General features: G+C 41.3%; 10 protein-coding genes and 3 long non-coding RNA genes across 24 annotated transcripts in view; 6 read left to right on the top strand and 7 right to left on the bottom strand.

The window, feature by feature from the left end:
• The window catches only part of iqck (IQ motif containing K), an 11,169-nt gene extending 10,127 nt beyond the window's left edge, over window positions 1-1,042 (bottom strand). The window contains exons 1-4 of the mRNA XM_084037458.1: window positions 947-1,042; window positions 732-859; window positions 523-643; window positions 348-445 (exon numbers count right to left, since the gene is read on the bottom strand). Of these exons, the coding sequence (XP_083893584.1) occupies window positions 348-445; window positions 523-643; window positions 732-859; window positions 947-998 (399 nt within the window). The 5' untranslated portion in view covers window positions 999-1,042. The remainder of the gene's footprint in view (window positions 1-347; window positions 446-522; window positions 644-731; window positions 860-946) is intronic.
• proza (protein Z, vitamin K-dependent plasma glycoprotein a) overlaps window positions 1-32,592 on the top strand; it is a 72,215-nt gene extending 39,623 nt beyond the window's left edge. Inside the window, exon 11 of the mRNA XM_084037453.1 lies at window positions 32,571-32,592. The gene's annotated coding sequence lies outside the window, so the exon portion shown is untranslated. The remainder of the gene's footprint in view (window positions 1-32,570) is intronic.
• Window positions 1,675-23,192, bottom strand: sun1b (Sad1 and UNC84 domain containing 1b). Of its 5 annotated transcripts, none has more exons than XM_084037432.1 (23): window positions 20,637-20,873; window positions 18,110-18,207; window positions 11,935-12,129; window positions 11,318-11,565; window positions 10,290-10,553; window positions 10,017-10,151; window positions 9,653-9,784; window positions 8,908-8,991; window positions 8,033-8,143; window positions 7,776-7,895; window positions 7,563-7,656; window positions 6,935-6,993; window positions 6,235-6,431; window positions 5,868-6,143; window positions 5,681-5,773; window positions 5,135-5,229; window positions 4,892-5,036; window positions 4,472-4,798; window positions 4,271-4,355; window positions 4,041-4,156; window positions 3,749-3,916; window positions 3,575-3,667; window positions 1,675-3,481 (listed from the first exon to the last, which is right to left on the bottom strand). In XM_084037432.1, the coding sequence occupies exons 2-23, from the start codon at window positions 18,190-18,192 to the stop codon at window positions 3,365-3,367; spliced, it is 3,237 nt and encodes a 1,078-aa protein (XP_083893558.1). In that variant the 5' UTR covers window positions 18,193-18,207; window positions 20,637-20,873; the 3' UTR covers window positions 1,675-3,364. The 5 variants fall into 5 exon arrangements, with proteins under 5 accessions (XP_083893558.1, XP_083893557.1, XP_083893560.1 ...); XM_084037431.1 differs by lacking the exon at window positions 20,637-20,873 and adding an exon at window positions 18,645-18,865; XM_084037434.1 differs by lacking the exons at window positions 18,110-18,207; window positions 20,637-20,873 and adding an exon at window positions 23,089-23,192.
• Window positions 23,930-25,024, top strand: LOC311030899 (uncharacterized protein). The gene is made up of 5 exons (XM_084036934.1): window positions 23,930-24,088; window positions 24,179-24,214; window positions 24,348-24,500; window positions 24,586-24,704; window positions 24,806-25,024. The coding sequence occupies exons 1-5, from the start codon at window positions 24,019-24,021 to the stop codon at window positions 24,932-24,934; spliced, it is 507 nt and encodes a 168-aa protein (XP_083893060.1). The 5' UTR covers window positions 23,930-24,018; the 3' UTR covers window positions 24,935-25,024.
• On the top strand, window positions 25,755-32,581 carry ccp110 (centriolar coiled-coil protein 110). 2 transcript variants are annotated; one of them, XM_084037438.1, is made up of 14 exons: window positions 25,755-25,920; window positions 26,587-26,759; window positions 27,291-27,419; window positions 27,882-29,070; window positions 29,280-29,401; window positions 29,540-29,717; window positions 30,003-30,112; window positions 30,244-30,360; window positions 30,515-30,610; window positions 30,691-30,807; window positions 30,980-31,053; window positions 31,171-31,236; window positions 31,311-31,370; window positions 31,910-32,581. In XM_084037438.1, exons 2-14 carry the CDS (start codon window positions 26,613-26,615, stop codon window positions 31,983-31,985), a joined length of 2,481 nt encoding a protein of 826 aa, XP_083893564.1. In that variant the 5' UTR covers window positions 25,755-25,920; window positions 26,587-26,612; the 3' UTR covers window positions 31,986-32,581. The 2 variants fall into 2 exon arrangements, with proteins under 2 accessions (XP_083893564.1, XP_083893563.1); XM_084037437.1 differs by lacking the exon at window positions 25,755-25,920 and having other exon boundaries at window positions 26,510-26,759.
• A 775-nt stretch (window positions 32,593-33,367) lies between the features above and the next one.
• LOC311031251 (nuclear GTPase SLIP-GC-like) lies at window positions 33,368-43,875 on the bottom strand. Of its 2 annotated transcripts, XM_084037440.1 has the most exons (22): window positions 43,766-43,875; window positions 43,170-43,250; window positions 42,873-42,954; window positions 42,327-42,439; window positions 42,174-42,221; window positions 41,838-41,868; window positions 41,583-41,675; window positions 41,074-41,164; window positions 40,360-40,576; window positions 39,968-40,234; window positions 39,651-39,854; window positions 38,923-39,098; window positions 36,496-36,589; window positions 36,320-36,407; window positions 36,063-36,178; window positions 35,734-35,907; window positions 35,491-35,648; window positions 35,119-35,239; window positions 34,889-34,997; window positions 34,658-34,791; window positions 34,408-34,489; window positions 33,368-34,265 (listed from the first exon to the last, which is right to left on the bottom strand). In XM_084037440.1, exons 3-22 carry the CDS (start codon window positions 42,937-42,939, stop codon window positions 34,180-34,182), a joined length of 2,469 nt encoding a protein of 822 aa, XP_083893566.1. In that variant the 5' UTR covers window positions 42,940-42,954; window positions 43,170-43,250; window positions 43,766-43,875; the 3' UTR covers window positions 33,368-34,179. The 2 variants fall into 2 exon arrangements, with proteins under 2 accessions (XP_083893566.1, XP_083893567.1); XM_084037441.1 differs by lacking the exons at window positions 42,174-42,221; window positions 42,327-42,439; window positions 42,873-42,954; window positions 43,170-43,250; window positions 43,766-43,875 and adding an exon at window positions 41,990-42,092.
• A 6,907-nt stretch (window positions 43,876-50,782) lies between these two features.
• Window positions 50,783-76,143, bottom strand: LOC311031252 (nuclear GTPase SLIP-GC-like). Of its 4 annotated transcripts, XR_014599051.1 has the most exons (23): window positions 76,005-76,142; window positions 75,422-75,502; window positions 75,155-75,236; window positions 74,902-75,014; window positions 74,730-74,786; window positions 74,410-74,440; window positions 74,155-74,247; window positions 73,639-73,729; window positions 72,926-73,142; window positions 72,597-72,821; window positions 71,528-71,734; window positions 71,237-71,412; window positions 69,421-69,514; window positions 69,246-69,333; window positions 68,973-69,094; window positions 68,641-68,814; window positions 68,398-68,555; window positions 67,936-68,056; window positions 67,706-67,814; window positions 67,473-67,606; window positions 67,293-67,374; window positions 67,030-67,151; window positions 50,783-51,541 (listed from the first exon to the last, which is right to left on the bottom strand). XR_014599051.1 is itself a non-coding variant. In XM_084037442.1 (22 exons), the coding sequence occupies exons 3-22, from the start codon at window positions 75,219-75,221 to the stop codon at window positions 51,604-51,606; spliced, it is 2,445 nt and encodes an 814-aa protein (XP_083893568.1). In that variant the 5' UTR covers window positions 75,222-75,236; window positions 75,422-75,502; window positions 76,005-76,143; the 3' UTR covers window positions 50,783-51,603. The 4 variants fall into 4 exon arrangements, 3 of the variants coding, with proteins under 3 accessions (XP_083893568.1, XP_083893569.1, XP_083893570.1); XM_084037442.1 differs by lacking the exons at window positions 67,030-67,151; window positions 67,293-67,374 and adding an exon at window positions 51,833-51,914 and having other exon boundaries at window positions 50,783-51,689; window positions 76,005-76,143; XM_084037444.1 differs by lacking the exon at window positions 50,783-51,541 and having other exon boundaries at window positions 66,340-67,151.
• On the bottom strand, window positions 54,076-59,990 carry LOC311031258 (nuclear GTPase SLIP-GC-like). The gene is made up of 12 exons (XM_084037454.1): window positions 59,894-59,990; window positions 59,300-59,380; window positions 59,005-59,086; window positions 58,752-58,864; window positions 58,589-58,636; window positions 58,269-58,299; window positions 58,014-58,106; window positions 57,495-57,585; window positions 56,814-57,030; window positions 56,481-56,690; window positions 56,164-56,367; window positions 54,076-56,055 (listed from the first exon to the last, which is right to left on the bottom strand). The coding sequence occupies exons 3-12, from the start codon at window positions 59,069-59,071 to the stop codon at window positions 55,876-55,878; spliced, it is 1,254 nt and encodes a 417-aa protein (XP_083893580.1). The 5' UTR covers window positions 59,072-59,086; window positions 59,300-59,380; window positions 59,894-59,990; the 3' UTR covers window positions 54,076-55,875.
• Window positions 76,144-78,929: 2,786 nt separating the features above from the next.
• On the top strand, window positions 78,930-79,333 carry LOC311031266. The gene is made up of 3 exons (XR_014599052.1): window positions 78,930-79,015; window positions 79,133-79,198; window positions 79,273-79,333. It is a non-coding gene; the product is annotated as an uncharacterized lncRNA (long non-coding RNA).
• Window positions 79,334-81,040: 1,707 nt separating this feature from the next.
• Window positions 81,041-104,278, bottom strand: LOC311031253 (nuclear GTPase SLIP-GC-like). 3 transcript variants are annotated; one of them, XM_084037446.1, is made up of 23 exons: window positions 104,171-104,237; window positions 104,015-104,064; window positions 103,579-103,659; window positions 102,278-102,359; window positions 101,735-101,847; window positions 101,582-101,629; window positions 101,246-101,276; window positions 100,991-101,083; window positions 100,471-100,561; window positions 89,634-89,850; window positions 89,305-89,529; window positions 88,986-89,189; window positions 88,702-88,877; window positions 84,237-84,330; window positions 84,059-84,146; window positions 83,785-83,906; window positions 83,456-83,629; window positions 83,213-83,370; window positions 82,810-82,930; window positions 82,580-82,688; window positions 82,347-82,480; window positions 82,096-82,177; window positions 81,041-81,953 (listed from the first exon to the last, which is right to left on the bottom strand). In XM_084037446.1, exons 4-23 carry the CDS (start codon window positions 102,342-102,344, stop codon window positions 81,868-81,870), a joined length of 2,433 nt encoding a protein of 810 aa, XP_083893572.1. In that variant the 5' UTR covers window positions 102,345-102,359; window positions 103,579-103,659; window positions 104,015-104,064; window positions 104,171-104,237; the 3' UTR covers window positions 81,041-81,867. The 3 variants fall into 3 exon arrangements, with proteins under 3 accessions (XP_083893572.1, XP_083893571.1, XP_083893573.1); XM_084037445.1 differs by lacking the exon at window positions 104,015-104,064 and having other exon boundaries at window positions 104,171-104,278; XM_084037447.1 differs by lacking the exons at window positions 101,735-101,847; window positions 104,015-104,064 and having other exon boundaries at window positions 104,171-104,278.
• On the top strand, window positions 83,624-113,509 carry LOC311031268. The gene is made up of 2 exons (XR_014599054.1): window positions 83,624-83,731; window positions 113,306-113,509. It is a non-coding gene; the product is annotated as an uncharacterized lncRNA (long non-coding RNA).
• Window positions 108,126-110,292, top strand: LOC311031267. The gene is made up of 4 exons (XR_014599053.1): window positions 108,126-108,211; window positions 108,542-108,607; window positions 108,682-108,741; window positions 109,303-110,292. It is a non-coding gene; the product is annotated as an uncharacterized lncRNA (long non-coding RNA).
• On the bottom strand, window positions 110,740-121,050 carry LOC311031250 (nuclear GTPase SLIP-GC-like). The gene is made up of 22 exons (XM_084037439.1): window positions 120,915-121,050; window positions 120,319-120,399; window positions 120,054-120,135; window positions 119,512-119,624; window positions 119,340-119,396; window positions 119,004-119,034; window positions 118,749-118,841; window positions 117,173-117,263; window positions 116,454-116,670; window positions 116,059-116,325; window positions 115,733-115,936; window positions 115,450-115,625; window positions 113,806-113,899; window positions 113,631-113,718; window positions 113,374-113,492; window positions 113,045-113,218; window positions 112,802-112,959; window positions 112,458-112,578; window positions 112,228-112,336; window positions 111,991-112,124; window positions 111,778-111,859; window positions 110,740-111,636 (listed from the first exon to the last, which is right to left on the bottom strand). Exons 3-22 carry the CDS (start codon window positions 120,118-120,120, stop codon window positions 111,551-111,553), a joined length of 2,481 nt encoding a protein of 826 aa, XP_083893565.1. The 5' UTR covers window positions 120,121-120,135; window positions 120,319-120,399; window positions 120,915-121,050; the 3' UTR covers window positions 110,740-111,550.
• Between the last annotated feature and the right edge of the window lie 846 nt (window positions 121,051-121,896).

Consider the following 121,896-nt stretch of genomic DNA (forward strand, 5'->3'; position numbering starts at 1 on the left):
TGCAACATAAAACAAGATGATGTGCTCAAATGTACTGTATGGTCCATTATAATGTTGGATTATCATCACCGATGCAGCAGTGTGTTTATTTACTGCCGTAGTTGGTCAAGGTGAATTTAAATTACTTCATATACTATATGTATAAAGCAGTGTATTGCAACTAATAACTACGGCTGTGAAATAAAATGTGACGAACTAAGAATTTCAATATTTCCAACTGAACTTAATGAGGTATCAGAGTTTAAATGCTTTAATTTCAGGTTTGAAACAAATCTGTGGTCATTTTAAAAACATCGGCTGCCTCTAGTTTGTTTATTAGTAAAATGTTTATCAGCAGAAATTCAGACCTGGAAACAGCCTTGTTTCTGGGCTTCTTGCAGCAAAGCCTCCAGTCCGGGTAACAACACCGGAAACACTCTCCTCTCCAAAAAACGTGCGACAGGAGCTGACAGGAACACAAACATCCATTTAAACAACACGTATGGCCCAGGATGGTCCAGTGGCATCCTGCATTCATCTTACATCCATGTAGTTTTGGACTCCGAGTTGAAGCATGAGGTTTTCTTGACCCAGAGCAGCCAGGGAGAGCAGGGAGGCAAAGAAGAGGGTCAGATTCTCTCAGAAGATCCTCATCCTCAAACACCTGAAGAAACCAGTGATGATAGTTTCAGGAGGGAATGGCATGAAACTAATCAGACCCAGGGATGCATAAAGCTGAATGATGGGCTGACCTCGGCTGTGGCGAGCCTGTTGAAGACTGGGGAGTATGTACTGGGACTGTACTGGGAGAGCTGTGTGTTCACTGAGCTGCTGTCTGTCCCCACAGCACTGGGAGGACTGGGCCGCTCAGCTTCACACTCTCCAAATAAAACACATTAAACACACTTTATTCTTTCACAGTTTTCACTTCACGGAAGCTTAAGGAAGTTAAATATCACCATTTTACCTTCACACACTTGTTGCCAAAGTGATTTTCCGGCACCGATTTTCTTCGCCATTATTATTGCCCGTTAACTCCGGTGGTTGCCAAGGAGTCGCTAGGTTGCCAAGGAAGTAGTCGTGCCTATGACTTCCGGTGTAAACAACTACAAGAACAGACTAAAAGTATTGTTGCGCGATAACAAAGGACAAAATAAAAAACATAATGACTCGACAGATTTTCTAAACGGTTTCCTGAGAGTACAACACGACGCACAACGAACAGAACCTGTTAATGCGAAGAGTCCGGCTTTATGAACCCCATTAACGGTAACTGGCGCTTCCATGCTCGTACTATGATACGAAATATTGTAACACACCACGACACGTTACTATATGTATAATATACACAGCCTACCTGAATGTTGAAACTCAAAACAACGGCATTTCTCCTTTAATTCCGTTGTTTTCGTATTCTCCACTAGAGGGCAGCAAATAACATTTAATGTCAGCGTTTCTATATGGACAATGGACATATCTCAGTAAACTCTTAATACGATGTAATTATAAGGCTAATTTTGCTCATTTACCAGGAAAAGGTTTAGTCTAAATGGAGCATTAACCAAAAAAAGAGTATCCTGCATTTAAAATAAAAGTATTTTCTCTACAATAATTAAAGAGCAAAAAGATTCAGTTTGCCGAAGTGAGCATAATAAGCTTATTATTTGGCATGATGATATTATGTGGAGAAGTTCATCAAAATTAAAGTCTTTATTGGAATATATTCCAAAGCAGTTATGTCATCTCATGACTGAACAAAAATAGCCATTTATCTTAAAAAAAGTCCCAAGATGGTTCCAAAATGCACTGAACAGCTTTTGACAAAATATACATTGCAGTAACTCATATATTGCAGTCACTATTTGACCTGTTAATAAATAAGATTGTGAACAAAACATTTTTTGTACATAATATTTTAGACCAAAATTGATGACTACACACATCCTCAATTTTTAAAAACAAATTGTGTAGACCTGTGCAACAAACATTTCTCTTAACAAACCGTTGCAGTGCACCTCGGACATCAACAACCCCCCCAAAACAAAACAGAAGAAAAAAAAGCAATACACCACAATGAGTTACAGTAGAAATAATGGTAGTAATACAATAATAATTATGACAATGACAGGATGATTTTTTTTTATAAAGCAACACTGGTAAAAGCAGATATTATAAAGGACCAACTATCAACAATGAAATATACAGGTTACATTCCTTCAGGGTTTCAGAATCGAGGGAGCCCGTGTGAGGAGGACGTTTACGACTGAGCTAGAGAGACAGAGTGCCCTCTTTATAAAAACAGAAAAGAAAAATCACACTCTTGCCTACAGGAGCAGATACATTATTTAGCGTTCAACAGTGTGATGTTGAAAGCTAAAGAACAGTCGTTATTTAGCTTTCAAGATCAGTCAGCCAGGCACAGGACCTAACCCTTTAGAGGACAGACTTGTAAATGCATCCAAGTCAAGGAGTGTGGTTTGGGAGTAGTCGCATGCTAGATTTAATCCTGGAGTCCATCCATAACCATAAACATATTTTGTCTAATGTACATAGTAAAGAGTCTCCTAATACACAAATAGAGCTCAGGTCAGTTGGATATAGTGTTGCTGTGAAGTTAAAGGATGATTTGCATCAAGCCTCCACTTGAGGAAACATTCAGAACGTGTCCATAGGCAGCTTGTTCAGTTTCAAAAGAAAAGGTTATGGCTATGTGGACGCATGATGCCGAGCCTTGAATGTAGTGAACCTTGAATGTCCAGTATAAACCCGCTGCGGGTGTGCAGTCCTGCCCGAACAGCTTAGTGAAAGTCATGACAGAGATGTGACGGCAACGAAAGGGAGTGACTGGACTGCGTAGTAGGCAAAAGATGCAGTGGCTTCGATCCTGAAAATAGTAGACTGACAGGAAATCAAAGTTAAATACAGATGATTAAGAACAAATTAAAATCAGACTGAGATGCAGTGTGTGAGGGAATGGTGGAGATGACTCTGTAATCCCCCCGTTTCAATTGTCCACCTTCCTGCAAGGAGTGGGAGGTGCCAAGAGTGGTGGAGCCTGCCGCCCCTCGGGGGGGCGATTCAGTGCAAGAGGCCTTTTTAACGAAAAAGCGATCGGGACTTTTAGCTTCTGCTGTGGTTCTATCCTTCTTCTGCGATCATTTACAGTCTCCGTACAGACTTTCCTGTGATTCCTTCAAAAATTACAAAACACATGTCCATGATTCCATCTGGGCACATTTCTTTAACAATCCACAATTTCAGCGTCTTCACGTCTTTCATACAAAAACGTCCACAGAGTACTTCCCGTTCGTTTTTAAGAAGCTGGCGAGAGCTATGTACAGATAGGGGGATGTGTCATATATGAGCATGTATGGTAGTGGTTGGTTCATTGAGGCCGAGGTTCTCCGTGGACTCTGAAGCGGTACATGCAGGTGTATTCTGGATGACCCCAGTTAGACAACACCCGCACCTCGATGATCTGGAAAGCCCCGTCATTCTTCTCCTGAAAGAGAAGAGGGGGAATGTTCAGAAGATGGTGGCAGCCAATGACCTGAATTTTCGTCTCTTACAGGTAAGAAAGTGCATCTCAAGTTACCATGACAGGAAAGGTTTGTAGTGCCTCCCCATCATCCTCGTATATATACTGCCCCAGCAGCTTCCCTTCTTCCTGGTACTCATCATCTAGACCCTGTACACAAACAAACATCACTGAAAACAGGCATTCAGGACTGTGTCCAGTTGTAACTCTTTCTGTTATTATGTTTCTTACAAAAACAGTGAAGTTGCGTGGGGCGCTGGTGATGTTTCCAGTTGGAGACAGGGCCTTGGGGATGTGCTCCATGCAGAAGGACGTGGGCAGGATCCTCAGGGACAACCGGATCACCAGATAACCCTGAGAGCCTTTGAACGCCCAGCAGTTACCGGGGTACACATCGGGCTGAGGACGGGAAGTGAGAGGTCGGTCAGACGTGTAACATTATGAACCTAATCTTTCAGTAACTAACTTTAGATAGTCAGTAAAACGGGCATTTCTTTCATGGAAGTCTCCCGGTGAGGCTCACCTGGATAACAACGCGTGGCGACTGGGAGAAGTACCAGAGTGGCAGGCCGAACAGACTCATGAGGGCCGTCTTGGTCTCATACGTCTCAGAGCAGCGAGTGCTGAGGATGCTGCCACCTAAACACACATGGAAGGAGCGGTAAACTTCTATTGATATACTTTATAGTGATTGTGGAGTTTATAATGACTGGATGGACAGGTACTGATATCGATGTGAGGCTTTCTTCTTACCTCCAGACTCCAGGGCGTAGTCCACCAGGCCTGTTCGATCCTGGGAGTATAGCCTCAAAGCATTTTGGACAATTAGCTTCACTTGCTGTAGAGACCACAACACAAGAGTTGAAGATTAAATAAGAGGCTCAAACACACATTTTAAATGACCTAAGCCTTGACAGCGAAGGTGACATTAACAGTGCACTTGTAGTTCATTACCTCTTCTGTCAGTCCCTCAGCAGCAGCAGTGTGCTGGACAGTCCCGGCTACAGTCTGAACGATGGTCTTGGCTTGCGACTCGGCCTCACCCAGGGTTTGGACCCGGTTAAGTTCCAGCTGCAGGGACACGTTTCTCAGGATGCTCAGCTCCAGTGAGGACAGGGAGGCCTGCAGGTCGGGTGTGGTCATGTAGCGCTGGGACAGCCAGAGGATCAGAGACTCGGGCACCTCTCCCTGCTCCTCTCCCGACCCACCGCTGCCAAAGAACAGGGCCTGCAGCTCCTTCCGCACCTGGGAGGTAACCTGGGAGGACACCTGGGCTGATATCTGGGAAAAAGGATACACAGAAATCTAATAAGCACTGCAGCACAGTCAGGGCAGGTTAAAGCCCAAACAGGAGTGAATATTTGTGTTACTTACAGTCTCCTGCAGTGTGTGCAGCTGCTCACACTTGCCCTTGCATCCAACAACACCCTGCAGGTCCTGTCTTATTTTACCCAGCTCCAGCTCAAGTCTCTGCACCTCCCCTAGCAGAGCATCATGGTCCTCCTGATTCACACCCACACTGAATGAGAAGAGAGAAGAAGACAGAATCTGCATGTGAGCTGCCATAATCTTGGAGAAATGGATTTGAAGGTTGAGATTTTTTCCGGGTTTTCGTACCTGACAGGTGTTTCTGGTTCTGCTGCTGTAGTGACGACCTCCTTCTCTCTTTCCTGCTTCTCGTGCTCATACTGCTGCTGCTTCTGTTGCAACTCCTACAGCAAATATCACGTATCAGTAAGGATGACTGAAAACAGCACAGAAAATACAAACTACAACAACAATCTGATTTTCCCAGGAACACACATTAGATATTTTATACTTCTCTGTATACAGACAACCAGGTCTGCCTTCATATCTGTTATTGTAAATTCATTTGTATTTTTAGCAGTGTCTCTGGTTATGGTGTCCCATTATCTCAAGCTATTGTAATAAATATATTTGAAGTTGGTTAATAATTAGACTTAAGGCTTTGTATGAATGCCTGCGTTGTCTGTTGCTTGTTAATGTTTACCTTTTGACCTCTACCCTTACATTCTGTACTGATTCAACATTGGGCTCCAAGCACAGTAACTGACAATTATACATTTAACACACAGGCAGAAGTGTGTGCTTAGCCTCTAAATTAACAAATGTAAAAAAAGACTTTGAATCAGCTGAAAGTACCTCAGTCTTGGCAGCCAGAGCATTGAGTAACAATCCTAAATCAGCCAGTCGTGTTGCCTGACCCTCTTGCTGCTGTTTCTGCTCCGCTGCACTCTGCAAGGGAGAAAGAGAAAAAAAGTGAGATACACGTAAAGCTTATAATCAAAACATCATTCTTGTAACTCGACATGTATCCTCGTGTCTTTACCTGTGCTCTGTGTGCGTTCTCCTGCTCCATCGCTCCCCGGAACACACTATGTCTCTCCTCCAGCAGGGAGGACACCCACAGGCCCAGACTCTCCCTGTCGGTCCGAGTGTGGAGTTGCTCCCTCAGGGAGCTGTAGAGACCCAAAACATCCCCGTGGTGCTGCTCCTGCTTCTGGTCACCCTGCTGGACTCGCTCCCACAACAAGGTGATTTGGCGCTCAAGTCGCTCCAAACGCTCCAAGTCCACACTAGAGGCCGCCACAGGAGGAAGGAACGGCTGAGGAAGAGAAGGTTGGCATTGATATAGAAAGAAATCTGTAAAATCTCTGTGCAATTAAGTACTCTGCTATTTAAAAAAACAAACTTACTGGTGCCTTTGAGACAGGAGTGGCTGGGGTCAGCTCCACTGGAGCTTCTGGTGCAGGGACAGAGGCAGGAAGTGGAGCAGAAGCTGGCACCAAGCCAGACAGGAGGGTGATGGGAGACGCAGAACGCCACTCGTTAAGGTTTATGGCTGGGAGGTAGGCGAGCAGGGCGGCAGTGGACGGACCCCACAACCAAAAAGCTGCATATAGAAAATACATTATGAAGGTCAAACCACCACAGCTGCTGGTTGGTCACTCATAACCCCACAACAACCTCATTGAAACCCTTCAGAAATCTATTTTAAATCCTGCTCACATAAAGTAACGCATGTTAATTATATACAAACTTATTTAATATAAAAGTAAAGTGTTGGAGAAAGCACATACAGCATTCATATTTAAAAACTGACTTAAAAGAAGGGGATAAGTATGTAAATTATGGAGTAATTTTAAATTACAATTAAAAATGTATGTGTTTGTGTTTCGCTGCTTTGTAAGTATGTGTGGGCAGTGCTGAACAGACTGGAGTAACTCACTAGGAGCCCAGGGAGGCTGACCTGAATCTAGTTCTGGATTTGCAGCATTCTCTGGGGATGCATGCTGTTAAGGACACCTACTGCCTCACAACACTGTATTCTCTGTATGTGCTCACTAAATGGGTTAAACCTGCAACAAAGGATGAGAGCACTTCTTATAAACTCACCAAGGAGGAGCAGAAGGGGCAAAAGGAGCAGCAGGAGCCTCCAGAGTTTGGGAAGGCATCTGAAACACAGAGTCACACAATGGTCAGATAAACACAACTGACCGAAGAACATAATATTAATTAAAAAAAATGAATCAAATGGTCAAACTTTAACCAAGCTTTGCTCATCAAGACAAGATATGCTGAATTATTACACAAAATGCAGAATTCCAAGACACAAGATAATAACTCTTGAATAAAGTTCAACATTCACTCTCTTTGACTGCTAGATGCTTCACCAGCTAGTTGACAACTGTGTTGGTTTGCTGTCGAGCAGATGGTGTACTGTGGCTTTTTAAGAGCCGTTTTGCTGAAAACAACAATATGAGAGTGAAGCCAAAAAGTAAAGTAATGACAGGGCAGCTAAACAATGAGCTGAAACTCACTATAAAGGCCTGTAAAGCTGAGGGGAGCCGCAGATTCGGGTGAAAATTCTCAGTAGGTTCATCCCCACAAATGACCCCATTCTCATCGTCATTTGATAATTAATAGACAAATATTAATAATACTCACTGTAACAGAACAGATGAGATGAAGAATTTAGATCTTAGATTTGACTTTTTTTAAATAAAGGGGGAAGTGCTCTTACCGCGTCAGAAAGAAGACGTTGAGGAGAGACATCAGAGAAACCAGCGCGTACCACCCTGTTGCAAGAAACCACAGTAGTCCCCTGCCTGCCTTCACTGGGCAAAAAAAAACAAAAAAAAACACACAGTAAGAATGAGAACATAATCGCACCAACCTTTGTTGGAGAGCAGGGAAGACGCAAAGTCTAAGAAGATGAGACAAAAGTGCCACCAACCTGGAGCTGCCAAGAGCATCCAGAACACCGACAGCAGCCTCTGCACCGCCGTCCCGCCTCCTGATACCACCGCTTTGCCTGCTCTCACCACACAGTAACCCGGCTGGATGAGAATGTGACCTGGAAGACAAACGGTATTCTGATTAATTGCGGCAGAAGTGGCCTGTACCTACAAATATAGACGCATCAGAATTAAGCATATCATTGTAACAGTATCTTTACAGGCCGTCATCAACATAAATGAGATGCTGCTTAACCTGTGTAAGCTAGGACGCCCCACAGCGCCCCCACCAGGCGTCGAGGCCTGGAGGACTGTGTGAGGAGGAAGGTGTGCTTCTCTGAATGCTGCTTCCCTTTACAGTCATCGCCTGTGTGCACCGAAATGATGGATGGCAGGCAAACAGAAGACAATAAAAAAAAAAAGGATGTGTGAATGAACGACATTAAGATGGCATACAAGCAAAAATAACTTAAAGTGATAAAGCAAACCCAAGCAAAAGAAATCAAAATATAAAATGAATAAGTTACATTAAATCATATGTTTATAATAAAAACAAAATACAAGTGGGCCACTTGCATGCATGTTGCACAATATGCAATATATTGTATGTGATGACACACAAACAGCTAAACAAATGTCTGGGGTCGGGGATTTCTTCTTTTCTGTGATCCAGAATGCTGATTATTGTCAGCTGAGAGAAGCTGCATTGCTTTTGTCTTATATTTCTTTATTTTTTAATTTTATATAAACATTTTTTTGATTTCTTCACAACTTGGCATCTTTCGTCACGTATGTTTTTATACTATTTGTGTTAAATAAAAACTAAAACTAGACTAAAGATAAGCAGGTTGTCAAGATTATTTATGTCTGGAATGGTCATCATTTATTTCAAGTTTTGGTGTCAAATTGATCCCTTGAAACAGGTTTGAAGGACTTGATTGAAAGGGAGAAGTATTTGCAGGTCACAGCAGTCAACAGGCTGCTGGCTGGTTAAAGCAGTTCACACAACCTCTGCTAACTGGTCCAGACACAGGTCACGCATATAATTAACTCTGTCAATCATGGCTACCGCAAGAAACCATACCAAGTATAGTGACAAAGAGAAAGTGTGTGTGTGTGGTTTGTGCTTACACAGAGAACCATTGAGACCCAGATGTGACGCATCTTCAGTCACCAGATCCTTCACATTCATGCTTCCACAGAAACTTGAGTGAGCTGCAACATACACACAAGATAGCATTTACATAACAAAAACTACGTGTGCGAAAATTGTGAAGGCTGTGTGAAGAACAAGAGTAAATGTGCACGTCACCAATGTGACGGCAGAGGAGCTTGACGTCGTCGTGAGGAAAAAAATGAGAATAGAAGTGCATGGAAACAGTTAAAGAGGATACCCGTTTACAACCGCTAGGAACAAGAATAAAGAGTTGATCAAGTTCTTCTGCAGCTGTGGAAGAAGCTGCTTAAATCAGCAGTGTACTAGAAATAAACCTTGTATCGGAAACTTGAACATTGTTATCAATGTCGGGGTGTCATGAAAGTGCAAATCTCATATGAACTAAAAAGTGCAACTTGTCATGTGATAGTTCTGCACACATTTAGGCAATGGAGTTTTGGGGAGGAATGTTCAGTTTTGTTTCTAGTACACTGCCTCATTCATAGATAGAAAGCAACAATGTGAAAGTGAAGGCAGGATGGACGGGAAAAGAAACAGATTACAAAAGGAAAAAGAAAGTCAATTCACCTACATATTTATCATAATATGAGACTTCTTTCTCCTTAAACAAAAAAGTAAGATCTTAGGAAGGAGAAAAATGGCAACAAGAAAGTTTAATCATAGAAGAGCAGCAGAAGAGGTCAGGTCTATGGCTGGTACCTTCATGTCCTTCATAGCCATTAGCCCTGTAGCCCATCATCCTGTGGAGAGTGGTCTGCTTAAACAGCCATAGATGGGACAAACTGGAGGACACGGCTTGTCTCATCGAGTCCGAAAATGACACAAGGACACCTGGTGACAGAGCCGCCCAGTACAGTTAGTCAAAAATACACAGTCAAAATATAAAGTCATGCAAATACAAATGGTTTATATGGTGGAAAGGTTTCCTGAAGACACCCTAAGAGAAGAAAGACAGGATGCTATGGAAAGCCAGATGGGAAGAAAGGTAATAAAGTTAAATGTGAAATAGATCAGAGAATAATGTGTAATGGATGAAGAGCAAAGAACATTTCTTGCTATATACCTTTTCCTGGAGGGCTCTTGGCCCTTGAACCCAGCCAGAGGACATTGTTGAAGAGCAGGGTGACTAAGGACACTATGTGGGCCAGGGCTCGTTTGCTGTAGCGCACACACGTGTTAGACACAGACATCAGGACACCTGGAGAGAAACGCCACTAGCATTTAAATTCTCATTATCACAATATACTGGCGACTTCTCCTTAAAGCTCCAATACTTTCATTTAGAATGAGAAATGTGACGGAAAACAGCTTCATGTCCAACTCAACAGCTTCTCACCAGTCTTGTTCCTTCGACTCCTGTCTCTGGAGTATATGCTTGTGAAAGGTGACGAAGAGGAGGAGAGGGCATCTGAGGAAGCTTCTGCAGCTTGAAATGATGACGTTAATGATGACGAAGACTGCATGATAGGGGAGTCCGTCGGCTGAGAGTGAAAAGAGCAGTCTTTGCAGATGTAACCATTGGCGACCGAGGTGTGGGACTTTGATGCACTGGCGGCTCCGTTGACATTTGATGATCTATGGTCATTGCTGGAGTTCCTCCCTGAGAGAGACGACAGCATGTACACAGATGAATGAGACATCGACTCAAAAAGGCACACAGGGAAACTGTCAAATTCATAAAGAAATTATTAAGCATGTATTCTGTTGCTTTATTTGTTACAGTAAATGTTTGCATTGTGGGAGCAGTATGATCTTTTATTCAGATGAAAGTTGTGCGTCATAGTAGCATTCATAAGCTTCAGTAAAGTTATGCAAGTATTACTGGAAAAAATCGAATTAAAGTATAAAAGAATTCCCTATGTAGTAATATGGGCTGTCAGTGTTACATTAATACATTATACTTTATTATTAGTATATTGATACAGTAACATGTATGCTTAATGTTGTAGCTGGCTGCTGAAGAGCTCATTTTACTCACTTTTAAAAACTGTGGATGGTTTAATTTACTATAGAACAATGCATTGTAATTCATATGCTCATTATATGCTTTTAAACTAAAAAAGTACAATAGTTCCCTCTGAAATGTAGTAGAAGTAGTATAAATTTGAATATTTACGTAACGAACAAGTGACACAGAAATGTATTTAAATACAGTATCACTGGTACGTCAGACCTTTAAGATAATATCAATGACAACCGAGAATAACTAACTCAATTAATAAAAGCTTTAAAATAAGGACATTTCCGCTTATTCAGAGGGAAACTTATGTTGTATATCCTGCATAAAGGATTTCAATCATAAAATGCTTCTAAATTGCAAAAGCATGATGGCAAATTTGTGAAGGAATCCACACAACAACTGACCCCAGTGTCCATCTGCAGATGTATAGGTGGTGGATGTAGTGACGGTGCGTTGTCTCAGATGGGACTGGTCCAGCATGGAGGTGAGCAGAGAGCCATCAGACGCTGTGTTACTTTCATGAATGACGCTGCTGCTGCTCATTGGGGTATTAGCTGCTGAGAAGGAGAGGGTTTGCCTCGGCGTGGCGGCTTGGCTCAGGGATAACGACAGGGAGCTGGAACTGGACTGCTGCTTTTTGCTCCGCAGCGTCCTGGGAGAGCAGACACAGGAAACATGAAGAAGTGTGACTTTTCTTAAATGTATACCACCAGAAAGACATAATACTGTAGGATCCTTCCCAATAACCACACTTACAGCAAGAGCACACTCATGACCTGTCTGGTAGCCATGTCAGTAAAAATGCTAACACTACACTTAACATACAACTTTTTCTTACACTGTTTCGGAGTAGTACTCAGATTATACCACGTTTCACTGTGGTCTACTGTGCAAAATCAATGCAACTATAGGCTGCTTCAGGACCAAGATTAATAAATAAACATGAAGAAGTTTTGTGTTTATCCCTCAATATCAAAAAAATAGATTCTTAAACGACAGTAGTATCCATTGTTAGTCTCACCGTGTCTCTCTCCTGGTGCTGGTGTGGCTGCTGCTGTTGCTGTGGTTCTGGGAGTAATCAGCCAGGCTCTCGTTGCCATAGTGACCAGCGCCGGTCTGCAGACGCAGGCTCCGCCGTGACATCCTGGGCGACTCGTACACGGCAGCAATTTGGTGCTCCTTCTCAAAATCTAACGCTGCTGTGGAGTAGCTGGAGCTGAGAGAGACAGGAGCGAAGAGTGGAGCAGAAAGAGTGGGGAAGAAAAGAGAGAGAAAAAAGAAGTTTGATGAAAGGAGCTACAGTTTCATTTCATGACAACAAACAGGCCTCAGGGACGTCATCCTCAAATCAATACTTCACAGGGATATCCTGCACTTTCCCTGCTGTGTGGCATCTTCAGAGAGTTCAGATACTGTTGTTCCCTGCAGCTGGCCTAACAGGAAGTGACTCACTCACAAGGGACGAGACAACAAGACAAACAAAATAGACGTTTCTGAAAGTAAATAGGAAAAAAAATAACCACACAAAATTCCCCAAAAATCACTTATTCTACTTCACCCACTGCAATCCAAAGCCAACCATAAGTGGAAACACACCATGAATGTTGTAAATTTTGACTTTGCCATGCGTTGCGCAGCTGTGAGTCATAGGGCCACACCTACCTGGCAAGCAGTAAGCAAGCAGAGTTCAGGCCAACAGTCAGACATGACTAGCAGGCAACAGGGCAACAGTTGAGAAATTCAGTGTAAGCATGGTAAAAAACTATTTATATAATCCCTCCTAACTGGTGCAAACAAACAAAATGATAAAAAAAACACCATAAGAATCGATCTTAATATTTAATATTGATTTCTGCTAATAATAAACTGAAATTACATGACTACACTGCAGGTTGTTTACACTCCTCATATGTGGCTCAACTAGGTCAGGCAGAATTACTCCACAGACATGCAGGGGAGGGTGGATGGAAAGGAGGGGCAAAGCACTATCGGTCACTGGAGGACAGAGCATCAACTTCCTGTTAGATGCTTAAAAAGGAGGGACCGTCACTGTACAAACAAAAGCAGTTTGGGTTGAAGGCACAAGCACAGAGTCCCTGTCAGTGGTCCTTGCAACTACACTGAGCAATATCAGCAGTATGGACGACGCGTATATGTACACGTACAGTGCATTTTTGCTCTCTGGCCCTCCCCCTGGGTCTAAACCCTGAGGATTAAACACCGAGAGCCAATTATGTGCTTTCATCCTCACTCTGCCTCCAGCTCCAACTGGCTTTTCTCTGAACACATGACCAGGGCAGCACCTTTCCCTCAATATGCTGTTGATCTGAAATTGACCAGAGCTGGCCAATGCGGTTTCAATTGTCTGTCTGTGTGCTCCAGTACCTCAAGGGTTGTGTGTGTGTGTGTGTGTGTGTGTGTGTGTGTGTGTGTGTGTGTGTGTGTGTGTGTGTGTGTGTGTGTGTGTGTGTGACCACATCTAAAATTGTTTATGATACCAGAACATAATGGTTTAGGTTTTAGTGATAATGTAACTAAATGGGCACCTGCGTCATTGTTGCCCTGTGCAAGGCATGGTGTCGATGTAATGCATCCTCCTGCTCTACCTCATAAAAAAAGTAAAATTTATTTGAAGGACACAAGCACCAACAAACCTATCCGGATTGCACAAAATTAGAGTTAATTTCCCTGTGGAGCTGGTGATCACACCATCCTTGAACAAACTAAAACAATGTTTAACACTAAGCTACTAGTCCGATCCCAGCCCGTGTCATCAGAAGGTGTAAACAATGTTTAATGAGTATGCAAACTACTTTCAGTTGTTCTGGCTGGGCATCCAAATTCATTTGTGTGCTGCTCTCTCCCAGGCGGCTCTCACGGCCCACATCAGTGACTAAAATAGAGACGGACACTGTGCTTTCAGAAGACACAGGAAGAAGAGACAGACAGACAGTATGGAGAAAGAAAATACAGCCATCTTGACATTCAGCTTCCTGGAATCTCTCCTTACATAACACTAAAGCTTTGATACCCCTCCCACACTCAGTGGGCACAGCCAGCTTTTTTACCACACACAACTACATGGAGCATCAGATCAGATAGGATTTTACATTTTAGGAGCTTATGTTTTGCTGTTAAGCAAAAGGATCAAGGTTGGTGGGAACTAGTAAGATTTCACTGTGCTTCATGACAAACCAAGATAGTACAGATAGCATATACAAGCAATTTCAAATTGTGCTCTGGCAAATTATGATGGGAATTTTACAATTTTCTGACATTTTCTGAATCAAACTTTTAACCTGTTGATTGCTCTATAAGAAAATAAATGAAGTTAGCTCTACAAACAGGTAATAAATGCCATTTATAGAATATGATATCTACCTTCAGACAATTGTATATTACTTCAAGGTGCACACTCATCATTGTATTGTGACAGCCTCAGGGCAGGGTGATTGTATCTCAGCAAATCCACCCTGGTGTAAACACAACAAGATGAATGCGTTTGCATGATTAAGAAAGTGTCTGCCCGTGGGATGGAAGCGCCATTACTTCAGCGTCTGCCCTTTACCTGCTCATCAGGTTTTTATACCCTGGAGACAATTGTGTATGGCAGTGTTGGGATTCACAGCAGCAGCCGAAAAAAGGCCACACTGGTTTTCTTTCAGATCTGGTCACTTCTGGTGGGTCAACACAATTAGTATCATATTTGGTTTGCCTGCATGCAAAAAAATGTAATCTCCAAATCAAAAGAATTCCACAGGGAACAAAACACGACTTTCTGCTAATTCTACAAACAAACATAGAAACTGATCTTATAATAGGACCTAACCAGCAGCTTTGGGATTAAAGTAAAGTCTAGTGTAGTGAGTTCAAATAGTAACACACTTACAGCCCAATACCCTTCACAACACCCCTTTAAGATTATAGAGACCACGTGGGTTGTAAATCTCAACTTTGAACCTGCAAGTTTGGTAATAAAGCCCTTTCAAATGCACTCCAGAAAGCTTGCACCCTCACGGAAAAAAATATTTTATGTTGTTCCCAATGAAACTATTAGAGCATAAACTGCCACCCAAATCTACAGAAAACATTTGTTAGTAAGCCAAAAGTAAGAGATTCCTGTCCTACCATGTGACAGATTCCAAAATGAACACAACATGTTTTTACTTGTCAGACATCAGATCTTTAAATCAGATATATAACATTTTCTACCCGTGAGTCTTTAACTGCCATCTCATAAAATGTTATTCGTTTAGTTTTCTCTATAGCTACGTAAATATGTGTTCCTCCCCCATCTCCAATACACAGCACAGATTATATGTCGAAAGTGCAAGCACAAGTAGAGTCTAAATATTCATGTTCACAGCCAACACCACATTTTTAGAGCCTTGGATGCTGTAATTCAGCTAAAATAAACAGACTATATTATCACCCATTCCCAACAAATCATTTAAATATCCTCCCTAACAGTGGGACCATGCTGTGTTTACTAATGCTATACTGCACTCATCCCCTCCCTGAAATTCAGTTGTGAGAGAAATCTGGGGAAATAACCCAATCGGAGCAGAAACGGCACGCTTTGCCTTCCTGTTTCCTCAAACCATTACAGAAAGTCTTCTCCCCTGAGGTGCTGAGGCCTATATTTACCAGAGGCCAGGAACTGGGAGTCCGGGACAGTGAAGTGCCTTCAAATTTCCATCCAACCACCTCTGGTTAGTTAGGATTTGACACGGTGATTAGGATCGTCCCAGCCTACCCCCACTTTTCTCTCCCTCCCTCACACACACACTCTGTTCCGTTTCCATGTTGCCATGGAGACCACTCTAAACAGCTTCCTGGCTCCAGAGAGAGACTGATCAGTAGCAGAAGCTGGACATGACAGATGCTGTGACACAAAAAAGATCACAAACAGAAATGTTTCAGACGTCGTAAATACCTCCACACATGCTTTATGAATGCAAGGAGACACGTTGGGCTTTTAAAACGTGTCAGTGATCCGTTCATCTGAGTAGTAGTAACAGTATGAATTAAGGGAATATTTATAGAGTAACTATGGCATAGGTTAGCTTCAGTTGCAGTCATTTGCTTGGCACTCGACCAGTGGTGCGTGAACTGAAATACACCCAGACCAGATGTCAGAACAACTGTGACTGCAGTATGAACAAGGTCTGTCCAACTGGCATCCCTCAACCTGCACAAAAGTCAAAGCCCCAACTGTTTCATATGCTCTCTCATGGATTTATGTAAAATGTGTTAAAGAAATAATAATAGCCTTTTTTAAAACCTTTTACATGAATTATCTGCTGCTGTTGTTGTTGCGGTTGCCAGGGAGACACATACTGTTCAACGGTCACTTCTGGGGGGAATAAAACACTCCAGCCAGAGGACCCCGGCCCCACTGACCCACTTGCACAATCATAAATTATGAAAGATCTGGGTGAGTCCACACACAGCACACACACACCTGCTTTCAGTGAGGAGATATGTTCAGTGCAGCTGTATCGATACAGTACTTCACTATATTAAGGTTTCCGGTTCGTGTAAATTTACCCCTCTAATATACTGTCAAAATGAAGACAACTGCCTTATAAATATGACATGTTTGTCAAATTTAAACTTATTATTTTAAATTGAAAAAAACTCAGATTAAATAATTTCTAAATGTATCAGTATAATCTGAAGACATGTGAATTCAAAGTTGGCCTCTAGTTTTTTGCCCCCAAATATCTTCAAAAAACATTTTCATATCTTCTATATGACACAGTTACTGATCAAACAAGATAATACTCATACTAAAATCACTGAATCAGTCCAGTGAAGTGGAGATTGAGAGCAACTGTGAGGAAGTGAGAGAGCACAGAAACCTCCCAATGCAATAATAATGTTGGGTTATGAATCTATTAATGAAAGAAAGTGTCATCACAATATGAATTCAACCAACACAAGGTTGGTGGTCCGAGTTGTAATGGTCTCTCCCTAGTATGTGGATAAAAGTGCACGTGATTGGCTGGCCTCCTCTCTTTCTCTTAGACCATTCAATGGCACAAAACTTGTCGCTGGCCTTTTGAGTTTTGACAACAGATGGGCCAACGGTTTCTGTCACCTGACTCCGTCAGTCTCTGCACTACTCTCTTGTATTCACTGTGGGCCACCGACACACACTAAAGTCTGTCACACTCTCTGATGGGTCCATATAATTGAGCTTTGAACAGGCGGCAACATACAGTATTTGCTGTCTGGCTGCTCTGCTATTTACTTAGAGACTGAGACAAAGAAATGTAACCAACTACCGTAAGTTAGCCGATTTAAACATTTGTTTCTCGAGAGCTAAGAATCATTAGTTGTTCAGCTCCAGTACACGCAGGCTAATAAATACCACAGTTCTCTCTACTAGCTAGTCAAGAAGCGTAAACTATTAGTCTAATCCTGGGATCAAGGCAACGGTTGTGACTGTGCGGTTCATTAATAGCTTCTCAGCTGACTGCATTCAAAGGAACACGATTAGCTTGTTCTAGCCTTACAGTCTACCTGGCAAATGCCAGTGGGGGTGTCAAACAAGCTTTTGTACATTCACCTTGCTTTACCGCAGTCCTACCAGTTTTCACATTACTTGAACGCCGTAATGAAGGCACTCACACCCTCACTAAAATGCCCCAAAAAGTCATAAGCATAACCGTTAATTTCCCAAATTCTTAAAGTGAGTTAAGCATGTGGTATGGTGTAATTAAATTTCATGACCTACAAGCCCGTTCTCTGTTCTGACAGCACCAAAGACAACAGCATTCCTCCACATTCACAGTTCTGGTGAAGTGTCGACCACACCTACAGTATGATAAGGAGCCCAGGAAACAATGAATGGATGAGCGGCAAGACGGAAGCGCTTGTTGTTACACGAGTGGTATGTGTACTGGGTATCCAAAACTGACTTTGCTGCCTCCAACTTCTCTAAAGGTGAAAAAGTTGAAATCGACAACTTCAATCTAGATTATAGTAAAAGTATGCATGGAAAGAACTCTGCAGTCCGTCTTAACTGAACCCCCCACCAGCAAACAAACAAACAATCACACTCAAACTGAATCATGAGACTGGGTTCATTCTCTGAGCTCAAAATGACAGGGAGGGTTTAACGCAAATGCCACAGGCATGACTGTTTGATGCTGCAGCCAGCATACTGCAGCACAGCATGGAGGTCTCACCTGAGGGAGTAGGTATAGCCGGTGTTCTCTGGAGCACACTGTGGCGGCGTATAAGTGTGCAGTTGGGAAAAATCCATGTTCATTCTTCTTTGTTTAGACTGCAAGAATCAGGATGCAAGGGAAAGGACTCTTTAAGCCAAAGCTGGCATGGTGTGGGGGGATTACAACAAGCACAAACTAACTACCATACACACTCACAGAGAGAACGCATGCATTGCCTTGTTCAGCCTGTCTCTTGCAGACAAATAAGTTCCGCTAATGAGCTCAAGTTATGCCTCTATGTAATTGTATTTTTTAAACCGATTCAGAACTGCATACGGTAAATACAATACAGATAAACTCCCTGCCTCATCCAAAATGATTTCCTGTGCTATTCAATGGGCTGCTCTCCAAGAGAACACAACCAACGGTCACTGCTACGCTGTACAACCGTGTCAGAAAGTCCAGCAAGCCCTAATGAGAGCCACTGGACATTCCTTTTCCTCAGGAACACAACAACACTACTGTGGTTCTAAGTGGAAGAGAGTTGGCCGACCTCTTCCTGCATGTTGGCTCTGGCTGGTTGTTGACCGAGCTGTAATGAATGACCCGTCTCTTCTCCTCCGGTCGGTAAATGACGGGAATGGCTGGTAGAGACAGGACAGAGAGAATGACGATCCTCCCTCCTGTTATATTAAGTAGACTCCGCGCTGGGACAGCTACTCCTGCAGCGACTGCTTGGGTAAGCTCCACACAGAGAAAGAGCAGTATTATGAAACCAAGTACAACAGCAAGAGGCGGGGCTGAGATTTAGGCAATGGGCGGGAAACGACAGCTCTGAGGGTTGATCTTCAAATAGGAACTTGCATCATGGGAAAACGCTGTGAAAATACTGTTACCATAATACACCCAGCTACCAGCGTATTGGTGCGCCGAGCTTAAAGAGTCTAATAATAATAATAATAGTTAAGGATAAATCCTACCTTCATAAGTTTTGGTTGAAACTGTTAGGTGTTGATTTATGGTAATTTTTTAGGCTGCTATAGTCTGCTGTTATTTTATCAGACCTTCCTCTCTCCTCTTCTATTCTTTGAGAAATAAACAGTTTTGTGGAAATTCTGAATGAATTATGACAAGGAGCCCCAACTAGACACTGATTTATACACTAGAGGTCCCCAGCCAAAACAGATCCACTGGGCTAAATGATAGATATAATGCAATAGAATTTATCAGCACTAAATTTCAAAGCAGTATCATGACTTTCAACTTTTCAACAAAAACTCGACATTGTAACCTTGATGAAGGTAGGATTTACTGCACGACTCTTACTGTATTCATTTTAGCTAGGTGCATCTTATAAACTAGCAATTATGCGTCTATTGTGAGCCAATTCAGGCAGTGAAGTAAAATGTAGGTGTCTCTCATCAGTTTAAAACGTTTCAACCCTTGCTCTATATACATAAATAATACAATAACTACGACTGTTTGATTCAGCATTTCTGGTCACAACAAGCTGCACATGGCTGCAAAGATCACTCTATGCATGTATCCTGTGCAGGAAGGGCTGCACTCCAATTTGGGATAATCCAGAAACGGAGCAGCGAAGAAAACAGATGGCTTTTCCTAAAATCCGCCACCAAAATCTCAACCCATAATCTTAATCATGTTTCCAATCCGCATCAAAGTCTCCAACTCCAAAAGACGGATAAACACAAACAAATATCCAAAAGCCTTAGTCTGACTGGTTTAATTTAGCTGGGATTAGTTTTATTCTAACTCGTCAACTGGTGCGACCAATGCCAGGCTGAATGTGGGCACTCCAAAATTATCAACCAGCTGGCTTCAACCGGGGGACAACTGCAGTACAGAGAATAGGGAGTAAGGTATAAGGCTGGAGTGCTCATTAAAAAGCCATTTATGTTATATTTCAGAAATATAGCGTGTAATCCTTGAGCTCATAACTCGGGAGACAGGTTCAACAATAACAGAGCATGCATTCATCCTACAAACGCACACACACACATGCGACACAGTGCTGCGTGTCTCCTCGCACGTTTGTTTTGCTGCCTCCTTTACGCAAACCACCTGCGACGAAGAGGGCAAACTACCAGTCCCGTGACAAGGCCAGCTACTCCCAGACAGGAGCCGTTTAAAAACACATATTCAGTTTAATAATAACTCAACGTAGTGTCCGGCCGAATGACATATAAGCCCCGTTACGCTCTCACATTGCCCGGTGCTAAATTTAGACGCCATGTATTTTGACAACGCCGAAGCACTGGCTTACAAGCTCGGGCAAAGACGTGCTATTCCCATTTCTTATCATAGCGGCTCATGTCACATTTCTCAGTAGAAACACGCACTCTTAATGACGGACAACACATTTAAATGTCTGATTATGTCGAAGGTGTGCAAAATCGCCAAAGAAAATAAGGCCTGAGATTGCGTTTGTTGTGCGTAAAGGAGATCAGCAAGGACAACATGAATGTGGATAAAAGGAGATCATTCACAACAGAACACTGCAGCTGGATTATGTATGTCAACTTGCCCGCGTGGTTAGAGTCCATGTATGTTATGATTCTTTAAGAGCGTAATCCAAAAGGGAAAGGATCCACACATTACTGCCGCGGAAGATGCGCAAACTTCCGCGAGCATCCCGACGCCCGGAAACGCAAACGTGATTTATTACTGCGGACCCGACGATCCTAAACGTTATTCTCCCGGTTAAAAAAAACACACGCAAAAAACACAAAAGTTTGCAAGTAGCCTGAGAGTGTTATGCTAGTGCACAACAAGCAGATTTCCAAAATGGCTTCCCGGGCGTAACAAAGCCAGAAGGATCGCTGTTGAGTTGATCCTCCCACTCCCGGGCCCTCTATTGTCGGCCAGGGCGCACACTTTAAATCCATTGGAGGAAAGCAGCACTGCTGCAACGGCATGCACCGGACTGCTGCCGCTGGAGCTCCGTGCCGAGAGGGATCACACTATTGTTTACGTTTAACCTCCGGAGGATCACATCTGCCACCAGAACCAACCTTAAAACACATCTCTGACGCCATGAATAATCGATGGAATACATACAGGATATCCCACCACATTTAATTGCAGGAACATATTCAGGATTTCTTTTTTTCAATCCTGTGGTCAAAGTTAACCATTGTTAAATTATATTTTCTGTTTGAAAAAAAAATAAATAATAATTTAAAGTGTAATTTGACCGGTGAACCTGTGCATTAATGTAAATATAAATGAAGTTACTATTCGTTCAGTAAAGATGAAATAACACAATGAAAGATGTTGGAACAATGCTAAAAAATAAATTAAAAAAAAGGTAAATTAAGAGACAATATAATGAGAAATCTTCTGCTTATATGTCTCAACCCAAGGTTTCTTAACGTTTTTTCACTTAAGGGTGTATACCTTAAAATAAATCAAATGGTCCATTTCATTCTGCATCAGGAGTGAAGCTGAATTAGTATTGCTAAAGAAAGACAACCGCATATGTCCATGCATTTCCATAAATCAACCTGAAAATGTATACATTCCATAAAAATGACTGGTGAAAATCCAAGACGAACACAAATAACCTATTGTTTTTGTGTTGTGTGTGTGTGTGATTAGACCTCAGCAGACATTGTGTACTAACAGGAATGATACAGTTGTAAATTGTCGTGAAAACAAACTAATAGCAGACCTCCAGACGTCCACATAATACAATTATTATTATAATTATTATTATTAGATTTTGCTACAAGAAAGATAATTCTAGCGGTTTTGTAGTTTTACTCAAGGTGAATTTTGAATGCAGAAGTTTTCATCATCTTTTCAACATCTCTGCAGTCGCAGTTCGACATTTTCCACAGAGATGTATAAAATATTTGACATCATCCCTAAATGAATCTACAAAATAATGAGAACAAATAAGTATTGTTGGGCGAGGCGCCATCTGCTGGACAGCAGTCTGTAAACATGTAGATGGACTTGGGATCCAAGGTGACTGAGAACAAGCACAAGGCAGGTTATCCTTCTGCCAAAGTCTCAACATCAGGATTGTGCACACCCTGTTTCAGCCTAGATAAGACCGCTATCAACACTTCTTACTGCACCTGGTCACATTTTGCAGTAGGCTATATGCAAGTCAGCATGCTTTTCTGGCAATTCTGACCCACAATCCTCAGCACGGTATGTGGAAGGGTTTCAAAGTTCAAGGTGTTTCGTCATGAATACTGTGTATTGCATGCGACAGTATGTACTTTGTAATGCAATAGTAGAATAGAACTATGAGATAGCACAAACAAAAAAGAGACTGCTCAAGGAAATGACCTCAACATTAGTTAATTAAAGAGTAAATGTAGCTAGTTGCTTTCCACGAATTGCATTCTTGAAGCCATGACTCCAGTGTGTCTGGAGCAGGCTAGGACCAGGGGAAACCTCTTCTAACAAGAAGCGTTTTGTTACTGCAAGATAAGCCGCTAGCTACACAGAATGCAGGAGTCTCGCGGATTAAAACGAAGACGGAAGTGAGCAGAAATGAAGCCCACGTAGCTTCGCATGGATGCTAGCCTTTTCTCCTGATGTGAAGTTCAAGGAAAGGGCCCTAAACTGTCAGGAGGACGTGTAACTGGGCATGTAAATTATGCTCAGACGGTGACATGTCCAATGAATTCGAAGACTAACTGTCCAGCCGCCGCACAATAAGTTAGCATAACTTAGCCTCCTGCTAACGGACTGGTCACTGGTCAGTGGTCAGGGGAAAACAAACGCTGTCAGTTTCCCTGCTTCTTTATCTCCTCCATGTGCCAGTGTTTATCAGCAAAAACATCAGCAGATACAAACAGTTAAAGAACGTGTGTTCCCAAAAAGACACCCGAGCACAGAGACAATTTAAGGATGCTATCAGCAAAAACTACACAAGTTGTAGCCTCGCCTGACAGCTCAGTAGCACGTGTAATTAACTCAACACAATTATCAACACGGAAGTCAGACTAAACGTTACTCACGTGCTGACTCTGTCATCGGTCACCGTCAAAAAAAAGTGTTAGTCCCTGACGGTAGTTACATCCAGTTTGAGTTTGAGTTACACATTTGCACCCCTGAGAGGAGGACCTTATTCTAACGTTCGCCTTTCCCGCACACGCTCATATTTTCCGTTGCAACAGAGCGTCACGTGCGTCAATCCTTATATGGAAATAATGACCATATATGGGATCTGTCAAAACTCCTTCAAAACCTGCTTGAAACTAGCTTTCGACATACAAACAGCACCACTCAGTGGCCGCTGACAAAAACAACAATTAATTAGTGAATTAATTAAAACTACTGCTACTGCTGCTGCTATTACCATAACCACCACAAGTAGGTTAGCCTACTACTACTAAAAGTACTACTACTTACAATAATGATCATGATAATAATAATAATAATAATAATAATAATAATAATAATAATAATAGCAACAATAATAATAACAATAACAATAACAATAATAATATATAATATCATATAAATATGATTGATTCTCAGTTCAGTTGGGTCAAAATACCTCTATGTATCTGTGAAGGGACTCGCAGCATAAGCTCAAATAAATAAAGCACTGAAGAAAAATGATTGCCTAGCTTATTTAAAACTGGTAGCTAAGAATATCTAAATGCTAGAAAAAGACCTCCCATATTGTGAATTCCAAAGTACTGTGGTAAAATGTGAGTTCACAGCACTTTGAGCCTCCTGTTGAGACCAGCTGGATTTGTGAACAGTCAGAGGAAACCTGAAAAACTGGACACCTGTCATTTGTGGAATGATGGTGATATGATCCCATTGTCCTTGAGATCACGTGAACCCATTATGCGAAAGGGTAGATGATTTTGCCTGAGCGCAGTTGTCTGCTCTGAGTGTGTAGAGAGCGTTGAGTTGTGCGTGTTTGGTCACTGATAATGAAAATCCTGATTTTTCTAATATGTATGTGCTACCATCTTCCTGTGGAGCCTAAAGACATGGACCGCTGTAAGTAACGCTACCATTCTGTTGGCTTCACAATACTATTTGCAGTTTGGGCCAGTGTTGGTTTCGGTTGACTGTTTTCCTTTTGAACAGACGCCTATTGTGAGAGCTGTCTGACAGCGGCACAAGGTATGGCGGATAATATTCAGTGCAAGCAACAATAGTTTAAAATGATACAATGTGAATTATCACCATTACTTGTTTTGACTATCATCTTTAAGGTAAAGAAAATAAATAAAATCATATGCATACTGCCTTCCAGAGATCGAGAAAGCCATGAAGGAAGCCCCAGAGGAGAGCAGACAGACAGTAGTTGAGAACCTCATTAGTGGGGGGGTGTGTGAGAAACTGTTGTCCCACAAACATGAACATGTCTCGAAGGACAAAATGACATCCTCGTGCATGCACTTGTTAGGTAAGAACAGGAGGAAATAACAATATATTTGTATATATTTTGACACTCTCATGAATCAATAAGTCATTTTTGAATCCCCATCCAGACTCTCATCACGACCAGTTCCATGTAGCTTTGGTGAATAAAGAACCGAAGCATCTGGATGTAGTCCTGTGTTATGAGCAGTCCATGGCATGTGTAGGGGTGAAACGCCAGTCCTTTGAGGTAGGCTATGGGTTTAATTGTGAAACATTTAAACATTAATATCTATGTAATTAGAATAAATGTCTCATATGGGAATTGATATGATTTGTCTTTTTTGACAGAGTTCCAAAACCACCTTCTCAGAGAGTGACATTGAAGCTCTACTCCAAGACAATATGGAACACGTGCGCATCGCTCAATCTATACATGCAGGTGCAGGTTCACCTGTGCACGCAAAAGATGAGTTGTAAAGACAGCAACGTCATTTTGCCTCCTGCTGAATGTATCCGATGGCTTGTTGTCATAATACTGGGTTTTTTGAGTGAAAATAAAGAAATAAAGACATAAATGAAAAGTATTGTCCTGAGCTGTATTTCATACCCAGTGTGGCTTCAGACCCACTATAATTTATAAATGGGGCACAGATATGGAGTGTTTATTATGCATGTAATAGAAAAGTATGACTGGTATCACTTCTGGTACCTATAACCTCCCCAGGACTCCAGATCACCAGGGGCCAACAGGAGCCAGACTGGGGTTGGTGCTTTATGTGGCAGTTATAGGATATTTATAAAAGAAAGAAAATTAATAAAATAAAGAAATAGTAGAAAATCTTGGGGCCCTGTTGAGGAGGTGACCATACAGTGCATGTCAAAGATATGATTAGTTACCATTATTTCACCTTTTGCTATGCAAGTTCCAATAGATACACCATACACAAGGCACAGAGTGTAAAGAACGGAGTTAATAATTATGTTGTGACCCCGTGATCAACAATAGTATATCCTTCTTAGTCGATCACAAATCGACTGATTAGACATGAAAATTATGAGGTGATTGTTCGACAAAGTTCTCGTTCCATTTGGCTTACAGTTTCACCCTTTGCTTTCATTATAGTTATTTTGAACACGTCTTCCCCGCTACATTTGAACAAAACGTCACATGACAAACATTCTAAACGCAGAAATCTCCGCGCACGAGCAAAATCGTTGGAGATAATGCGAGACCGTTGGTAAAGGTCGCGCTGACCGTATTGGAACGCGGCCGGCGCGCTGTTGCTAGGAGGCGCTGTTGGAGCCGGAAGGATTGAAAATGGTGATGATGATGGGCAGCCCGAGATTGAAGGAGAAACATAAGGTTCATGCCGCAGCCGCACTTTGTTGTTTCCCCGCGATATTTGTGCACGTCTGACGCTCCTTTCCGGGGAGGAAAAGGAAGCAGGGACCAGCATTTGGAGGTAAGTAAGGGGGGGCAACACGCGATTATAGGCGCGGGCGTAGCGTTAGCAACTGGCATCTGACAGCGGCACATCTGGACAAAAACGTCCGCGTGGAGTCAAAAGATGAGGTGCATATCGAGATAACGCCTTCGATCTTCAACCTGTCAAGCTTGAATCAGTGTGCGGTGACGTCAGCTGATGTAATTAGGCGACTGAATACCTCTAGGTTAATGACAGCGTCGCGAGGACTCCAGGTTGAATTCAACCCCGAATCGAGGGATGGTCTCACAAAATATAGTTCCTCCAAATAACAGCTGTGCGCGTGGTGTCTGGCGGTATGTGTGCTATTTATTCGCTTTCCAGAACTAGAAACTGTATTGATGGGACACGCGAGTCCGTATGCATTTCCAAGGGACGCGGAAATGGAAGTCAGTCACCATTAATAGAAAGGCATGTCAGGAATGTGATGGGCGATAGATAACAAAAAAAAAATAGTAGTGGCAGACAGAGTCTCTTTTGTTGTGGGCTGTTTGTCCAGCATTTCCACACATGATCCCAGAGGATCTCCTCTGGTGATCCACACCTCAGTCTATATAAGCCTCACACGTCCACTGCAACAGCCACACTCTGTATTTCCCTTGGCAGCCGGGTGACATGGCTACATGGTGTGTGTTTCCTATTCAGAGTGTGGATGTGCGGGCTGCCCAGAGATGGAGAGCTACGAGGAGTTCTGTCTGCGGTGTTTGGCCGGTCTGCAGGAGGAGGGGACATTCGAGAAGACGACATGTGAACCACCGTGGTCCCTAAAGGCCCTTTCTGTCATCCGCTTCCATGGAAGAGCTGTGCTTTCACCTCTGGTAAGAAAGAAACCAACAGACGCGAGGACTTATTCTAAGGATGTAGCTACAAGTTTCTCAAAATGTTTCTGGTTTCTCTAGAAGGCAGATATGCACAGAGTAGGCTCTACAGACTGTTTGTTTTTCGAGACCTACATAATATATGTGAAGCACGAGGGCTGACTAGCCTCAATTAGATCAGCAGCTGGCAGTGGGAAAGAGAGAGAGAGAGGAGATAATTGATGATGCGGAACACCAAGGCTGTCTGGTGTCAGTCAGGAGAATCCATCTGCTAGCGACTGCTGACAAAACAAGTTCACAGAAGAAGCCACATGATGGAGAGGCTAATGTGAGACTGAGGATCGTTGCAGACATTAAAACAGATCACAAACAAATCTCATGAAATACATTTTTCCCGTGTTATTGCGTTTCGTTTTATTGAGTCCGTTTAAGCCAGTCAGCCAAAGTGTGGCTCAAGAGGAGCACGTTATTTGAATCATTTTTTAAAAAGTCGTGTGTATTGTGTTGGTTGTTTTTTTTTTTTTACCCCAGTTGAGTGCAGAGCAGCGCAGTGAGATGTGTGGCCACAGACGGAAGGCAGTCCAGCTGGAGGTGGACAGGCAGAACCAGCAGAGGAAGAACCTTATGGCCCAGGTTCAGGACATACTGGTCCAAGCTCAGGTCTGTAGGACTGTACGGTCCTGGTCACAGGACCTCTGTTTGGAATATAAAACACATAGCCACTTTGTCTATTTCATCTTGTGACATTAGCAGACTTGAATACTGGTTGTATGACTCAACACTGTGCTATTTTTTTTTTTAACTGACAATGTCTCTCTTTTGTCAACTCGGCATCCAAGCAATATTGTCTATTTGCTCTTGTTATGAAATGTCAATAAATGTGATAGGCCTATTGTAGTCTTTTGTTATACACATCACAGGGACAGTAGTAGCACATTCATATGTATTTTGACTGCAAACATATTGTCCAGAGCGTGCTATTTATTAGGAGATCTATATACATATGTTTATGTTGGAAGTGATAAGGTTACAGCCAGGTTAGGATTGCATACAAATTAGGCTATTGTAAAGTCTTAACAATGATTTGATGATCGGTCATCATTATTCATTGTCTCTGCACAGGTACATAAAGCACCAAGTGAAGAAGATGAAAACCTGCCAGTTTCTATCCCTGCAACAGTGAGCGGCTACACCCTGGTCACTGACTCTCCTGGACTTCCCAGAGACTCTGGATTTGGGCTACAGACAAATGCTCAGCCGTGCTCTGAGACCTCCGTCCTCAATGGCTGCAAGGCAGTTGAGGAAGTGATGGTGGAGGGGGATGAGAAGAGTGAGGAGGAAGAGGAGGAGGAGGACATTAGTTTGGACAGCCTTCTGAAGAGATCAAGGGAGTATGTGAAGAGAGAGCAGACTCAGCAAGGGTCAAGTGTTGCCCACACAGTCACCAGGATTCCCCTGCCAGAGACCGTCTCTGACCAGGAGAAGAAGAGCTGCAGTCCCATGGGGGACACAGGTGTTGAGTTTGGATTCAGTCTGCACCACAGTCCTATTGGCCAACCTCACACCCATCAGGCTCTGTTCGACCCCAGTCTCCAACAGTCCTGCTGCCTATTGCCTAGTCTGCCTGACCGGTATGCTCGTCTCCCCAGTCCAGAATCTAGCATTAGTCCCCGTATTCAGAGACGCAAACCACGCCCAGTTTCTACAGGGAACATCCATTTTTCCTTCCCCATTGGCCCAGTCGACCTTATAGCCCGAAGCCCAGGTAGGTCAGGGGAAGGTGCTGGCGTGGCAGATTCAGGAGAAGCTCTATTAGGGGCCATAAAGTCCCCCAGTCACTGGGGCTCAGTAGGGAGTGAAAATGGTGATGTTGTCGGCAATCGTCGTTCCAGCCACTGTGGTTCCAGTCCATTGCAGGAGTCATTTGGCCCTGTTAGTGCCACAGGTTTGAGCCCAAAGGGACACCATGGCCATCTGGCTGCAGGGTTTCGCCGGCGATGCCACACCCTGGACAGCCAGCCGCATAGCTACCAATCTGGAGTCGAGCACATAGACCGCAGCCAGGAAAGGGCGCCCCGCTTCATGGCAGGAGTGACATGGGCGGCTCCAAGTTGGCGCACCCCTGCAGCCCCTTTAACCCAGTCGTATGAGGTAGATAAGCCCTCACCATCTCTGCTGAGGCCCCGCGTGGCTTCTGACGTGGTTCAGGTCACCCTCAGGATGGAGCCTGATGATGCTCAGGGGACACACAACGGAAGGATCACACCAACTGTGCTCAGACATGCAGCTGAGGCACAAGCCAACAAGACAGGTGAGTCACTCTTGAACAGGACTTGTACCGCAGACTGCATTTACTAAGATATACAGAGTTAAACTGTGTCATATCCTCAGAGATCACTGTGTCTCCCACTGCAGCTTTATATACATATATGTTGGAGAGGCAGGGAAAGTGAAATAATAATACCTTTAAAAGGTAAAGGATGAATTATTTGAGGTGTATTTATTTGTGCCCATCAACAGAGGAGACCCAGAGGCGAGCACAAGCTCTGGAGGACATGCAAAGGCTTCTGGAGGAGGAGCATGCCTTGCAGATGTCTCTGCTCCTGGCTGAGCAGGAGAAAGAGCAACAGCGCCTCTGTCTGGTCAGCATGTGGAATCACACAATATCTATTCTAAATAGAAGCAGATACTAAAAGTGTATATTTTTTTATTAGTTATTTTAACAAACTGCATTGCAATGCAGACGTGTGAGTTTATTGTCTGGCGTCCTGGTTGTTTAGGAGCTCGAGGAGACACAGAGAAGACTGAAGGATCAGGGTTGTGTGCGGCCTTTGAGTGGGAATGCTTGTGGGTGGAATTGTAGGTCTGTGAGTGAGAGCTGTCCTGTTGTGAGTCCCTCCTGCCCAGGACTAAGTCCTGCCCACACGCCATCTGAGCGATCACCTGTACAAAGTATAGGTACCACTTCACCTTGTTTGTTTATTGCTGTGTTGGAGTTTGAAACTAGTGGTGTATTATAGTCCATTAACTCTGGTCAAATCATGTTTTTTCATATTTAAAAAATCTAAAACCAAATACTTAAGCTTTCTATCCATAAACACAACTACATTCTTTATACACTACTTACAGAACATATCATCATTTAATATTTAAACTAACAAGATAATCTGAAACCATCAATTGCAGACTGCTCAAAACAGAGATGGTCAAACACCTAAATTGAAAACATGCTTCTTTCTCCAGGTTTCCCCAGTCCTGTAAGTACCAGTGTGTCCTCTCCCTCTGTCCAGCGTCCCGTCTATCTATGGGGGCCCACATGGGCAGTTAGCAACCCTCGAGCGAGGCTAAGTCTGGTAGGTATTCCCAAGTAGACAAGACGGTGTGTGTGACTGCATGTGTTGGATGGACGTTTATTTCTCAAACCCTCTCTGTGTTTCCGTCTACACGGTCCCATCTTCTTGGGTTCTTGTCGTTTTTCTTCCAGGTTCTGACAGCGGAGCAGCAGAGAGCGTTCTGTCGAATTGGCGCCATCATTCGTGGCTTCCTCACTCGCAGACTGCTCAAAACAGAGAAGGTCAAGCACCTTCGTCAGACCGTCATGGTGAGATCACACCCTCACATTACACGCAAAAAAAAAAAAACACATGCAAAGAAATTTGCACAATCAATTGAAAACACCAATGTGAGTGTTTAATACTTGAATTGCTTAATTACTGTGGGAAATGAATGTGTACTGTCTAAATGTGTGTGTTTAGGATACACAAGAGTTCATCCATTCATTCCAGACCGAAGCCCCGCAGAAGAGAGGATCGGCGCAAGATCGCTCCCTGCAGGAGAGAGTTCGAGCCCAGGTATGAATGTGTATTTACAGTCTACAGACAGCAGAGGTCCATCTTACGTTGTGTTTATGTGTGTGTCTTTTGTCCCTCAGTTACGCGCGGCCCTTTATGACGTCCATGATATCTTCTTTGAAATGCCCCTGGGGGATCGATTGGCATTGCTGCAGCAGGACAGGGAGCTCCGGGCAGAGAGGAAGCTGCGAGACATGGTGACCAGGAAATGCAGGCCGGCATGAAATCACATATCTGTATTTAATCAGACGCAGCCGCAGTCAGATGGTGCTTCTGAGAAACACAGTTTTGCGGTAACCTGCCTCGTCTCATGCTGTCAGTGTCAGTACTTCTATCATCAACCATGTTCCTTCCTTTCTGTGTCAAAAGGAGAAAGCCAAGGGCCCCAAGGAGAGAGTAGTTCTGTCTGCTGCCACACAGAGGTTTCTGGACAGGAAAAAGAGGTTGGATGGGAAAGAGGAAAATAGCCTTAGACTGCAGATGAGATCTGGTTTCTGTTGATAATATCCAGTGATCAGAAGTGGGTTTGTTTTTATTGGATGTATTTGGTGCTCCTTTAGGGTGGGTGAATCCCCAGCAATGGCTAGGAAGAAGCAGCAGAAGCCAAAGAGCCCCACCACTAACAGGTGCTGTACATCGTCTGGTTTTGTGCGTTACACTTTATTTACTGGATAAATGACATCCTTTCTTCCTTTCCCAGAGTCCTGAAGCCAAGCCAAGGCCAGAATTCTCCTGTCCCAGGTCAGCTGAACCGCCAGGGGTGAGTTTGTACTTTTTTCTCATCGCATATCACACAAACTGCCACATGCAATTTCTTCTAAGATAAAACAATAAATAAAATGACATGTCCAAAATGGAGTAGGAAGAAATATACCCCTTTTCTATAACTTCAATATGCACACGGTTATCATATATACACATAAATACTCACCTTCGTGTTTATCATGTAGATTATTGTTAAAAAGTAAAGCAGTTTGTTCGTGCGAACGGTTTCATACATCTCACAACATCATTAATAACTTCCTGTTATTAACCGCAGCTTAGTGAACAACACACACACCCAAAACAGACTCTGCTGGCATCAAACTGGGAACAAATGCTAACCATTTATCCAGAAATGAAACTAACTTTGAGGAAAACCAGTTCAGGCACTGCAACACCATTTCTAAGTGGTTGCCTGCCTCACTCCACGAGCGAGGAAATGTTTATTGGCCTGTTGGGTTCCCTCTGTTGTAGTTGACAAGCATTGTCCGATGGCTTTAATGTCTGCAAAGTATGACAGTGGTTGTTTCTTCCCAGGAGCTGGTACAGAAAGACCCCAGAGGAGAGAGTGAGGCGTTCAGACAGCCTGAAGAAGCAGCACTCTCTGGGTTAACAGGTGGCGCCACTTTCTCTCACCTGTGAACTTGAACTTTTAGTGATTTGTATACAAACCCACTGATCCTTCACTCTGTGCTGCTAATACAATAGTACCATCTGCTATTCAAATGATTGTATTCACTACCACACTTTAGCTCATTGATATACATCATGACAACATCGTTGTTTTTGACTGCTGTAGCTCGCTGAAAACAGCTGATCCGAACACAAAGCGTTCATGTAGCTTGATACAGTCTGGAGTATTTAATGACAAGGGTGGCAAATTTGCCATTTTAAAGAAAAAAAATATTTAAATGCAATCTAGAAGGTCAGAGTGAAAGGGGAAAAAGTAACATTTTACATTTTAAGAACTACACCTTTTGTTATTGGTATAACATTTCAGCATATACATAAACATCTAGTGCTTATAGCTGTAAGTGAATTTACAGACATCAGTTTCATGCTGACAGTCATGTAGTCTCCCTGAAAAAAAAGAGTAAGCAAGTATAATTTAACTTAGACAAGTTTTGTCCAAGGGCTTTGACTCCCTTCTTGTGCTTTATGTCTTTAGAAACTTGTAATGAGTTTACAGTAATCTGAGATATAACAGGTGTTTCAACATTTGACCGAAATCAATGCGTAATGAAAAGAAATATAAATGTATTTGATGACACACGGGCTTGCTGTTACATTAATGTAGCTTCACATAGCAGGAGATGCACAGCAGACACTGAGTTAAGCTTGTTAAGACCGTGTCAAATGCACGGCACATTCTCTTGAGGTTTTCCCTCATTGTCCACTGTCCATGTCAAGAATAAGTGTCAGACTCCGAATTAAAGAATATTTATGTGCACATATTATTGTCAATTAATTGGAACAGCCACTAGTTCACTGCGATACCACATTGCCTTGATACTTCTGCGTCAGGGTGTTGACGTTTTTGGCTGACATGGCTGTACTCTCTTTAAATATATATTTTTTATTATTATTTAAAATGACAAATTGTCATGTTTTTTATGACCAGAATAAATCCTGAAATTATTTGAATGTCCTTGACTCTGATTCATGGTAAGAATGGAAGGATTATTACAGTGAAAAAGTGATAAGCAGCATTTAACGATGCCCCTCCCTATTTATTGCCCATCTGTGTGTCTGCATGTTCCATTCAGTAAGTGGCATTTTGAAACAAGCATAATACATTCCATTAACAAGAATCCTAAATGAACAACAACATACTTTGTTGAACATGTTTGGACTATCATTATAAGGACAAAAGCCAAACTGACATTACTCATCAGTATACCAGGAGATTTGGGAATTAACAGCATCTGGACAATGTAAATTTAATTTGTTAACCACATGACCACACAAATGAAATGAAAGATTTATGACTTAAAATTGAATTTTATTGAGGTTTATTGGGCAGTATGGCATACATTTCCATATACACATGTACGCTTTAAGAATCAGTGTAGATTAAAACAGAAATTGTTCAGTAAATAATCAAACCAGATCAACTTGTTTATTACTATTATCTCTATCATCTATTTCTCTATATGAATGAACACATATATAAACCATTATTTTGCAGTAGTTGCAGTCGTTCTTGAACATGAAAGAAAGAAGATCAGTGTTTGAAAAGCCTCAAATCTATGTCAAACTACAGTATGTACAGGTGAATTCAGGTAATTCTTTTGCAATTTTGACTTCTGTAACTCATTCAGATATCTGTTTTACCCATTAAATCAACATATCATACCTTTCAGTAATCCTTATGTTTTCTAACCATGCCAGAAGAAGACATCAGCTTTTAGTGTTATTTGCCAAAAAGAACATCCTGCCTAAATGTGATCATCTGGGACAGGTCACTTGGTTATCTGGGACTCTTGTATAAGGCTTTTAAACAAATGTACAGTATAATGACTCATTTGTACACGATGAACACATTAAAAAGTGTTTTTGCATGATGAAGGGAGAGAGAAAGAGTGTGTGTGTGAACAGAACATTGTTTAGACCTGGAAGCACAGAAAACGGTTGACCCATGTGTGACCGCCACTCCCACATCTCACTTTCAGAGCACTATAAAGATGGCCCCCTTTCTGTAACCGTTGTTCTTCCAGACTGCTTGCACTCTGTATGACGATGAACCTTCTCTGCACAGTAGAATAAAAGATTTTCAGCTTCTCTCCGGTGAGACAAAGATAATATATTTATTCTATGACTGTTGGTTCTTCATCTTGGCTTCGCTTCAGAGCATCGAGGTGGCCCTTCACCAACTCCAGCTCCTCTTTAACATCTAACAAAAGCAAAAACATATTATTTACAAAAAGTGAATTAATAATTACAAAGTTGGATATTTGTTGGCTTTTTCATTTCAATCAAATATTTACAGTATTATTAGTGACAGTCGTGTTTATATTTCCTAACGTTCCCTTTACCTGGGATTGAAACACCATCAGTCTTGAGCAACAGATTGATTGATTCCTGCATTGTTTCCTCCAGTTTCTTCAGGATCTCCACCTAATTAGCATCAAAATCTATATCACTTATCAGTCGCAGCAAAATATTGCGTTCAAGCTCAACTGAGAAGATTCATGTAAATGCCAGGTAGAATTATAGATAATGATGAGCGGCACAACATGCTTTACTACATCATCATTATACAATTAATCATGAAATGTAACAAACCATCAAGGCGCTCAGCTTTTTCATCATAACGTCTTTGGCCTGCTGAAACATGATGTCTTTTGACTCAAGAACATGCCTCGTAATAGTTTTCCTCAGTTTTTTCAGCACGTACTGTCCTTCAATTTTCTTTGCTTCTACAACAGAAACCTTTTGTCAATTACATTGTCCTGCAGTCAAGATGACAAATGTGTATTATCATAGTTTCAGCATTTATATGTCATGATATCTCACCATCATAGCAAACTTGCATGGCATCCTCGATTGTTGTCGTCAGACAACTGTAGATCATTTTCTTGCGATCGTTGATGATTTTGTTGAGTTTTGTCTTAATTTTTTCTTCCTTTGAGAGAATATAAAGCATTCATCAACATATTTTAAATAAAATAGAGGTAATAAAAATAAGGTATTTTAAAGTATTTTTCACCCCACTGAGGTTGGTCTTCCTCTATTCTACCTTTTACCTCTGTCTTGAGAAATATCAGTTGCAGTTCGACATCTTTGTTCATTTCTCCCATCATGCTCTTTGTGTCAAGTGAAAATGCATTGATGGCCCCGTTGAATGGTCCACGGTTTCCTTCATTTCTAATACATGTTTCATAAAGTTAGCATTGACAAGTTTGTATATATATATATATATATATAAATGGTATAACTGTATAATCTTTGAAAGCTTTATCATTTCTGAACTAAAGAAGCCTCTTGGATGAGAGGCAAAACGTCTTGAAAAACCTCAAGAATGTCCAGTTGCCTAATAAAGCGTTCAAAGCTTACCATGACCGGTTTGTAAAATCAGCCAGCACAGGGTTTTATGTCTTTATTAATTCAGTTCTTACGGGAAGGTTTTCTTGAACTCCTCATCAATGCTGTCAGTCAGGTATGAAGCTAATGTCATATTGAGATTAATTGGTTTTTTTTTGTTTTTGTGTGTGTAGGTGCCATTGTTCTCAACTACACACTTCAATATCCTGTGGAAACCACATCCTGTCTTATTCTGAAACAAAACAGAAACATTTCTAAGACATTCATATAAAGTGCAGAAACAGTTGTTTTGACGTAGTTACAATTCAAATACGTACAAGACGTAAGAACAACGCCAAGACTTTTTCACATGAACTTTTTGATCTTTCAACCCCTTTACTGAGGCATTTGTCAAAGGCAGCGTGAGTCTTTCTTAATGATTGCCTGACTTTTTTATGTTCATTCCCCCGCCTTTCCTCAAGGGTTGAGCACACAGCTGTATTTTCACCGGCCTGAAAACAAACACAAACACAACATAACTCAGGAAATCAACTACCTGGATGTCTAAAATGTATGCATGGCTGACATGTAAGAAGTCCGCCTTTGACTTTACCATTTTCTCATGATTGTCTGTCAATGAAACAGATTGTGTTACTTTATTTCTTACCCTGCTTCTATGGTTAAGCCCGTGAATCAGAGAGACAATCCCGTGAGCTCCAGACACATATGTCTCTGAGTAACAGTAATTGAGTTCCCGCAGAAATTCCTGAAGTTCGGGTATTTCTGTAAAAAAAAAAAATGCAGTCCCCATAGATATTTAAATTCCATTTAAGTATAATCCAATTCATCATTCTTGTTTGAATTAAAGTGGTTACAGTAAACTAAGTAAGAGTTCATATGTTCACATGTCGAGACTTTACTTACCAGTATCCTCCAGACTTAGGATTTTCTTTTTCAGAAACTCTTTGGAGCTCACTGTGAACACTTTGAAACATTCATGACTGAAATGTGTCTAAAAAGAAAAAGGCTTGATTTTACGGCAGGCTTGCAGTTGTAAAAAAATCTTTGCATTAAAATTTTTGTCAGTCCGTAAAACTCACCTTCAGAATGTTTTGTTGGTTGAATTTTTTTTCCACTTCTTGCTTCGCTTGTTTGTTTTGTCTTATTATTGAAGAACAAACATCAGCTGCAGAACTATAAAAAAAAAAAAAAAAGATTTGTCTAAAGAGGCACCTCATACAGTATTTGGGGAACTGAAACCTCAAATTCCAACATTCTTCTATACTTTCAGAATAAAATGGTAAATAGTAAATGATAAAAGTCAAAATGATCTTTGTTAGGGTGCACTCACACTAGGCAACCCATAGTGTGCCCAAGCACGTTTGAGTCCCAAATTTGTTTGTGTACACTTCCTTGGTCCTGGCAGGGTTGGGGGAGGTGTGCTTCGACCCCTGATATCAAGCTTTTTATAATTTAACATTTTGACTGTTTCTGTTGATGAATGTGCAAGACAGATAGATTCCTTGTGCATGCTCAGAACTTTGCAAAACTGCATTCCTTTTTGATGCCCCTAGTACCTGGAACGCTATGCAACAAACACTTACACTACTCACAAAAAGTTAAGGATATTCGGCTTTCAGGTGAAATTTCATGATGAACCCAAAATGCATTATAACCTTTACAGGTGAACTTCATTTTACCTTCTAAACTTTTGAATTCACAAGTCCATCTGTTCAATGTGTCAGTACTTTTTGCACAACTTGCTCTTCTCAAGGAGCTGAACAGCAACATTCACGACAGATGCTTGATCCTTGAATCGACCAATCAATGTCCTGGTTCAATTAGAATTGGTATTTAAACAGTCCTCTTCATCATGCTGTTCACATTTTGACATTATGAGACCACGACAACACCTAAGAAGTGATCAAGAGTACCTCATCATTGCTTCAGAATGTTGTCAGAGGGAAGTGGCCACTGAGCTTAGAGTGTCTCAGTGTGTCATCAGCAGGTTGCTACAGAGATACAGAGAGATGGGTAGAGTCCCAGAAAGGCAGCAAAGTGGACGTCGTTTGGCCCCATGACAAGTTATTGAGACATTGATATTTTTTAACGTGGTATAACCACCACTGCTGCTGGCTTTTGTTTCAATAAATTGATGAGGAAATCACCATTGCATGCTTCTACTTAAATGCCTTACTTTCATGATATAATATCACTGTAGTGTGAACTCTTTACATTTTCCATAAATTTCACCCGAAAGCCAAATATCCCTAACTTTTTGTGAGCAGTGTAAGTTAGAGGTACTCCCCTCTGCTCCTGTTTTTAAGCAATTGGTGTGAAATCTCTGCTCATCAAATTGCAACTGGTTTTAGCTATTTACCGGAGCAAAATTGGAGTGGAACATAGGGCAACGCTCTGTCCTTTCATAATAAATAAATAATGCTGCTATCCTCCCCACACGCTCTGCTCACATGCTCTGATGCAGGTCAAGTGTTTCCTTTAAATATGTGGAGCAGCTACTTGTCAGTAAAGTTGCAGTCATGTTCTCTGTGTTGTTCACTATTGTGATGACTGAGACCGCACTTCTTGAAAACTATGTAAAAACAATGCCTGTGTCGTATTATGACGTGAAGACGTATGTACAAGAGGCCAGGTTGGGCTTGGAGCAATGTGAGTGCAGGCCAGCGGGGGACATGGGATAGGGGAAATCCTGCTTCAGCACAGTAGTGATCAACTGGCCCTAGTGTGAGAGGGCCCTTAAACCTGTATGACTCCACCATTGATATTGAAAAGTGCAACACTTGTTGTAACAGGTCGGCGATTCCCTAGGAAGTTTTCTGGAAAGTACTATGTAATTTGGCAATCATAGAGACAATGTTAGCGACTGCTATTTTAGTTTAATTAATTGTATTGAGTTTATATGCAGTTGTTCATTTCTAAAGGAATTCCCTTAAAACCAAGCCAGAAACTTAGGCATAGTCATGGACTCAGACCTGAACAGTTACGAAGTCAGCCTACTATCACCTAAAGAATACGTCAAGGATTAAAGGATTTATGTCTCAGGATTTGGAAAAAACTTGTCCATGCATTTATCTTCAGCAGACTACTGTAACGGTATCTTTACAGGTCTCCCTAAAACGCTGCTGCTCTGTGTCCCCAGAGTCAGACCTAAACATGGAAAGGCAGCATTCAGTTTTTCATGCATGACAAATCTTGAACAAACTTGCAGGCCTGCTCCAAATCTCAGACTTTTCTGTTTGCCGCTTCCTTTCAGTAAACAAAACAATATATTAATTGCTTATACAGCACTGTAACTTATATTCTTGATTTTATTTTGTATTTTATTTGCTGTTTTTTATTTTTTATAATTGTTAACAGTACTACTTGTGCTGTGACAATATCATCTGCACATTTGCTTGTGTTTACTCCTGTTGCGGTCTCGGCTGCTAAATGTGTCAGTGTCTAATTTGGACGTTATATTTATAACTGTGTACTACTGGCATCTTAAATCATCCTAAATCACTTACTGATCATCTGAATCTTCAATTACATCAGACTTGGTGCAGATAAAGTGAATGCGCTGACACTCGCCACTGTTTCCAATGAAGCCACAGGCATTCTCCAGGATCTCCCAGGGTTCTTTCTCTGCTGCTGCTCGATTGATATCAGTCACAATCCACACAGTAGAACATTTTCCCACAACCTGAAGGGACATAACCACAAGTTAATTTAGAATAAATAATTATCAGTGTAACAATTTAATAGTTTCAGAGTGTCCTCCTCGAGAAAACGACCACATAGGTCGTGTGTCAAGCACCGAATTACGACCATATGTTACGTTTCAAAATAGCGCGCCCTCTAGCGGTCAAGTAAATATCGACACTCCGGTGTCTCAGACGATCGCCCCCCGTCAATCATCGGCAGAGACCCCCCTCACACGTCGACCTAAACCTACCCCCCACACGTCGACCTAAACCTACCCCCCCCCCCCCCCCCCCCCCTATCCCCCCCCCCCCCCGCGCGTGCGCGGACGATTGCCCCTCGTCAATCATCGGCAGAGACCCCCTCCACACGTCGACCTAACCCTAACCTTAACCACTACTATCATTGCGGAAGAATCTCCGCAATACGCTCCCAGAGGTCGTATATTTGAGGACGTGACACACGACCTATTTGGTCGTATGAGTTGGAGGGCTTGTTGGTTTGCAATCAACATAGAAATACACATTAAACAAAACTGCTTGTGATAAATTACCCCTTTCCACATTGTGTCTCTGCTCTTGTTACAGTCCCCAGTTCCAGGAAGATCCACAAGTGTGACATGCTTGAGAAGATCATTATCAGGCACCTTGACAGTCACACACTTCACCAGTGGCCAATACCACGTCTTTACATGTTTACCTTCTTCACATTTTGAGTCTCTTGTATATTTGACCAATTTTGCAGATAGCTCTTTGGGCTGCAATGAATAAGAAAATAATTTTATGGCAACTCAAGAAGTTTTCATTGATATGCTCAAACTCAACTTCAACCGCAAGAATGCTTTCTATGAAGATTTTAACTTTTACTTACAGATTCACCTTTCAAAACCTTATTCTTGGAATGAAGAAATTCTGGGATCTCTTTGAAATATTTGTCATCCATGAGGTTTTCTTGTGCGTTTTTCCATTCTTCACCATACAGCGCTGATAGCTTGTCGACAGCGTCATGATAATCATCTTTAGTTTCCTGATCATCATCTTGAGTTTCCTGATAATCATCGTTAGTTTCCTGATCATTTTCCTCCATCACAGTATCACCAAGAAAATTACGCAAGGACCACAGCTCATCTTTCCACTCCTGAATAAAAGAAAAAAACATATTTAATGTAGTTAAATGAAATGGCATGTTGTGTAATCAACAACTGTATTTTTGCAGCTACCTATTCAAATAGATTGAAGTAAACAAACTTCAGCTCATTTTACCTCTTTTGTTATGAACTCAATGTCTGCCTCATAATTTGAGTTCTCCGTGTTAGCCTCTACTTTAATCATGACTGAGGTACATGCGCTGATTCTTCCAGACGGCAAGAGATTCTTCTCTCCAATGACAGCATTTATCAAAGAGCTCTTTCCAGCCCCGGTTCTGCCAAAGACACCGACCAACTCCCTCTTGTCTGTCTCCAAATCACTGATCTTTTTCCTGTTGTATAATAGTTTAAAAATGCGTTAATCAATTCATCTGAAATATAATAATGAAAGAATGTGTCAAAATCAGGGTTGCCACTTCATAAAAACATAGCTGACAGAGCAAACGCATGAAACTGCTCAGCTCCCTTCACTGCTGCAGAAAAATATGCCTTCTGAAAGAAATCAAGGGATACAAGGACATTGAAAATGCAGAGAAAATTTTGTTAAATCTGCACTCAACAGTTAGTAAAATCAGTACTCAATGCTGTGCAGATTTGCTCAGATTCTGTGGCTTCATAATGTGGCAGGGCTCAGTACTTCTGTTGACTGTTTTTTCCCTCTGGTTCCACAACATTGTTACTACACCACAAATGATGAGTCATGTTATTTTGTCATTTGATGCAACTGGTGTCACTCTTATTCTGAGTTAGCCTGGGGGTAAGGTGGCTTAATTTCAGTGGAGTGGAACCCAGCCCAAAATATGTAACATTTAATAAACGTATTACTTACTTAAGGAAATTGCTGAGCTTATTGTCCGGGTCGGGTAGTCTCAGACATACATGTTTCATGATGTTTTTCACATCAGACAGTATGATTTCTCCTATGAGAGTAAAAGTACAGAACAATTCAGCAGAAGCTATGAACCTGTGTATCAAGTAACAGGTATTGCACAATAAGATGTCTAGACTAGTACAAAATTAGGAGGAAGTACAAGAGACAAATACTCTGACAAGTCAATTTATGATGCTTCAGAGGTTCATCAGGCTCATACCGCAGCTTAGCACAGCATAAGCAACCATCCAGTTAAATGCCACAGTAGTTATTTACTTCAAAGCATGTAGTGTTACCATGGATACCTGCAGTTTAATATACATTTATGGCATTTGTAACATGCATGGTGATGACTGTTTGAGTTGTCCTGATAAGATTTCGTATACAAGTAAAATATTTCATTGCATACATATTTATATACCCTATAGTAAGTTATCTGTTGCTGTCATGGAAAGTATTACAGATACCTGAGTATGATCTGTCCATATTGTCAGGTCGTCGTTTTTTAGCTGGAGATTCCATCTCGTTGCCCTCCCCCTGAAGATCCACCTTTCTCTTTCCTTAGAGTGCCCGTTAAAATGCAAGGAAAAAAAGGGAAGAGATCAGTTTTTGTGCCTGGCACAATATTAAAACAGGGTCTCAATATAGTTGATTAAACAAATCAAGGTTATGGCCTTGAAATGGAACACGATGTGTAATCAATAAGATATCGTGTATCTCACCTTCATTTGTGTTGCTGGTGGACGCACAAACCTGAGAACGAACATGTGACGCACAAATTAAAGGAATTACATTCACACAGGTGTTTTGTCCTCTAAACAGGGTGCAGCCGGCTTGAACACACATCTTTACAATTCACACACTGAAAACAGACCTGCATTAATGTTCTCTTCCAGACTGGGTTGAGTCTGGTGAACCCCAGGGAAGCAGTGAGAGCACAATCAGCATCCCTTTTTTCTCCTTCAACAACTGTGATCACAACTGTGATCCAGTGACCAGTACCCTTTAGTTGAAGAATATGTATGATTGTAATATATTTCTTTGTCAATTCAACTTACTTGAACAGAAGAATCAACCGTTTCTGGGTTTGTTGGGTTTTGTTCCTTCTGGAGGCAAAGGAAAACAGTATAATCCGTTATCATGAAAACCTTTAATAGAAGTTTATGTTTCTGTGAATAATAAATGCTTGTCTTCACAGTAGAGAATATTACCTTCAACAACCTGAGGCTTTCCCTGAATTTTGCCCTTGGACCAATTTTTGGGATCAACAAAGTGATGTCTTCTTTTTTGAGACAGTAAAGACAGTCTTTGTCAATGGCTTCAGCTGCAATTAAAAAAACAAACATTTCATTTCAATACGAGTCATGTGAAAACAAGAATTAGTTTCAAAATTGAGAAAAAAAATATATATTATGCAAGGACTGAAATAGGTGTGGGTTCAGCTGTTCATTTCAGCATTAGAGCTTCACAGAGCTAATAGCATCAATGTATATTGATTGCATTTGAATTAATCGTCACTCTTTAGTCTTGATGTCAACACTGCTTGCGCTGAGATCATCTTTGTCAATAATAACAACGTTGGAGTATGTTTTTTTAGTACTGTAAATGCTTCAGAATTGGTATTGGTCACATCCATCCATCCATCGTCTACCGCTTATCCTGTAATCATGGTTGCGGGGGGGCTGGAGCTGATCCCAGCTGACTGGTCAACACTATATAATATTTGTGCCAAAAAAAGAAGGATGGTAATATTTTACCTTTAAAATTGTCTATCCACTCGCCGAGACCCCATTCACGTAATTTGTCACGAACAAAATCATCCATGACCAAGGACAGCAACTGGAAGGTAAATAAATAATTATGTTTCAAGTCAACCACTGCAACTTGGAATCATTATCATTACATTTAACTGAAGAAAAAAAAAAATATTAAACTGATAATACCAGACTCAAGTAAGTGTCCAAAGCAAATATTTAGGAAATGCGAGTCAGGTGAGGCATAAAGTCACAAAACCATCTTTCTTTCTGGCAGAGTCCACTCAGCTGTTTACTTACGTGCAAGCACACTTCATGTGGAAACGTAAAGTTCAGCAGCAATGAGGACACGGAGCGCTCAGTTCCTCATCCAGATTTAATCTATATTCAAATATTCAACACAGAACTCTTTGTGTCAGTGTCCGTTTCAGTTCTTCATAACTATATATTTAGTGCAACATATTTCCATAAATCATATTAGTCCATCACATCTCACAAATGTATTTACAGCTGTATCAATTTTACAATTTGTTCAATACACATAATCACTTATGTGAATCAGGGCTACTATAATGATATAGTGCAAATTACAGCAGTTCTTAACTGTTTATATGGCAGCAACATCTAATCTGTGGTGATTCTAGACATAAAATGAATACAATTAATAAACCTCGGTATAAAATAAACAAAAAGTTGTGACCTGTCTGCAACACAATACATTGTGCAAAATTAACCTTACACATAATATTAAATCCTGGGAATAAAAGAAAATCACTTTTCCCCTTTTTCTCTAAAAATAAATAACCACAAAAGTGGTTGCATTATTTTCGGGTGCACACACAATTATATTCTAATGAGCAAAACAATATCACATTATCAATCATTCCATCGCTTACCTGTAGCAGGTAGGCGACCCAGATCAATGCCGATACTCCAGGTGTCCAGCGGGTTGATTAGGATTCCCTTGCTCTTATAATGTTGTCCAACCCAACCCAAAAAACGAAACCTAAAGCCTTTTTGCTTTCCTGGTTCTTTGTCTTGCCCTTGGCCGATAAAGGGAGGGCCAAACGTCGCTCCTCCCATACAACATGTTTTTATTGTATTCTTCCTTTATGAGTCATCGGCAAAAGATAGAAGAAAACAAATTTCTGTTATACAAGTGTGTATTTGTATGTACTTCGTGTGGGCACGTGTGAAAATAATTTATTGTGACTGCTGTTAATATGAGACATTTAGAAGGGAAATGTCTGTTTGGTTGAACTGAGTCCTAGAAATCTGAAACATGACAAGGAAGACAATGTTTTCTTTTCTTTTTGCTGGAGCTTAAACTCTGAAACTTTGACTGTGGTCCCAAATATTATGAGACTGATGATGGAGGGAGAACGAAAATGAAAGAAAACCCTTTTGATATTTCAATGAACTAATGTTAACACTGGTGGCAATACTCAGCCAGATCTCTACTTAAGGAAAAGTACAATGTAACATACTCTCTTACAATTAAAAGCCCTGCATTCAAACTATTACTCAAGCAAAAGTACAAATGAAAAATTTGTAATGAAAAAATGTAATTTGTACAACTACGGAGGGTTTATGGGAAATTGGAACTTTGACCCTTCCTGACACTGTCCCATCTGAATAAAAAGGCAAAAAAAAAAAAAATAATAATAAGAATAATAATAACAAAAAGTGTAGAAGCAGAAGTAGAAGGGAATAAGATCTCTGACCATTGCATGTAATGTAAAAGCCACCCCCACCACCACTAGAGAAATAAATCCAGTCCGAATGGGGCGTTACAGTATAACTTCTTACCATCTCATTGTAACAATCTGTATCAGATGTTGCCTCAAAGTTCTTTGAGAAAATTGTTGGGTCCTGCCTGAGATCATCTAATTACATGCAGTCAACTAAGGCGAGTCATCAAAACCCTCACAAAATAATGTGCAAAGATAATGCCAACAAAGCAGAACTGCAACACAGTACTTTACCTTCAAATCAAGTCACTGAGATCCCATTCGGTAAATGTGTCCCATGTGCACATATCTCCATATAAGTGAGTTTGTCACGTTTTAATATAAAATCTTGATCTGAAAAGTAACTAGTAACCTCAATTCACCAAGACAAAATAAATAATGGTAGGTCCCCCCTCACCCCAGCTCCTGCTATTGTACCAGAGCATTATTCAACCCATTTTACTTCACTGTTCCACCTGTTTCTTTGACCTAGTATCTGTCAATAATAGGAGCAAACTCACACGCATAACCAACACCACCTCCAGGATAATTGCAACCTCAATAGAACAGGACATCACCTCCTCACTCTGCTGCATTCCGGGTGCTGGTACAGAACATTCAAGTGCAGTAGGCCTTCCCAAATATGCCGGTGTGCCAATTTCAGTTGAGAGTTTCAGTTTCTACAGTCTCTGTTGGTGCACTGGGGCCTCCTATTGGTTGTTTAAGGTGGCTGTAATGGTGGGTGGTGTAGTATTTGGGCATAGTTACGAGTTCACTAACTGATGACGTAAGCAAGATGCGCCAAGGCGAGAGACAGGGTCATGTAAAACATAATAAAGGTTGGCGGCACACGCACGCCGGAGTGAGACCAAAGCACATTGTATGTATTTATTATATCCGGGCTGTGAATACTACATGGTGTCAGAGTCAAGTGCTCATCGACCTGCCGATGGAAGATGGACAGCACAGGTATCCCCACGCCACGGATGGACTGGGATTCGTCTAATCTGCCTGATGCATGGAGAAAGTTTAAAATGTAGAGCTAATGTTTTTGGGTCCGCTACGCTCTAAAGAAAAAAGAGGAGCGATGTAGCTACCTGCTACTTTGGGTCGGCGAGAAAGGCCGCAACGTATTTAACACATGGACTCTCACGGCGGATGAAAGAAAACTACTAAATACATACTACGACAGGTTTGGAGCTTATGTAACGCCAAAAGCAAACCCCATTTTTGCCCCCTACAAGTTTCATGAGAAGAAACAGGGGGAAAGTGAGAGCTTCGACCAGTTTGTGACTGAGCTAAAGCTACTCGTAAAAGACTGCGACTACCCCAACGATGATGAAATGGTGCGAGTCCGAATTGTTTTCGGCATAAGCTCGCCAAGAGTGCGCGAAACGTTACTCTGCTACGGCCCAAACCTCACGCTTGAAAATGCTATTGACATTGCACGTTCACATGAGCTGTCGCAGCAGCAGCTAAAGACGATGTTTTTTCCCACTGCTAACCCAGCTAGCCAGTCCGTGCATGCAGTGAACAGATGGACCAATAAAACGGAACACACGCGCCATGGACGCAAAATGGCCAGCGGAGCAGACGGTGATGGTACTGCTAGGAGCAGAGAGTGTGGTGCATGCGGGCGAGGGCACAGCCGCACGGAGGACTGTCCAGCAAAAGGACGACAATTCAACAAATGCAAGAAATTTAACCATTTTGCTAAGGTTTGCAGGACAAATACACAGCAGAAACAGGCAACATTTAAGTCCAGGAAAGTACACACTGTTTCTGACGGCGCAGAGCAGTCACCACCTGAGCTGTTTATTGACAATATAACAAAATGACATGCAAACACAAACAGGGAACAGGCATTTGCAGAGATAGAAATAGGCAAAGCAAGGCACAAATTAAAGCTTAAAGTTGACACAGGCGCCCAGGCTAATGTGATACCAGCAGACACATTTCACAGAATATTTGGAGATGTGGTATTAGGCTCAAAAGACAGTTACATATCAGGATACGGGGGACAGAGGCTTAAAGTTAAGGGAGCATGCAGGCTGACATGCAGATACAAAGAGAAAACAGTCATGTTAGACTTTGATATTGTTGAGGTTGGAAACGCTCCTGCTGTCTTGGGCATGAGAGCATGTCTAGATTTGAACATAGTTAAGCTGGTACACATAATCCAAGCACAGCCAGAAACACACACAAGCATCACTGAAGAGTTTGCAGACGTGTTCAAGGGCATTGGGCTATTTCCTGGTGAATGCGTCCTCCACCTCAAACCTTCAGCCACACCAGTGGTGTGCCCACCTCGCCGTATCCCATACCCTGTGCTCACGTACTTTGACCACACCAAAGACGTAAAGCTGCAAGTCGACGCATCCAAATGCGGCTTAGGAGCCGTATTACTCCAGGAAGAGAAACCAGTCGCATACGCATCCAAAGCACTGAATGAGACTGAAGAAAACTATGCTCAGATAGAAAAAGAGCTTTATGCAGTGCTTTTTGGATGCAAACGGTTTCATCAGTACCTGTATGGTCGTCAAGTGGTTGTTGAATCGGACCACAAACCGCTGGAGTCAATCATGCGGAAGCCTCTGGCAGCAGCTCCCCCACGACTCCAACGCATGATACTGCAACTACAGCGATATGATATTGTCATCACACACAAGCCTGGAAAACAGATACCAGTTGCAGACACGCTTTCCAGGAAGCCGATTGAATGCAATGACTGTTCACTGAGTGAAGGCATGGACTTACAGATACGCTCCGTGGTTAGTAATGCGCCAGTAAGTGACAAACAAAATGGCAGAGATCAGAGCTGCCACAGCCCAAGATGTGCAACTCTCAATGTTGAGCCTGACAAGCTGTCAAGGAGCGGTCCCGTGTGAAATAGCAGTGCTCTTCAGACAGCATTCGAGGGCTGTCACTGTGCAGTGTGACTTTCCTCCTCGTTTTCGTGAGCTGTTGATCTGAGTTTTGTTCGAATTGTGTCTAGTTCAACTAATCGTTGTGGTTTTTGTTATCCTGTGTGTGTGTTAGTTACGGAGCTGGGCTGACCCTTTTTGCTGTGCTTCGGCACTAGTCTTAGTTACTCACCTTGTACATAGCACATTTTGCATTTAATATTTCATTTGTGAGGAAGCAGTAAGGGTGTAACTGCCATTTATTTGTTCTCCTGTTTTTGTTAGTTTAGGGAGTTGGGTTTAGACATTGTAATTTTATTCCTTTTTTCCCCTGCCAGGTCAAGTTAGTCTGGTTGAGAAGACAGTTTCTTTCGTTTATTATTTTGGCCTTGGTTCACCCCGAAGAGACGCTTCACTTTGTTTTCTGTTTTATTTTGTTTTGACTTTGTCCACCCTTTTGTACAATACACCTTTGTTCACTTTGAGCTGTGCACAATAAACTAAAGCTTTTCTGGTTGCGAAACATCGTTCTCTGCCTCATTTATGTTGTGCGCCTGTTCCGCTAGCCTGGGGCGTAACATAATTTGGGGGCTTGTCCGGGATCTTCTGCATCCGCCCACGTGGTGGAGGTTAGTCTGATTGTACTGTTGGTTGGTAGTTTTCTGTGTGTGGAGGCATAGGATGACGTTTGACATGGATGAGTTTACACAGGCTCCTACTCTTGACAAGTTGGACAGATGTACTAAAGAGGATTTGTTGGTGATTGCTGCTTTCTTTGATGTTGCTGTTCCTATGAATGCCCTGAAGCCAGAGGTCAAGAGTGTTGTCAGAGGGGCTGGTGGAGAGGGGTATAGTTGCAGCGCAGACGCAGCCGCAGTCAGATGGTGCTTCTGAGGGTTCAGACGGGGAGGTGGCAGTGGAGGCTACCGCGGCCCCACAAGCCCTCAGCGACTCGGTGGACGAAGGGGCGACATTACTCATCTGTATACCAGGAGATTTGGGAATTCACAGCATCTGGACTGTGTAGTGAACTTATTTTTATTTTCTTGTCCAAAATGAGCTTGGAAAGCAACATCACTTTTGAATGACAATATAAATGCAAGAAAATGAAGGCCGGCATGAAATCACATATCTGTATTTAATCAGACGAACATGGCATCTGTTGCTCCTGTTTTGTGAAGAAACACAGTTTTGCGGTGACCTGCCTCGTCTCATGCTGTCAGTGTCAGTACTTCTATCATCAACCATGTTCCTTCCTTTCTGTGTCAAAAGGAGAAAGCCAAGGGCCCCAAGGAGAGAGTAGTTCTGTCTGCTGCCACACAGAGGTTTCTGGACAGGAAAAAGAGGTTGGATGGGAAAGAGGAAAATAGCCTTAGACTGCAGATGAGATCTGGTTTCTGTTGATAATATCCAGTGATCAGAAGTGGGTTTGTTTTTATTGGATGTATTTGGTGCTCCTTTAGGGTGGGTGAATCCCCAGCAATGGCTAGGAAGATATCACACAAACTGCAATTTCTTTGAAGATAAAACAATAAACTAAATAAATAAAATGACAATTTTCTTCAATATGCACACGGTTATCATATATACACATAAATACTCACCTTCGTGTTTATCATGTAGATTATAGTTAAAAAGTAAAGCAGTTTGTTCGTGTGAACGGTTTCATACACCTCACAACATCATTAATAACTTCCTGGTATTAACCGCAGCTTAGGGAACAACACACACACCCAAAACAGACTGCTGGCACCAAACTAGGAACAAATGCTAACCATTTATCCAGAAATGAAACTAACTTTGAGGCAAACAAGTTCAGGCACTGCAACACAATTTCTAAGCGGTTGCCTGCCTCACTCCACGAGCGAGGAAATGTTTATTGGCCTGTTCAGACAGCCTGAAGAAGCAGCACTCTCTGGGTTAACAGGTGGCCCCACTTTCTCTCACCTGTGAACTTGAACCTTTAGTGATTTGAATACAAACCCACTGATCCTTCACTCTGTGCTGCTAATACAATAGTACCATCTGCTATTCAAATGATTGTATTCACTACCACACTTTAGCTCATTGATATACATCATCACAACATCATTGTTTTTGACTGCTGTAGCTCGCTGAAAACAGCTGATCCGAACACAAAGCGTTCATGTAGCTTGATACAGTCTGGAGTATTTAATGACAAGGGTGGCAAATTTGCCATTTGAAAGAAAAACAAATATTTAAATGCAAGCTAGAAAGTCAGAGTGAAAGGGGAATAAGTAACTTTTTATCTGTGCCTAAGAACTACACCTTTTGTTATCGGTTATAACATTTCATCATATACATAAACATCTAGTGCTTATAGCTGTAAGTGAATTTACAGACATCAGTTTCATGCTGACAGTCATGTAGTCTCCCTGAAAAAAGAGTAAGCAAGTATAATTTAACTTAGACAAGTTTTGTCCAAGGGCTTTGACTCCCTTCTTGTGCTTTATTTCTTTACTAACTTGTACTGAGTTTACAGTAATCTGAGATATAACAGGTGTTTCAACATTTGACCGAAATCAATGCGTAATGAAAAGAAATATAAATGTATTTGATTACACACGGGCTTGGTGTTGCACAGCAGACACTGAGTTAAGCTAAGTTATTGAGACCGTGTCAAATGCACGGCACATTCTCTTGAGGTTTTCCCTCATTGTCCATGTCAAGAATAAGTGTCAGACTCCGAATTAAAGAATATTTATGTGCACATATTATTGTCAATTAATTGGTACAGCCACTAGTTCACTGCGATACCACATTGCCTTGATACTTCTGCGTCAGGGTGTTGACGTTTTTTGTTGACATGGCTGTACTCTATTTTAATAATATATTTTTTTTATTATTATTTAAAATGACCAATTGTCATGTTTTTTATGACCAGAATAAATTCTGAAATTATTTGAATGTCCTTGACTCTGATTCATGATAAGAATGGAAGGATTATTACAGTGAAAAAGTGATAAGCAGTATTTAACGATGCCCCTCCCTATTTATTGCCCATCTGTGTGTCTACATGTTCCATTCAGTAAGTGGCATTTTGAAACAAGCATAATACATTCCATTAACAAGAGTCCTAAATGAACAACAACATACTTTGCTGAACATGTTTGGACTATCATTATAAGGACAAAAGCCAAACTGATATTACTCATCTGTATACCAGGAGATTTGGGAATTAACAGCATCTGGACAATGTAAATTTAATTTGTTAACCACATGACCACACAAATGAAATGAAAGATTTAATGACACACTTAAAATTGAATTTTATTGATTATTGGGCAGTTTGGCATACATTTCCATATACACATGTATGCGTTAAGAATCAGTGTAGATTAAAACAGAAATTGTTCAGTAAATAATCAAACCAGATCAACTTGTTTATTACTATTATCTCTATCATCTATTTCTCTATATGAATGAACACATATATAAACCCATTATTTTGCAGTAGTTGCAGTTGGTCTTGAACATGAAAGAAAAGAGATCATTGTTTGAAAAGCCTCAAATCTATGTCAACAGTATGTACAGGTGAATTCAGGTAATTTTTTTGCAATTTTGACTTCTGTAACTCATTCAGATATCTGTTTTACCCATTAAATCAACATATCATACCTTTCAGTAATCCTTATGTTTTCTAACCATGCCAGAAGACATCAGCCATTAGTGTTATTTGCCAAAAAGAACATTCTGCCTGAATGTGATCATCTGGGACAGGTCACTTGGTAATCTGGGACTCTTGTATAAGGCTTTTAAACAAATGTACAGTATAATGACTCATTTGTACACGATGAACACATTAAAAAGTGTTTTTGCATGATGAAGGGAGAGAGAAAGAGTGTGTGTGTGTGTGTGTGTGTGTGAACAGAACATTATTTAGACCTGGAAGCACAGAAAACGGTTGACCCATGTGTGACTGCCACTCCCACATCTCACTTTCAGAGCACTATAAAGATGGCCCCCTTTCTGTAACCGTTGTTCTTCCAGACTGCTTGCACTCTGTATGACGATGAACCTTCTCTGCACAGTAGAATAAAAGATTTTCAGCTTCTCTCCGGTGAGACAAAGATAATATATTCATTCTATGACTGTTGGTTCTTCATCTTGGATTCTCTTCAGGGCATCGAGGTGGCCCTTCACCAACTTCAGCTCCACTTTAACATCTAAAAAAAGCAAAAACATATTATTTACAACAAGTTAATTAATAATTACAAAGTTGGATATTTGTTTGGCTTTTTCATTTCAATCAAATATTTACAGTATTATTAGTGACAGTCGTGTTTATATTTCCTAACGTTCCCTTTACCTGGGATTGAAACACCATCAGTCTTGAGCGACAGATTGATTGATTCCTGCATTGTGTCCTCCAGTTCCTCCAGGATCTCCACCTAATTAGCATAAAAATCTATATCACTTATCAGTCGCAGCAAAATATTGCGTTCAAGCTCAACTGAGAAGCTTCATGTAAATACCAGGTAGAATTATAGATAATGATGAGCGGCACAACATGCTTTACTATCATCATTATACAATTAATTATGAAATGTAACAAACCATCAAGGCCCTCAGCTTTTTCATCATAACGTCTTTGGCCTGCTGAAACATGTCTTTTGACCCAAGAACATGCCTCGAAATAGTTTTCCTCTGGTTTTTCAGCGTGTTCACTCCTTTAATTTTCTTTGCCTCTATGACAGAAACCTTTTGTCAATTATATTTTCCTGCAGTCAAGATGACAAATGTGTATTATCATAGTGTCAGCATTTATATGTCATGATATCTCACCATCATAGCAAACTTGCATGGCATCCTCGATTGTAGTCGTCAGACAACTGTAGATCATTTTCTTGCGATCCCTGATGATTTTGTTGAGTTTTGTCTTAAGTTTTTCTTCCTTTGAGAGAATATAAAGCATTCATCAACATATTTTAAATAAAATAGAGGTTATAAAAATAAGGTATTTTAAAGTATTTTTCACCCCACTGAGGTCAGTCTTCCTCTAGTCTACCTTTTACCTCTGTCTCGAGAAATATCAGTTGCAGTTCGACATCTTTGTTCATTTCTCCCATCATGCTCTTTGTGTCAAGTGAAAATGCATTGATGGCCCCGTTGAATGGTCCACATTTTCCTTCATTTCTGAAACATGTTTCATAAAGGTAGCATTGACAAGTTTGTATTTGGATTATTTATATATATATATATATATATATATATATATATATATATATATATATATATATATATATATAAATATATATATAAATGGTATAACTGTATAATCTTTGAAAGCTTTATCAGTTCTGAACTAAAGAAGCCTCTTGGATGAGAGGCAAAACGTCTTGAAAAACCTCAAGAATGTCCAGTTGCCTAATAAAGCGTTCAAAGCTTACCATGACCGGTTTGTAAAATCAGCCAGCACGGGGTTTTATGTCTTTATTAATTCATTTCTTACGGGAAGGTTTTCTTGAACTCCTCATCAATGCTGTCAGTCAGGCATGAAGCCAACTTCATATTGAGATTAATTGTTTTTTTTTTTGTTTTTTGTGTGTAGGTGCCATTGTTCTCAAATACACACTTCAATACCCTGTGGAAACCACTTCCTGCATTAGGCTGAAACAAAACAGAAACATTTCTAAGACATTCATATAAAGTGCAGAAACGGTTGTTTTGACGTAGTTACAATTAAAATACGTACAGGATGTAAGACCGACTTCAAGACTTCTTCACGTGAACTTTTTGATTTTTCAACCCCATCACTGAGGCATTTGTCAAAGGCAGCGTGAGTCTTTATTAATGATTGTCTGACTTTTTTATGTTCATTTCCCAGCCTTTCCTCAAGGGTTGAGCACACAGCTGTATTTTCATCAGCCTGAAAACAAACACAAACACAACATAACTCAGGAAATCGACTATCTGGATGTCTAAAACGTATGCATGGCTGACATGTAAGGAGTCCACCTTTGAATTTACCGTTTTCTCATGATTGTCTGTCAATGAAACAGATTGTGTTACTTTATTTCTTACCCTGCTTCTACGGCTAGCCCCGTGAATCAGAGAGACAATCCCATGAGCTCCAGACACATAGTTTAATGTCTCTGAGTAACAGTCATTGAGTTTCCGCAGAAATTTCTGAAGTTCAGGTATTTCTGTTAAAAAAAAAAAAAAAAAAAAAATGTAATTTAAGTATAATCCAATTCATCATTCTTGTTTGAATTAAAGTGGTTACAGTAAACTAAGTAACTAAGAGTTCATATGTTCATGGAGACTTTACCTACCAGTATCCTTTGGACTTAGGATTTTCTTTTTCAGAAACTCTTTGGAGCTCACTGTGAACACTTTGAAACAGTCACGACTGAAATGTTTCTAAAAAAGAAAAAGCTTTGATTTTACGGCAGGCTTGCAGTTGTAAAATATCTTTCTAGCAAAATTTTTGTCAGTCCGTAAAACTCACCTTCAAACTGTTTTCTTGGTTGATTTTTTTTTCCACTTCTCGCTTCACTTGTTTGTTTTGTCTTATTATTGAAGAACAAACTTCAGCTTCAGAACTATAAAAAAAAGATTTGTCTAAAGAGGCACCTCATATAGTATTTGGAGAACTGAAACCTCAAATTCCAACATTCTTCTATACTTTCAGAATAAAATGGTGAATAGTAAATGACAAAAGTCAAAATGATCTTTGTTAGGGTGCACTCACACTAGGCAACCCATAGTGTGCCCAAGCACGTTTGAGTCCCAAAGTCCAGTTTGTTTGTGTACACTTCCTCGGTCCTGGCAGGGTTGGAAGAGGTGTGCTTCGACCCCTAATATCAAGCTTTTTATAATTTAACATTTTGACTGTTTCTGTTGATGAATGAGCAAGACAGATAGATTCCTAGTGCATGCTCAGAACTTTGCAAAACTGCATTCCTTTTTGATGCCCCTAGTACCTGGAACGCTCTGCAACAAACACTTAAGTGAGAGGTACTCCCCTCTGCTCCTGTTTTTAAGCAATTGGTGTGAAATCTCTGCTCATCAAATTGCAACTGTTTTTAGTTATTTAGTTATTTATATCTTTTTATCTTTATATCTACTCATCTTTATTATCTTTATTATCGTCATTGAAAATGAGGGAAACCTCAATGTCTAAAGTATAAATAAAGGTTTGATTCGTGGTTGGGCATGGGCATGCTTCAGAATCATGGTGTGAGCGGTACTGGAGTGGAACATAGGGCGACGCTCTGTCCTTTCATAATAAATAAATAATGCTGCTATCCTCCCCACACGCTCTGCTCACATGCTCTGATGCAGGTCAAGTGTTTCCTTTAAATATGGGGAGCAGCTACTTGTCAGTAAAGTTGCAGTCATGTTCTCTGTGTTATTCTCTATTGTAATGACTGAGACCGCACTTCTTGGAAATTACGTAAAAACAATGCCTGTGTCGTATTATGACGTGAAGACGTATGTACAAGAGGCCAGGTTGGACTTGGAGCAATGTGAGTGCAGGCCAGCGGGGGACATGGGAGAGGGGAAATCCTGCTTCAGCACAGTAGTGATCAACTGGCCCTAGTGTGAGAGGGCCCTTAAACCTGTATGACTCCACCATTGATATTGAAAAGTGCAACACTTGTTGTAACAGGTCTGCGGTTCCCTAGGAAGTTTTCTGGAAAGTACTATGTAATTTGGCAATCATAGAGACAATGTTAGCGACTGCTATTTTAGTTTAATTAATTGTATTGAGTTTATATGCAGTTGTTCATTTCTAAAGGAATTCCCTTAAACCCAAGCCAGAAACTTAGGCATAGTCATGGGCTCAGACCTGAACTTCAACAGTTACGAAGTCAGCCTACTATCACCTAAAGATAACGTCTAGGATTAAAGGATTTATGTCTCAGGATTTGGAAAAAACTTGTCCATGCATTTAGCTTCAGCAGACTACTGTAACGGTATCTTTACAGGTCTCCCTAAAATGCTGCTGCTCTGTGTCCCCAGAGTCAGTACTAAACATGGAAAGGCAGCATTCAGTTTTTCATGCATGACATATCTTGAACACACTTCGAGAAAATTGCAGGCCTGTTCCAAATCTCAGACTTTTCTGTTTGCCGCTGCCTTTCAGTAAACGATAACATTTATTAATTGCTTATACTGCACTGTAACTTATATTTCTTTGATATTCTTGATTTTATTTTGTATTTTATTTGCTGGTTTTTATTTTTTATAATTATTACCAGTAATACTTGCGCTGTGACAATATCATCTGCACATTTGCTTGTGTTTACTCCTGTTGCGGTCTCCGCTGCTAAATGTGTCAGTGTCTAATTTGGACGTTATATTTATAACTGTGTACTACTGGCATCTTAAATCATCTTAAATCACTTACTGATCATCTGAATCTTCAATTACATCAGACTTGGTGCAGATAAAGTGAATGCGCTGACATTCGCCACCGTTTCCCATGAAGCCACAGGCATTCTCCAGGATCTCCCAGGGTTCTTTCTCTGCTGCTGCTCGATTGATATCAGTCACAATCCACACAGTAGAACATTTTCCCACAACCTGAAGGGACATAACCACAAGTTAATTTAGAATAAGTCATTATCAGTGTAACAATTTAATAGTTTGCAATCAACATAGTAATAAACAAAACTGCTTGTGATAAATTACCCCTTTCCACATTGTGTCTCTGCTCTTGTTACAGTCCCCAGTTCCAGGAAGATCCACAAGTGTGACATGCTTGAGAAGATCATTATCAGGCACCTTGACAGTCACACACTTCACCAGTGGCCAATACCACTTCTTTACATGTTTACCTTCTTCACATTTTGAGTCTCTTGTATATTTGACCAATTTTGCAGATAGCTCTTTGGGCTGCAATGAATAAGAAAATAATTTTATGGCAACTCAAGAAGTTTTCATTTATATGCTCAAACTCAACTTCAACCGCCAGAATGCTTTCTATGAAGATTTTTACTTTTACTTACAGATTCACTTTTCAAAACCTTATTCTTGGAATGAAGAAATTCTGGGATCTCTTTGAAATATTTGTCATCCATGAGGTTTTCTTGTGCGTTTTTCCATTCTTCTCCATACAGCGCTGATAGCTTGTCGACAGCGTCCTGATAATCATCATTAGTTTCCTGATCATTTTCCTTCACAGTATAACGCAAGAACCACAACTCATCGTTCCACTCCTGAATAAAATAAAAAACATCTTTAATGTAGTTAAATGAAATGGCATGTTAATCAACAACTGTATTTTTGCAGCTACCTATTCAAATAGATTGAAGTAAACAAACATATTCAGCTCATTTTACCTCTTTTGTTATGAACTCAATGTCTGCCTCATAATTTGAGTTCTCCATGTTAGCCTCTACTTTAATCATGACTGAGGTACATGCGCTGATTCTTCCAGACGGCAAGAGATTCTTCACTCCAATGACAGCATTTATCAAAGAGCTCTTTCCAGCCCCGGTTCTGCCAAAGACACCGACAAACTCCCTCTTGTCTGTCTTCAAATCACTGATCTTTTTCCTGTTGTTCAATAGTTTAAAAATGTGTTAATCAATTCATCTGAAATATACACTAATACTGTAAGAATGTGTCAAAATCAGGGTTGCCACTCCATAAAAACATAGCTAACAGAGCAAACCTATGCCTTCTGAAAGAAATCAAGGGATAGAAGGACATTGAAAATGCAGAGAAAATTTGGTAAAAGCTGCACTCAACAGTTAGCAAATCTGCACAGCATTGAGTACAGATTTGACTGAGATTCTGTGGCTTCATAATGTGGCAGGGCTCAGTACTTCTGTTTACTGTTTTTTCCCTCTGGTTCCACAACATTGTTACTACACCACAAATGATGAGTCATGTTATTTTGTCATTTGATGCAACTGGTGTCACTCTTATTCTGAGTTAGCCTGGGGGTAAGGTGGCTTAATTTGAGTGGAGTGGAATCCAACCCAAAATATGGAACATTTAATAAACGTATTACTTACTTAAGGAAATTGCTGAGCTTATTGTCCGGGTCAGGTAGTCTCTGACGTACATGTTTCATGATGTTTTTCACATCAGACAGTATGATTTCTCCTATGAGAGTAAAAGTACAGAACAATTCAGCAGAAGCTATGAACCTGTGTATCAAGTAACAGGTATTGCAAAATAAGATGTCTAGACTAGTACAAAAATAGGAGGAAAAGGATGTAAAGTACAAGAGACAAATTCTCTGACAAGTCAATTTATGATGCTTCAGAGGTTCATCAGGCTCATACCGCAGCTTAGCACAGCATAAGCCACCATCCAGTTAAATGCCACAGTAGTTATTTACTTCAAAGCATGTAGTGTTACTATGGATACCTGCAGTTTAATAAACATTTATGGCATTTCTAACATGCATGGTGTTGACTGTTTCAGTTGTCCTGATAAGATTTGGTATACGAGTAAAACATTTCATTGCATACATATTTGATACCATATAGTAAGTTGTCTGTTGCTGTCATGGAAAGTATTACAGATACCTGAGTATGATCTGTCCATATTGTCAGATCGTCGTTTTTTAGCTGGAGATTCCATCTCGTTGCCCTCCCCCTGAAGATCCACCTTTCTCTTTCCTTAGAGTGCCCGTTAAAATGCAAGGAAAAAAAGGGGAGAGATCAGTTTTTGTGCCTGACACAATATTAAAACAGGGTCTCAATATAGCCGCTTAAACTAATCAAGGTTATGGCCTTGAAATGGAACACGATGTGTAATCAATAAGATATTGTGTATCTCACCTTCATTTGTGTTGCTGGTGGACGCACAAACCTGAGAACGAACATGTAACGCACACATTCAAGGAATTACATTCACACAGGCGTTTTGTCCTCCAAACAGGGTGCTGCCGGCTTGAACACACATCTTTACAATTCACACACTGAAAACAGACCTGCATTAATGTTCTCTTCCAGACTGGGATGAGTCTGGTGAACCCCAGGGAAGCAGTGAGAGCACAATCAGCATCCCTTTTTTCTCCTTCAACAACTGTGATCACAACTGTGATCCAGTGACCAGTACCCTTTAGTTTAAGAATATGTATGATTGTAATTCAACTTACTTGAACGGAAGAATCAACCGTTTCTGGGTTTGTTGGGTTTTGTTCCTCCTGGAGGCAAAGGAAAAAAGTATATTTTAATCTGTTATCTGTAGGTATCATGAAAATCTAAACGTTTATGCTTCTGTGAATAATAAATGCCTGTCTTCACAGTAGAGAATATTACCTTCAACAACTTGAGGCTTTTCCTGAATTTTGCCCTTGGACCAACTATTGGGATCAAGCAAGTGATGTCTTCATTTTCGAGATAGTAAAGATGTTCTTTGTCAATGCCTCCAGCTGCAATTAAAAAAATATACATTTTATCTCAATCCGAGTCATGCGAAAACAAGAATTAGTTTCAAAATTGAGAAAAACAAAATAAATTATGCAAGGACTGAAATAGGTGTGGGTTCAGCTGAAGGATGGTAATATTTTACCTTTAAAATTGTCTATCCACTCGCCGAGACCCCATTCACGTAATTTGTCACGAACAAAATCATCCATGACCAAGGACAGCAACTGGAAGGTAAACAAATAATTATGTATCAAGTCAACCACTGCGACTTGGAATCATTATCATTACATTTAACTGAAGAAAAAAAAGTTATTAAACTGATAATACCAGACTCAAGTAAGTGTCCAAAGCAAATATTTAGGAAATGTGAGTCAGGTGAGGCATGAAGTCAAAAACCATCGTTCTTTCTCGCAGAGTCCACTCTGCTTTTTACGTACGTGCGAGCACACTTCATGTGGAAACGTAAAGTTCAGCAGCAATGAGGACACGGAGCGCTCAGTTCCTCATCCAGATTTAATCTATATTCAAATATTGAACACAGAACTCTTTGTGTCAGTCTCCGTTTCAGTTCTTCATAACTATATTTAGTGCAACATAGTTCCATGAATCATATTAGTCCATCACATCTCACAGATGTATTTACAGCTGTATCAATTTCACAATTTGTTCAATACACATAATCACTTATGTGAATCAGGGCTACTATAATTATATAGTGCAAATTACAGCAGTTCTTAACTGTTTATATGGCAGCAACATCTAATCTGTGGTGATTCTAGACATAAAATGAATACAATTAATAAACCTTGGTATAAAATAAACAAAAAGTAGTGACCTGTCTGCAACACAATACATTGTGCAAAATTAACCTTACACATAATATTAAATCCTGGGAATAAAAGAAAATCACTTTTCCCCTTGTTCTCTAAAAATAAATAACCACAAAAGTGGTCGCATTATTTTCGGGTGCACACACAATAATATTCTAATGAGCAAAACAATATCACATTATCAATCATTCCATCGCTTACCTGTAGCAGGTAGGCGACCCAGATCAATGCCGATCCTCCAGGTGTCCAGCGGGTTGATTAGGATTCCCTTGCTCTTATAATGTTGTCCAACCCAAAAAACGAAACCAAAAGCCTTTTTGTTTTCCTGGTTCTTTGTCTTGCCCTTGGCCGATAAAGGGAGGGCCAAACGTCGCTCCTCCCAAACAACATGTTATTTATTGTATTCTTCGTTAATGAGTCATCGGCAAAAGATAGAAGAAAAAACAAACTTCTGCTATACAAGTGTGTATTTGTATGTACTTCGTGTGGGCACGTGTGAAAATAATTTATTGTGACTGCTGTTAATATGAGACATTTAGAAGGGAAATGTCTGTTTGGTTGAACTGAGTCCTAGAAATCTGAAACATGACAAGGAAGACAATGTTTTTTTTTCTTTTTGCTGGAGCTTAAACTCTGAAACTTTGACTGTAGTCCCAAATATTATGAGACTGATGATGGAGGGAGAACGAAAAAGAAAGAAAACCCTTTTGATATTTCAATGAACTAATGTTAACACTGGTGGCAATACTCAGCCAGATCTCTACTTAAGGAAAAGTAGAGTGTAAAACTCTCTTACAATTAAAAGCCCTGCATTCAAACTATTACTCAAGCAAAAGTACAAAAGCATTGTAATGGAAACATGTACAAAATTTGTACATTTCTATGATACAACTACTGAGGTTTTATGGGAAATTGGAACTTTGACCCTTCCTCTGCAGTTATGTGTGTTCCCAGCATTCAAAATCATCCTGCACTCTGTAAAAATGGAATGTTTATGTAGAGGTCCTCTGCAGGTACAGGGAGGAGATCCCTGTATCTCATCAAGGTAAAATGTCTGCTTTGACATCACTGAATTATACTCTTGTTGGCCTCTGATTACAGTGTTCATTGTTCACCCCGAAGCATTAAGAGGAGAGACAAACTCTCATTTTCAGTTTGTTCGCCCTCCATCCTGCAATGGTTTTGGTACTTTTGCTCGAATCCGACTCGCGGCCCTTTCTGCGTGTTGTCCCCTCTCTCTCCCCCCTTTCAATCTGACACTGTCCCATCTGAATAAAAAGGCAAAAAAACAGCTTAAAACAAAAAGTGTAGAAGCAGAAGTAGAAGGGATTAAGATCTCTGACAATTAATGTTAAAGCCACCCCCACCACTACTAGAGAAATGAATCCAGTCCGAATGGAGCAATACAGTATAACTTCTTACAATCTCATTGTAACAATCTGTATCAGATGTTGCCTCAACGTTCCATGGGAAAATTGGTGGGTCCTGCCTGAGATCATCTAATTACATGCAGTCAACTAAGGCAAGTTATCAAAACCCTCACAAAATAATGTGCAAAGATAATGCCACCAAAGCAGAACTGCAACACAGTACTTTACCTTCAAATCAAGATCCCATTCGGTAATGTGTACATATCTCCATATTAGTGAGTTTATCATGTTTTAATATAAAATCTTAATCTGAAAAGTAACTAGTAACCTCAATGTCAGCAAGACAGAATAAATAATGATGGGTCCCTCCTCACCCCAGCTCCTTCTATTGTACCAGAGCATTATTCAACCCATCTTACTTCACTGTTCCACCTGTTTCTTTGACCTATTATCTGTCAATAATAGGACCAAACTCACACGCATAACCAACACCACCTCCAGGATAATTGCAACCTCAATAGAACAGGACATCGCCTCCTCACCCTGCTGCATTCCGGGTGCTGGTACAGAACATTCAAGTGCAGTAGGCCTTCCCAAATATGCCGGTGTGCCAATTTCAGTTGAGAGTTTCATTTTCATCTCTGTTGGTGCACTGGGGACTCCTATTGGTTGTTTAAGGTGGCTGTAATGGTGGGTGGAATATATCTTACATTTACATTTAGGACTTTTGTCCAAAGCGACTTACAATATACAATACAATATCTTGTAGATACTTTATTTTACAATATATGTGTTTATTTCATATACTTGCTGTTACGGCCCCCAGCCGATAGTGTTTGCCATTTAGGCCTGAGTGAGCGCTCCCACCATCTCAGCCTGATTCTGGTCCTCCGCAGCTGCAGCCTGACGAGCTGTCAAGGAGCGGCCCAGTTTGAAATAGCAGTGCTCTTCAGACAGCATTCGAGGGCTGTCACTGTGCAGTGTGACTTTCCTCCTCGTTTTCGTCTCTACTCGGTGGAGGAAGGGGCGGCAGCTCCTGTCTCCATTCCGGGTCTGCGCCTGGACCACGGTCACACTGGATCATGAAAAAGTGATAAGCAGTATTTAACAATGCCCTCCCTATTTATTGCCTGTGTGTCTACATGTTCCATTCAGTAAGTGGCATTTTGAAAATTTACATTTACATTTACATTTAGGTCATTTAGCAGACGCTTTTGTCCAAAGCGACTTACAATAAGTACATTTGTCAAAAGAAGGAAACAAGGAAACCACAACGAATCATTGCCGATAAAGTAAGAGCTAAAAGTAGAACAAGTGTTAGGTCCTCATCTGAGTAAACTAGTAGTTCAAGAGCAACAGTGCTACGATCAGAGTGCTATAGGTAAGGGTGTTTTTTTGGGGGGGGGGGGGGGGGGGTCATGCTAGTCGAGGTGAAGTCTGAACAGGTGAGTCTTGAGCCTTTTTCGGAAAATGGCAAATGACTCAGCTGTCCTGACATTAATCGGGAGTTCGTTCCACCACTGAGGCGCCAGAACAGAGAAGAGTCTGGACTTTGCTGAGCGACATTTGTTTGATTTCAGCGATGGTGGTACCAGCCGGCCAGCTGAAGTAGAGGAGCGAAGTGCTCGCTTCGGGGCATGAGGTTTGACCAGTGTTTGAAGGTAGATGGTTGCCGTTCCATTGATGGCCCTGAAGGCCAGTGTCATCGTCTTAAATTGGATGCGTGCTGCAACAGGGAGCCAGTGGAGGTCACGGAGGAGGGGGGTCACATGGGAGAATTTGGGTAGATTGAAGATAAGACGTGCTGCAGCGTTCTGGATACGCTGCAATGGTTTAATCGCAGTGGCCGGGAGTCTGGCCAGGAGAGAGTTGCAGTAGTCAAGGCGGGAGATGACCAGTGCTTGGACCAAGAGTTGCGTTGCGTCCTTTGTGAGGAGGGTCCGAATCCTGCGGATGTTGTAGAGGGCAAATCTGCAGGATCGGGCCACAGCAGTGATGTTGGGGGTGCAGGATAGTTGGTCATCGAGGATTACACCCAGGTTCCTCGCAGTTGACGACGGCAATACTGTGATGCCCTCGACAGTGACCGACAGGTCCATGCGAGGGCAGTCTTTCCCTGGGATGAAGAGGAGTTCGGTTTTATTCAGGTTAAGCTTTAGGTGATGTGCAGTTGTCCAGACAGAGATGTTAGCCAGACAGTCCGAGATGCGAGTTGCAATGTGGGTGTCAGAGGACGGGGGAAAAGAGAGGAACAGCTGGGTGTCATCTGCGTAGCAATGGTAGGAGAATCCATGCGATGTGATAACAGAACCTAGTGATCTGGTGTATAGTGAGAACAGAAGCGGTCCTAATACTGAGCCTTGAGGGACACCCGTGTCCAGAGAACAGGGTTTGGACATAGAGCCATTCCATGTGACCTGAAAGGTGCGATTTGTCAGGTATGATGTAAACCAGGCGAGAGCAGAGTCAGTTATGCCAAGTTCAGCCAGAGTGGAGAGGAGGATTTGGTGATTGACTGTGTCGAACGCAGCAGATAGGTCGAGGAGAACGAGAACGGAGGAGTGGGACGAGGCTCTGTCGTCTCGCAGGGACTCGGTCACTGTGAGGAGGGCCGTCTCAGTGGAGTGAGCAGTCCTGAATCCTGATTGATTAGGGTCTAGGAGGTTGTTCAGCGAGAGATAGGATGACAGTTGGTTGTAGGCGGCACGTTCCAAGGTTTTAGAGAGGAATGAAAGAAGAGATACAGGTCTGTAGCTTTGGATGTCAGTAGCGTCTAGGGTGGGTTTTTTAAGGAGAGGCTTCACGGTAGCTGTCTTAAAATCCGCTGGAATGACACCTGAGGTGAGGGAGGAGTTGATCAGGGTGGTGAGGAATGGCAAGATGTCGTGTGAGATGTCTTGGAGAAGAGAGGAGGGGATCGGGTCGAGGGAGCAGGTGGTGGCACGGTTAGATGTAACAAGTGCGTGAACATCTTCAGAGGTGAGGGGGGTAAAGCTGGTAAGACCATCCGAGTTGAGGGTTGGGGGAGATGTCTTCTGGGAGGGAATAGGCGTAAATGAGGAGCTGATGTCATTTACTTTCTTGGTAAAGTAAGTAGCAAAGTCATCGGCAGTAAGGAAGGAAGGGGGCGGAGGGGTAGGAGGGGTGAGGAGGGAGGAGAACACGGAGAAGAGTTTCCTGGGGTTGGAGGCAGAAGAGTTGATCTTTGCCAGGTAGAAGGCAGATTTAGCTGCCGAAACAGTTGAGGTGAAGTCAGAGAGGAGGCGGTGGTAGTGAGTAAGGTCCTCGTGCTGGCCCGATTTCTTCCATTTTCTCTCTGACGCTTGCAACAATGATCTGTTGGTTCGCAGAGGTTCAGACAGCCAGGGAGGGGGGGGGAGATGATCGCGCAGGTCGTGAGATAGGGGGACAGAGAGTGTCCAAAGAAGAGGAGAGTGAGGACATCAGGATGGAGGAGGCTTCCTCAGTAGGTATTAAGGAGAACTGTTCTGAGGATGGTAGCGAGGAGATAACAGTTGAGGAGAGAGCGGAGGGAGTGAGGGATTTCAGGTTGCGGCGGCTGGTGACCAATTCGAGGCGTAGAGGGGAGGGATGTGGTGGGCTCCATGGGGAGGGAGAAAGTCACAAAGTGGTGGTCGGACACGGTGAGCGGGGTAACAGAGAGTGCCGAGATGCCACAGGATCTGGTGAAGACAAGGTCAAGTTGGTTCCCGGCGCGGTGAGTTGGTGGAGAGGGGGAGAGCGTAAGGTCAAATGCGGAAAAGAAGTCGATGAATTCAGATGAGTGCAGCTTTCCCGAGTGGATGTTGAAGTCACCGAGGACGACGAGTGGTGTGCCATCATCAGGGGAGCAGCTCAGGAGGGCATCCATCTCATCCAAAAAGTCACAGAGAGGACCGGGTGGGCGATAGATCACTATGATGTTGAGTTTGAAAGGAAGGGTGACAGAGACGGCGTGGAATTCAAGTGTAGATCGGGGTAGGTGGTCCAGAGGAAGGATCTGGTAGGACCATCTCGGTGAGATGAGGAGCCCAGTTCCTCCTCCTCGCCCTGTTCGTCTTGGGGAGTGTGAAAACGAGTAGGCAGTTGAAAGGGCAGCTGGAGTGGCAGTGTTTTCCGGGGTGATCCAGGTCTCTGTGAGGGCCAGGAAGTGGAGAGACTGCAGGGAGGCATCGGCTGAAATGGTGTCCGCCTTCTTGACTGCAGACTGGCAGTTCCATAGCCCCCCTAGTACTTCAAGGTCCTTACCGGTGGAGAATGGTGGGTAGCAGAGATTGGATGGGTTACAGCCTCGAGTGAAGGGTCTTCGGTGAAATCTTCTCCAGTGTGATGTCCTGACTGGGATAAGACACATGGCTGCGAGGGGGGGTAAGATGTTATGCCTACCTCGGTGGACGTCCTCGATGGACTCCCGCAGATAGACTCCCTTGTCTTTGTTCAGCTGTCTTGACTCCCGCAGATAGACTTTACTTGTCTTTGTTCAGCTGTCTTGACTCCCGCAGATAGACTCCCTTGTCTTTGTTCAGCTGTCTTGACTCCCGCAGATAGACTCCCTTGTCTTTGTTCAGCTGTCTTGACTCCCGCAGATAGACTTTACTTGTCTTTGTTCAGCTGTCTTGACTCCCGCAGATAGACTCCCTTGTCTTTGTTCAGCTGTCTTGACTCCCGCAGATAGACTCCCTTGTCTTTGTTCAGCTGTCTTCGTTCAGATGGCCAGACGCTGCAGCTGACGCTGTAGTGACAGCCTTTTTAAGTGCGCAGTTTACCGTAAGTACTGTGTGTGACCCCTCCCTCTAATCAAGTCTATTCACTACACCTGAGGTGGCTCAAACTTAGTTGATTACTCACTTAACATATGCAGTTTCATGACGATTTCAACAACAAGCTATCAGCACACGACTAATGTTGCAACTAGCTTTACTCACACAATGCCTGAACCCAAATCTACAATTAGTTTCTGACTTACCAACAACAGACAAAGCAGCTTCCTTCCTTGCTCCAGACAAAAACAGAACAAGCATAATACATTCCATTACCAAGAGTCCTAAATGAACAACAACAACTTTGCTGAACCTGTTTGGACTATCATTATAAGGACAAAATGCAAACTGACATTACTCATCAGTATACCAGGAGATTTAGGAATTAACAGCATCTGGACTGTGTAGTGAACTTATTTTTATTTTCTTGTCCAAAATGAGCTGGGAAAGCAACATAACTTTTGAATGACAATGTAAATGTAATTTAACCACATGACCACACAAATGAAATTAAAGATTTGATGACAGACTTAAAATTGAATTTTATTGAGGTTTATTGGGCAGTATGGCATACATTTCCATATACACATGTACGCTTTAAGAATCAGTGTAGATTAAAACAGAAATTGTTCAGTAAATAATCAAACCAGATCAACTTGTTTATTACTATTATCTCTATCATCTTTTTCTCTATATGAATGAACACATATATAAACCATTATTTTGCAGTAGTTGCAGTTGTTCTTGAACATGAAAGAAAAAAGATAATTGATTGAAAAGCCTCAAATCTATGTGAAACTACAGTATGTACAGGTGAATTCAGGTAATTTTTGCAATTTTGATTACTGTAACTCATTCAGATATCTGTTTTACCCATTAAATCAACATATCATACCTTTCAGTAAAAAAAGAACATCCTGCCTGAATGTGATCATCTGGGACAGGTCACTTGGTAATCTGGGACTCTTGTATAAGGCTTTTAAACAAATGTATAATGACTCATTTGTACACGATGAACACATTAAAAAGTGTTTTTGCATGATGAAGGGAGAGAGAAAAAGTGTGTGTGTGAACAGAACATTGTTTGGACCTGAAAGCACAGATAACGGTTGACCCATGTGTGACCGCCACTCCCACATCTCACTTTCAGAGCACTATAAAGATGGCCCCCTTTCTGTAACCGTTTGCACTCTGTATGACGATGAACCTTCGGCTTCTCTCCGGTGAGACAAAGATAATATATTTATTCTATGACTGTTGGTTATTCATCTTGGCTTCGCTTCAGGGCATCGAGGTGGCCCTTCACCAACTTCAGCTCCTCTTTAACATCTAACAAAAGCAAAAACATATTGTTTACAAAAAATGAATTAATAATTACAAAGTTGGATATTTGTTGGCTTTTTCATTTCAATCAAATATTTACAGTATTATTAGTGACAGTCGTGTTTATATTTCCTAACGTTCCTTTACCTGGGATGGAAACACCATCAGTCTTGAGCGACAGATTGATTGATTCCTGCATTGTTTCCCTCAGTTTCTTCAGGATCTCCACCTAATTAACATAAAAATCTATATCACTTATCAGTCGCAGCAAAATATTCAAGCTCAACTGAGAAGCTTTCATGTAATTAATTATGAAATGTATCAAACCGTCAAGGCCCTCAGCTCTTTCATCACAACGTCTTTGGCCTGCTGAAACATGATGTCTTTTGACCCAAGAACATGCCTCGTAATAGTTTCCCTCATGTTTTTCAGCGTGTTCACTCCTTCAATTTTCTTTGCCTCTACGACAGAAACCTTTTGTCAATTACATTTTCCTGCACAGTCAAGATGACAAATGTGTATTATCATAGTGTCAGCATTTATATGTCATGATATCTCACCATCATAGCAAACTTGCATGGCATCCTCGATTGTTGTCGTCAGACAACTGTAGATCATTTTCTTGCGAACCCGGATGATTTTGTTGAGTTTTGTCTTAAGTTTTTCTTCCTTTGAGAGAATATAAAGCATTCATCAACATATTTTAAATAAAATAGAGGTTATAAAAATAAGGTACTTTAAAGTATTTTTCACCCCACTGAGGTTGGTCTACCTCTATTCTACCTTTTACCTCTGTCTTGAGAAATATCAGTTGCAGTTCGACATCTTTGTTCTTTTCTCCCATCATGCTCTTTGTGTCAATTGAAAATGCATTGATGACCCCATTGAATGGTCCACATTTTCCTTCATTTCTGAAACATTTTTCATAAAGGTAGCATTGACAAGTTTGTATATATACATACATACATTACATACATATATATATATATACATATATATATATACATGTATGTAATACATATATACATATATATATATATATATATATGTATATATATATAAATGGTATAACTGTATAATCTTTGAAAGCTTTATCATTTCTGAACTAAAGAAGCCTCTTGGATGAGAGGCGAAACATCTTGAAAAACCTCAAGAATGTCCAGTTGGCTAATAAAGCGTTCAAAGCTTACCATGACCGGTTTGTAAAATCAGCCAGCACGGGGTTTTATGTCTTTATTAATTCAGTTCTTACGGGAAGGTTTTCTTGAACTCCTCATCAATGCTGTCAGTCAGGCATGAAGCTAATGTCATATTGAGATTAATCGTTTTATTTGTTTTTTTTTGTGTGTAGGTGCCATTGTTCTCAACTACACACTTCAATATCCTGTGGAAACCACATCCTGTCTTTTTCTGAAACAAAACAGAAACATTTCTAAGACATTCATATAAAGTGCAGAAACGGTTGTTTTGACGTAGTTACAATTCAAATACTTACAAGACGTAAGAACAACGCCAAGACTTTTTCACATGAACTTTTTGATTTTTCAACCCCATCACTGAGGCATTTTTCAAAGGCAGCGTGAGTCATTTTTAAGGAATGCATGACTTTTTTAAGTTCATTCCCCAGCCTTTTCTCAAGGGTTGAGCACACAGCTGTATTTTCATCGGCCTGAAAACAAACACAAACACAACATAACATAATCAACTCCCTGGATGTCTAAAATGTATGCGTGGCTGACATGTAAGGAGTCCGGCTATGACTTTACCGTTTTCTCATTATTTTCTGTCAATGATGATTAAAGACAATCAAAGAGATCATATTCTTACCCTGCTTCTACGGTTAGCCCCGTGAATCAGAGAGACAATCCCATGAGCTCCAGACACATAGTTTAATGTCTCTGAGTAACAGTCATTGAGTTCCTGCAAAAATTCTTGAAGTTCGGGTATTTCTGTAAAAAAAAAAAAAGAAAATGCAGTTTCCATACATATTTAAATTCCATTTAAGTATAATCCAATTCATCATTCTTGTTTGAATTAAAGTGGTTACAGTAAACTAAGTAACTAAGAGTTCATATGTTCATATGTGGAGACTTTACCTACCAGTATCCTCTGGACTTAGGATTTTCTTTTTCAGAAACTCTTTGGAACTCACTGTGAACACTTTGAAACATTCATGACTGAAATGTTTCTAAAAAGAAAAAGGCTTGATTTTATGGCAGGCTTGCAGTTGTAAAAAATCTTTGTATTAAAATGTTTGTCAGTCTGTAAAACTCACCTTCAAAATGTTTTGTTGGTTGAATTTTCTTTTCACTTTTTGCTTTGCTTGATTATTTTGTTTTATTATTGAAGAGCAAACATCAGCTGCAGAACTATAAAAAAAGATTTGTGTAAAGAGGCACCTCATACAGTATTTGGAGAACTGAAACCTCAAATTCCAACATTCTTTAAGCACACAATCATGTTCTGTATACTTTCAGAATGAAATGGTAAATAGTAAATGATAAAAGTCAAAATTATCTTTGGTGCACTCACACTAGGCAACCCGTAGTGTGCCCAAGCACGTTTGAGTCCCAAAGTTTGTTTGTGTACACTTCCTTGGTCCTGGCAGGGTTGGAAGAGGTGTGCTTCGACCCCTGATATCAAGCTTTTTATAATTTAACATTTTGACTGTAAATTCTGTTGATGACTGTAAAGGCACAGATGGATTCCGGGTTGGGCATGCTTCAGAATCATGGTGTGAACAGTACTGGAGCAAAATTGGAGCGGAACATAGGGCGACGCTCTGTCCTTTCATAATAAAAATGCCACTCTGCTCTCCTCCCCACACGCTCCGCTCACATGCTCTGATGCAGGTCAAGTGTTTCCTTTAAATATGTGGAGCAGCCACTTGTCAGTAAAGTTGCAGTCATGTTCTGTGTTGTTCTCTATTGTAATGACTGAGACCGCACTTCTTGGAAATTACGTAAAAACAATGCCTGTGTCGTATTATGACGTGAAGACGTATGTACAAGAGGCCAGGTTGGGCTTGGAGCAATGTGAGTGCAGGCCAGCGGGGGACATGGGAGAGGGGAACTCCTGCTTCAGCACAGTAGTGATCAACTGGCCCTAGTGTGAGAGGGCCCTTAAACCTGTATGCCTCCACCATTGATATTGAAAAGTGCAACACTTGTTGTAACAGGTCGGCGATTCCCTAGGAAGTTTTCTGGAAAGTACTATGTAATTTGGCAATCATAGAGACAATGTTAGCGACTGCTATTTTAGTTTAATTAATTGTATTGAGTTTATATGCAGTTGTTCATTTCTAAAGGAATTCCCTTCAAATAAATGTTTAAAAGACTCTGGATTACACTGACACAAAATGCAAATGCATTGATGCAAGTACTACTTTTGCTGTGAAAATATCATCTGCACATTTGCCCTTGTTTACTCCTGTTGAGGTCTCGGCTGCTAAATGTGTTAGTTCCTAATTTGGATGTTGCCAAACGGTAATGGTAAAAACCACAAACCAAGCCAGAAACTTAGGCATAGTCATGGACTCAGACCTGAATTTCAACAGCTACATTGAAACAGTTACGAAGTCAGCCTATTATCACCTAAAGAATATGTAAAAGATTTATGTCTCAGGATTTGGAAAAAGTTGTCCATGCATTTATCTTCAGCAGACTACTGTAACGGTTTCTTTACAGGTCTCCCTAAAACGCTGCTGCTCTGTGTCCCCAGAGTCAGTACTAAACATGGAAAGGCAGCATTCAGTTTTTAATGCATGACATATCTTGAACAAACTTCGAGAAAATTGCAGGCCTACTCCAAATCTCAGACTTTTCTGTTTGCCGCTGCCTTTCAGTAAACAAAACAATTTATTAATTGCTTATACTGCACTGTAACTTATATTTCTTTGATATTCTTGATTTTATTTTGTATTTTATTTGCTGTTTTTTATTTTTTATAATTATTACCAGTACTACTTGTGCTGTGACAATATCATCTGCACATTTGCTTGTGTTTACTCCTGTTAAATGTGTCAGTGTCTAATTTGGACGTTATATTTATAACTGTACTACTGGCATCTTAAATCATCTTAAATCACTTACTGATCATCTGAATCTTCAATTACATCAGACTTGGTGCAGATAAAGTGAATGCGCTGACACTCGCCTCCGTTTCCCATGAAGCCACAGGCATTCTCCAGGATCTCCCAGGGTTCTTTCTCTGCTGCTGCTCGATTGATATCAGTCACAATCCACACAGTAGAACATTTTCCCACAACCTGAAGGGACATAACCACAAGTTAATTTAGAATAAGTCATTATCAGTGTAACAATTTAATAGTTTGCAATCAACATAGTAATACACAATAAACAAAACTGTTTGTGATAAATTACCCCTTTCCACATTGTGTCTCTGCTCTTGTTACAGTCCCCAGTTCCAGGAAGATCCACAAGTGTGACATGCTTGAGAAGATCATTATCAGGCACCTTGACAGTCACACACTTCACCAGTGGCCAATACCACATCTTTGCATCTTTGCCTTCTTCACATTTTGGGTTGTCTCTTGTATAGTTGACCAATTTTGCAGATAGCTCTTTGGGCTGCAATAAATGAGAAAATAATTTTATGGCAACTCAAGAAGCTTTCATTTATATGCTCAAACTCAACTTAAAAGGAAAACACCACCGCATTTCCATACTGAACTATGTTCTGCTCTGATCTTAGATGAGGTGATACATACCTCCCTCTCCCCTCTGTGCGTGCACTCAATGGCTCTTGCGCGCACTCCGCGCAGCGCTAATTTGCTAGCATGTAGCTTGTCCCAGTATATTCCTTAGGATCCAAAGGGGGGTGAAGTTAGAAGCGACCAAGCACTTCCACGTTGTCCCTATTTAAATACGGTTACGTGAGTAGTTACACGACCCAAGTTTGGTTACACAAAATGAAACATGGCAATTTTTCTAAGCGGATAACAAGGATAACTATATAGTATGTCGGAATAACAACTGGAAGCACTTCGACGTCGGCGCAGTAATATCATCACTCAAAAGATGACTGGACTATATACCTTCTGCTTGTTTTCACAACCCTGTACGATGCACGTTATAACCATGATGTATGATTGTTCACAAACTATCTTACTACAACCTGATGCTTCCTCAACTGTGCACAAACTACTACAGGTAGTGCAGGCGACGGCGTGGTAGGTTCTATTGACGGAAGTAAGAGGGGGAGCGGAGTGATGATATTGCTGCGCCGACGTCGAAGCTACATGCTAGCAAATTAGCGCTGCGCGGAGCGCGCGCAAGAGCCATTGAGTACACGCACAAAGGAGAGGGAGGTATGTATCACCTCATCTAAGATCAGAGCAGAACATAGTTCAGTATGGAAATGCGGTGGTGTTTTCCCTTAACCGCAAGAATGCTTTCTATGAAGATATATACGATTTTTACTTTTACTTACAGATTCACCTTCCAAAACCTTATTCTTGGAATGAAGAAATTCTGGGATCTCTTTGAAATATTTGTCATCCATGAGGTTTTCTTGTGCGTTTTTCCATTCTTCACCATACAGCGCTGATAGCTTGTCGACAGCGTCCTGATAATCATCGTTAGTTTCCTGATCATTTTCCTCCATCACAGTATCACCAACAAAATTACGCAAGAACCACAACTCATCGTTCCACTCCTGAATAAAATAAAAAACATCTTTAATGTAGTTAAATGAAATGGCATGTTGTGTAATCAACAACTGTATTTTTGCAGTAAACAAACATATTGAGCTCATTTTACCTCTTTTGTTATGAACTCAATGTCTGCCTCATAATTTGAGTTGTCCATGTTAGCCTCTACTTTAATCATGACTGAGGTACATGCGCTGATTCTTCCGGACGGCAAGAGATTCTTCACTCCAATGACAGCATTTATCAAAGAGCTCTTTCCAGCCCCGGTTCTGCCAAAGACACCGACCAACTCCCTCTTGTCTGTCTTCAAATCACTGATCTTTTTCCTGTTGTTTAATAGTTTAAAATGTGTTAATCAATTCATCTGAAATATAATAATGAAAGAATGTGTCAAAATCAGGGTTGCCACTTCATAAAAACATAGCTGACAGAGCAAACGCATGAAACTGCTCAGCTCCCTTCACTGCCGCAGAAAAATATGCTTTCTGAAAGAAATCAAGGGATACAAGGACATTGAAAATGCAGAGAACATTTGGTAAAAGCTGCACTCAACAGTTAGCAAATCTGCACAGCATTGAGTACAGATTTGACTGAGATGCTGTGGCTTCATAATGTGGCAGGGCTCAGTACTTCTGATGACTGTTTTTTCCCTCTGGTTCCACAACATTGTTACTACACCACAAATGATGAGTCATGTTATTTTGTCATTTGATGCAACTGGTGTCACTCTTATTCTGAGTTAGCCTGGGGGTAAGGTGGCTTAATTTGAGCGAAGTGGAACCCAGCCCAAAATATGGAACATTTAATAAACGTATTACTTACTTAAGGAAATTGCTGAGCTTATTGTCCGGGTCGGGTAGTCTCAGACATACATGTTTCATGATGTTTTTCACATCAGACAGTATGATTTCTCCTATGAGAGTAAAAGTACAGAACAATTCAGCAGAAGCTATGAACCTGTGTATCAAGTAACAGGTATTGCAAAATAAGATGTCTAAACTAGTACAAACATAGGAGGAAAAGGATTTAAAGTACAAGAGACAAATTCTCTGACAAGTCAATTTATGATGCTTCAGAGGTTCATCAGGCTTATACGGCAGCTTAGCACAGCATAAGCCACCATCCAGTTAAATGCCACAGTAGTTATTTACTTCAAAGCATGTAGTGTTACTATGGATACCTGCAGTTTAATAAACATTTATGGCATTTGTAACATGCATGGTGATGACTGTTTGAGTTGTCCTGATAATTTGGTATACGAGTAAAACATTTCATTGCATACATATGTGATACCCTATAGTAAGTTGTCTGTTGCTGTCATGGTAGTATTACAGATACCTGAGTATGATCTGTCCATATTGTCAGGTCGACGTTTTCTAGCTGGAGATTCCATCTCGTTGCCCTCCCCCTGAAGATCCACCTTTCTCTTTCCTTAGAGTGCCCGTTAAAATGCAAGGAAAAAAAGGAGAGAGATCAGTTATTGTGCCTGGCACAATATTAAAACAGGGTCTCAATATAGCTGCTTAAACAAATCAAGGTTATGGCCTTGAAATGGAACACGATGTGTAATCAATAAGATATTGTGTATCTCACCTTCATTTGTGTTGCTGGTGGACGCACAAACCTGAGAACGAACATGTGACGCACAAATTAAAGGAATTACATTCACACAGGTGTTTTGTCCTCTAAACAGGGTGCTGCCGGCTTGAACACACATCTTTACAATTCACACACTGAAAACAGACCTGCATTAATGTTCTCTTCCAGACTGGGTTGAGTCTGGTGAACCCCAGGGAAGCAGTGAGAGCACAACCAGCATCCCTTTTTTCTCCTTCAACAACTGTGATCACAACTGTGATCCAGTGACCAGTACCCTTTAGTTTAAGAATATGTATGATTGTAATTCAACTTACTTGAACGGAAGAATCAACCGTTTCTGGGTTTGTTGGGTTTGTTGGGTTTTGTTCCTCCTGGAGGCAAAGGAAAAAAGTATATTTTAATCTGTTATCTGTAGGTATCATGAAAATCTAAACGTTTATGCTTCTGTGAATAATAAATGCCTGTCTTCACAGTAGAGAATATTACCTTCAACAACTTGAGGCTTTTCCTGAATTTTGCCCTTGGACCAACTATTGGGATCAAGCAAGTGATGTCTTCATTTTCGAGATAGTAAAGATGTTCTTTGTCAATGCCTCCAGCTGCAATTAAAAAAACATACATTTTATTTCAATCCGAGTCATGCGAAAACAAGAATTAGTTTCAAAATTGAGAAAAAAAAAATACATTATGCAAGGACTGAAATAGGTGTGGGTTCAGCTGAAGGATGGTAATATTTTACCTTTAAAATTGTCTATCCACTCGCCGAGACCCCATTCACGTAATTTGTCACGAACAAAATCATCCATGACCAAGGACAGCAACTGGAAGGTAAACAAATAATTATGTATCAAGTCAACCACTGCAACTTGGAATCATTATCATTACATTTAACTGAAGAAAAAAAAGTTATTAAACTGATAATACCAGACTCAAGTAAGTGTCCAAAGCAAATATTTAGGAAATGAGAGTCAGGTGAGACATAAAATCCACTCTGCTGTTAACTTACGTGCGAGCACACTTCATGTGTAAACGTAAAGTTCAGCAGCAATGAGGACACGGAGCGCTCAGTTCCTCATCCAGATTGAATCTATATTCAAATATTCAACACAACATGTGTCAGTCTCAGTTCTTCATAACTATATTTAGTGCAACATAGTTCCATGAATCATATTAGTCCATCACATCTCACAAATGTATTTACAGCTGTATCAATTTCACAATTTGTTCAATACACATAATCACTTATGTGAATCAGGGCTACTATAATGATATAGTGCAAATTACAGCAGTTCTTAACTGTTTAAATGGCAGCAACATCTAATCTGTGGTGATTCTAGACATAAAATGAATACAATTAATAAACCTCGGTATAAAATAAATAAAAAGTAGTGACCTGTCTGCAACACAATACACTGTGCAAAATTAACCTTACACATAATATTAAATCCTGGGAATAAAAGAAAATCACTTTTCCCCTTGTTCTCTAAAAATAAATAACCACAAAAGTGGTCGCATTATTTTCGGGTGCACACACAATAATATTCTAATGAGCAAAACAATATCACATTATCAATCATTCCATCGCTTACCTGTAGCAGGTAGGCGACCCAGATCAATGCCGATCCTCCAGGTGTCCAGCGGGTTGATTAGGATTCCCTTGCTCTTATAATGTTGTCCAACCCCACCCAAAAAACGAAACCAAAAGCCTTTTCTATCCTGGTTCTTTGTCTTGCCCTTGGCCGATAAAGGGAGGGCCAAACGTCGCTCCTCCCATACAACATGTTATTTATTGTATTCTTCCTTTATGAGTCATCGGCAAAAGATAGAAGAAAAAACAAACTTCTGCTAAACAAGTGTGTATTTGTATGTACTTCGTGTGGGCACCTTTGAAAATAATTTATTGTGACTGCTGTTAATATGAGACATTTAGAAGGGTAATGTCTGTTTGGTTGAACTGAGTCCTAGAAATCTGAAACACAACAAGGAAGACAATGTTTTTTTTTTCTTTTTGCTGGAGCTTAAACATGCATACGCAGCCGACCCTGGTTCGAATCCCAGCTGGAGGTCCTTTGCTGCATGTTGCACCCCCCTCTCTCTCCTGTCCTGTTTTATGCTAATAAAAAGGCATCTATGCTGGAAAAAATATTTTAAAAAAAGTGTGAAGGGAGGAAATTTCTGAATTTAGGGAGGAGACCTCTGTATCTCGTCAAAGTCAAACATCTGCTTTGACATCACTGAATTATACTCTTGATGGCGTCTGATTACTGTGTTCATTGTTCACCACTGAAGCGTATATGAGGAGGGACAAATTCTCATTTTCAGTTTGTTCGCCCTCCCTCCTGCAATGGTTTTAGTACTTTTGCTCGATTCCGACTCGCGGCCCTTTCTGCGTGTTGTCCCCTCTCTCTCCCCCTTTTCACTCTGACACTGTCCCATCTGAATAAAACGGCAAAAAAAAACAACTTATAAAAAAAAGTGTAGAAGCACAAGTAGAAGGGAATAAGATCTCTGACCATTGCATGTAATGTTAAAGCCACCCCCACCACCACTAGAGAAATGAATCCAGTCCGAATGGAGCGTTACAGTATAACTTCTTACCATCTCATTGTAACAATCTGTATCAGATGTTGCCTCAAAGTGCTGTGGGAAAATTGGTGGGTCCTGCCTGAGTACATCTAATTACATGCAGTCAACTAAGGCGAGTTATCAAAACCCTCACAAAATAATGTGCAAAGATAATGCCACCAAAGCAGAACTGCAACACAGTACTTTACCTTCAAATCAAGTCACTGAGATCCCATTCGGTAAATGTGTCCCATGTGCACATATCTCCATATTAGTGAGTTTATCATGTTTTAATATAAAATCTTAATCTGAAAAGTAACTAGTAACCTCAATTTCAGCAAGACAGAATAAATAATGATAGGTCCCCCCTCACCCCAGCTCCTGCTATTGTACCAGAGCATTATTCAACCCATCTTACTTCACTGTTCCACCTGTTTCTTTGACCTATTATCTGTCAATAATAGGACCAAACTCACACGCATAACCAACACCACCTCCAGGATAATTGCAACCTCAATAGAACAGGACATCACCTCCTCACCCTGCTGCATTCCGGGTGCTGGTACAGAACATTCAAGTGCAGTAGGCCTTCCCAAATATGCCGGTGTGCCAATTTCAGTTGAGAGTTTCAGTTTTCATCTCTGTTGGTGCACTGGGGCCTCCTATTGGTTGTTTAAGGTGGCTGTAATGGTGGGTGGAATATATCTTACATTTAGGGCTTTTGTCCAAAGCGACTTACAATATACAATACAATATCTTGTAGATACTTTATTTTACAATATATGTGTTTATTTCATATACTTGCTGTTACGGCCCCCAGCCGATAGTGTTTGCCATTTAGGCCTGAGTGAGCGCTCCCACCATCTCTGCCTGATTCTGGTGCTCCACAGCTGCAGCCTGACGAGCTGTCAAGGAGCGGCCCAGTTTGAAATAGCAGTGCTCTTCAGACAGCATTCGAGGGCTGTCACTGTGCAGTGTGACTTTCCTCCTCGTTTTCGTGAGCTGTTGATCTGAGTTTTGTTCGAATTTTGTCTAGTTCAACTAATCGTCGTGGTTTTTGTTATCCTGTGTGTGTTAGTTACGGAGCTGGGCTGACCCTTTTTGCTGTGCTTCAGCACTAGTCTTAGTTACTCACCTTGTACATAGCACATTTTGCATTTAAATACTTATTTTGTGAGGAAGCAGTAAGGGTGTAACTGCCATTTATTTTGATCCCCCTTTTTCTCCTGTTTTTGTTAATTTAGGGAGTTTGTTTTCTGTTTTATTTTGTTTTGACTTTGTCCACCCTTTTGTACAATACACCTTTGTTCACTTTGAGCTGTGCACAATAAACTAAAGCTTTTCTTGTTGCGAAACATCGTTCTCTGCCTCATTTATGTTGTGCGCATGTTCCGCTAGCCTGGGGCGTAACATAATTTGGGGGCTTGTCCGGGATCTTCTGCATCCGCCCACGTGGTGGAGGTTAGTCTGATTGTACTGTTGGTTGGTAGTTTTCTGTGTGTGGAGGCATAGGTTTACGTTTGACATGGATGAGTTTACACAAGCTCCTACTCTTGATAAGTTGGACCCTCAGATGGTGCTTCTGAGGGTTCAGACGGGGAGGTGGGAGTGGAGGCTACCGCGGCCCAACAAGCCCTCAGCGACTCGGTGGACGAAGGGGCGACATTACTCAGCTGTATACCAGGACATTTGGGAATTAACAGCATCTGGACTGTGTAGTGAACTTATTTTTGTTTTCTTGTCCAAAATGAGCTTGGAAAGCAACATCACTAGATGACAATATCAATGCAAGAAAATGTAGGCCGGCATGAAATCACATATCTGTATTTAATCAGACGAACATGGCATCTGTTGCTCCTGTTTTGTGAAGAAACACAGTTTTGCGGTAACCTGCCTCGTCTCATGCTGTCAGTGTCAGTACTTCTATCATCAACCATGTTCCTTCCTTTCTGTGTCAAAAGGAGAAAGCCAAGGGTCCCAAGGAGAGAGTAGTTCTGTCTGCTGCCACACAGAGGTTTCTGGACAGGAAAAAGAGGTTGGATGGGAAAGAGGAAAATAGCCTTAGACTGCAGATGAGATCTGGTTTCTGTTGATAATATCCAGTGATCAGAAGTGGGTTTGTTTTTATTGGATGTATTTGGTGCTCCTTTAGGGTGGGTGAATCCCCAGCAATGGCTAGGAAGAAGCAGCAGAAGCCAAAGAGCCCCACCACTAACAGGTGCTGTACATCGTCTGGTTTTGTGCGTAACACTTTATTTACTGGATAAATTACATCCTTTCTTCCTTTCCCAGAGTCCTGAAGCCAAGCCAAGGCCAGAATTCTCCTGTCCCAGGTCAGCTGAACCACCAGGGGTGAGTTTGTACTTATTTACCATAACTGCATGATTTTGCCATCGCATATCACACAAACTGCAATTTCTTTGAAGATAAAACAATAAACAAAATAAATAAAATTACATGTCCAAAATGGAGTAGGAAGAAATATACCCCTTTTCTATAACTTCAATATGCATACGGTTATCATATATACACATAAATACTCACCTTCGTGTTTATCATGTAGATTATAGTTAAAAATGTAAAGCAGTTTGTCTGGTTTGTCCAGTTTCATACATCTCACAACATCATTAATAACTTCCTGGTATTAACCGCAGCTTAGGGAACAACACACACACCCAAAACAGACTCTGCTGGCACCAAACTGGGAACAAATGCTTTTAGTGATTTGTATACAAACCCACTGATCCTTCACTCTGTGCTGCTAATACAATAGTACCATCTGCTATTCAAATAATTGTATTCACTACCACACTTTAGCTCATTGATATACATCATCACAACATCGTTGTTTTTGACTGCTGTAGCTCGCTGAAAACAGTTTTAGTGGCAACAGCTGATCCGAACACAAAGCGTTCATGTAGCTTGATACAGTCTGGAGTATTTAATGACAAGGGTGGCAAATTTGCCATTTTAAAGAAAAACAAATATTTAAATGCAAGCTAGAAGGACAGAGTGAAAGGGGAAGTAACATTTTATCTGTGCCTATAGGAACTAGACCTTTTATCGGTTATAACATTTCAGCATATACATAAACATCTAGTGCTTATAGCTGTAAGTGAATTTACAGACATCAGTTTCATGCTGACAGTCATGTAGTCTCCCTGAAAAAAGAGTAAGCAAGTATAATTTAACTGAGACAAGTTTTGTCCAAGGGCTTTGACTCCCTTCTTGTGCTTTATTTATTTACTAACTTGTACTGAGTTTACAGTACTCTGAGATATAACAGGTGTTTCAACATTTGACCGAAATCAATGCGTAATGAAAAGAAATATAAATGTATTTGATGACACACGGGCTTGCTGTTACATTAATGTAGCTTCACATAGCAGGAGATGCACAGCAGACACTGAGTTAAGCTTGTTAAGACCGTAACAAATGCACGGCACATTCTCTTGAGGTTTTCCCTCATTGTCCACGTCAAGAATGAGTGTCAGACTCCGAATTAAAGAATATTTATGTGCACATATTATTGTCAATTAATTGGAACAGCCACTAGTTCACTGCGATACCACATTGCCTTGATACTTCTGCGTCAGGGTGTTGACGTTTTTGGCTGACATGGCTGTACTCTCTTTAAATATATTTTTTTTATTATTATTTAAAATGACAAATTGTCATGTTTTTTATGACCAGAATAAATCCTGAAATTATTTGAATGTCCTTGACTCTGATTCATGGTAAGAATGGAAGGATTATTACAGTGAAAAAGTGATAAGCAGCATTTAACGATGCCCCTCCCTATTTATTGCCCATCTGTGTGTGTGCATGTTCCATTCAGTAAGTGGCATTTTGAAACAAGCATAATACATTCCATTAACAAGAGTCCTAAGTGAACAACAACATACTTTGCTGAACATGTTTGGACTATCATTATAAGGACAAAAGCCAAACTGACATTACTCATCAGTGTACCAGGAGATTTGAGAATTAACAGCATCTGGACAATGTAAATGTAATTTAACCACATGACCACACAAATGAAATCAAAGATTTAATGACAGACTTAAAAATTAATTTTATTGAGGTTTATTGGGCAGTTTGGCATACATTTCCATATACACATGTACGCGTTAAGAATCAGTGTAGATTAAAACAGAAATTGTTCAGTAAATAATCAAACCAGATCAACTTGTTAACTACTATTATCAATATCATCTATTTCTCTATATGAATGAACACATATACAAACCATTATTTTGCAGTAGTTGCAGTTGTTCTTGAACAAGAAAGAAAAAAGATCATTGTTTGAAAAGCCTCAAATCTATGTCTACAGTATGTACAGGTGAATTCAGGCAATTCTTTTGCAATTTTTTCATCTGTAACTCATTCAGATATCTGTTTTACCCATTAAATCAACATATCATACCTTTCAGTAATCCTTATGTTTTCTAACCATGCCAGAAGAAGACATCAGCTTTTAGTGTTATTTGCCAAAAAGAACATTCTGCCTGAATGTGATCATCTGGGACAGGTCACTTGGTAATCTGGGACTCTTGTATAAGGCTTTTAAACAAATGTACAGTATAATGACTCATTTGTACACGATGAACACATTAAAACTGTGTGTGTGTGTGCATGATGAAGGGAGAGAGAAAGAGTGTGTGTTTGTGTGAACAGAACATTATTTAGACCTGGAAGCACAGATAACGGTTGACCCATGTGTGACCGCCACTCCCACATCTCACTTTCAGAGCACTATAAAGATGGCCCCCTTTCTGTAACCGTTGTTCTTCCAGAATGCTTGCACTCTGTATGACGATGAACCTTCTCTGCACAGTAGAATAAAAAAATGTTCAGCTTCTCTCCGGTGAGACAAAAATAATATATTTATTCTATGACTATTGGTTCTTCATCTTGGATTCTCTTCAGGGCATCGAGGTGGCCCTTCACCAACTTCAGCTCCTCTTTAACATCTAAAAAAAGCAAAAACATATTATTTACAACAAGTGAATTAATAATTACAAAGTTGGATATTTGTTGGCTTTTACATTTCAATCAAATATTTACAGTATTATTAGGGACAGTCGTGTTTATATTTCCTAACGTTCCCTTTACCTGGGATTGAAACACCATCAGTCTTGAGCGACAGATTGATTGATTCCTGCATTGTATCCTCCAGTTCCTCCAGGATCTCCACCTAATTAGCATCATAATCTATATCACTTATCAGTCGCAGCAAAATATTGCGTTCAAGCTCAACTGAGAAGCTTTCATGAAAATGCCAGATAGAATTAGAGATAATGATGAGCAGCACGACATGCTTTACTACATCATCATTATACAATTAATAATGAAATGTAACAAACCATCAAGGCGCTCAGCTTTTTCATCATAACGTCTTTGGCCTGCTGAAACATGATGTCTTTTGACCCAAGAACATGCCTCGTAATAGTTTCCCTCTGGTTTTTCAACATGTTATCTCCTTTAATTTTCTTTGCCTCTACAACAGAAACCTTTTGTCATTTACATTTTCCTGCAAAGTCAAGATGACAAATGTGTATTATCATAGTGTCAGCATTTATATGTCATGATATCTCACCATCATAGCAAACTTGCATGGCATCCTCGATTGTTGTCATCAGACAACTGTAGATCATTTTCTTGCGATCCCTGATGATTTTGTTGAGTTTTGTCTTAAGTTTTTCTTCCTTTGAGAGAATATAAAGCATTCATCAACATATTTTAAATAAAATAGAGGTAATAAAAATAAGGTATTTTAAAGTATTTTCCACCCCACTGAGGTCAGTCTTCCTCTATTCTACCTTTTACCTCTGTCTCGAGAAATATCAGTTGCAGTTCGACATCTTTGTTCATTTCTCCCATCATGCTCTTTGTGTCAAGTGAGAATGCATTGATGACCCCGTTGAATGGTCCACATTTTCCTTCATTTCTGAAACATGTTTCATAAAGGTAGCATTGACTAGTTTGTATTTGGATTATTTATATATATATATATATATATATATATATATATATATATAAATGGTATAACTATATAATCTTTGAAAGCTTTATCAGTTCTGAACTAAAGAAGCCTCTTGGATGAGAGGCAAAACGTCTTGAAAAACCTCAAGAATGTCCAGTTGCCTAATAAAGCGTTCAAAGCTTACCATGACCGGTTTGTAAAATCAGCCAGCACGGGGTTTTATGTCTTTATTAATTCATTTCTTACGGGAAGGTTTTCTTGAACTCCTCATCAATGCTGGCAGTCAGGCATGAAGCCAACTTCATATTGAGATTAATTGTTTTTTTGTTTTTTCTTTGTGTGTGGGTGCCATTGTTCTCAACAACACACTTCAATATCCTGTGGAAACCACCTCCTGGCTTATTCTGAAACAAAATAGAAACATTTCTAAGATATTCATATAAAGTGCAGAAACGGTTGTTTTGACGTAGTTGCAATTCAAATACGTACAGGATGTAAGACCGACTTCAAGACTTTTTCACATGAACTTTTAGATTTTTCAACCCCATCACTGAGGCATTTTTCAAAGGCAGCGTGAGTCTTTATTAATGATTGTCTGACTTTTTTATGTTCATTCCCCAGCCTTTCTTCAAGCGCTGAGCACACAGCTGTATTTTCATCGGCCTGAAAACAAACACAAACACAACATAACTCAGGAAATCAACTACCTGGATGTCTAAAATGTATGCATGGCTGACATGTAAGGAGTCCACCTTTGAATTTACCGTTTTCTCATGATTGTCTGTCAATGAAACAGATTGTATTACTTTATTTCTTACCCTGCTTCTACGGTTAGCCCCGTGAATCAGAGAGACAATCCCATGAGCTCCAGACACATAGTTTAATGTCTCTGAGTAATGGTCATTGAGTTTCCGCAGACATTTCTGAAGTTCGGGTATTTCTTTAAAAAAAAAAAAAAAAAAATGCAGTTTCCATACATATTTAAATTCCATTTAAGTATAATCCAATTCATCATTCTTGTTTGAATTAAAGTGGTTACAGTAAACTAAGTAACTAAGAGTTCATATGTTCATATGTGGAGACTCCACCTACCAGTATCCTCCGGATCTAGGATTTTCTTTTTCAGAAACTCTTTGGAGCTCACTGTGAACACTTTGAAACAGTCATGACTGAAATGTTTCTAAAAAAAAGAAAAAGGCTTGATTTTACGGCAGGCTTGCAGTTGTAAAAAATCTTTGCATTAAAATTTTTGTCAGTCTGTAAAACTCACCTTCAAAATGTTTTGTTGGTTGAATTTTTTTTCCACTTCTCGCTTCGCTTGTTTGTTTTGTCTTATTATTGAAGAACAAACATCAGCTGCAGAACTATAAAAAAAAAAGAATTGTCTTAAGAGGCACCTCATACAGTATTTGGGGAACCTCAAATTCCAACATACTTCTATACTTTCAGAATAAAATGGTAAATAGTAAATGATAAAAGTCAAAATGATCTTTGTTAGGGTGCACTCACACTAGGCAACCCATAGTGTGCCCAAGTCCCAAAGTTTGTTTGTGTACACTTCCCTATAATTCAACATTTTGACTGTTTCTGTTGATGAATGAGCAAAACAGATAGATTCCTAGTGCATGCTCAGAACTTTGCAAAACTGCATTCCTTTTTGATGCCCATAGTACCTGGAATGCTCTGCAACAAACACTTAAGTTAGAGGCTCTGCTCCTGTTTTTAAGCAATTGGTGTGAAATCTCTGCTCATCAAATTGCAACTGGTTTTAGCTATTTACCGGAGCAAAAATTGGAGTGGAACATAGGGCAACGCTCTGTACTTTCATAATAAATAAATAATGCTGCTCTCCTCCCCACACGCTCCGCTCACATGCTCTGATGCAGGTCAAGTGTTTCCTTTAAATATGTGGAGCAGCTACTTGTCAGTAAAGTTGCAGTCATGTTCTCTGTGTTGTTCTCTATTGTGGTGACTGAGAATGCACTTCTTGGAAACTACGTAAAAACAATGCCTGTGTCGTATTATGACGTGAAGACGTATGTACAAGAGGCCAGGTTGGGCTTGGAGCATTGTGAGTGCAGTCCAGCGGGAGACATGGGAGAGGGGAAATCGTGCTTCAGCACGGTAGTGATCAACTGGCCCTAGTGTGAGAGGGCCCTTAAACATGTATGACTCCACCATTGATATTGAACAGGTCTGCGGTTCCCTATGAAGTTTTCTGGAAAGTACTATGTAATTTGGCAATCATAGACACAATGTTAGCGAGTGACTATTTTAGTTTAATTAATTGTATTGAGTTTATATGCAATTGTTCATTTCTAAAGGAATTCCCTTAAAACCAAGCCAGAAACTTAGGCATAGTCATGGACTAAGACCTGAACTTCAACCACTATATTAAAACAGTTACGAAGTCAGCCTACTATCACCTAAAGAATACATCGAGGATTAAAGGATTTAGGTCTCAGGATTTGGAAAAAACTTGTCCATGCATTTAGCTTCAGCAGACTACTGTAACGGTATCTTTACAGGTCTCCATAAAACGCTGCTGCTCTGTGTCCCCAGAGTCAGTACTAAACATGGATAGGCAGCATTCAGTTTTTCATGCACGAACACACTTCGAATATCTTGAACACACTTCGAGAAAAATTGCAGGCCTGCTCCATATCTCAGGCTTTTCTGTTTGCCGCTGCCTTTCAGTGAACAAAACAATTTATTAATTGCTTATACTGCAATGTAACTTATATTTCTTTGATATTCTTGATTTTATTAGGGCCCGAGCGCCGACAACGTCGGGCTGCGAAGCCCTATTGAAACTGTATTGTTTTTTATTATTTTATTTTGCAGAGGCCTTTTTGGGGGCTTAAACATATTCAGAAGTTGAAAAAAATTGGCATGCTAATAGAAAACGGTGAAAATGTTGATATTTTAAAGGTTTCATAGTTGGCCACAAAAAACTGGCTCGCTAGCGCCACCTAACGCAAAGAAGGATGGCCAGCTCACACCGTAACTCCAATTGACTTGAAATTTTGCACAGACATGCAGATCCGTGTGCTCTGCAAAAAATTACATTATGGCACCAAAGTCCGCCTACCGAAATTTTCCGCCATTTTGAATTTTGTGAAAAACAGATTTTTGCTCATTTTTCTAAAACCATAGATCCGATTCTCACCAAAATTGCTTAGACCAAGTTGATTAAGTGATATCAAAGGCTTTGAAAAATATTGTTGCGTTTAGAAGTTATAAGCCAATGAGCATCGGAGGGGCGGGGCTCTAGAAATCAATACACATAACTCCATAATCTCTAACCCAATCATCACGAAACTTGCAGGATTTGTTGACATATCTCCCTGAAACATATCCTGAAAGTTTTATTAAAATTGACCACTCGGGGGGCTACAGTATATCAGCAATTTTAGGCCATTTTAGCTTATTGTAGGGTTTGTATTTTAACAAACTCCTCCTACACCGGTGATCCGATTCATGCCAAACTCGCTGAGACTGTTCTAGAGGCCTCAACGATGCAAAATCATCGAAAGGTCTTACAAAAGTCTAAGGGCGTGGTCAGGACGGCGTCCTGAACATGGACGAATTTCATGCTTTGACCACAAAAATCTAAACTGTTATAACTTCGATGTACATTGTCTGATATGATCAAAACTTCACATATTTGTCAAGAGTACCACCCTGAACACATCTGCACTGCAATATTGACTCATATTCAGACCGCCACCTACTGGCAATAGAAAGTATTACGTTTTATACTTCAGGGCACTCTTCCTAGCAGCATTATCAGATTCACCTCAAACTTGGTCACCATGTACTCAAGTCTTCAATGATGAAAATTGATCAAAAGGTCTTACATAAGTCAAAGGGCGTGGCCAGGGCGTTGCGTTTTGCCAGTGTAAAGGAAGTCATTGTAACTTCAGCATACAATGTCCAATCTGCTCGAAACTTGCAGGATGTGTTGACATCTCCCCCTGGAACATATCCTGAAAATTCTATCAAGATTTACCACTCGGGGGCGCTACAGTTAATCAGCCATTTTAGGCCATTTTTCCCATTTTACCTATTGTAGGGATTGTATTTTGACGAACTCCTCTTACAGCGTTCATCCGATTGCTGCCAAACTGACAGAGACTGTTCTAGAGGCCTCAACGATGCAAAATCATCGAAAGGTCTTACAAAAGTCAAAGGGCGTGGCCAGGGCAGCGCCATGAACATGGACGAATTTCATGCTTCGCCACAATACTCTAAACTGTTATAACTTCAGTGTCCATCATCCAATCTGGTTCAAACTTCTCACGTTTGATGAGAGTCCCACCCTGAACACGTGTGCACTGCAATATTGACATGAGTTCAGAGCGCCACCTGATGGTACCTGGAACTATCATGTTTTTACACTTTTACCGCTCCTCTGAAGAGAAAGATCACCTTTAGCTTTGACGTACCCGCATGAAACTTTGTAGGTACGTAGAACATGTAGAGATGTACAAAAAAGCCTCTTGGACCCATAGCCTAAAATGTACAGGAAGCCAGCCATTTTGAATTTAATGTGAAATTTTAACCGATCTTTTGCCTTTTGTATGCAGTATTTCAACGAACTCCTCCTGGACCGTTGATCTGATTCCTACCAAACTTTGTGAGACTGTTCTAGATGCCGCAATGATTAAAAATCATCAAAAGGTCTTACATAAGTCAAAGGTCGTGGCCAGGATGGCGCCACGAGTGCGGACGAATGTCATGCTTCACAAAACTCTAAACTGTTATAACTTCAGTGTCCATTCTCTGATCTGGTTCAAACTTCTCAAGTTTGATAAGAGTCCCACCTTGAACGTATCTGCACTGCAATACTGACCTGAGGTCAGAGCGCCACCTGATGGTACCTGGAAATATCATGTTTTTACACTTTTACCGCTCCTTTTAAGAGATTGAACACCTTTAACTTTGACGTACATGCATGAAACTTTGTAGGTACATAGAACATGTAGAGATGTACAAAAAACCCTTGGGACCCATGCCCGAAAAATGTACAGGAAGTCAGCTATTTTGCATTTTATGTCAAATTTAACTGAATTTTTCGCCTTTTTCATGCAGTGTATTTCAACGACCTGCTCCTAAAGCATTGATCCGATTCCTACCAAACTTTGCGAGCCTGTTCTAGAGTCCTCCACGATGAAAAGTCATCAAAAGGTCTTACATAGGTCAAATGGCATGGCCAGGACGGTGTCCTGAACATGGACGAATTTCATGCTTCGACCACAAAAATGTAAACTGTTATAACTTCAGTGTCCATTGTCCGATCTTTTTCAAACTTCTCACGTTTGATGAGAGTCCCACCCTGAACACGTCTGCACTGCAATATCGACCCGCGCCGTGGCGGTGGCCTGGGACGACCGGGGACGACTGGCAACGTGGCGGTGGCCGCGGACAACCCGCCCCGTGGCGGTGGCCAGGCCAGGCGGTCCGACACGTCAGGCGGCCGTAGCACTAACCGAGTTACGTGCCATGTGAGGGCCCGTTATCACTGCTCGCAATTTTAATTTTGTATTTTATTTGCTGTTTTTTATTTTTTATAATTGTTACCAGTACTACTTGTGCTGTGACAATATCATCTGCACATTTGCTTGTCTTTACTCCTGTTGCGGTCTCGGCTGCTAAATGTGTCAGTGTCTAATTTGGACGTTATATTTATTACTGTGTACTACTGGCATCTTAAATCATCTTAAATCACTTACTGATCATCTGAATCTCCAATTGTATCAGACTTGGTGCAGATAAAGTGAATGCGCTGACACTCGCCACCGTTTCCCATGAAGCCACAGGCATTCTCCAGGATCTCCCAGGGTTCTTTCTCTGCTGCTGCTCGATTGATATCAGTCACAATCCACACAGTAGAACATTTTCCCACAACCTGAAGGGACATAACCATAAGTTAATTTAGAATAAATAATTATCAGTGTTACAATTTAATAGTTTGCAATCAACATAGTAATAAACAAAACTGCTTGTAATAAATTACCCCTTTCCACATTGTGTCTCTGCTCTTGTTACAGTCCCCAGTTCCAGGAAGATCCACAAGTGTGACATGCTTGAGAAGATCATTATCAGGCACCTTGACAGTCACACACTTCACCAGTGGCCAATACCACTTCTTTACATGTTTACCTTCTTCACATTTTGAGTCTCTTGTATATTTGACCAATTTTGCAGATAGCTCATCTGGCTGCAATATATAAGAACATAATTTTATGGCAACTCAGGAAGTTTTCATTTATATATGCTCAAACTCAGCTTCAACCGCCAGAATGCTTTCTATGAAGATTTTTACTTTTACTTACAGATTCACTTTTCAAAACCTTATTCTTGGAATGAAGAAATTCTGGGATCTCTTTGAAATATTTGTCATCCATGAGGTTTTCTTGTGTGTTTTTCCATTCTTCTCCATACAGCGCTGATAGCTTGTCGACAGCGTCCTGATAATCATCGTTAGTTTCCTGATCATTTTCCTCCACCACAGTATTACCAACAAAATTACGCAAGAACCACAACTCATCGTTCCACTCCTGAATAAAATAAAAAACATCTTTAATGTAGTTAAATGAAATGGCATGTTGTGTAATCAACAACTGTATTTTTGCAGTAAACAAACATATTCAGCTCATTTTACCTCTTTTGTTATGAACTCAATGTCTGCCTCATAATTTAGGTTCTCCATGTTAGCCTCTACTTTAATCATGACTGAGGTACATGCGCTGATTCTTCCAGACGGCAAGAGATTCTTCACTCCAATGACAGCATTTATCAAAGAGCTCTTTCCAGCCCCGGTTCTGCCAAAGACACCAACAAACTCCCTCTTGTCTGTCTCCAAATCACTGATCTTTTTCCTGTTGTTCAATAGTTTAAAAATGTGTTAATCAATTGAATTGAAATATACCGAAAGAATGTGTCAAAATCAGGGTTGCTACTTCATAAAAACATAGCCGACAGAGCAAACGCATGAAACTGCTCAGCTACCTTCAATGCTGCAGAAAAATATGCTTTCTGAAAGAAATCAAGAGATACAAGGACATTGAAAATGCAGAGAAAATATGGTAAAAGCTGCACTCAACAGTTAGCAAATCTGCACAGCATTGAGTACAGATTTTACTAAGATTCTGTGGCTTCATAATGTGGCAGGGCTCAGTACTTCTTGTAGCAGAATGGGGCTGCAGTTTATTCTGCTCCAGTGTCGGTGAACCCGTACATTGGCCCGGTGATTGACAGCCAATCATTGCAGGCTGGCAATCTATAAAGACAGGCAGGGGGTCCTATAGGCTCCCCCTCTAGTCGCTGAAACCACACGTCATCTCCGGTGCGTCCGATGTCTGCTGCAGCAGGTATGTTAGCGGTGGCCGTACAAGTTGTGCCGGCAGCAATCTCGGTTAGCATATCTGAACTAGCTGTATGGTTCTTTTAGATGCCTGTCGTGGACCCTCCTCCCTTCCTCAGACCTGCCGCTATCCTCGATCAATGCTGGTAGGACGTTTTATGCCGTGCGCCGCCAACTCAGGTGCGGTGTTGAAACTAATTGGCTGCGTTTCATTTTAGGAATTGGCTCATCTGACAGGCTAAGCTCCAGACACTTGTCTGCTCCCCTCCCCGAGCTCATAGGCACGGCCGGATCGGGACTGCGTGCCGGTGCATCTCTCAGTGCCAGTATTCGGCAGCTAGCGACGTAGCAGCTACATCTGTCCGAACTGTCCCTACGCAGCTGCTTTGCCTACCTGTGTTTTTGCCTAACGTTACCATTGTTTTTGCTCATGGTGGCTGTTGACCGTCTCCATTCATTTTTAGTATTGTGGGTGCGATCAGTGGGGCTTAACTTGTCATTTTTGATTGCTTAATTGCTAACTGGTTACTGCCATTATTGTTTCTTTTGAAGTTGATTCTGTTTATTTTCCTTATTCCATTTTTGCTTTGTTAATTTCTTATTATTTGTCATCCCTGGCTGCTTAGAACCTACCAAGAATCTGTTTTGTTTGTGTTCGTACAGTAATCATACCTTAATCCTTTGCCGCATGTCGGCCAGTGTTATCCAGTCTTTTTGTTTATTTGTGAGTGATGTCCCACTAATTGTCACGTCTGTTCTTTTCCCGTGTAGAAGCTGAGAGCCTCAAGGTGGTGGTTGGTGCCCGTTGGTGGTGGTGTCCCCTCGTTGTGTGCTGTGTTGACCCCTGGTGTGATCCTCCACGTGTGTGTGTGTGTGTGAGTGAGTGTGGAGGTGTGTGCACGTGTGCTTGGGGCGTCTCTCTCCCTCGGATACCTCACTCCTGGTGACCCATCCTTCCACTGTTAAGCCTCAGCTTCGGCCGTTTCCCCCCCCCTTCATAATTGTGTTTGTTGTGTTTTTGGCCTTTTTATTATTGAGGTGTTTGTGTAAAATAAAATATGAACTATTGTTAAATGGAACCACGTCTCCAGCCTCATAAGTATTGCGAACCTCTGTGCCTTTGAATATCTGTTTTAGTCTGAGGTATAACTATCATTCCTTGGGCGAAATCCCAAGGTGGCGTTGTTGGCTCCGTAATTATACCAGTTTCCTGGTCTACCTCTTAACCGCCCGCCCGCCACATTTGGCGTTGTTGACAGGATTTACTTTTGAAGGTAGAAACGTGTGTTCCATTTTTGGTGTTTGCTTTTCCCTTGACAAAAGTGAGTTTAAAGGGACGTTTTGTGTATTGTTTTTTTTTTTTTTTGTGTGTTTGGAGGCAAAGCAGCAGCTAGTGGTTTGTGGAACTGTGGTGAACCTTGGTGGGGTCTCGTGTTTTGGGGTACTGTGTTGCAGCGTGTCATTTAAACCTATACGGCTGTAGTATGGGGGAAGAGTTGCAGGAACTGAGGGATCTAGTTGCCCAGTTGCGAGCAGATAATGAGAGGTTGTGCCAGGAGCAGGATGTGGCCCTACCTGGCCCTAGTGCAGCGCCTTCTATTTCTGTGCTGCCTACTGCGCCTTCGGCTGCTAGTGCCCATGTAACCGACAGACTCGTTTTTGTACCCAGAGACAGGAAATGCCCCATGTTTAGTGGACGAGCAGGCACCAGTTTGACGGAGTGGATTGAGGAGGCACAAGCTTGCATGAGGGTACGGCATTTATCTACACCTGACCAGGCATTCTTTTTGTTTGATCACCTACAAGGGGAAGCTCGTGAAGAGATAAAGTATCGCTCTAGTGCTGAACGGGGGGATCCTACTAAGATCATTGCTGTGTTGAGGGAGTTGTATGGGTGTTCAGAGTCCTACGTAGCCTTACAGCAGGCCTTTTTCTCCCGAAGGCAGCAAGAAGGGGAGACTCTGCAAGAGTTTTCCCACGCTTTGCTCGGGCTCATGGAGGTGGTGAAACAGCGTGCACCGAGTGATATGCCTAATGCTGAAGTTTTACTACGGGACCAGTTTGTTGAGCACATTATTGATGGAGCCCTTCGTCTTGAGTTGAAGCAGCTTGTGCGCAGGCAGCCCACTGCCACCTTACTTGAGGTCAGGGGAGAGGCGATCAGGTGGGAACGTGAGGGTTTTCCAGGTGGTGCGAGGGGCCGAAGTCAATCCGTCCCTACAGCATTAGGTATTCAGTATGTGGTCCAGAGTGGTCATCAGGGGACAGCTAACTCCCCCCAAGCGTCTGAGATGAGTGAGATGAGGGAGTTGTTGAAATGTCAGCAAGAGCAGTTAAATCAGCTTACTCGCAGCATTTCCCTGTTGCAGAGCTCTCATCAGCGCAGTCGTTCCCCTCGGAATGGCCCAATAATATGTAGACGCTGCCAGCAGCCTGGCCACTATGCTAGTGAGTGTGATGGGGTACGTGCTCCCCCTCGTGCCCAGCCCATGTTGCGTGCTCTATTGTCTACTCTGCCATCTCATCTCTCGGAAAACTAGCGCCCACCGAACTGCAGAGCCACAGTTCGGTTGGGGCAACCACTGGCTCCGGGGTTGTTTCAAGTGTTTTGGGGGATACATCAAAACTGATGGCATCGTGCCCTCATCTAGATGTGAGCATGGGTGGAGTTAAGGTGCCCTGCTTAGTGGATATTGGGTCCATGGTATCTACGGTCACGGAGAGCCTTTTCCTCCAGCATTTTGAGCCATGGGGTCGAGAGCGACTCCAATCTTGTCATTGGTTGGAGCTAAGAGCGGCCAATGGTCTAACTATTCCCTATATTGGCTACCTAGAGCTAGATGTTGAGCTCTGTGGTAAGTTAATGCCACGGTGTGGGGTTTTGGTGGTTAAGGACCCCCCTGGGGGTTTGTCAGTGCAGGTTCCTGGTGTTTTGGGAATGAATGTCATCCGCAGGTGCTATCGTGACCTCTTTGGGCAGCATGGCTTTGCCTTGTTTGATTTGCCTTCGGTATTTGAGGCCCCAGAATTAGTTGTGCAGGCGTTGCAGAAGTGTCATCACGCTAGTGTGCAGGCCCCTCAGGAAGCTGCGGGTAGGGCAAAAGTCAGAGGCAGGAAGGTTTGTCGCATCCGAACAGTATTCCGGTACCACAGTGCTGTTTGAGCCCCTACACTCTGGCTTATCTGCAGGACTGCTTGCTTCCCCTGCTTTAGTTCAGGTGCTACGGGGCACGGCCTACATCCCAATTGTCAATGTTGGTTCAACCGATGTGTTGCTTTACCCTCGCACCATTGTAGGTACGTTGGATGGGGTTAATGTTGTGAGCCTTCCCACAGGAGTCACTGAGGTACCATCTGGCATAGCCACTGTGAGGTCCCAATCAGTAGTTCATGCCATGCAGGATCAGATAGAGGCCATTGATCTGTCCCCATTGCCTGCCGATGAGCAGGGCCAGGTGAAGTCCCTTCTTAGGAAGTATCACTCAGTCTTTTCAGCTCATGATGGGGATTTGGGGTGCACTAACCTAATGGCCCATGATATCCCTCTCCTAGACCAGGGGCCTCATGTACTAAGAATTGCGTGGATTTCCTACTGAAAAATGGCGTACGCTAGAATCCAGAAACTGTCGTACGCACAAAAAAAATCTGATGTATCAAAGTGTGCGTACAAAGGGATCCAAGCACTTTTCCTTTGTACATCCCAATCAACGTGGAATTAAGCGCACATGTGGAAGTGCTAAACTCCTCCCTGTCCACGCCTCCATTTAAATATGCAAATGAATTTAAATAGGGCCTGCACCGGGGATTCCCCTCTCTGCACCATCAGATCTACAAAATGAAAAAGGGAAGAAGCGCAACTTCACCGAGTCTGAGCTCGAAACGCTCTTAAACGAAGTCGAGACTCGAAGAACAGTATTATTTGGTAGCCTCTCATCAGGCATTAACACAAAAAAAAAGAAATGTGAGTGGGAGCGTGTGTGTGAGGCAGTGAACGCTGTGGGGTCGGAGCAGCGCACACTCCCTGAAATAAAAAAGAAATGGTCCGACGTGAAGGTGGAGGTGAAGAGGAGGATTTCGGCCCACCGCCGAAGCGTGACCGCAACGGGCAGGGGGACAGGAGGATATTAATATATTATATATTATATTATTAAATATATTAATGACTGCAGAAGTGCGCCGTGGCTACTGCAGTGTGACATTTCCAACTTTACGCACGCGTTTATCGACACAAATACTGAACACAAGGAGACAATAAAGGGCTTGTTAGATAGCTCTGCCGCTCTATTTTCACCAGGGAAAAACAAATGCACATATTTGAATGCACGTGCCCAAATGGGCATTGTGCTGGTTTACATTCGGGGCGCAATTAAACGTACATACACATTTACATTTACTCACCGAGAAGCCACCCATCGCGCACCGTGCCAGCCTCCAGCCTGTTACCAACCATGCTATTAGTAAGAATGAACGAGTCATGCGTTGACCAGGCCACCTTGCCACGATGTTGGTGAGCCGCATTTGCGCATCACATATTATTTGAACATTTATTGAATGAAAATGTTTCCTGTTGACAAAAACAAATTCATCCTGTGATGGCGCTTTTATAGCAACATGTGTGCAGTCAATAGCTCCGATTACATTAGGGAAACCGGCTCTTGCTGCAAATTGCGCTTGAATGTTGGCCTGTTCAACAGCATTGTATGGGAATTTGATGTACCTGGATGACATTCTTATGATCCCGTCCCACACAGCTGGCATGGCTCGGCTCAGAGTGGACTGGCACACTCCTGACCGGTCAGCCAGTTCCCTCTGGAAGGCTCCTGTTGCCAGAAACCCCAGAGTGGTCAGCACCTGTGTGGGCACGGACAACCCCTGACTCCTGGCTGTGTTTCTTTCCAGGGCCGGCTGCAGCTCTGCGCACAGCTCCAGTAACACTGGCCTCGGCAACCTACAACGACTCATGAGCCAGTTGTCGTCATTTGCTAACATAAAACTCCCGTTCTCTAAACACCCTCTCACGTCTGATGTTACCGTTTGCGATGTCTTCTAACAAGGCCAAGGCTGCCATTGTTAATGCCATTTTTTCATCACTTTGTGCATGCTTTTATATCCATCCATATGATTGCAAACACGTGTGTGTTAATTGTCCATTAATGTGTCTCTGATGTGCACATTACTCTGAGGACTAATTGTTTTCACATAATTAACAGTTTCCCAGCATCACCTCAGAGTGTCGCCAAAGGAACAATAGCTGTAGAAACGTGCGTACGCCAGCCATGAAGCTGGCGTGGGACACCGCACATTTCCACGCTCATTTCACTTTTGATACATCTGAACGTTGGTGTGGAAAATTACGTACGCCATGTTTTTGTGCGTACGCAACATTGATACATGAGGCCCCAGGTCCCTGTGCAGCAGCGCTATAGGCATATACCCCCGTTCGAGTACGAGGTTGTCAAAGAACACATCAACCAACTGCTAGAGGCACAGGTAATCCGAGAGAGTAGCAGCCCTTACGCTTCCCCCATTGTGCTGGTCAAAAAGAAGGACGGCAGTCTGCGCATGTGTGTAGACTATCGACAACTGAACCACAAGACACGGAAAGATGCATTTCCTCTGCCATGTATCGAGGAATCCCTGGATGCACTGACAGGCGCTCGCTGGTTTTCCACTATGGACCTGGCCAGTGGATATAACCAGGTCCCGGTAACAGAGGAAGATCGTGCCAAGACTGCCTTCTGCACTCCGTTTGGATTATTTGAGTGGAACCGCATGCCCTTTGGGCTCTGTAATGCCCCCAGCACATTCCAGAGACTGATGCAGAGAATATTCGGTGACTAACAGTGCCAATCCTTGCTTCTTTACCTAGATGACATTATTATTTTCTCCTCCACAGTAGAGCAACATCTTGAGAGGCTGGAGGTGCGCTACTTGGGCCACGTGATCTCGGACAAGGGGGTTTCCACCGATCCAAGTAAGATAGAAGTGGTAGCCAAGTGGCGACCTCCCACTACCATCTCTGAGCTGCGGTCTTTCCTGGGGTTCGCCAGCTATTATCGTCGGTTTGTAGAGGGCTTTGCCAAGTTGGCGGCCCCTCTACATAGGCTGGTGGCAGAGCTAGAAGGCACCAGATCCAGGACAAAGGCAGCGCAGGGTGCTATTGGGAACTGGACGGAGGAGTGCCGTAGCAGTTTTGAGACACTAAAGACCAAGCTAACCACTGCACCAGTACTCGCTTACTCTCACGCCCCTTTGTTCTGGAGGTGGATGCAAGTTATGGTGGCCTTGGGGCAGTGCTTTCCCAGGAGCAAGGAGGCAAGGTCCGGCCTATCGCTTATGCCAGCCGCGGTCTGAGGCTCACTGAGCGCAATACGCAGAACTATAGTTCCATGAAGTTGGAGTTCCTGGCGCTCAAGTGGGCCATGACGGAGAAATTCAGGGAATACCTGCTTGGCCATAAGTGTGTGGTCTATACCGATAATAACCCACTCAGCCATCTGTCAACAGCTAAGCTCGGTGCTACTGAGCAACGGTGGGCAGCCCAACTTGCATCCTTTGACTTTGAGCTGAAGTACCGATCAGGAAGGAGCAACCAGAACGCTGATGCTCTTTCCCGTCAGTATCCATCCGGGGTGCAAGAGATGGAAGCCATGGTCCCTGGCACGTCACTTCCTAAGCCATTACAGCAAGCCTTGCAGTTAGGAAGGACTGAAGCAACTCAAACTGCCATCACAGTCCTGCCCCATCATTCAGCTGCTGACATGGCTACCCTCCAGCAGACAGATCCTGTTATCCAGCAAGTGTTGGTGTTTTTGAGACGGAAGCAGCGGCCCAACCAGGAGGAGCGGAAACTTGTTTCGCGTCCTGTAATGGCGCTACTCCGGCAGTGGGACCGCCTGGGTGAGAGGAATGGAATCCTCTATCGCCAGGTTTTCCGTCCCGATGGTGCCGAGCCAGTGCTTAAGCTGCTGTTGCCTGCTGCCTTGAAGGAGGAAGTGTTGACTCAGGTTCACCAGGAACATGGCCATCAAGGGGGAGAGAGAACGATGGAGCTACTGCGCCCACGGTGCTACTGGCCAGGCATGTCCTCTGAGGTGGCACAGTGGTGCCAGGCCTGTGAGAGGTGCCAAGTGGCCAAGGATGTTCAACCCGCTGCTCGTAGCTTCATGGGGCATTTGATGGCTTCCCGACCCAATGAAATCCTAGCCATTGATTACACCATGTTGGAACCTGACAGTACCGGACAGGAAAACGTCTTGTTGATGACGGATGTCTTCAGCAAGTACACACTGGCAGTTCCCACACGCAATCAATGTGCCTCTACTGTGGCACAGGTTTTGGTAGTGGAGTGGTTTTATAAGTTTGGTGTTCCAGCTCGCATACACTCAGACCAGGGTCGGAATTTCGAGAGTGCTCTCATCCAGCAGCTTTGCGGCCTGTACAACATTGAGAAATCTCGCCCAACCCCGTACCATCCAGCCGGCAATGGCCAGTGTGAGCGCTTCAATAGAACCCTCCACAACTTGTTGCGCACGCTACCCATGTCTCGGAAGAGAGACTGGAGTTCCTGCTTACCACAGGTCCTCTACTGTTATAACACCACTCCCCATCAGGCTACCGGTGAGTCACCCTTCTTTTTGATGTTCGGCCAGGAACCCAGGCTACCAGTCGATTTTCTGCTGGGTAGAGTTCAGGAGCCTGCTGGTGGGAATATTCATGAGTGGATTCAGGAGCACCAGACCCGACTAGAGATGGCCTTTGAAGGGGCTAGGGAACGGTTGAAGACGGCTGCAGAGCGCCGAAAGAAGAACTATGATCAGCGTGTTCACGATGCACCACTGAAGGAGGGCCAGTTGGTATTGCTGCGTGATTTCAGTGCCCGAGGGCGTCATAAAATCCAAGATCTTTGGAGCTCTGTAACATACCAAGTCCTGAAAGCGCCTCAAGAGGGTGGATCAGTATATACCATCGCCCCTGTAGACGACCGGTCCAAAATCAGGCGAGTCAATCGTGCCTTGTTGAAAGCCATGGTCAGAAAGCACTCCCCGGGTGGTGTCTTCACCAGTAACCCACTCCCCGTCAACGAGCCACCCTCAGAGGATTCCGCATCAAGTGACGGTGATGTGTTGGTCCTCTGACATGACATTCCTCAGACCGTCCCTACTGGGACTCCTACCAGGCCAATCGCAGTGACACAGACCACCCCTCGGTTGTTGCCCTCACCATCTGAAGTGACTCCCATTGCACCAGGCCCTTCAGTGGCTCCCACTACTGTGATGCAGCGCCAACCCTCCGCTTCGTCAGCTGTTCTACCAACCAGTTATTCTGACACCAGCGAAACAGCAGTACGAAGGACGGCACGGTCAACTGCTGACCAGCATTCCAACGTCTACCATCTTCCCCGGCCTGTGGGGGAAGTAGCACATGGGGCTGCAAACTCTTCTGGTCCTGTGTGTAATGCAGTTTCTGTCTTATTTAGGCCGTGGACCCAGCTTAGGTAAGGTCTTGAATGGTTCATCGCCGGGTCGACGATGCAAATTGGGCGGGTAGATTGTAGCAGAATGGGGCTGCAGTTTATTCTGCTCCAGTGTCGGTGATCCCGTACATTGGCCCGGTGATTGACAGCCAATCATTGCAGGCTGGCAATCTATAAAGACAGGCAGGGCTCCCCCTCTAGTCGCTGAAACCACACGTCATCTCCGGTGCGTCCGATGTCCGCTGCAGCAGGTATGTTAGCGGTGGCCGTACAAGTTGTGCCGGCAGCAATCTCGGTTAGCATATCTGAACTAGCTGTATGGTTCTTTTAGATGCCTGTCGTGGACCCTCATCCCTTCCTCAGACCTGCCGCTATCCTCGATCAATGCTGGTAGGTCGTTTTATGCCGAGCGCCGCCAACTCAGGTGCGGTGTTGAAACTAATTGGCTGCGTTTCATTTTAGGAATTGGCTCATCTGACAGGCTAAGCTCCAGACACTTGTCTGCTCCCCTCCCCGAGCTCATAGGCACGGCCGGATCGGGACTGCGTGCCGGTGCATCTCTCAGTGCCAGTATTCGGCAGCTAGCGACGTAGCAGCTACATCTGTCCGAACTGTCCCTACGCTGCTGCTTTGCCTACCTGTGTTTTTGCCTAACGTTACCATTGTTTTTGCTCATGGTGGCTGTTGACCGTCTCCATTCATTTTTAGTATTGTGGGTGCGATCAGTGGGGCTTAACTTGTCATTTTTGATTGCTTAATTGCTAACTGGTTACTGCCATTATTGTTTCTTTTGAAGTTGATTCTGTTTATTTTCCTTATTCCATTTTTGCTTTGTTAATTTCTTATTTTTTGTCATCCCTGGCTGCTTAGAACCTACCAAGAATCTGCTTTGTTTGTGTTCGTACAGTAATCATACCTTAATCCTTTGCCGCATGTCGGCCAGTGTTATCCAGTCTTTTTGTTTATTTGTGAGTGATGTCCCACTAATTGTCACGTCTGTTCTTTTCCCGTGTAGAAGCTGAGAGCCTCAAGGTGGTGGTTGGTGCCCATTGGTGGTGGTGTCCCCTCGTTGTGTGCTGTGTTGACCCCTGGTGTGATCCTCCACGTGTGTGTGTGAGTGTGGAGGTGTGTGCACGTGTGCTTGGGGCGTCTCTCTCCCTCGGATACCTCACTCCTGGTGACCCATCCTTCCACTGGTAAGCATCAGCTTCGGCCGTTTCCCCCCCCCTTCATAATAGTGTTTTTGGCCTTTTTATTATTGAGGTGTTTGTGTGAAATAAAATATGAACTATTGTTAAATGGAACCACGTCTCCAGCCTCATAAATATTGCGAACCTCTGTGTCTTTGAATATCTGTTTTAGTCTGAGGTATAAGTATCATTCCTTGGGCGAAATCCCAAGGTGGCGTTGTTGGCTCCGTAATTATACCAGTTTCCTGGTCTACCTCTTAACCGCCCGCCCGCCACATTCTGTTGACTGTTTTTTCCCTCTGGTTCCACAACATTGTTACTACACCACAAATGAGCAGTCATGTTATTTTGTCATTTGATGCAACTGGTGTCACTCTTATTCTGAGTTAGCCTGGGGGTAAGGTGGCTTAATTTAAGTGGAGTGGAACCCAGACCAAAATATGGAACATTTAATAAACGTATTACTTACTTAAGGAAATTGCTGAGCTTATTGTCCGGGTCAGGTAGTCTCTGACGTACATATTTCATGATGTTTTTCACATCAGACAGTATGATTTTTCCTATGAGAGTAAAAGTACAGAACAATTCAGCAGACGCTATGAACCTGTGTATCAAGTAAGAGGTATTGCACAATAAGATGTCTAGACTAGTACAAAAATAGGAGGAAAAGGATGTAAAGTACAAGAGACAAATTCTCTGACAAGTCAATTTATGATGCTTCAGAGGTTCATCAGGCTCATACCGCAGCTTAGCACAGCATAAGCAACCATCCAGTTAAATGCCACAGTAAAGTTATTTACTTCAAACATGAAGTGTTACTATGGATACCTGCAGTTTAATATACATTTATCGCATTTGTAACATGCATGGTGATGACTGTTTGAGTTGTCCTGATAAGATTTGGTATACGAGTAAAACATTTCATTGCATACATATTTGATACCCTATAGTAAGTTTTCTGTTGCGGTCATGGAAAGTATTACAGATACCCGAGTATGATCTGTCCATATTGTCAGGTTGTCGTTTTCTAGCTGGAGATTCCATCTCGTTGCCCTCCCCCTGAAGATCCACCTTTCTCTTTCCTTAGAGTGCCCGTTAAAATGCAAGGAAAAAAAGGGGAGAGATCAGTTATTGTGCCTGGCACAATATTAAAACAGGGTCACAATATAGTTGCTTAAACAAATCAAGGTTATGGCCTTGAAATGGAACACGATGTGTAATCAATAAGATATTGTGTATCTCACCTTCATTTGTGTTGCTGGTGGACGCACAAACCTGAGAACGAACATGTTATGCACAAATTCAAGGAATTACATTCACACAGGTGTTTTTTCCTCTAAACAGGGTGCTGCCGGCTTGAACACACATCTTTACAATTCACACACTGAAAACAGACCTGCATTAATGTTCTCTTCCAGACTGGGTTGAGTCTGGTGAACCCCAGGGAAGCAGTGAGAGCACAATCAGCATCCCTTTTTTCTCCATCAACAACTGTGATCACAACTGTGATCCAGTGACCAGTACCCTTTAGTTGAAGAATATGTATGATTGTAATATATGTCTTTATCAATTTAACTTACTTGAACAGAAGAATCAAATGTTTCAGGGTTTGTTGGGTTTTGTTCCTCCTGGAGGCAAAGGAAAACAGTATAATCCGTTATCATGAAAACCTTTAACAGAAGTTTATGCTTCTGTGAATAATAAATGCCTGTCTTCACAGTAGAGAATATTACCTTCAACAACTTGAGGCTTTTCCTGAATTTTACCCTTGGAACAATTTTTGGGATCAACAAAGTGATGTCTTCATTTTTGAGACAGTAAAGACATTCTTTGTCAATGGCTTCAGCTGCCATTAAAAAAAACATACATTTTATTTCAATCCGAGTCATGCGAAAACAAGAATTAGTTTCAAAATTGAGAAAAAAATATATATTATGCAAGGACTGAAATAGGTGTGGGTTCAGCTGTTCATTTCAGCATTAGAGCTTCACAGAGCGCTGATGTATATTGATTGCATTTGAATTAATCGTCACTCTTTAGTCTTGATGTCAACACTGCTTGCGCTGAGATCATCTTTGTCAATAATAATGTTGGAGTATGTTTTTTTAGTACTGTAAATGCTTCAGAATTGGTATTGGTCACATCCATCCATCCATTGTCTACCGCTTATCCTGTATTCATGGTCGCGGGGGGGGGCTGTAGCTGATCCCAGCTGACTGGTCAAATCAACACTGTAAAGTATTTGTGCCCAAAAAAGAAGGATGGTAATATTTTACCTTCAAAATTGTCTATCCACTCGCCGAGACCCCATTCACATAATTTGTTACGAACAAAATTATCCATGACCGAGGACAGCAACTGGAAGGTAAACAAATAATTATGTATCAAGTCAACCACTGCAACTTGGAATCATTATCATTATATTTAACTGAAGAAAAAATAAGTTATTAAACTGATAATACCAGACTCAAGTAAGGGCGTTTTCACACCTGTGGTTCGTTTGCTCTGGTCCGAATCAGGGACCAACTTGTTACAATGTTGCAAATTGCCTCGAGTTTGGTTTGTGTTCACACGGCAGCATTCACAAGCGGACCAAAATGTTTGATGCGTGGGGAAACTGCTCTCTAATTGGTCGGAATTTCCTCGTGGGGAAACTCCCGGAAGTAAACAAAGATGAACAGCCTCCAGAGCGCTACTTTTCAATTTTACAAAAGGCGAATAGGCGCGGCCGTCCCGCTCCGTGAAGCGATCGTTTCGGCGTCTGCTCTATTTTTTGCGCGTGCCGCGAGCGAACGCGAACGAAATCACACAAAGAAACACGAGACAATCCGGTCAATTTTCAAAATAAAAGCAATTTTCAAAATAAAATACCGCGATTGACAAATGCGATCATATTTGTGTATCTCAACTTGCACTGGGAAACAGAAGAGACAATACATTTATACAATACAACAAATATGTGCATTTCAACGGTATATCTGCACTACCATTCTCTCTCTCTCTCTCTCTCTCTCTCTCTCTCTCTCTCTCTCTCTCTCTGAACGGATAAATACAAGAAGTGTTCAAACTTCTTGGTTACAGAAACATGGCGTATTAATTTTACGGGGTTATTTACTCCATAATGAAAAAAATAGCTCTGAACAACAGCTGAGCAGAAGCGCTTGTGGACCGTCGCGGAGAAATACGCATCTGCGTCCGCTTCCGCAGCCCTTGTGAACCCGGCGAATACACAACGCAGCTGGCTACGGGAGGTGGTTTAGCCCAAAACAGGCTCAATGCGCCCGCAGTTGGGTCGGATCGAGGTTGGATCATGTTCTCACCACAATCGAACCGCACCAGAGTTCGTTTGGAACCGGACCGGTTGTTTTGGTGCGCACCCGAGTGCGATTGATGTGTTCACACCTTCCCAAACGAACCGCACCAAGGGGGGAAACGCTCCAGGATTCGATTCAACCGAACTAAACAAGGCAGGTGTGAAAACGCCCTAAGTGTCCAAAGCAAATATTTAGGAAATGTGAGTCAGGTGAGACATAAACCATCTTTCTTTCTGGCAGAGTCCACTCTGCTGTTTACTTACGTGCGAGCACACTTCATGTGGAAACGTAAAGTTCAGCAGCAATGAGGACACGGAGCGCTCAGTTCCTCATCCAGATTTAATCTATATTCAAATATTCAACACAGAACTCTTTGTGTCAGTCTCCGTTTCAGTTCTTCATAACTATATTTAGTGCAACATAGTTCCTTGATTCACATCAGTCCATCACATCTCACAAATGTATTTACAGCTGTATCAATTTCACAATTTGTTCAATACACATAATCACTTATGTGAATCAGGGCTACTATAATGATATAGTGCAAATTACAGCAGTTCTTAACTGTTTATATGACAGCAACATCTAATCTGTGGTGATTCTAGACATAAAATGAATACAATTAATAAACCTTGGTATAAATAAACAAAACGTAGTGACCTGTCTGCAACACAATACATTGTGCAAAATTACACATACCGTAATATTAAATCCTGGGAATACAAGAAAATCACTTTTCCCCTTGTTCTCTAAAAATAAATAACCACAAAAGTGGTCGCATTATTTTCGGGTGCACACACAATAATATTCTAATGAGCAAAACAATATCACATTATCAATCATTCCATCGCTTACCTGCAGCAGGTAGGCGACCCAGATCAATGCCGATCCTCCAGGTGTCCAGCGGGTTGATTAGGATTCCCTTGCTCTTGTAATGTTGTCCAACCAAACCCAAAAAACGAAACCTAAAGCCTTTTTGCTTTCCTGGTTCTTTGTTTTGCCCTTGGCCGATAAAGGGAGGGCCAAACGTCGCTCCTCCCATACAACATGTTATTTATTGTATTTTTCCTTTATGAGTCATCGGCAAAAGATAGAAGAAAAAACAAACTTCTGTTATACAAGTGTGTATTTGTATGTACTTCGTGTGGGCACCTTTGAAAATAATTCATTGTGACTGCTGTTAATATGAGACATTTAGAAGGGAAATGTCTGTTTGGTTGAACTGAGTCCTACAAATCTGAAACATGACAAGGAAGACAATGTTTTTTTTTCTTTTTGCTGGAGCTTAAACTCTGAAACTTTGACTGTAGTCCCAAATATTATGAGACTGATGATGGAGGGAGAACGAAAAAGAAAGAAAACCCTTTTGATATTTCAATGAACTAATGTTAACACTGGTGGCAATACTCAGCCAGATCTCTACTTAAGGAAAAGTAGAGTGTAAAACTCTCTTACAATTAAAAGCCCTGCATTCCAACTATTACTCAAGCAAAAGTACAAAAGCATTGTAATGGAAATATGTAATTAGTTACAACTACTGAGGTTTTATGGGAAATTGGAACTTTGACCCGTCCTCTGCAGTTTTGTGTGTTCCCAGCATTCAAACTCATCCTGCACACTCTGGGAGAACAGAATGTTTAGGGCCTCTGCAGGTAGGGAGAACATCCCTGTATCTCATCAAGGTAAAATGTCTGCTTTGACATCACTGAATTATACTCTTGTTGGCCTCTGATTACTGTGTTCATTGTTCACCCCTGAAGCGTATATGAGGAGAGACAAACTCTCATTTTCAGTGCGTTCGCCCTCCCTCCTGCAATGGTTTTAGTACTTTTGCTCGAATCCCACTGATGGCCCTTTCTGCGTGTTGTCCCCTCTCTCTCCCCCCTTTCACTCTGACACTGTCCCATCTGAATAAAAAGGCAAAAAAAATAAAAAAATAATAACAAAAAGTGTAGAAGGGAATAAGATCTCTGACCATTGCATGTAATGTGTGACTTGCCTCCTTATTTGTGTTCTCTCTTGGTTCCTAAAGTCAACACCAGAAGCTGTCTTCTCAGGCACAATAGATTGATAATGTATACTATTCCTCGTACACGGACTGTCTTTGGGGAAAGTGCCTTCAAAGCATTCGCACCCTCGTCCTGGTATAAATTACAGAGTCATCTTAAATTGGATTATCTCCCAAGTATGGAAGATTTTAAAGCTAGGATCAAGGACTATTTGACTACTGAATGCACATGTTCTCTTACCGAACGCAGCTGGTGATTATAATGTATTGATGCGATTTGCTGTTATTGTTTTAGCTGTTTTTATGTTTCTTTTGTTGATGTTGTCTAAATGTGGATGTACTGTGCTGCTTTCTTGGCCAAGATCCCCTTGCAAAAGAGATTCTGAATCTCAATGGGATTATTCTTGGTTAAATAAAGGTTAAATAAAATAAAATAAAATAAAAATGTTAAAGCCACCCCCACCACCACTAGAGAAATAAATCCAGTCCGAATGGAGCGTTACAGTTTAACTTCTTACCATCTCATTGAAACAATCTGTATCAGATGTTGCCTCAAAGTGCCATGGGAAAATTGGTGGGTCCTGCCTGAGATCATCTAATTACATGCAGTCAACTAAGGCGAGTTATCAAAACCCTCACAAAATAATGTGCAAAGATAATGCCAACAAAGCAGAAACAGTACTTTACCTTCAAATCAAGTCACTGAGATCCCATTCGGTAAATGTGTCCCATGTGCACATATCTCCATATTAGTGAGTTTGTCACGTTTTAATATAAAATCTTAATCTGAAAAGTGTACCTGCTGCATTCCGGGTGCAGGTACAGAACATTCAAGTGCAGTAGGTCTTCCCAAATATGCCAGTGTGCCAATTTCAGTTGAGAGTTTCAGTTTTCATCTCTGTTGGTGCACTGGGGACTCTTATTGGTTGTTTAAGGTGGCTGTAATGGTGGGTGGAATATATCTTACATTTACATTTAGGGCTTTTGTCCAAAGCGACTTACAATATACAATACAATATCTTGTAGATACTTTATTTTACAATATATGTGTTTATTTCATATACTTGCTGTTACGGCCCCCAGCCGATAGTCTTTGCCATTTAGGCCTGAAGGCCCGGTTATGCTTCCGCGTAGTGATCACGCATTGGCCATGCAATGGCCACGCAGTTGCTGGGAGACCGTGATGGTTCTGCGTTGGGTTTTCGTGTCGAAATGCAATTCAATGCCACACCGGTAAAGGGCGCTGTGTTTTTTGTAAAGACTGACCGACCGGCCGAGACTCTTGGCGTATATCGTCGTTAGCCTCGTTATAGCCTATTTTTTTACTTTCCGGCTTTAAACATCCACAATTTTTCAGAACTTGGTGTTTTATTTCTTTGTGCAAAAGCGACAAGGTGCAAACAATAAAATGAGGTGAAAACAATAAAAGTAGCCTATTAAAAGTTTAAATGGCGGTGCTTATGAGTGGAAACCGGAAAGCGGTCTCCAGCAGATGTAGTTAGCGGACCAATCACAGCCAATGCCGCTGCGTTGGTGTTGCGTTGGTGTTGCGTCGGTGTTGCGTCGCGTCGACGCGCGTCTAGGATTTTTGGGAGGTGCACGTCAGGCCCTTGCGTTGGACGTAAGGGGGGTCCGCAAGGACGTAAGGGGTCCGCAAGCCCCCTTACGTTGTGTCGTCGCGGAACCATAACTTGGGCTTGAGTGAGCGCTCCCACCATCTCAGCCTGATTCTGGTCCTCAGCAGCTGCAGCCTGACAAGCTTTCAAGGAGCGGTCCAGTTTGAAATAGCAGTGCTCTTCAGACAGCATTCGAGGGCTGTCACTGTGCAGTGTGACTTTCCTCCTCGTTTTCGTGAGCTGTTGATCTGAGTTTTGTTCAAATTTTGTCTAGTTCAACTAATCGTCATGGTTTTTGTTATCCTCTGTGTGTGTTAGTTACGGAGCTGGGCTGACCATTTTTGCTGTGCTTCGGCACTAGTCTTAGTTACTCACCTTGTACATAGCACATTTTGCATTTAAATATTTCTTTTGTTAGGAAGCAGTAAGGGTGTAACTGCCATTTATTTTGATCCCCCTTTTTCTCCTGTTTTTGTTAGTTTAGGGAGTTTGTTTTCTGTTTTATTTTGTTTTGACTTTGTCCACCATTTGTACAATACACCTTTGTTCACTTTGAGCTGTGCACAATAAACTAAAGCTTTTCTTGTTGCGAAACATCGTTCTCTGCCTCATTTATGTTGTGCGCCTGTTCCGCTAGCCTGGGGCGTAACATAATTTGGGGGCTTGTCCGGGATCTTCTGCATCCGCCCACGTGGTGGAGGTTAGTCTGATTGTACTGTTGGTTGGTAGTTTTCTGTGTGTGGAGGCATAGGTTGACGTTTGACATGGATGAGTTTACACAGGCTCCTACTCTTGATAAGTTGGACCCTCAGATGGTGCTTCTGAGGGTTCAGATGGGGAGGTGGGAGTGGAGGCTACCGCGGCCCCACAAGCCCTCAGCAACTCGGTGGACGAAGGGGCGACATTACTCAGCTGTATACCAGGACATTTGGGAATTAACAGCATCTGGACTGTGTAGTGAACTTATTTTTATTTTCTTGTCCAAAATTAGCTTGGAAAGCAACATCACTGAATGACAATATAAATGCAAGAAAATGCAGGCCGGAATGAAATCACATATCTGTATTTAATCAGACGAACATGGCATCTGTTGCTCCTGTTTTGTGAAGAAACAGTTTTGCGGTAACCTGCCTCGTCTCATGCTGTTAGTGCCAGTACTTCTATCATCAACCATGTTCCTTCCTTTCTGTGTCAAAAGGAGAAAGCCAAGGGCCCCAAGGAGAGAGTAGTTCTGTCTGCTGCCACACAGAGGTTTCTGGACAGGAAAAAGAGGTTGGATGGGAAAGAGGAAAATAGCCTTAAGGCGGGTCCACACCGCACCGACTGCCCGACTCGCGTTGGTAAATGAAGTCGGGCTACTTAATATGGCCGACTCGAATGGCGGATTACACATTTGAATCGGCTGAAATGAACGCCGACGTGGGCCGATTCGAGCGACCACACCAAGGAGACATGTCACGGACGCCGACTCTCTCAAAGACGCCGATTTTCGGTCCGGTGTGGACCCGCCTTTAGACTGCAGATGAGATCTGGTTTCTGTTGATAATATCCAGTGATCAGAAGTGGGTTTGTTTTTATTAGATGTATTTGCTGCTCCTTTAGGGTGGGTGAATCCCCAGCAATGGCTAGGAAGAAGCAGCAGAAGCCAAAGAGCCCCACCACTAGGAGGTGCTGTACATTGTCTGGTTTTGTGCGTTACACTTTATTTACTGGATAAATGACATCCTTTCTTCCTTTCCCAGAGTCCTGAAGCCAAGCCAAGGCCAGAATTCTCCTTTCCCAGGTCAGCTGAACCGCCAGGGGTGAGCTTGTACTCATTTCCCATAACTGCATGATTTTGCCATCGCATATCACACAAACTGCAATTTCTTTGAAGATAAAACAATAAACAAAATAAATACAATTACATGTCCAAAATGAAGTAGGAAGAAGTATACCCCTTTTCTATAACTTCAATATGCATACGGTTATCATATATACACATAAATACTCACCTTCATGTTTATCATGTAGATTATAGTTAAAAAAGTAAAGCAGTTTGTGCGTGCGAACGGTTTCATACATTTCACAACATCATTAATAACTGCCTGGTATCAACCGCAGGTTAGTCAATAACACACACACCCAAAACAGACTCTGCTGGCACCAAACTGGGAACAAATACTAACCCTTTATCCAGAAATGAAACTAACTTTGAGGCAAACAAGTTCAGGCACTGCAACACCATTTCTAAGCGGTTGCCTGCCTCACTCCACGAGCGAGGAAATGTTTATTGGCCTGTTGGGTTCCCTCTGTTGTAGTTGACAAGCATTGTCCGATGGCTTTAATGTCTGCAAAGTATGACAGTGGTTGTTTCTTCCCAGGAGCTGGTACAGAAAGACCCCAGAGGAGAGAGTGAGGCGTTCAGACAGCCTGAAGAAGCAGCACTCTCTGGGTTAACAGGTGGCGCCACTTTCTCTCACCTGTGAACTTGAACTTTTAGTGATTTGTATACAAACCCACTGATCCTTCACTCTGTGCTGCTAATACAATAGTACCATCTGCTATTCAAATGATTGTATTCACTACCACACTTGAGCTCATTGATATACATCATCACAACATCGTTGTTTTTGACTGCTGTAGCTCGCTGAAAACAGCTGATCCGAACACAAAGCGTTCATGTAGCTCGATACAGTCTGGAGTATTTAATGACAAGGTTGGCAAATTTGCCATTTTAAAGAAAAACAAATATTTAAATGCAAGTTAGAAGGTCAGAGTGAAAGGGGAATAAGTAACATTTTATCTGTGCCTAAGAACTACACCTTTTGTTATCAGTAATAACATTTCAGCATGCATATACATAAACATCTAGTGCTTTACAGACATCAGTTTCATGCTGACAGTCATGTAGTCTCCCTGAAAAAAGAGTAAGCAAGTATAATTTAACTTAGACAAGTTTTGTCAAAGGGCTTTGACTCCCTTCTTGTGCTTTATTTCTTTACTAACTTGTACTGAGTTTACAGTAATCTGAGATATAACAGGTGTTTCAACATTTGACCGAAATCATTGCGTAATGAAAAGAAACATGAATGTATTTGATGACACACGGGCTTGCTGTTACATTAATGTAGCTTCACATAGCAGGAGATGCACAGCAGACACTGAGTTAAGCTAAGTTATTGAGACCGTGTCAAATGCACGGCACATTTTCTTGAGGTTTTCCCTCATTGTCCACTGTCCATGTCAAGAATAAGTGTCAGACTCCGAATTAAAGAATATTTATGTGCACATATTATTGTCAATTAATTGGTACAGCCACTAGTTCACTGCGATACCACATTGCCTTGATACTTCTGCGTCAGGGTGTTGACGCTTTTTGTTGACATGGCTGTACTCTCTTTTAATAATATTTTTTTATTATTATTTAAAATGACAAATTGTCATGTTTTTTTATGACCAGAATACATTCTGAAATTATTTGAATGTCCTTGACTAAGAATGGAAGGATTATTACAGTGAAAAAGTGATAAGCAGTATTTAACGATGCCCCTCCCTATTTATTGCCCATCTGTGTGTCTGCATGTTCCATTCAGTAAGTGGCATTTTGAAACAAGCATAATACATTCCATTGCCAAGAATCCTAAGTGAACAACAACATACTTTGCTGAACATGTTTGGACTATCATTATAAGGACAAAAGCCAAACTGACATTACTCATCTGTATACCAGGAGATTTGGGAATTAACAGCATCTGGGCAATGTAAATTTAATTTGTTAACTACATGACCACACAAATGAAATCAAAGATTTAATGACAGACTTAAAATTTTATTTTATTGAGGTTTATTGGGCAGTATGGCATACATTTACATATACACATGTACGCGTTAAGAATCAGTGTAGATTAAAACAGAAATTGTTCAGTAAATAATCAAACCAGATCAACTTGTTTATACTATTATCTCTATCATCTATTTCTCTATATGAATGAACACATATCTAAACCATTATTTTGCAGTAGTTGCAGTCGTTCTTGAACATGAAAGAAAAAAGATCATTGTTTGAAAAGCCTCAAATCTATGTCAACAGTATGTACAGGTGAATTCAGGTAATTTTTTTTGCAATTTTGACTTCTGTAACTCATTCAGATATCTGTTTTACCCATTAAATCAACATATCATACCTTTCAGTAATCCTTATGTTTTCTAACCATGCCAGAAGAAGACATCAGCTTTTAGTGTCCAAAAAGAACATTCTGCCTGAATGTGATCATCTGGGACAGGTCACTTGAGAATCTGGGACTCTTGTATAAGGCTTTTAAACAAATGTATAATGACTCATTTGTACACGATGAACACATTAAAACTGTACGTGTGTTTGCATGATGAAGGGAGAGAGAAAGAGTGTGTGTCTGAACAGAACATTGTTTAGACCTGGAAGCACAGATAACGGTTGACCCATGTGTGACCGCCACTCCCACATCTCACTTTCAGAGCACTATAAAGATGGCCCCCTTTCTGTAACCGTTGTTCTTCCAGACTGCTTGCACTCTGTATGACGATGAACCTTCTCTGCACAGTAGAATAAAAGATTTTCAGCTTCTCTCCGGTGAGACAAAGATAATATATTTATTCAATGACTATTGGTTCTTCATCTTGGATTCGCTTCAGGGCATCGAGGTGGCCCTTCACCAACTCCAGCTCCTCTTTAACATCTAAAAAAGCAAAAACATATTGTTTACAACAAGTGATCTAATAATTACAAAGTTGGATATTTGTTGGCTTTTTCATTTCAATCAAATATATATAGTATTATTAGTGACAGTCGTGTTTATATTTCCTAACGTTCCCTTTACCTGGGATTGAAACACAATCTGTCTTGAGCGACAGATTGATTGATTCCTGCATTGTTTCCTCCAATTTCTTCAGGATCTCCTCCTAATTAGCATCAAAATCTATATCACTTATCAGTCGCAGCAAAATATTGCGTAGAATTAGAGATAATGATGAGCAGCACAACATGCTTTACTACATCATCATTATACAAATCATTATGAAATGTAACAAACCGTCAAGGCCCTCAGCTCTTTCATCACAACGTCTTTGGCCTGCTGAAACATGATGTCTTTTGACTCAAGAACATGCCTCGTAATAGTTTCCCTCTGGTTTTTCAGCATGTTATCTCCTGAAATTTTCTTTGCCTCTACAATAGAAACCTTTTGTCAATTACATTTTCCAGCACAGTCAAAAAAGATGACAAATGTGTATTATCATAGTGTCAGCATTTATATGTCATGATATCTCACCATCATAGCAAACTTGCATGGCATCCTCGATTGTTGTTGTCAGACAACTGTAGATCATTTTCTTGCGATCCCTGATGATTTTGTTGAGTTTTGTCTTAATTTTTTCTTCCTTTGAGAGAATATAAAGCATTCATCAACATATTTTAAAAAAAATAGAGGTAATAAAAATAAGGTATTTTAAAGTATGTTTCCCCCCACTGAGGTCAGTCTTCCTCTATTCTACCTTTTACCTCTGTCTCGAGAAATATCAGTTGCAGTTCGACATCTTTGTTCATTTCTCCCATCATGCTCTTTGTGTCAAGTGAAAATGCATTGATGACCCCGTTGAATGGTCCACATTTTCCTTCATTTCTGAAACATGTTTCATAAAGGTAGCATTGACAAGTTTGTATATATATATATATAAAATGTATAACTGTATAATCTTTGAAAGCTTTATCAGTTCTGAACTAAAGAAATCTCTTGGATGGCTCAAGAATGTCCAGTTGCCTAATAAAGCGTTCAAAGCTTACCATGACCGGTTTGTAAAATCAGCCAGCACAGGGTTTTATGTCTTTATTAATTCATTTCTTACGGGAAGGTTTTCTTGAACTCCTCATCAATGCTGTCAGTCAGGTATGAAGCCAACTTCATATTGAGATTAATTGTTTTTTTTTTGTTTTTTTGTGTGTAGGTGCCATTGTTCTCAACTACACACTTCAATATCCTGTGGAAACCACGTCCTGTCTTATTCTGAAACAAAACAGAAACATTTCTAACACATTCATATAAAGTGCAGAAACGGTTGTTTTGACGTAGCTGCAATTCAAATACGTACAGGATGTAAGACCGACTTCAAGACTTTTTCACATGAACTTTTTGATTTTTCAACCCCATCACTGAGGCATGTTTCAAAGGCAGCGTGAGTCATTTCTAAGGATTGCCTGACTTTTTTAAGTCGATTCCCCAGCTTTGCATCTAGGGTTGAGCACACAGCTGTATTTTCATCAGCCTGAAAACAAACACAAACACAACATACCGGTAACTCAGGAAATCAACTACCTGGATGTCTAAAATGTATGCATGGCCGACATGTAAGGTCATGTAATGATTTTCTGTCAATGATGATTAAAGACAATCAAAGAGATGTATTACTTTATTTCTTACCATGCTTCGGCTCGCCCCTTGAATCAGAGAGACAATCCCATGAGCTCCAGACACATAGTTTAATGTCTCTGAGTAACAGTCATTGAGTTCCCGCAGAAATTCCTGAAGTTCGGGTATTTCTGTAAAAAAAAAAGAAGCAGTTTCCATACATATTTAAATTCCATTTAAGTATAATCCAATTCTTGTTTGAATTAAAGTGGTTACAGTAAACTAAGTAACTAAGAGTTCATATGTTCATATGTGGAGACTTTACCTACCAGTATCCTCCGGATCTAGGATTTTCTTTTTCAGAAACTCTTTGGAGCTCACTGTGAACACTTTGAAACATTCATGACTGAAATGTTTCTAAAAAGAAAAAGGTTTGATTTTACGGCAGGCTTGCAGTTGTAAAAAATCTTCCTAATAAAATGTTTGTCAGTCTGTAAAACTCACCTTCAAAATGTTTTGTTGGTTGAATTTTTTTTCCACTGCTCGCTTTGCTTGTTTGTTTTGTCTTATTATTGAAGAACAAACATCAGCTGCAGAACTATAAAAAAAAGATTTGTCTAAAGAGGCACCTCATACAGTATTTAGAGAACTGAAACCTCAAATTCCAACATTCTTCTATACTTTCAGAATAAAAAGGTAAATAGTAAATGATAAAAGTCAAAATGATCTTTGTTAGGGTGCACTCACACTAGGCAACCCATAGTGTGTCCAAGCACGTTTGTTGTACACTTCCTCGGTCCTGGCAGGGTTGAAGGAGGTGTGCTTCGACCCCTGATATCAAGCTTTTTATAATTTTACATTTTAACTGTAAATTCTGTTGATGACTGTACAAGACACAGATGGATTCTGTGTTGGGCATGGGCATGCTTCAGAATCATGGTGTGAGCGGTACTGGAGTGAAACATAGGGCGACGCTCTGTCCTTTCATAATAAAAATGCCACTCTGCTCTCCTCCCCACACGCTCCGCTCACATGCTCTGATGCAGGTCAAGTGTTTCCTTTAAATATGTGGAGCAGCTACTTGTCAGTAAAGTTGCAGTCATGTTCTCTGTGTTGTTCTCTATTGTAATGACTGAGACCGCACTTCTTGGAAATTACGTAAAAACAATGCCTGTGTCGTATTATGACGTGAAGACGTATGTACAAGAGGCCAGGTTGGACTTGGAGCAATGTGAGTGCAGGCCAGCGGGGGACATGGGAGAGGGGAAATCCTGCTTCAGCACGGTAGTGATCAACTGGCCCTAGTGTGAGAGGGCCCTTAAACCTGTATGACTCCACCATTGATATTGAAAAGTGCAACACTTGTTGTAACAGGTCTGCGGTTCCCTAGGAAGTTTTCTGGAAAGTACTATGTAATTTGGCAATCATAGAGACAATGTTAGCGACTGCTATTTTAGTTTAATTAATTGTATTGAGTTTATATGCAGTTGTTGATTTCTAAAGGAATTCCCTTAAAATAAATGTTTAAAAGACTCTCTGGATTACACTGACACAAAATGCAAAAGCATTGATGCAAGTACTACTTTTGTTAGTTCCTAATTTAGATGTTGCCACACGGTAATGGTAAAAACAACAAACCAAGTCAGAAACTTAGTCATAGTCATGGACTCAGACCTGAACTTCAACAGTTACGAAGTCAGCCTACTATCACCTAAAGAATATATCAAGGATTAAAGGATTTATGTCTCAGGATTTGGAAAACTTGCTCTGTGTCCCCAGAGTCAGTACTAAACATGGAAAGGCAGCATTCAGTTTTTCATGCACGACATATCTTGAACAAACTTCGAGAAAATGTTCTGTTTCTGTTTGCCGCTGCCTTTCAGTGAACAAAACAATTTATTAATTTCTTATACTGCACTGTAACTTATATTTCTTTGATATTCTTGATTTTATTTTGTATTTTATTTGCTGTTTTTTATTTTTTATAATTGTTAACAGTACTACTTGTGCTGTGACAATATCATCTGCACATTTGCTTGCGTTTACTCCTGTTGCGGTCTCGGCTGCTAAATGTGTCAAGTGTCTAATTTGGACGTTATATTTATAACTGTGTACTACTGGCATCTTAAATCATCTTAAATCACTTACTGATCATCTGAATCTCCAATTGTATCAGACTTGGTGCAGATAAAGTGAATGCGCTGACACTCGCCACCGTTTCCCATGAAGCCACAGGCATTCTCCAGGATCTCCCAGGGTTCTTTCTCTGCTGCTGCTCGATTGATATCAGTCACAATCCACACAGTAGAACATTTTCCCACAACCTGAAGGGACATAACCACAAGTTAATTTAGAATAAATAATTATCAGTGTAACAATTTAATAGTTTGCAATCAACATAGTAATAAACAAAACTGCTTGTGATAAGTACCCCTTTCCACATTGTGTCTCTGCTCTTGTTACAGTCCCCAGTTCCAGGAAGATCCACAAGTGTGACATGCTTGAGAAGATCATTATCAGGCACCTTGACAGTCACACACTTCACCAGTGGCCAATACCACCTCTTTACATCTTTGCCTTCTTCACATTTTGAGTCTCTTGTATATTTGACCAATTTTGCAGATAGCTCTTTGGGCTGCAATGAATAAGAAAATAATTTTATGGCAACTCAAGAAGTTTTCATTTATATGCTCAAACTCAACTTCAACCACAAGAATGCTTTCTATGAAGATATATAAGATTTTTACTTTTACTTACAGATTCACCTTTTAAACACTTTTTATTGGAACGAAGAAATTCTGGGATCTCTTTGAAATATTTGTCATCCATGAGGTTTTCTTGTGGCTTTTTCCATTGTTCTCCATACAGCGCTGATAGCTTGTCGACAGCGTCATGATAATCATCTTTAGTTTCCTGATCATCATCTTGAGTTTCCTGACAATCATCGATAGTTTCCTGATCATTTTCCTCCACCACAGTATCACCAAGAAAATTACGCAAGGACCACAACTCATCTTTCCACTCCTGAATAAAATAAAAAAACATATTTAATGTAGTTAAATGAAATGGCATGTTGTGTAATCAACAACTGTATTTTTGCAGCTACCTATTCAAATAGATTGAAGTAAACAAACATATTCAGCTCATTTTACCTCTTTTGTTATGAACTCAATGTCTGCCTCATAATTTGAGTTCTCCATGTTAGCCTCTACTTTAATCATGACTGAGGTACATGCGCTGATTCTTCCAGACGGCAAGAGATTCTTCACTCCAATGACAGCATTTATCAAAGAGCTCTTTCCAGCCCCGGTTCTGCCAAAGACACCGACAAACTCCCTCTGGTCTGTCTCCAAATCACTGATCTTATTTCTGTTGTATAATAGTTTAAAAATGTGTTAATTGATTCATTTGAAATATACACTAATACTGAAAGAATGTGTCAAAATCAGGGTTGCCACTTCATCAAAACACAGCTGACAAAGCAAACGCATGAAACTGCTCAGCTTTCTTCACTGCTGCAGAAAAATATGCTTTCTGAAAGAAATCAAGGGATACAAGGACATTGAAAATGCAGAGAATTTTTTTTAAAATCTGCACTCAACATTTAGCAAAATCAGTACTCAATGCTGTGCAGATTTGCTCAGATTCTGTGGCTTCATAATGTCGCAGGGCTCAGTACTTCTGTTTACTGTTTTTTCCCACTGGTTCCACAACATTGTTACTAAACCACAAATGATGAGTCATGTTATTTTGTCATTTGATGCAACTGGTGTCACTCTTATTCTGAGTTAGCCTGGGGGTAAGGTGGCTTGATTTGAGTGGAGTGGAACCCTGCCCAAAATATGGAACATTTAATAAACGTATAACTTACTTAAGGAAATTGCTGAGCTTATTGTCCGGGTTAGGTAGCCTCTGACGTACATGTTTCATGATGTTTTTCACATCAGACAGTATGATTTCTCCTATGAGAGTAAAAGTACAGAACAATTCAGCAGACGCTATGTACCTGTGTATCAAGTAACAGGTATTGCACAATAAGATGTCTAGACTAGTACAAAATTAGGAAGAAAAGGATGTAAAGTACAAGAGAAAAATTCTCTGACAAGTCAATTTATGATGCTTCAGAGGCAGTGTTGGGCAAGTTACTTCAAAAGTGTTATGCATTATTTATTACTTGTTACTGTCATTTCAAAGTAATTAGTTACATTACAATATTACTGTCTTTGAATTGTAAGGCATTACACTACTTTTACATTACTTTTGCATTACTTTACGCCAAAATAAAAGGAAATATGGATTCTGTGTTCTCAATAGATCTTCTTGTGTCCAATGTAGCTCATTACACAGCAGGATGTGATGTTTTTCGCTTCAAAATAAAAGAACGAAAAACGGTAAATGACTCGTATCCTGTTATTCGTTTTAAAAACGGAAAACGAGAAACAGAAAACGACTCGTTAACTGATATTAGATATTGTGTTCATGAATGGGATTCGGGGATGAAATAACAGTGACATTTTTCATTCCAGATTTGCCGTACGTCTTTTTTAATGAACCGTAAGGCGCTGTATGCTGCGAAATTACCTGAAAGCCTACCCGAGACATTTAGGGGAGCTCTAAAACACTGTTCATAAACGCTCTGACAGCGACTGACGCTCACGTTTTGAAGTAAACCTACTGTTTTAAACTCGCACCAAAAGCGTTATGACGCAGACATAAAAGCGGTTAAAAACCGACAGGGAGAACCGGAGGCTCCGCCGCCCCTCAGCTGTTGATCCGCGGTGTGACTGCGCTCTGACCGACCGGGAGCCGCTCCGCTAACAACAGCGATTCATTAACATAGTGTAGACGGACCGGCTTTCACACTTTTCCAAAAGTGGAGCGTATGCCCAACTCGCGATGGCGAATGTAGAGTCTGCTGCTGCCATCATCTTCTCCTCAATCGCTAGCAGTGAGGAAGTAAACATTTGCGCGGATTTTTGTCTCCTCTGTGGATCTCGCGGTGATGGCGAATTTGTATGAAAACACACCAATTGATTTCGGGTATAAAATGCATTGTAACGCGCGTTACTGAGATTTACTGAGTAAAATATTACCAATTTTTTTTTGTAATGCCTTACATTACCGCGTTACAGCAAAACGTAATGCATTACTTTTGTAACGTGTTACTCCCAACACTGTTCAGAGGTTCATCAGGCTCATACCACAGCTTAGCACAGTATAAGCCACCTTCCAGTTAAATGCCACAGTAGTTATTTTCTTCAAAGCATGTAGTGTTACTATGGATACCTGCAGTTTAATAAATATTCATGGCATTTGTAACATGCATGGTGATGACTGTTTGAGTTGTCCTGATAAGATTTGGTATACGAGTAAAACATTTCATTGCATACATATGTGATACCCTATAGTAAGTTGTCTGTTGCTGTCATGGAAAGTATTACAGATACCTGAGTATGATCTGTCCATATTGTCAGTTCGCCGTTTTTTAGCTGGAGATTCCATCTCGTTGCCCTCCCCCTGAAGATCCACCTTTCTCTTTCCTTAGAGTGCCCGTTAAAATGCAAGGAAAAAAAGGGAAGAGAGCAGTTATTGTGCCTGGCACAATATTAAAACAGGGTCTCAATATAGTTGATTAAACAAATCAAGGTTATAGCTTTGAAATGGAACACGATGTGTAATCAATAAGATATTGTGTATCTCACCTTCATTTGTGTTGCTGGTGGACGCACAAACCTGAGAACGAACATGTGACGCACAAATTAAAGGAATTACATTCACACAGGTGTTTTGTCGTCTAAACAGGGTGCTGCCGGCTTGAACACACATCTTTACAATTCACACACTGAAAACAGACCTGCATTAATGTTCTCTTCCAGACTGGGATGAGTCTGGTGAACCCCAGGGAAGCAGTGAGAGCACAATCAGCATCCCTTTTTTCTCCTTCAACAACTGTGATCACAACTGTGATCCAGTGACCAGAACCCTTTAGTTGAAGAATATGTATGATTGTAATATATTTCTTTGTCAATTCAACTTACTTGAACAGAAGAATCAAATGTTTCTGGGTTTGTTGGGTGTGTTGGGTTTTGTTCCTCCTGGAGGCAAAGGAAAACAGTTTATTCCGTTATCTGTATGTATCATGAAAAACTTTAACAGAAGTTTATGCTTCTGTGAATAATAAATGCTTGTCTTCACAGTAGAGAATATTACCTTCAACAACTTGAGGCTTTCCCTGAATTTTGCCCTTGGACCAATTTTTGGGATCAACAAAGTGATGTCTTCATTTTTGAGACAGTAAAGACATTCTTTGTCAATGGCTTCAGCTGCAATTAAAAAAAACATACATTTTATTTCAATCCGAGTCATGCGAAAACAAGAATTAGTTTCAAAATTAAGAAAAAAAATATATTATGCATGGACTGAAATAGGTGTGGGTTCAGCTGTTCTTTCAGCATTAGAACTTCACAGAGCTAATAGTATCAATGTATATTGATTGCATTTGAATTAATCATCACTCTTTAGTCTTGATGTCAACACTGCTTGCGCTGAGATCATCTTTGTCAATAATAACAACGTTGGAGTTTGTTTTTTTAGTACTGTAAATGCTTCAGAATTGGTATTGTCCATCCATCTATCGTCTACCGCTTATCCTGTATTCATGGTCGCGGGGGGGCTGGAGCTGATCCCAGCTGACTGGTCAACACTGTATAGTATTTGTGTCCCCCCCCAAAACAAGGATGGTAATATTTTACCTTCAAAATTGTCTATCCACTTGCCGAGACCCCATTCACATAATTTGTCACGAACAAAATCATCCATGACCAAGGACAGCAACTGGAAGGTAAACAAATAATTATGTTTCAAGTCAACCACTGCAAATTGGAATCATTATCATTACATTTAACTGAAGAAAAAAGTTATTAAACTGATAATACCAGACTCAAGTAAGTGTCCAAAGCAAATATTTAGGAAATGAGAGTCAGGTGAGGCATAAAATCCACTCTGCTGTTTACTTACGTGCGAGCACACTTCATGTGGAAACGTAAAGTTCAGCAGCAATGAGGACACGGAGCGCTCAGTTCCTCATCCAGATTTAATCTGTATTCAAATATTCAACACAGAACTCTTTGTGTCGGTTTCCGTTTCAGTTCTTCATAACTATATTTAGTGCAACATAGTTCCTTGATTCATATCAGTCCATCACATCTCACAAATGTATTTACAGCTGTATCAATTTTACAATTCGTTCAATACACATAATCACTTATGTGAATCAGGGCTACTATAATTGTATATAGTGCAAATTACAGCAGTTCTTAACTGTTTATATGGCAGCAACATCTAATCTGTGGTGATTCTAGACATAAAATGAATAACATTAATAAACCTCGGTATAAAATAAACAAAACGTAGTGACCTGTCTGCAACACAATACATTGTGCAAAATTAACCTTACACATAATATTAAATCCTGGGGATAAAAGAAAATCACTTTTCCCCTTGTTCTCTAAAAATAAATCACCACAAAAGTGGTTGCATTATTTTCGGGTGCACACACAATAATATTCTAATGAGCAAAACAATATCACATTATCAATCATTCCATCGCTTACCTGTAGCAGGTAGGCGACCCAGATCAATGCCGATCCTCCAGGTGTCCAGCGGGTTGATTAGGATTCCCTTGCTCTTATAATGTTGTCCAACCCCACCCAAAAAACGAAACCTAAAGCCTTTTTGCTTTCCTGGTTCTTTGTCTTGCCCTTGGCCGATAAAGGGAGGGCCAAGCGTCGCTCCTCCCATACTGTGACAACCCGGAAATTTCGGGGTAACGCCGACGCTCGCCGGAACCGGAACTAGTAACGACGCTCGTTTCCCTTTGAAAGAGCCGGCGGGAGAAGTGTTTTCCGGGAGTCATTTCGAGAGAGAGAAAGAGAGAGAGAGTAGGAAGAACCGGAGCAAGGCTCAGTGCGCGACATAGAACCACGCAGTTAGTCCGTGTTTTGTTCTTTTCGTCGACCGCATCCGTCACCACTCCGCAACTGCCTCCCGTCACCTTTCATCCCTTCATCATCCTCTCAACCCCCCCCCACAAAGATATAAACCGGAAAATCAGCTGGAGAACGACGTCATTCACCCATCCAAACCCGACAATAATACCTGACTGACTGACGTTTTTTCTTTTCCCCCTGATTTCATTTAACTGACGGTTTTTTTTCTTTTCTTCTCTATTTTTTTTGAGAAACTTTATTTTGAAAAAACTATGAAATGAATGAACTGGTCTTATTTTGAAGAAACTGAACTGAACTTTATTTTTGAAGAACTATAATTTGAGTGAACTGATTTTGCTTGAAGAAAACTGAACTAAACTTTATTTTTTCAAAAGAAGAACCTATTTTGTGGTCTCCTTAATTTATGGTTGATGATTTTGTTGCATGTGTTGTTTTTCCCCGTTGTTGTTGTTCCAGTTAACACAATGAGATTTAATTTAAAAAGGGTGGTACTATTTTAGGTTTCATCCTTGTATGGTGTGTTTTGGGGACTTTTTTGACTGATCTTAAATGCCAGGAGAGAAACCTGGCTGGCGCCCACCATATA

This window comes from Eutrigla gurnardus (assembly GCF_963514095.1).
Source record: "Eutrigla gurnardus genome assembly, chromosome: 20".
In the NCBI taxonomy this organism is placed as follows: domain Eukaryota; kingdom Metazoa; phylum Chordata; class Actinopteri; order Perciformes; family Triglidae; genus Eutrigla; species Eutrigla gurnardus.

Bases quoted from the DNA above. Each gene is read 5' to 3' on its own strand.
- LOC311031253 (XM_084037445.1), bottom strand. From the start codon at position 102,344: ATGGATAATTTTGTTCGTAACAAATTATGTGAATGGGGTCTCGGCGAG. The intron at 83,371-83,455 runs GTACGTATTTGA...ATTTTGTTTCAG, and splicing joins TGAAGTCGGTCTTACATCCT to AATAAGCCAGGAGGTGGTTT. The intron at 81,954-82,095 runs GTAAAGGGAACG...TGCTTTTTTTAG, and splicing joins TGATGGTGTTTCAATCCCAG to ATGTTAAAGAGGAGCTGAAG.
- LOC311030899 (XM_084036934.1), top strand. From the start codon at position 24,019: ATGAAAATCCTGATTTTTCTAATATGTATGTGCTACCATCTTCCTGTG. The intron at 24,501-24,585 runs GTAAGAACAGGA...ATCCCCATCCAG, and splicing joins CTCGTGCATGCACTTGTTAG to ACTCTCATCACGACCAGTTC. The intron at 24,705-24,805 runs GTAGGCTATGGG...CTTTTTTGACAG, and splicing joins TGAAACGCCAGTCCTTTGAG to AGTTCCAAAACCACCTTCTC.
- LOC311031251 (XM_084037440.1), bottom strand. From the start codon at position 42,939: ATGGATGATTTTGTTCGTGACAAATTACGTGAATGGGGTCTCGGCGAG. The intron at 40,235-40,359 runs GTAAAATGAGCT...TCTTTTATTCAG, and splicing joins TTGAGTTCATAACAAAAGAG to GAGTGGAAAGATGAGCTGTG. The intron at 34,266-34,407 runs GTAAAGGGAACG...TGCTTTTGTTAG, and splicing joins TGATGGTGTTTCAATCCCAG to ATGTTAAAGAGGAGCTGGAG.
- ccp110 (XM_084037437.1), top strand. From the start codon at position 26,565: ATGGTGTGTGTTTCCTATTCAGAGTGTGGATGTGCGGGCTGCCCAGAG. The intron at 30,611-30,690 runs GTATGAATGTGT...TTTGTCCCTCAG, and splicing joins AGGAGAGAGTTCGAGCCCAG to TTACGCGCGGCCCTTTATGA. The intron at 31,371-31,909 runs GTGAGTTTGTAC...GTTTCTTCCCAG, and splicing joins GGTCAGCTGAACCGCCAGGG to GAGCTGGTACAGAAAGACCC.
- LOC311031258 (XM_084037454.1), bottom strand. From the start codon at position 59,071: ATGGATGATTTTGTTCGTGACAAATTACGTGAATGGGGTCTCGGCGAG. The intron at 58,300-58,588 runs GTAAGTTGAATT...GTTCGTTCTCAG, and splicing joins CGGTTGATTCTTCCGTTCAA to GTTTGTGCGTCCACCAGCAA. The intron at 57,031-57,494 runs GTAAGTAATACG...ATTGAACAACAG, and splicing joins AAGCTCAGCAATTTCCTTAA to GAAAAAGATCAGTGATTTGA.
- sun1b (XM_084037431.1), bottom strand. The intron at 9,785-10,016 runs GTATATAGCAAG...CTCTGTCACCAG, and splicing joins CAAGAGCCCTCCAGGAAAAG to GTGTCCTTGTGTCATTTTCG. The intron at 5,037-5,134 runs GTACGAAAACCC...CTTCTCATTCAG, and splicing joins GAACCAGAAACACCTGTCAG to TGTGGGTGTGAATCAGGAGG.
- LOC311031250 (XM_084037439.1), bottom strand. From the start codon at position 120,120: ATGGATGATTTTGTTCGTGACAAATTATGTGAATGGGGTCTCGGCAAG. The intron at 112,960-113,044 runs GTACGTATTTGA...GTTTTGTTTCAG, and splicing joins TGAAGTCGGTCTTACATCCT to AATAAGACAGGACGTGGTTT. The intron at 112,337-112,457 runs GTAAAAGGTAGA...ATTCTCTCAAAG, and splicing joins TGATATTTCTCGAGACAGAG to GAAGAAAAAATTAAGACAAA.
- LOC311031252 (XM_084037442.1), bottom strand. From the start codon at position 75,221: ATGGATGATTTTGTTCGTGACAAATTACGTGAATGGGGTCTCGGCGAG. The intron at 75,015-75,154 runs GTAAAATATTAC...TTTTAATTGCAG, and splicing joins GTGGATAGACAATTTTAAAG to CTGGAGGCATTGACAAAGAA. The intron at 74,248-74,409 runs GTGAGATACACA...GGGCACTCTAAG, and splicing joins CACCAGCAACACAAATGAAG to GAAAGAGAAAGGTGGATCTT.